The following is a 144,179-nucleotide window of genomic DNA, read 5'->3' as shown; positions in this document are numbered from 1 at the left end:
ACCTCCTGCCTCCACCCAAAGGAAGAGAGACTCTTCTCAAACGTCCACGGGACCGTGACACACCCAGCATGTTCTCGGCCACCAAGGGATCGTCACAAAATTTCAAATAAGCAAGAGCACACAGACCACTTAACCAGACCACAACGCAATAAAAACGGGACACCAATACAATGCAGCTTTTGGAATGAGTCTAAAAACTAACTAACCATACACTACCACTACATGTGAAACAGCGATACAGACCACAACACAATCAAAAGGGAACAATATGGAATACACTTCTGATCTGCAGCCGTAGACACAATTAGACATAGGAAGTTGTGGTCCTAAACACACTTTTCCAAACGACTTGTAGACGAGCTGTGTGACTGACTCAAAAGGCAAGAACAGGACTGATGCAGCAGACACTAGGAAAGGCAGACGGCGGAAAGAAGTCACAGCAGAGAAACGCACAAGATCTGGTGAGCTTCAAAACGAACCTGGCTGCGGGAAGACCTAACGGGCCAAGGCACTACCAGCACTGCTCAGGGGAAAAGGAAGGCACGGGAACATCGGTCCTGGGCCCACGGCGGATTCCACCCTGCTTGCAGACGCAGGCAGGTGGGCGAGGTCACTCCTACTATACCCGACTGCTGCCAGGACCACCAGGTCCCGAAGGAAACCTGCACACGGCTGCCACTCCGGCAGCTTCTGGAAGCTGTTGCTCACGTGAGGAAGAAACAGCCAAGGAGGAGAGAAAAAGTGTTATGTAAGACTGATCATCATCTGTGGAACAGACACCAGGGCTGACACGCACAAACCACAGACATGGAGAGACGCCAGCCCCGGGACCAGCTGAGGCCTTTGCTGACAAGCCAGCTGGCCCGGCAACTCAGGGGTAGGCTGGGGGGTGGAGAAGACCCCCCACTAGTGTTTTAAGGATGCTGAACAACCCCAGAAATTTGAAGGGCCTATGAAACTTGCTTTCCCCCAAAGCATAAGACAAACACATGGGGAAAAGAGAAACGGCTGCACAGCCCTTGGCCTGAAGACTGCAGGGAGGTGGCCAGAGGCTGCCACCAGCTTTGTCCAGCAGCTCAGGCAGATGGGTCAGTGCAGGGTCTTCACCCTGGGCAAGGCGGGGCGGGCAGTGCCCACCACATCAGAATGGTCCCGCGGGGGTTTTGCTACCCAGGGCCCGGGGCTTACCCCCAAGGCCAGGAGGTGCCCCACGTGTGCAGCAGCAGTGCTAAGGGCACAGGGCTCCCAGACCAGCAGCAGCAGCACCAGGGAGCTCATTACAAGTGCAGAGTTTCCTGTCCCTGCTGGGGTGGGGTGGGTGGAGCCCACAATCCCTTGGGTTCACGCCTGCTGAAGCATGCAACCCTGCCAGTCTCCCAGGGCCGCCTGCATCCCCCTCCCTCCACCATCCAGTCACCCTGGGGATGGGGGAGAGAGCAGGCAGTAAGGGAAGCTGAGAACGGTGCCCTTGATGGCCTGGGCGGTAGAGGCATGTGGCTCCCTGCTCAGCATCCGTGACCCTCCACCTTCTGGTATTCACTAGCTGTAGGACTTGGGCAAGCTAGCTAACCTCCTTGTACCCCAAATTCCCCATCTGTACCATGGGAAATACCTCCCTGGGTTGTTGTGAGGTTTAGATAGTTAATATGCATACGGGAGAGCTAAGGGATTGGCACGTAAATGCTCAGAAAACACTGGCTGTTATTGATGGAGCCACGTCCAACCCAAGGTGGGCCAGCGGTCCAATGCAGCACAGCCATTGAGTGCTGGCTACACCAACCAGCACCGGAACGGGTAACCAGCAGACTCAGAACTAGTGCGACTGCACGGAACACTTTCGTGTGAGCTAGGAGAGTGGAGGGTGTGAGATTACGCAGCCCGAGGCACAGCAGCCACTCTGCCACCATGAGGAGAGACTGCATTTGCCAAGTGGCCCCTGGCTGCAGCCTCGGCATGAGGCAGGCATGGCAGAAAGCAGAGCCATGAAATTGTCCTCGGTGGTTTCCCACCTCCCTGGAGACCAGCTCCTGGCTGCTGGGCGTGTAACTGAAGCCCATCAGTAAATCTTTATAGTTTAAGCTTTGGGCTGCTGCTGCTGCTGTTTCACTCCCTCGAAACATTAAATCAAGCTCTGACAGGTGTCGGGCAGGGGCGGAGGGGGGTGCAGGCAGGCTGGGCTTTGAGGAGTGAGGAGGAGTCTGGAACAGACATTGGCTCCAGAGTATCTGCAGTCAGCCGTGTGGGCCCTCGAATCCCCAGCCTGGCAGCGTCTGCGTGGAGACGACCGTAACCCTGGAGCTGCACGGAGAGGCTCGCAAGCACTGTCTCCACCAGCTTCGGGCGCGGTGTCCTGCGGGAACGGACGGCGCCTTGGAAGGAGAGCCCCGTGGCCGCAAAGAGTGCAGGCATGAGCACTCTGAGCGCGGTATGCTCTGGGGGAGCCCGAGGGCCCAGCTCAGGGCGGGCGCTGCTGCGACAGTGGCTCCCTCCCTTCACCTAATAGCGCGTCCTCCACTGGCACAGCCACTTCTGGGTTGTCATGGCAACGCTGGTTCCAGTCTCTTCCCCCCCCCCCAGGCCAGCAAATCTCTGCAGTGGCTCCAGCCAAGGAGCGGCCCACAGGCGCCAAGCATGGAGCAGCAGCTGCTTCCACCCTGAACGCTAGAGACACTGCTCACACGGGTGGCACTGGGCGCAAGACAGGCATGGGCCTCCCGGGCCAGAAATGCCCCTCATGTCCCCAGTGGCATGGATGAGGAGGAGGGGCTGCTGGGCGGGGAAGTGAGGGCTCCAGGGTTGGGGGGCTGCAAGTATGTGTACGAACTGTGGAGGTGGGAAAGGTATGGGGTATTCAGGAACACTGCTGTCCAGTCTGCAGAGGGGGTCACAGAAGGCTGGGGCAGGAGGTGAGTATGGGGCAAGTGTGGGAGGGCAGGGCAAGACGTGGACTGAGCCCCCTGGGCCACAGGGACCCCGGAGAGCTGGGGTAGGCGCAGCAGGACCAGGCCTGCCTCAGACAAGAAAGATGAGGTGGGTTCCAGAACAAGAGTCCATTAAACATGGACACTGGGGCTGCGGTTAGAATATTCCAACGGTCCAGGCCCTGCCTGAAGGAGGTAGCAATGAGGAGGAAACCAGACTCAGCAGATTCAGTGCTTAATGGGGACACGTTGAGTCAGGAGGCCTGGCAGGTGGGGGGGAGCTGGAACCCAAGGCTGGGGAGATGGCAGGGGCACAGGCACCCCACCAAGTGGGTGGCTTGGACGGAGCCACTCTCCACCCATGAAACGATGCCACGGCCAAGTGCCTTTTCTGTGCAGTGCAAACCTGTCAGGAGGCATCCCAACCTCCTGGCCCACGGTAGGGGTGGTGGTCAGCGCCAGAGCAGACCAGAGGGGGGCAGAGTCATTCGTGGGGGCCTCCTGGGGTACCAGAGCCCAAGTGGGTACCAGCATTATTAACAAACAATCATAAAGGCCATGAAAAATCACCACTGAGCAGATCTTGCGTGCGACAGCAGGAGACAGGAATTCCTGCTGGCACTGGGCCCATAACAAAGGGAAAGGAGATGGGCAGGACACCTGTCCTTGGTGTCCACAATCAGGCCGCTCGCCCACCTGCACACAGGCACCAGCCGCAGGGACTTCAGTAGACATGTTTGTCTAGGGCTGTCGACGCCCTGCAGCCATGTGGCCTCCAGCCATGCCCAGGGCACCCGTGGTGGCTCCCCAGTGATTCCTCCTCCTCCTCCTCCTCCCCCTCCTCCCCTCACCTGGGACTCAGTGGGTAGCCACTGAGGAAGAAAGCCCCAGGGCCCTGACCATGACTGACCTAGCGGGAGCAGAGCACTATCCAGGCTAGAATAAGGGAGTAGCTCCAAACATTCTCACAGAACATCCCACTTCCTACCACAGAAACTGCAAGGACAGAGCCAGTGTGGTGCAGTCTGGAAAGAGGAAGGACAAGGTCTCACCAGCAGAAAAACTGACGCTGGACTCTTCTGGAGACCACGCTGGCCTCCTGCTGCCTGCAGTGGACCCTAAGGGCTCTGACCGCAGCACAGGAGAAGCAGGAGGGAGCTCCGCAAGGCCGTCCCCCAGCGAGATCCCAGGTAGCCCCGAGGAGAAAGAGGGAGGAGAAGCTCTAAGCAGAGACTCAGGTTCCAGAGCCTCAGCGGCACATCTGCGAACCAGGACAAGGTGCTGGCACGTGACCGCCAATGGCTCCAAACTCCCGGATCAGGGCCGCCCTCATACACAACAGGGGCCTCATCACCCGGCAGTGAGCCCCCTTGCCTCCATCAAGCCACAAAGAAATCCCCGACCCTGAGCGCTGCCTAGTTACCCACACGGTCCCCCTGCCACTTTCAAACCTGTACTGGTTCCAAGGCCGTGCATAACTCTGGTGCTAAGCATATCAGAGGCATTCGCAAACACCACCAGAGGAGATGCTACGGCGAATCCCTCTGCCAAGTAAGTCACTGGGACTCACCCTCTCAAAATTGTCACTTGGGTTTGTTTCCACTGTCGCATAAACTAGACATCTGTAAGATGCTCCTGGAGCGAGGCCTCTAAGAAGCAGGTGCCCACCTGGAAGGCCTGAGCCTCACCTCCTCCTCAGCGTCCCTGCGGCATGTGTTTGTGGGAAGAAACGTTCTTCTACGGACCTTTCCAAAGCCCCCTGCCACTTTTAACTGTTCACGAGCCAATTCATCAGGACAGCTCGGGGAGGGAGGTGGGGGGTCCATCACAACTGAATGATAGCCCCCCCCCCAGGACCATAAATGAGAAACATGCCCTGTAAAACACACCCAGAAACTCACTCCATGTCCATTACAAGGATGGTGGGGTAACACCGTGTGCAGAGTGTAAATGCTTTCACCACAACAGGGACCCCAAGGTGCAATCAGAGCCCAGCCACACTCCAGTCCACCAACCCTCCTGAGATCCTCCCCACCCTCCCTCCTCTCCCCTCCTCCCCCCTCTTCCCTCCCAACTCCTCCCTCCCACCTCCTCTGTCCTCCCTCCTCCCTCTGACCTCCTCCCTCCCATTTCCTCTGTCCTCCCTCCTCCCTCCTACTTTCTCTCTCCTCCCTCCTTTCTACCTTCTTCCTCCTCCCTCTTCCATCCCACTTCCTCCATCCCACCTCCTCTCTCCTCTCTCCCACCTTCTTCCTCCTCCCCAGTCAGGTCCCTACCCCCCGGGGATTTTTGTGGCCTCTGACATTAACCCCAGGAGCCCAGGGACCTGGTTCTTCCTACAGCTGTGGAAATGGTAAACACCTTCACTTTCAGGCAATTCCAGGCCTGGCAGCGATAACCAAGCCGCACCCCGGCCAGCAGAGAGGAGTTCCTCCAGCCTTGGAGTTCTGTGCGCCCCTGGGCACTGCCCCCAGCCGCTCGCGGCAGCCGACGCAGAGACCCAGTTCCCACGCGAGCCTCCCGAGGCACCCTCTCCTGCTTCCACACCCCTCCCCGAGTCCCACCACCGCTAGGCTCCGCAACAGCCACATCACCAGAGCTCCTTGGAAACGCAGACCCGCTAAGTCAGGGCCCGGCTCTCCAAGTCCCCAGGGATGCGGCAGCCCCACGGGACTCCTCGGGGGCCCGGGGTGGGGGCCACGAGCGACGCCGGGGAGGCCCGCCCGAGGGGTGGGGGGAGGGACGAGCTCCACGCGGCCGCCCAACCCCGTCCCACTCACTGCCGGAAGGGATCGTGGAAGGGCAGCGCCAGCCAGGCGCCGGGCAGCTCGCGCATGAAATCCAGCATCTCCTGCGCGCTGCCGTCGGCCGACACAAACACCACCGCGAAGGGAGCGGGCGGCCGCGCCTCGGCCACCAGCTGCGCGTAGAAGTGGCAGAGCAGCGGCGTGAAGTCGCGGCTGGGCGCGCACCAGCCGGCGGCGAAGTACAGCGCCACCACCTTGTTCTGCAGCTCCTCCTCGGCCTCCATCCACGCGCCGTCCCGGGTCAGCAGACGCCGGCCGCCCAGCACGTCCACCATGGCTTGGGCGCGGACACCTGCGGGGGAGGCGGCGGGGAGCGCGGGCGCAGGGACACCTGCGGGGGGCGGGGACGGCGGGGAGCTTGGGCGCCGGGACACCTGCGGGGGGCGGGGGGGCAGGGAGCACGGGCGCAGGGACACCTGCGGGGGACGCGGGCGGCGAGGAGTGCGGGCGCACGGACACCTGCGGGGGCGGCGGAAGCATGGACTTCCACGCAGCACCCACAATTTCGGGGACGGATACCTGCGGTCGCGGAACACCTGAGGGGGACGGCAGTGAGCACGGGCGCACCGACTCTTGCGCGCGCCGGCGGTGAGTGCAGAGGGACGGTCACCCGCGGGCGGGCGGCGGTGCCGCACAGGACCCGCTCGGGCTGTGCCGCTACCTGGGGCCCCACCTGCTCCTCTGCCCCGGCCCCGGCTGCGACACGGGCGTGAATACTTGAGGGAGGAGGGACACACAGACACCCGCGGCGACCCCGAAGCGGCGGCTGCGACAGCACCCGCCTCCCGGAAGCCGGGCTGCCGGGCCCGCCCTACGCCTCGCCCACCACGCCCTCTCCGGAGCTCCGCCTGCTCTCCGCCCCGCCCCTCCTCTCCTCTCCGAGGGCACCCATCCCGCTCGGCAGTGTCCCCAGTGCCCGCGCCCCGCCCATCTCCGTTGCCCGTATCCACGGTCCTCTCTGCGCCCCCGCCTCACGTGTCCTGATGACCTGAGAGGTCACAGTATTGACGTACCAAGGCACGCTGGAGGCCCTCAGGATCCAGCAGCGAGCAAAATAATTTCAGCTCCTGCGCGGGCAGGGGCGGGGAAGCGGAGGGTGGGGCACTCGGGGGAGGCGCAGATTTAAGGCATTTGCCACAAAAAACTCAGTGATCAAGATGAATCACATTCTAAGGCAGTATTTTAAAACTTCAAAATCAATGCAAAAAACTTCACGATGAACAAAACATCAAACTTGTAAATAAGGGCAGGATCCTGCCTGCCCCGACGCGCGGCAGAAAAGCGCGTACTGGACTGAGCCCCGCGGGAGGGCGCACCCGCCGATTGGAGATTCGGTCCGACCCACGCTGCCCCCAGCAGCGCGCTGCCAAAGCCGCGTTTCCCTGTGGAATTGTAAGACCTGGGGGAGATGCAGGTGAATGAGAAAAAAGCTGGGAGGGGGCCCTTGCAGGTGGAGGTCCGACTTTTGTTAAAACTCAGGAATATGATGAATGGAATGCAGCTAAAACTGTGAATGTCAAGACTGTCTTGATCTGTTTGGCTTTTTTCCCTTTTATCTCAACAGTGAGCGAAGTAGAGAACGTTCCTTTCAGCGACACACTCCCACGGGGGAAATTTCCAGTTATCTGTATAAATACTGAGGTGCCTTCCTGCAGCCGCGGTGAAGCCTGCGCAGCCTTCCAGGGAGAGGAGATGTGGGGGAGCACCCCTCCTCACCAGGGGACCCTCCTCTGGCTGCTCTGAGTGTGTGTGTGAAGGATGGGGCCGGCCCTCCAGAGCTCCTCCAGGGAGCAAGGGACACTGGTGCTGTTCTGCTCATTCACCTGCTCCACCCATTGTCAAGGGACTTCTCAGGGCGGTTCCTGGGGCATGAGCCTGTGTCTTCAGACAACCATCCCACCCCACTGGCCACTCCTTAAGGTGGAAGGGGACTACAGGAGCCATGAGACACAGAAGGAAACCCAGAACCCTCTCCTGCCTCTGCTGTCAGTGTCCTGCACAACTTCCTCCACCCAAAGCAGGAACAGCCACAAATGCAGTCCCAGAAACGGGGCTTGCTGTCCCTAATCCCCGCTGGGACGCTCAAAGTCAGTTCGTACTGGACTTCCTTCTGGGCATGGAAGGGTGCCTTGAACAGGGCATCTGCTAAGCAGCTTCACATGCCCTGGATAACCCCAGCCACGCTGGACAGCGCTCCTACTCCTGAGGCTTGTGAGCAGCTCCAGGAGGGCCTTCTTGGGTCTGCCCCCCTCCCCGAACCCCCTAACCCCTGCCACACCTACACAGTTTGTGACCTAGATTCTGCCCTACCATCCATCCCCCACCCAAACTGCATCTCCTCCTGTCTGATGACAAAAGTCCCCGGAGGCTCCCAGGACGCTCACCTAAGGTTGGTCCCTGGGCCCCGGCCCCTGCCTGCCAAGAATCCCACTGAGTCAGCCCCATTCTTGATCACCCCGCCTACCTTCACCAACAATCCCCCGCCCTTGGTGTCTCCTCTAACTGGCTTTCCATCCGCCTCCACACACTGACCCCACCCCACCCTCTCCCTTGGCCATAAACCCTCCCTTGGCCTGTGTTCAGAGTTGAGCTCAGCTTTCCACGCCCCCTCCCCGCCCCCCCCCCCTCGCCGGTGCAGTGGTACTGAATAGAATCTGTTCATCACCTTTACTTCATCACCTTTAACTGGCATCCAGCTCTATTTCTCCCGAGCAGCTATCAAGAGCTCTGATACCTCAGCTGGCTCACAGCCAGGGCATTGACTGTGGGGCAGAATGTTCCTGGAGCTAACACTGGCTGGTTGGTACAGGAGACTGCAAAGCCTCTCTGGAAAGAAACACTGTGGTAGGATCATGGCTCTGCCTGTCTGTGCTCGGCACACAGGCTCTCCCCACTTCTGACTGAGGCTGTTTCTCAGAGGAAGTATTTTTTCTGAGCAGGAACACCCGGGAAGTCCCCAGCCAGCATGCCTCTTCCCCACTCCGTCTTTGGATGCTGCATACCGAGTTGCATCTATGTTCCAGAAGAGAGGCACCGAAGAAACAGGACCTGAGGCCACTTGCCATGAAATAGATTTTTTTTTTCCACTACAAGATGTACACAGGAAGATTCATTTATTTCTACCACTAGTTATGAATACACAAATATTCTCATGGAAGCTTTTTCTGCTCTGATCAGCACAGCAAACAAATTAGACCTCCCAGTGTGCAAATATCACACTCTGAATTTCCTGGTTTTAAATATTCATGCTGGAGTTATTTATTTTCCTGTGCTTAAGTATTTGTTCTCAGGGAATGACATGAGGTCTTCATGGCTCACTTTTAAAATGGCGGTTGACCACCTGCAGGGAACGGGCGGCAAAGTGACGAACAGAAGGCTGGCTTTCTCAGTGACTAGCTACGGGGTCACAAGCAAGTCACCCCACAGGCCCAGCTTCCCAGACACAACTTCGTGTTTAGAAGTGGTCAAAACAGATATGGTTTTGGGCTGAGGAAGTGCTCCCTGGCCCCACCAGCTTCTTCCCAGTAATGTGTTAGATGGTTCTAGAAGCATTTGTGCTGCTCCAGCAGATGGACTGAAACACAAAACGCAGGCACAGAGAGAAGGTGACAGTGTGCCTCAGGCTCCCCTGCTGCCCTAACAGAGCCGGTGGCTGCAATAGCAGAAACTCGCATCTCACAGCTCTGGAGGTGGGAAGTCGGAGATCGAGGTGCTGGTAAGCCCCTGCCCGGCTTGTAGACCACCACCTTCCGTGTCCCTGCATGGCAGTGGGGAGAGCTGTCTTCCTCTTCTTTAAAGGTACGTCCTATCAGATCGGGACCTTGTTTACGCATCATTACCCCCTAAAAACCCTACTTCCAGACACAGCCCCATTGGGGGTTAGGGCTTCAGCACGTGGAATTGGGGGACACGGCTCCACCCACACACAAGCAGTGCGTGTCCCTGACCCCAAATGTTTAAGTCTAGTGTGAAAGAAAGCCTGGGCTGCAGTGCCCTCTGAACGAGGGAAAGTAAGGTGTGGAGGGAAAGAGCAGTCCTATAGTTGTCCCAAGTCAACAGTAAACCCAGCAGGGGGTGACAGTAGTTCAGGTGGACGGGTGGTGGGGGGAGGCGTTCAACAACTGCACAATGGCTTCTATGTGCCAGGATCCGGAGAGACTTTAATCATGTGGGACAAGGCTCCGTGCCATACAGGACACGGCTTCATTTTCTCTTTTTGAAGCTCACCCCCATATCCCACCAAACCGTCCTCAGAAATGTACCCAGTGAGGTGGGGGTCGCACCAGGCTGGGGGTGCCCTTGCCAAGGGCTGTGGAATCTGAGATGCGGCTCACAACCCCTGCCCCATCTCTGCAGGAGCAGCCTGGCCGACCCTGCACACCGGGTATGAGGTCTGGCGGCCAGACCGCCCCTCCCCAGGGAGGGCGACCACCTGGTGGCGGACACCTCCCGGACACCTGTGTCATCGTGAGGCTGTGTGCCCAGGTTCCAAGTCACGAGAACCGGTCCCAGTTGCAGCGAATGGATCTGTGCATCATTTCTGCATTGGGGCACCTCTCCACGGCTCCCAACCAGGGCTGGCCACAGCAGCTGCTAGGCCTGGCGCAAAATGAAAACCCGGGGCTGGTGGCCACACTCAAGTGTGCAAGAAGCTCTTCCCTTTCTCCAGTGGCTCTCGCTTGGCCCGTCATGGTTGAATGTTCCATTGTCTTGGGCACAGGGTGAACACGACCTTCACACTGGCCCAGGGGGCTGGCCCATGAGCGGCCGCACAGCTGTTGGGTTCTCTGTCCTGCCAGCTGCTCCCACCACCGTGCCCACCCTGAGACTCAGCGAGACTCACATGTCCCAAGGGGACCCTGCACCCCACACCCCGGTGGAGTCGGGACACTAAGGGACACCAACAGAGGAGGACGGAGCAGTCTGGAACCCGTTCCCAGAAGGCTGTGGGGCAGAGGGAGGTGGGAGCGTGCTTGAGCCGAGGTCTGAGCCCCTGAGATTGCAGGAGTCCACACCCGATGCTGGACCTGCTCCCAACACGGCAGCAGGACATCCACACGACAGTGGCTTCATTTAACTACTTTTATCTGCAACAACCTGCTTTCCAAGTCATCCTGAGGTTCTGGGGGCCAGGATGTCAGCACACCTTTGCTGAAGGGACACAATTCAACCCCTAACAGCAGCGCTGAGGACGGACAGTTACCTTCAGGGCAGGACTGGAAGGCGGCATACGAGGGCAGGCCCAGGAGCAGGTGGGGGGTAGGGGGTGGGCTCGGGTGGGCTGGGGACAGGGAAGAGCAAGCATCTCCACGTGGCTGCAGCGGCCGTGTGCAGGAAGCTGATAGAGGACGAGGGAAGGAGGGCTGTGGCAGCTCGTGGAGGGCCAGGCGCCCGGTACATGGCAAAGTGGGTGGTGTGCATTCACGCCATGCACCAGGCACCGTGTCGGGCACTTTACCTACTTGGTGTTATCTAATCTTCACAAAAGGCTTACGAGGTGTTGCAAAAACACAGTAATAAATGTAGCTCCTCTCTTTGTAAACAAACTATGAAATTGGAAATGTGGACTTTGGTTTTATTAAAACGAGAGTGAAATCCCAAAGTACTGTTCAGGTACTGTGCTTCCTGTTGCTAACCCCATTCTCCCTGCCTGCCACCCACCACATGGTGTTAGGACAATCCCAACACCCTCCCCAACCTCCCTCCTCAATACCTGCCCAGTGAGATGTGAGGCTCTTCCTGGAATGGTATTCCTCTCCCTGATATGAAGGGAATTTCTCGAGAACCCCCTGCCTGGTGCTGGAGGGCACCCACCGCCGAGGAAAATTGCTTCCAAGTTTTAATTAACAAGGTCACAAAGGCAAGTGTGTCTGTGTAAAACCTTGTCAGCCTGAAACGTCTCCCAGATGTGTTGTCCAGAGGCCCGTGGATGCATGGTTCCTGCTACTTTCTCTGGCCGCTGCATGGTTTGTTTTCATACCTCACCCGTGGGTGAGCTTTTACCGTAAAATGAAAGATCCCGAAAACCACACGAAACAAATGTGCAGCTCTCTTAGAAAAAACAGTCCCGCCACCCCATCCAGGTCCCTGAGCGGCTTTGCCCCCCCCTCCCCCCCGACACCCGGGGGTGCCCTCTGGCCTCGGGTCCTGATCACCTGCCAGCCCGGGGTGCCCTCTGGCCTCGAGTCCTCCTGTCCTACTGGAACGGGAACTGCTTGCTGGATGGCGGCCCCCTCCCAGCCCCCCAGTGAAGGCCGGCCCCTGGGGTGTCCAGCATCCTTCTCCCCACTGTGCACACGAGAAGGGATGAGGCAAGTCACTGCAGGGACAGACGTGATTTCGGGGCTCAGTACGAGCACACAGCTGGGCACCCTCACAGAGGGCAGTTCTTGGGGTCTGGTGAGGAAAAGGGGGGGCCCGTGGTCCCTGGAGGGGCGGGTGGCCTCACAACAACGGCCACTGGCAGGACAATGGCAACAAAGCCAAAACTACACGGTGTACAACTTGCTGTGCCCTAATTCACGTGGGAACAGGAGTCACTGCCCTAGCAGAGCGGCCACCTGAGAGGGCCGCCTGGCAGTCGTGTCCAGGCCCGACCCAGGCTCTGCCGGGGTCTCGCCTGCTGGGTCCAGGCCTGACGTTGGAAGACGCCCCATTTTTCCCTCCTTCCAAGCCTCCCAACAAGGGGATCCGCCTCAACACTTCTTTATCCCCAATTACAGCTATTGAAAACCACTCCCAGTTTTCCTTTTTAAAGAGAAACGGCATGCACCTGCCTCCCGCTTTGCCCGCGAGACCCTGCAGGTGAGACAAGCGCCAGCCAGAGGGAGTGCCACCGTCAGACAGTGGCCCCTATGCGTCACTGCCCGCGGCCAGGGCTGCTGACTTGCTCATTTCAAGCTGCCTCTGGCCCAGTCCCCAGGTCACCCCTCAGCAGCGCAAAGAGGATCCCACGAAAACCAGGGATGCAGGTCAAAGGGAAAACCCAGCTTTCTTCCAGAAAGCAGAGCTGAAACTTCTCCCTCCCGCTGGGCCTCCAGTGTCCCTTCTCGGACCAGCTCCCAACACAGGTTCGAGTACACACACACGCACGCACACGCAATGCCTCTGCTCCAAGAAAGCCAGTCACTAGCAGGGTCTGCGAGGGGAAAAGGGTCTCCACATCAGGAAAAAAAGCACGAAAACACAGGAATGGCTGTGCGCTGCCAACTGAAAGGTGGCAGTTTCGTGAACTGACAAGCAGCGGATGCTCTCCTGAGCCCCCACTTGGGTTCAGAGTAACTATGGAGCTGGCCCTCCGGCGGGTGTGGGGGCCAGAGCAGAGGCGAGGCCTCGCGGTGCGCAGCTGGGGTGCCTCCACCAGGTCCCAGCGGGACAGCTGGCACCGTCCACATCTCGGCGTGGGCACAGCCTCATGAGGGAGGAGGGCCAGCCCTGGTCATGGGCACACAACGGCCTCAACCCACTGTATTTCCTGTGCAACTGAAACCTTGCTGGAAGGAGAACGGCACCCCACAGGGAACACTCCAGGGTCCAAGCCCCACCCTGCTTCATCTGCAGACACCCCCTGGATGTCATGATTGGACCAGGGCTGGGGTACCCTTTCCTGTCACCGGAAAGCAGACATGATCCTAAAGGGTCCGTGGTGCCTTTCTTGACCCTTAGGTCAAACCCACGCTTCTCAACTCTTAGACCCAAACGAGGGACTAAGACTTATCTGCACCACCAGACACTGCGTACCGTGCCAACGCTTCGGCGTGTGTCTCTAAACACATAAGGCGTCTTCACCATTCAACTGCTATGCCACTATCACACCTCACAAAAATTTAAGTCTTTGATATCATCGAACAGCAGGCCATGTTCAAATCTCCCAATGGTTAAAAAAACAAACATCTTCTTACACATGGTTTGCTGAGATCAGGATCCACAGAAGAGTCACCCTTACAAATATGGTCAGTCCCTTAAGTCTGTTTCAATCTGCAAAAGCTCCCTTTCTCTGGTCACTCCACTCCTGTCCACGCTATCTATTTATGGCCCCACTCCCATCCACACTATCTATTTATGGCCCCCACTCCCGTCCACGCTATCATTTACGGCCCCACTCCCGTCCACGCTATCTATTTATGGCCCCACTCCCGTCCACGCTATTTATGGCCCCACTCCTGTCCACGCTATTTATGGCCCCACTCCTGTCCACGCTATTTATGGAAGAAGCCAGTGGACTGCCTTCTGGTGGTAATACCAAGTTAATACTTCTAGCCCTGGTTTCGAGGAAAGGTTGCTTCGAACTAGAAGGTCATCTTGGTGGGACGATTCCCTACGTGATGCCACGGGTTTCCTGCCTCACTTCTGCTGACACGGATGGATCATCTGTGGTCCAGGTATGGATACCCCTTCCCCAGTGTAGAGTTCTCCACCAGATCTTCCCCAACCGGTCTAGCATCTACTGATGACTCCCATCTTGACCCACTGTTCCATTGTGTTGTAAAATGACCATTTCTTAAATCTATCCCCCACTTGGCCTCAGGCACCAGAATTTTTCTGTAAAAACAGTCTGTCCTTTCTCTACAGTGGTTACCCCGAGGTCCGTGAGAAAGACCTGGATCAATACACGATTCTTACCAGTTTTCACAGTCAGTTGGTGCCTAGCAACCCGGGAAGACCACCAGTGCATTTTATCAAGTATCATAATGAAACTTATAAATTTCATGTGTTCTGATCCAGTGTAGTCATTTTTCTCTCTAGTGTTCAAACTGTCACTTCTTTGGCCGGTGGGACCCCTTACAAGTTGACACCTGTGTGTCCTTTTTAAGTGAGCCTTGTGGTCTTTTTTCTCAGGCACAGAAGGAGGCCCAGTTTATCAGTTCACTGTGTGCGTTTCCTGCCCGAGATGCAGAACGAGGCATTTCTCCAGAGAGCCCGGCCACTTCCAGAGGCATGTTTGTGAGTGCACTGGCATAGAGGGGCTCGCCCCTGCAGGGTTACACTGCTCCTAGGCACGGTCATGGACACAGCTAGGGGATACAGATGTTGTGAAAAGAGAAAACTCAATCTCGAGTTCATGCTGATATTTCTAATTTTATACCTGTAACTGTCATCTTTGCATGATAAAGTTTTATTCCAAATAATCCAAAATGACTAACGTTATATTAGAAACATAATAGCTTCAAAATAATGGTGACGATATTGCTACTAGAAAGAAGTCACCTGAATACAGTTTAAGATGTCCCTCTGGTTTTTTTGTCCTTAGGACCCATCCCACTGGGGATCAAAATAGTGTTTTCAAGAAAGAAGACCTTTAAAGCTCTGTGCTGACAGCTGGGAGCCTGGAGCCTGCTTTGGATTCTGTGTCTCCCCCTCTGTCTGCCCCTCCCCCGCTTGCACTGTGTCTCGCTCTCAAAAATAAACACTAAAAAAAAATTTTTTTTAACGTTTATTTATTTTTGAGACAGAGAGAGACAAAGCATGAACAGGGGAGTGGCAGAGAGAGAGGGAGACACAGAATCTGAAAACAAGCTCTGGGCTCTGAGCTGTCAGCACAGAACCTGACGTGGGGCTCAAACTCACGGACCGTGAGATCATGACCTGAGCCAAAGTCAGACGCTTAACCGACCAAGCCACCCAGGCGACCCACTAAAAAAAATTTTTAAGTGATCCCACCCAACTCAAATGAAAACCTTACAAGGCTCTTCCTCGCTTCCTTGGCTCCCCGACACCTTCCTTCAACCATCAGGTGGCGGCCGCTCATCCTTGGGGAGCAGAGGTGTTGGGACCCATGTGGGATGCTCCAGGAGCATCTGAGCCTTGTGGGACGGATGCAGGGCCTCTCTCCCATGGTCCTCAGGGACAGCTGTACGAACTGCGGAGGACCTGTGCCCTGAGGTCCAACAAAACCACTGTGGCTTACCTTCCTGGTTTCACTTTTGTGCACAGATCGTGAGCTTTTCATTCTGTTTCTCTAGCGGTTATAGGTTTACTAGGATTTCCTAGTTTATTCAGTGAGTTTTATTTTATTTTTCTAGAAAACCGCCCATTTTGTCTAAGGGCCTCATTCAGAGACATCCAATTGTTCATACTCTTCCCTTGAAACTAAAAATACCTATTTTGTCCATAATTGGGTCTTTTAAAAATCGTTTGCGGCTTCTCCCTTCTCATGCGTGTCCTCCCTCACTCCGGCTACGTGGCTCAGTGCTATCTATCCACACCTGCGTCCATCTCTCTGCTTCCCTCGGGCTTATCTTCGTGTATATTTATCAGTTTTCAATCATTATTCTTTCATAGATGGATTTAAGGCCGTGTCAATTCCCACTGAACGTCCATTGAAAGTTTTTAAGATCATCCCATAAATTTTGATGGGCAATTTTTGTTAAATTCAAAATATGCTGTAATTTTTACTATGGATTCTTCTTCAACTCGTTTGATATTTAGAAAGATGGTTTTACTATCCAGGGTTGGTGCCTCTGTTTACGGATTCATAATTTCATCACACTGTGGTCAGAGCAAGGGGTCTGCATGATGCAGCCTGTGGGGGATCTGCTGGGGTTTATCTGCATGCCTGCCACCTGGCTGGTGTGTGTAATGGCACCAAGTGTGCTTAGAAAACAAGGACACATTACCCCGTTTGGCACAGGGGTCTACACTCACCAACTGTTATGATTCAGACCTCATCTGCCGGTATTCATTTCTGTCTCACTAATCTCCCAGAAGCACGTCTCATTTTTCCAGCTGTCAACCTCCTCGTCATGCCGTGTACCATCTTTGATGAACTCTGAGCGCGTGCGTGGTTAAGATGATCCTGCATGCCTCATAGGTTTCTCCTTTGCGTCAGCAAGTAGCAGTCATGACTTTATTCGTTGTTCTATTCTTGTTGATGCTTTTAACCTTAAGGGAGGCTGATGTTCACACAGCTGTGCCACCCCTTTCTGGAGAGTATCAGCCTGTTTTATCTTGTTACATTAAACTCCTTTTTCATGACACGGTGTGCAAGCAGGAAGGAACCTGGACTTCTTCCTCCAGCCTTAGGACCTTTCACTTCTCGACGATGGGCTCAGCCTCCTTGCATGTGTGGCAATCACCACAGACCAAGATTTATTTCCACCGTCTTCGTTGTGCTACAAACGGTCTGCCACTTACCAGTGGTTTCAACAAGTATTTACAATAGGAAATACTCTTATTCCTGCTTTTCTGAAAAGATTCTCTTCTCCCTCCTTCTGGAATGATCTGGGCAGGTAAGCGGTCTGCGTTTCGCTTCCAAGCTTTCACTCTTCTGTTTTGACCGTTCTGCTGCTGGTTTATTGATCTGATTACCTTGTCTGGGTCTGACAGTGCTTCATCAGCCTAAGGTTCCAGCTCTCCCAGAGTCTGGAGAATTCTGAGCCACCGACTGAGAAGTCAGCCCCGCACCCACACCCCACACGCTCTTCTTTCAGAACCGCTGAGGGACATGTCCCGTGTCCCATCCATGGACACCCACCCCCACCCCAGATGTCTCAGACCTGCTGTCCAGTTCACTGTCTCTCCCCAGACGTCCACTCTACTAACAATTTCACCGGATGCTTATTTCCGTGACTGTATCTGCCACGTCCAGAATCTTATTTCTTTAGTTCAGATCTGCCCACTATGTCTTCAGTGTCTTACTCTGCTAAATCCTTTAAACCTACTTATTTAACAAACTGCTCAGAGCAGTAGTTTGTTCCAGCCTTCCGTGAACGTGAGCAATGACCATGATGGATTATTTTATGATCTCATTTAGACAGTTTCTGATCCAATTTCTCCCCTTTCTGGCACATGCCAACTCTCCCCCAGGGCAGAGCCTGTCTTGGCAAGTTTCAGGGTGAGGCTGTTCACACTGGGGAGTCCTGGGGGCCGTGTGTGGAGTCAGACCTGTCACCGCTCTCTTTTCTCTGGGGTTGGTGCTCCAGACATTCCCATGCCCGATGCCAGCTTTCCATTAACTCCTCATCCCAGGTTGCTGGTGTAAAGCTTGGGGTATGACAGCTGACGGGTCACCTATGTCCTCAGGACCAGGAAGGACACTACAGTGAATCTGGGCTGGGGCGCACACCTCCTGCCAGCCCGGTGCCATCTCAGCTGTTGTCCCTCGGCTCTCCACGTGAGCCCACAGGCTCCACTCAGTGAGTGCGGCTGCAGCTTTTATCCTCCCCAGGGCCCATCGCAGACCTTTTAAAACTAGAGACACAGTTCATTGACCACAAAGTCCACCCCGCAGTAGTGCGATTCCGTGGGCTGGCTGTGCAACCATGATCACTGTGTACTTTCATTTGTCTCCAGGGTCTCCAAGGAACCCCAACCAAGCTCCCAGTCTCTGAGGCTCTGCCGGTTCCAGGCCGTTCCAGAAACAGAAGCACAGGACACGCATGTGGCCCCTGGTCTGGCTTCTCTCACACTTTGCGACGTTTCAAGATTCATCCCCGTGGTGGCCAGTACCCCTAGGTCACCCCTCTTGCGGCTGCACACCAGTCACTGTGTAGACAGGCCACACTGCTCGCGCATCAGCTGACAGACACAGGGGCTGGTCCACTTCCTGGCCCCTGCAAACATACTCTGACCGCAGCTGAACGGACAGACTTGATGCGAACACAAGTTTCACTTCTGCTGGGCTGACACCTGTTGGGGCAGGATGCTGGGTCTCACAGGGACTCCTTTGCGGAGGCCTCACCCCCTGCAGACTGGCAGCAGCGAATGAGGCTCGCCGCCCCCACGTCCACACCAAGTCGTGTCGTTTTGAGCCATGCCAACGTGGCATGTGTGAAACAAGCGTGAATATGCTGTGTTGAGGAAGTTTCCCCCTCTCATCACCACAGCGCAATGTGAGCACAGCGCCAAGGACATGCAGTCACAACCCCTCATCATGCATGTGGCTGCGTGTCCCTCGGGGCTATGGCGTGAGCGCTACATCTGTGGAGGTGAGGAACGTGGGACCACCACATGTGTGGTGTGACCTTGGGCAAGTTACCTCCTGGCTCTCGGCCTTAGTTTCCACATCTGTGAAAGAGAAGGTAGCGTCTGCTATAAAGACTTCGTGAGAAAATATGCAATGTGTCTGGAAAAATAACCGGCAAATAGTAAGATATTCTGTTTTCTTTGTTCTTATAACATTGACTGGTACTGTTGAGCTCCCACAAGTGACGGTGACTCTGTTTGTCACAGCAGAGACCACAGTGACCCAGCCAAGTGCCCACGACCCAGGGACACCCCTGTAAGACCGCCAGCTGGGTGCAGGCCCGAGGGAGGCCCTCATACGTCTGTGCTTGACCTCTGGTTGTGACGTTCCAGGCTCTGACTGCTGACCATGAAGTGTGGGGTGCACACTCACCCCACAGCATTCCCAGGGCCTGAGGCTGGCCAGCAGGCTGCCCAGAAAAGACGCTCAGGGGAAGGGCCTTTCCACAGCTCTGTCTTCAGGCCCCGGCTTCTTCCTACTAGGCTGTGCCCTCCAAGTGGAGGCTACCTGTCCTCCAGGCCCGGTGACTGCTTTCTAAGCAGCCACATGGTTACTAGTTAACGTGGTTGGTGAGGTGGTGTCCATCTTGGTGACTGCCGCAGTTTTACTCCACAGAGGCTCCCCCACCCAGCCCCAGGGGGTGGGTTCCAGTGTTCTGGCAGATTGGAGGCCCAGCCTCCCCACCCTCACCCACAAGCCGTTTCGGCCTGCAGGAGTCTCACTCGACTGGCCTGACAACAGCTCTGGAGGCTGGCCGCCTCCCCAGGTCTCCCGATTCTCTGGGGGCCCCTCGTCTACACACCCGGCCACTCCCAGGACGGCAGCTGCCCCTGCAGCTGGTAAGAAATGCTCGCAACAGACCCACTGAATCCGAACATGCACTTCCTACCTCCAGGAGCGTTGTGTGCAGCACCCCCTAGTGTCCAGAGCACCCCTGGACACACACACTGTCTCAACAGAGGCCTAGTTGGAAACAATCCATTCTCTGGGTGCCTGGCCCCAATCTGCGCATCTCAGCCTGCACTCTGTCCTCCTCCTCACTGGCCTGCTCTTCCTCCACCTGTGTTCTCACCCCCCAGTCCTCAGAGACAGGCCCTCACCACACGTACACACACACACTCACCCGTGCACACTCACCTACCCATGCTCACACACTCACTCATTCACCTGCTCATGCACATGCACACAGACACATACACATGCACATTTAAACACATGGTTGCATATATCTTGTACACACGCACACTCGAGTGAGGACATACACCTGTCCTCAATCTCTGGGACTGGCAAAGAACAGGAAAAATCACGACTGATTCTAACGTGCATCGACTGTACAACCTGGGGGTAAAAGACACCATCCCGTCTTCAGAGAGAGATCAGAACTTTCCAGGCTGTCTGTTCGAGCTTGTTTTGTAAATATGTACTTAAGACACAGTGACAGCTGACGAGGGTCAGCTGCATGGACAGTGACGGTCATCAGGTTACAATGAACAGGCAAGCGTGAGCACATGCAGAGGACAGAAACCAACCCCTGCACTGCCCTCCACAGGTGGGTGTCCCCAACTGGACAGACCCTTGACCTCAGGCGTGCACTTCTTCATTGGCAAGAGGTGCCCCCCTGCCTCTGTCAACCATGAACACAGGACACGTGCTCACACAAGTCCGGCCAGCGGCTGGGCCAGCAAAGGGCAGGTGGGCAGAAGCAGACACGCCTAGGGTCAGGCCCTCATGGTGGATGCTCCCTGAGGCCCAAGTCCTGTGGGGGCACCGCCACTGTCACCTTGCCCTGAAGGTAGGCATCCTGGGGGGGTCTTTCCCACAACTGCCACAGGTAGGCCCTGGGATATCAAAGGTTTCCCAAGGGACTCATACACTGCTCAGACCCAAACACAGCTAGGTCAGGGGCTGAACGGCACAGATGGGGTTCCATTTCCTCCACGCCCTGAATGGGGCTTGCACTGTTGTTTGCTCTGGGTCTGATGCTGTGCCTGACAGAGCCATGGAGCCCTCGGCACGAGTCTGCCTCCACGTGGACAATCCCAGAGAGAAGTAAGGAATAGGTGGCAACGAGACCATTCTTCACAGTGGGGCTGGGGCCCTGGGAGCCCAGCCTCGGGTGGTCTCAGGGCTCAAGGTCATCTGGGGCGCAGCCAGTGGGCAGGCGGGGGTGGCCCTGAGCTGGCCTGCTCCCCAGGCATTGAGAATGCACTGCCTCTGCTGCAGGCGGCCGCCGTGACCGTCCCCCAGGATCGTGTCTGCACAGGGTCCCTGCTGGCTCACGGTCAGAAACGGTGGGGGGGAGGGGGGGGGGTCTCTTACGTCACAGAATAAGGCCCCTTCGTGCCTGAACCGAAGCCCCTGGAAAAGTCTGGCCGAACCCAAGGGGAGAAACGGGAAGGAGACAGATGCCTGCCTTTTGAAGGCGTGGAGTTTACCACACACACCAGCGAGTATGTGAGGCCCGCCTGTGCAGCTCCAGAACAGCAAGGAGACAGACGGCCGCCAGCTACTGCCAGTGCCTCACCTGCACGGGCCACCACAGCCGCTCTGAGCCGCACGCCACAAGGTCGGTAATGCCCAAACAGAGCCACAACATTCGTCAGCCCCGGGCAGGGTCCCGGAAGTCAGTGTGGCCACTGCACTGGGCATGCCCCACTCATCACAGAAGGTTCTGGGGCAGGGCCCTATGTCAGGCGCTCAGAGAAAGACCCTCCCCGTGGGTCCGGGTCTCCTACAAGGCATTCTGGGGGCCCACCGCCACCTGGGAGTCACCGTGAGATTCCGAGCGGGAACACACGGCGCCCCAGCGAGACTTCACCCGTGCGGGCGGCCGTGACGACTCCCTGGGCTGGGGGCTTGCACGGTGGAATCACGCTTCTCAGCTCTGCAGGCTGAGGTCCAGAGAGAGTGTGACCTCTTCCAGGTTCAGGGATGGCGACCTCTGTCCCCGCATGGTGCGCGGGCAAGAGCGCTCCCTGGAGCCCCTCTCAGGAGGACACTAATCCTTTAGGGGCTCCGGCCTTGAGAGGTAACCCCGCACAGGCCGCACTGGTCACCATCGGATATGACCTAAGGTGGACGGACGGCCCCGCTCCTCCCCGGGGCCTTACTCTGTCCAGGGCTAGAGACACGTCTGTGCGCAGAGACACAGTCGGCTCGGCGACACCAGCCACGTCCGCGTCCCGCACGGCGTCCCCCTGCCCCCAACCCAAGGGAGACCATCAGCTCAGGGACGCCGGCCACGTCCCCGTCCCGCACACAGTTGTCCCCCTGCCCGAAACCCAAGGCCAGAGCAGCCAGCAGGTCAGGGCTGAGGCTCCCGCAGGAGGCCGTCCGCAGGCGACACGCAGCGGCCGTGCCTGACACGCAGCCTCCTCCCCCGCGGTCTCCGCCAAAACCGGAGCGCCAGGCTGGTCTCTCGAGGTTCGCGACCACACGGCCGAACCGCTTTCAGCCGAGACAGACACTCACTCAGAGACACACGGCCAAGTCCGGGGTCTTCACGGCAACCGCCGAGCAGCCGTATCACGGAGGACTCCGGGGACGCCGGGTAGCAAAGGCGGAAGGCGGACGGCGGCGTCGCCTCACAAGCGCTCTTCCGCAGCGCCGCCCGCGGCGAGCTCGCTCGCGGTGCCGCGGGCCCTCGGCCACCACCTGCCGCCCCCCGAGGGCACTCGAGGAGGCGGGCGCGGCGGCCTGGCAGGTTCCAGCGGGACGAAGGTCGGAAGGTCGCAGCCGCGCCAGCAGCCGGGCCGCCGCCCCGGCCCAAGATGGCGGCTCCCCGAGGAGAAAGGCCGGCCCCGGCCCCGCCCCCCGCCCCGTGAGCAGCGCGTGCCGTGCCTCGTGCCTCCGCGGGGCCACGAGGGGAAGCCGGCCGCCGGGACCCCGCCCCCGCCCGTGGCTCGCGGCCCCGCAGCGCGTCTCCTCACCGTCTCTCTCACCCGCGGTGCCACGGGCCTGTCCTGGGGTTCTCTCGTGACGAGAGAGGGTGTCCCCGGCCCACGCGGCCGCGGGAGGACAGCACGGCCGAGAACCCTGCCCCTGTGGCGGGGGTGACGGGGGTCCCGAGGATCTAACTGCAGACCCTTCCCTCACCCCGAAACGCCCGCGCCCACCAGCAGGTGCTCCCCCTTCCCAGCGCAGCCCTTCGGCCCAGAGTCCGCTCTCCGGCTCCTTTTCCGTCCTCGAGCCCTTACACAGAAACGGAATCACCCGGTAAGTGGTCGTTCCCACCTGCTCCTCTCAGGTTTCGTGTTTCTGAGGCTCCTCCAGCCACATCCTGCCGTCCCCGAGCAGGGCTCCACCCCACGACAAGCCACGCTGCCCCCCCCCTGCACAGTGGCCACCGGAAAGCTGCCCCACGTCCACCCTGGGGCTGCTGTAAATGCCAATACCGGTTCGCGTGTTTTCTGTAGACGGGTCAGTCCTCACGGGTACGCCCCTAGGAACTAGGGTCTCAGCTTTGTGACTTTTTAGCAAGCGGCGACGCTGTCCTTCCCACGTTCAACCCATCACCGCCTGTCCTGCACAGGACAGCTGTCCCAGCAGAAGCGGCAACCCCACTCTCTTCTGCTTTTCCCCAGGGACCGAGGACGCTGAGCACCTCTTTCCGGTGCTCGCATGCCTTCTTTAGAGGAGCGTCGGACTCAACTCCTTCCCATCTTCACTTGGGCCGTCTTGTTAGCGTTCCTTCTAGATTCTGGATACCGATCCTTTTATCGACATGATCCGCCAACGCTTCTCCCAGTCTGTAGCTTCTCTCATTCACAGTGGCTCAGGATACAACTTTTTGGCTTTGGTGACATCTGACGTGTCAGCCCGGCCTTTTATGGATTCGCTTTTGGGGGGCAGTATAGGAGAAATCTCTGCGAACCCAGGGTCATGAAGACTCTCACCTAGGATTTCTTCCGAGTTTTCCAGTGTTAGCCCTTACATTCAGGTTTGTCCATGGGGCACTCTGAGTTAGTATTTGTATACAGTAAAGGGCCAAACTACATCCTTCCGCATGTGGGTATCAAATTTTTCCAGCTTCATGTACTCCTCTTCTCCCTGTTGAGCTGCCTTGGTGCCTCTGAGGAAAGTCAACTTACCGTGAATGTTAAGTGCTGATTTCAGGATTCTCATTTGTAATTCCAGAGAGAGACTGATCTAGACAGATCCTTATACCACTAACACACTATTTTAATTATGGTACATTTACAGGAAGCTCTGAAATCAGGAAGAACTTTATCCAATTTTGTTTTCACTATTCCTTTGGGAATATTGGGAGGCTTTTGTATGTCCCTACAAATTTTAGGGTCAGCTTAATTTCTGCAACAAAGCCTGCAGGGATTCTCAGAACGATCTCCATATTAATAACCAATGAGTCTTCCAACCCACGAACATGAAATCCCTAATGTTTGCAGTCTTCAGTGTATGATCTTGTATTAAATTTACTCCCAAGTACTTTAATCTTTTTGATGTTGTATGGATAGAATTAATTTCATTTCAGAAAGTTCACTAGTATATAGGAAAACGTGGTTGACATCTACATATAGATCTAGGTTTCCATCATGTTGAATTCATTAGCCCTTAAGATTTTTCACAGAATCATGTCATCTGCAATAAAAACAACTTTTTCTTCCTTTTCTCTCTGGATGCTCACTATTTTGTTCTCACTGGACTCCAGTACAATGTTGAGTAGAAAGGATGGGCGTGGATGCCCCTGACGTTCCTGATCCTACGAGAAACACAGTCATTCTGCCATCACTGGGTGCGATGTTAGCTGTAGATTTTTTTGTTTTTAAGATTTTATTTTTAAGTGATCTCTACGGCCAACTTGGGACTTGAACTCACAACACTGAGATCAAGAGTAGCACGCTCCGGGGAATGAGCCAGCCAGGTGCCCCAGCTGTAGATTTCTTATGGAGGCTCTTCATCAGGCTGAGAAAATTCCCTCCTTTCCCACATTTTTTGTTTTTATTATGAATGGGTATTACATTTTGTCAAATGCTTTTTTCCCACCTGTTGAGCTGACTTGTGCCTTCTGTCTTCTGTTAATATGATGGAATGAATACATCTGGTTTCTGATATTAAAACTCACTTGGTCATGTACCTTAACCATTCTATACAGGGACACCTTGTTTATAGCTCTTCACAAGTACTGCTTTTTTTTAAGATCAAAGGTTTGTGGCAACCCCGCATCGGAGGTCTATCGGCATTTTCAACAGCATCTACTCACTTCTTATGTGTGCATCACATTTTGGTAATTCTTACAGTATTTTAACCTTCATTATTATTATATTTGTTATGGCTATCTGGGATTAGTGATTAGAACTCCCTGAAAACCTCAGATAATGGTTAGCATTTTTAGCAGTATTTTTAAATAAGGTATGTACCTATTTTTAGACATAATGCTATTTCACACTAACAGATTACAGTGTAAACGTAACTTTTATATGTACTGGGAAACCAAAAAATTCATTTGATTCGCTTTATTGTGATATTGGCTTCATTAGAGTGGTCTGGAAAGAAACCTGCAGTATCTCAGAGATGTGCCTGTGTGTCACTAGAGTTGATGAAGTTTCTGTAGCTATACTCAGAATTCATGAAGGATTACCGGTCCACAATATTCTCATTACGTTTTTGTCTCGCTCTACTATCAAGGTAATAGGAGCCTCAGAGCACACAGCTAGTAAGTATACCTCTCTTCTATTTTCTAAATCTGTGAAAAGATTGGCATGATTTCTTCTGTCAACATTTGGTGGCATTCACCAGTGAAGCCATCTGGCCCTTGGCTTTGTTTCAATTTGTTAAAAGCCTACTAAAACCTTCCATTTCTTCTTGACTACATCTTGGTAGCTTGTGTCTAAGATTTTTCCATCTCATTTGACTTGTCCAGTGTGTTGGCATGAAGTTGTACACAGCATTTATTTACAACCCTAACTTCTGTAAGGTTGTTAGTAATGTCCCCTCTTTCGTTCTTGGTAATGGCAATTCATGTCTTCTCTGTCACTGTAGCTCAAAGTATGCCAAACTTGTGGATCTTTTTGAAGACCCAGCTATTGGTTTCGTTGATTCTTCCGCATTGTTTTTGTTTCCTATTTCACGGATTTCCATACTAATCTTTATTCTTTCCTTCTGTTTCCTTTGGACTTCTGTTGCTTCTCTTTTTCTAATTTTTTTAAGGTAGAATCTTAGACTATTGATTTAAAATCTCTTTAACAGAGTATTTGCAGCTATAAATTTCTAAGCATGGTGTAGCTGCATCTCATAGATTTTTGAGGTACCGTGTTGTGATTAACGCTTACTAGGAAGTAATAATCAATTTATAAACACTTCTTTGATGATCACTTGTTATAGTTTTTGCTATAGTCAAACTCCCTTCCAGGAGGGTAGCAAGGAATTTAATATAAAACATAAGATTGTTATAGCTGACTAATTCAACTCTGTATCGCATATACTGGAAAGTCACATTAAGCATATTATGATCTCTCTTTCTCTGCACAGTCCAGGAAGCAGGCTGGTGTGAGCTCTCTGGAGAGTAAACATGGATGCACTGGGTACTATGCCGTTGCACACACACACCCAAGTCATAACTGGGATGGTCTGTGGGTTGAGTTCCACCCTCTTACGGACAAACATCAATTCTGTGAAACACACAGATAAGGTGGTTACTCACAGAAATTCCAAGGGTAGATGACAAATGCACTGTGATAAATACTATTATTTTGTTCCTATAATAAAGTAGTTGTTTCTTATAATAAATAATACATATCTTCCAAAGTCATAAGGCAACATCAATCCATTTTCCAGGGTTATGTTAACACAAGGATGCAAGAGCATCTGCGAATAAAAATCATTCTGGTGTGGGGTTCCTTCTGACCGGCCATTCAGGTTTTCTTCCTGCGTTGCTCTAAAACTCAGCAGTTAGGCTTTCAGGAAGAGAACAGAGCTGATCTAGAAGGCAGTTTTGTTTCAGATGGAGCCATCAACATCATTAGGGTGCCGATGCCGGAGGGTGGTTCTCCATCCAGAAGGCCAACAGCAGACCAGGGCCGCCTGGCTGAGGTCACAGGGGAACCCACAGCCTGGCTCATGGACGGCTTAACACAGGAATGCCACAAGCCGATAATCTGAGCAACCGCGGAAAGCATTCGCAACTTGAGCCATTTCCAGAGTTCCAACGTCCTTTAAGAATAAGATTCTTGTATTGATGTAAAACGTAATCTGGAGGTTTAAAACAGAGGAAGAGTCAGGTCACAGTCATTAGAGACATAAAAGCATTGCCTCATCATCCCAGAGATACAGCTCTGCGAATACTAAAAAACCAAACCCGTGACTTTTAAGTGGCCCCGAGACCCATGATGGCAAGTCTCCAACATGAATGTGCATCAAATTATTCTGTGTTTCAGGAGTTTTCTTAGACTGCAGTTTCCTGGGCCCTGATGTCTGTGCACTTGTGAAATCCAGGGATCTGCATTTTCACTATGCCTCACCCAGACCTCCTCACACTGTGATCGGGAACACTGGACCCAGGTGGGTTAGCATCTCCTTCTTGCTGATCATTTTTAATGATCATTCACTTCTGATGATTAACAACATCTACGTACAGTAAATTCCTATATCTTGGGTCTTGAACCCGTCTGCCTCAGAGGAGTCCACAGCTTAAAGCACCATGTCAGACACTAAGGCAAAAGCACATAAAAGCCACTTTTCACAGACGGGAAGGTAGCAACTAAGTTTTCTGGAAGGGCTTATTTGGGGTTGTGACGACCATTTTAATGGCCTTCGTAAGTATGTTCAGTGCTGACAGCCTAAGGGACACAGTGGCCTGAGGGATGCCGAGCAGCCACCGGGGCAGGTGGATCTCCCACCTTCTGTCTCTGTGCCCCGCTGACCACACGGCCATCTTCCCAGGGACTACACTCACACTGGCTACCGGCCTGGGCCGTGCCGCAGACGTCGCAGCACCAACACAAAGGTGGCCCGGGACGCCCACCACGATGTTATGGGAATGCTGGCCGGTGGCCAGATCCCCTGAAAGAGAATGGGACAGCTGGGGAGCTTCCCAATTCCAACACGGTCTCAGCTGAGCACTCGGCCGACCAGAGCAGGGAGCACTAAGGGTGGTATCCCGGGTGAGCCTGGGACGCACCTGTTCCGAGCGTTCTGTCCAACACTCACAGGTGCCCCAGTGCTGCATGAACGACTTTCCTTCTTCCAGCAAAGTGCTTCCGTCTATGTCCCACTGGGAGGATTTTCTTCTCAAGTCACTCGAACCCAGAACTGTTTCAAAGGATACTCTAGATAGTACTTCCCAGGGAACTAGGTCTTAACCCATCTGAAAACATTCAAGACACAAGATTCTTAAAATCTTGCCTTTAAACATCATAAGAAACAAATCAAGCGCAAAACTGAATTAACATGATCCTTAAAAAGGATCCCAAAAAAAGACATGACAATTTTACCTTATTTACAGACACTATATTTTCACAAAGTGCAGAGGAATTCTGGTAGTATGTTTAGTTAGTAATAAAAGGAACTTCATTTTCTTGGAAAAATTAACAACTAGTCTCAGAACAAAGCAGATGATTATGATGACCTCTAAAATCAATTTCAAAAACTCTAATTTACCTTTAGTTCAGGGCTGAACTGGCATGTAAACTACTAAGTAAAACCTACAATTCCTTCCAGAGTATCAGGAAAACATCAAAGTGCCTTGGTTTTCAAAAGTCCCATTTTCTTTCTTCAAAACACTTAAATGTTTTTGAAATCCACCAAATTGAACAATATCCCATCAGAAGGGGAAGGCTGGTCTTTTTTCCAAAGGAGTGGAGGTAACCCCACGGAGCCCTGCTAACTCAGCAGCTGCCATCAGGATGGGTGTCCAGCCGAAATCACACAGCTCTTCACCCCACGGCCAGCTCAGTGTGGCAACTACATAAACTACTGATAAACAGGGAAAGCACAAGACACATACTTTTAGGATGTTTCGAATAACGTAGACACGGAAACTAGGAAAAAGGGTTCGGACTTTTCTGATGGTAAACGGGAAATGGCAGGACAGCTCTCTGGGATCCACACTGAAGCTGCAGGGGTGTGCACGTGCCCTGGGAGGCGGCCAGTAGAAGGCCCGGGCCTTGGCCCTGCTCCAGCGGCCCTGGTGGACTCCGCACTCTGAATGCTCGCTCGCACGGCTGCTGGACAACTGGGAACAGTGCAAACCCAGAACACGCGGCAATCTGCGCTTTGCATTGTGTCCCATGCCGCTCTCTGGTTGCACAGAGAAGTAAACTGCCCCAGCGACAGCCAGAGGACAAGAGCTCCTCCGGGAGCACAGCGCAGCAGGGAGGACACTGGTTAGTAACAAATGCTGTCATGACCCCGGGCTCATCGGCCAGCACCCTGACATAATGGGGTGCGAGGCAGCTCGCTGACCAGGTGATCAGCGGACAGCCTGATGCAGGGATCCTCAGGGCAGGCATGAGCTTGACCACTGTGCACACAACACTGTCACTTACTGATGACGCATTTTTGCAAACACTGATCATCTTTCCTGAGTGCTTTAAAGAAAGGGGAAATTGTAGTATTATTCTGGATAAACAAATGAGAAGTTTGGAGGTTAAAATAAACCATATAGGGAGAGATGCTGGGGCTCAGAGACGTTTTCAAACAGAGAAAAGAGACCAGACCCCAAACCCTGCCAGGCTGGTCTCCTGGGGCCTTGTAAACTGGCCCCTTGAAGGCCAGGCACCACACTTTGCATTTCCCCCAATCACAGCACCATGTAACCACACACACTGGCATGTCTTAATCATAGACCAGTGACCACAAGGTTTAGGAGCAGTTTTGGTCAACTGCCCCTTGGGGGTCACAGCTCTGGGATGGTGGCAACCACACCCATGTCATCTGGAAGAAAAGCCATCTCCCGTGGCACTGCTTAAAAATTCACAACTAAAGGATGGGGGACTTTCAGACTAAGTAAGTATACCTGTTTTGTTCCTTATGCAGTTGTTGGTATATGTCCACATTTACACAACAGACTAGAGAAAACGTACGCTTTTGCCACTGAACGGCATTAAAGCTCAATTAGGTCAGAACTAACTTGCTTCTAAGTTGTAATAAAGATTCGCAGGGCAGCAACGTTTGAAATGCCCGTCTTAAGAAGTTCAATTAAACCCTCTCCTCCAGATGGAGACCCGCAAGTTCTAAAACATTCCAGTATCTGCTTCCTCAGGACAAGAATGTGCTCTTGGAGCCCGCACTCCGCGGAAGATGCAGGTATGCACCAGCCTCCAGTCTCTCCTCTGAGTATCTTGCTGGCTATTTCTTTGGGGCGCACATTAAAACGGAGTAAAAATCTGTGATACTTTAAGTAACACAACCAGCTTCCCTTAGAAAGTGTGTGGGGACCAACGCTAATCATCCACACCAGAAACTTAATGATGGAAATCAAAAACTAAGGTGAGTTTTAACACCTGCAAATTTTTCTTCCCCTAGAAACCTGATCAACTTTTTAAAACTCCAGTTTGGGGAGGTGGGGGCAATTTCAGATTATAGTAGAAAGGAGAAGCAAAGCGGAGATGAAATTCACGGTGCATCAGGCCCAACTCTGGGTGGACGAGGCAAGGATCACCATGCCTCCACCCTACCCCTGCACAGCACAGCTACTCTTCCCGGGACATCTAAAGAACACGGCATCCCTGTGTGGCTGCAGGACGCTCTGGAAGAAGACCTGCTTTCTACATTACAACCAACCGGGCCGCCAATGGACAATGAACCACCACCACACCACGTTTCTCGAAGCAGGAAGGACCCCCACGACCGGGTCCTGCACAGCAGGGTGTAGAGGACCCCCCACGACGACGCTGAGAACACAAGCAGACTCACGTGCGTCCCTTTATTCACAAAGGTCAGAGTCACAGTCTACTTCTCCATCACGATCAAACAGAAACTGTAGAACACCCCGCTGACACGTCAACAGTGCTTTACGACAACGTGTGGGGATGCTGGGAGATGCCAGTGTTCTGGAGAAAGTACCAATGAGAACCTCCCTGCTGACGTCACAGGACCCAGAAAGCGTGAGCGGAACTCAACAAAGGAGAGCGGAACATGGCAAGGCCTGAGGGACAAAGCCATCTGTGTGAGGCAGGCCCTGCACGACTCAGTGCATCCCCTCTGTGTCAGGCTCCAGTCTGCACTGCGCTGGACACAGGCGCATCTACAGGGAGTCAGGCAGGGCTCCCACTCACACATGAGAGCAAGGGAAGGGGTGAGCTGACGTGCCCGAGTGCGCCCAGGGAGGCAGCTGCCACACCTAGAGCTCTGCGATTCCCCGCCTTCCAGGGCATGAAATTTACCCGCCCTTTTATATTGAAAGAGAACATTAGGGCCACTTTAAAAATAATCAGTCTGTCAAAAGTAATGCCCTGCCGGAGCACCTGGGTGGCTCAGCTGATTGAGTGTCTGACTCTTGATTTTGGCTCAGGTCATGATCCCAGGGTCATAAGATCGAGCCCTGCATCAGGCTCTGTGCTGAGTGTCGAGCCAGCTTGGGATTCCTTCTCTCCCTCTCCCTCTCTCTGCCCCACTTGCTCTCTACAATTAAAAAATAATAAAATAAAAAACAATGCCCTGCCAATAAGATTTATTTTCCTTGTTAGAAAGCCCACCCAAATTTGAATATAGGGCTATGGGCTGCACTGTGTCCTCTGAACCACCAGCTGGAGCCCTGACCCCCAGGACCTCAGAATGGGACTGCATTAAATGAGTTTATATGGGAGGTACCTGACCCAGTGTGACCAGTGTCCTTATAAGCAGAGGAGATCAGGACGGATACACATGGAGGGACAACCCCGTGAGGGCACGGGAGGAAGACAGTATCTACACTCCAGGACACAGGCCTCAGGGGAAGCCGGCCCCACCCACGCCTGCATCCCAGACTTCCAGCCACCAGCACAAGGACAGGGTCTGTGGTTTAAACGCCCCTGTCCCATCTGGCATCTGCTGCAGCCACCTGAGTCAATGAACACACCAGCATGCAGTGTCCTTGCAAACACTCCCTTCAGGGGCCCACCACATGCGTGATGACTCAGAGCACGACCCTTGTAAAAACAATCACTCAGTAAAACAGAGAGAGGGCCAGTGAGGACAGCTGACACACATCAGTATCCTTTTGAACGTGTGTGAGTCAAGCAAAGGGACACCCGGTAACAGGTGTCAGTCTCCCCTCCAGCTGCAGGACAACACAGACCATGGGTTCCATCCCCTCCAATCTTCCAGTCCCTAATGCCTGCTCCCCTGAGGGCTGTTCTGAAGAGGACACAAACCCAGGGCTTGAGACAACTGGACCTTAGCCTTACAGGACAACCCAAAGCTACATTTGCTAAAATAAGGTCCCCATACATGACACGCAGAGTCCCCAGTGAAGAACCACCTCTAGGGACAGAGCCACTCTGCAACTCCCTGGTGGGGACACCCAGCACATGTCACGTGTATACACACACACACACACACACACACACACACACACACACTCCTGGGCAGAAGCTACCAGATTGCGCACACACCCTTCAGAACACAAATTCAAGGCAAAGCTCTAGAGCCACTTTCGCAGTCTACACCCCAAAGTCCATTCAGAGCGCAAACTTCAACCTGGACCCCTCAGCAGCTCTACGTTAGCACTGACGTTTGTGGAAGGCCTGAGTCTGTCCTGTTCACATTGTACCTGGCACAGCTCTTCCAACTCACAGACAGCTTGGAAGTTACGTGCATGTCTGATCCAGTGAAGGGCCCTGGGTAGTTGATGCGCTGTTTTGGGCCATGCTCCAGGAGCACCCAAGTCCAGAGCACAGACTGAAGGTGATGGAGGACAGGGGTAAGAGGCGGCGGGATGCGCCCACATTGCAGTCAGCAGCCTACTCACCCAACGGGAACGGCCAGCACAAAAACGAAACGCGAGCCAGTGCCCGCACTCCAGTGTCACTGTCGCCTGGACTGGCAGGGATCAACGCGCCACCTGGTCCAGCATCCTCACATAAAAACTAAGCAGAAAGAATGCAAGGTCAATTTTAGGCAAAATGATGTGCCAAGGCAATAACCCTAAAAGCTGAGTCAACTAAGCTGAAGGGTTTCACAGTGAGTAAGAGGGCAGACAGAGACCATCTGACAAAGTCCACAGAAATAACTCAAAGACTCACTCACCTAATTCTCTGAGACTCGGCAGCCTAAGACCGTACAAACATATGACACAGAACAAACCAATTACTGTAAAAATTAGGTGTGAGGTTGTGGTGTTCTGTGGGCATAAGAAATGCAGCTTTTGTAAGAATATGAATGTAATGACGTATTTAAAATATCTTTAACTATAAAATAGTTTCTACAATCTCGAGAGGGAAATTTATATTTCTTCAGCATAATTGGAAAATAACAAAACACTTCCTGCCCTCACTTAGGAAGCAAGGGTACAAAACTAGCCACAGAGATGGCTGGACTTTGGGTCCTTCAGATCCCTGCACTGAGGCTGGTGATCCTCCTGGACCAGACACGTGGCCTCCACGCCCTCCTCATCGGCACCACGGAGAAAAGGTGCGCCTCCCCTCCCCCCATCAGAAGTCTCACACGGCAATGGCCAAGGACTTCAGAGCATCTGTCACGCTTTACTCACCGCCAGCGCCGTGGCCATGCCGAGAGCAGTCAAACCGGCAGGCCCACCCATGATTCTCCAAGCCGTGCAGACCCGCTTGCTGGCCTATAGACGGCAGCCAGCGACCATCAACTTCTGATGAGACTTGCTGTCATTTGGAGGGAAAACACTTCCCGAGCTGCACGTGCAGTAGCACAAAAAGGCTGAGGTGTGGCAGGAGGAAGACGCGAGATCCGGCCTCCGGTGGGGGTGGGCGGGCGCCTCCACCCGGGGGGGGGGGGGGGGGGGGGCATTCCTGCAGCCAACTCTGGCAGTGAGAAGGTGGCCTGTCCCACCCCAGCCTTAATCACAAGATCCTTTGGCCCAACTCAATAGGGAAACAGCAAAAAACAAATGTGATTACAGACACATTGTGACTCTACTTTCTTCCTGATTATAATCGCCCAGAAGATAAACACAACACGCACCCGTCCCGGCCATTAGGCCATTACCTATGTGCTTCCTCGTCCCTGCCGTCAAGACATGGGGCTTTCCTCCTACAGACTGAAGTTGGTACTGAAGTATTAACAGCATTACAGGCAATATACAAAGCAGAACTAGATGTGAAAGTATAAAATACATATTATTTAATTCTATTTAAAACAATTCAGTTTAAAATTTTATGATAAATTTTCTCATTAACGGCGAATCACAAACTTGAATATTTTGGACTAGTGAATGTATTTGGGATATTGATCACTGCCCCTCTCCCCTCGGGAATTACTGAGTGTTACCATTCAAGTAAAAGTCGGACTTCTTTCTGTCTCTGCATATATCTGACATTTACACGTGGTGAAAGGATCTTAAAGTAAAACTTTAAAAACTTTTTCAGAAGCAGGTTTAACACATCACATTTTGCTTATGAGCACAAAATTTACAGTCAGAAGTTGCACATAAAGGGTTTATTTTAAATGTTTTAAGGATAGGATAGAGTTACATCATAATTATAAAAATTACTTACAGAATTAACAGATTTATATTGTTTATACTTCTAAATGCAGAGAACAGGGAACTGTCTACACATTGTATAAAATAAAATTAAAATTAAAAATGAATTCAAGCTTGAAAGATGAGGTCATTTACCTAATTTTAAAATGCGAACACGAAGACCTCTGAACTATACACATTCGTTCAAACTGCACTAACGGTGGAAAATACAAAAAGCGCAGCATTTCCAAGGAACCACAGACATTTCAACCATAATTATTTTCTGTTATAATAATTGTTCCTGTTTTGTCTTTGGAGAACTTTCTTTTTTTTTTTCTTTTTTTTTTTTTTTTAAGACAATCAGCTTAAGAATGTTTTCAGGCACTACAATTTGTGACAATCAGAACAGTCTTCTAATGGGTCCACAGCGTTCAGAGATTCAAGCCCAATGCACTTCGGGGTTTGGCACGTAAAACAATAATAGGAATGAACTCTGGCTTAGAAGTAACTGTGAGAGTTTCAAGAATGCACAGTCCCTTCAAATGCTGCACGACAGACAAGGCTGGAAAATCACCTTCTGCTGGCACTACACTGCTTCACCAGTGCATCTGTATCCTACGACCACTACAACAGCACAGGAAGCAAATATACAGACAGCTGAAAACAAATAAAAACAAAGATAGAAAACAAAAAACCTAAATATCTCTCACATGCAAGTTCAGTTAGTTACATTGAACATCCTACTTAGAATAGAGCATGCAAAAAAGGATGGTCTGCGCTTAAGGTTCTCCTCTGAAGCTTCACGTGGCAGCCAGACGTCACACGCACACGACACAAGAACACTACAGCAGGTCAGTGAGGAAGGCCAGGACATTTTATACAGGTTCAGGTCTTGTGCGGTCACAAGTCCCGTGATAATTTTGGAAACTAATGTTGGGCTCCCAGAACAAGGAACCAACATCCCAATACCAGGAAAAGGCAAGCAATGCATGCAGATCGGAAACGTGAGCCTAAAACGAAGCCTGAAATCCCGGGCAAAGGAGTGGGATCAGTCACCACAGAAGTGGGAGTTAAGCCGCCGAAAGAAAAGAGAATGGGGCAAATAAAAGAAAACAACAAAAAAACCCCTTCCCCTTCCTTCCGCCCTAACGGCAATACATGGAACGCTGACTAAAATGAGGACGCCAATCACGTGTCACATTCGTCTGGAGAGCGGCAGACCGTGTGGTACTGAAGGTGCTAAGGGTACTTGCAGAAAAACCACAAAGCAAGTCAGTGATGCCGGAGACGCCTCCACAGACCCGCCCCGCCGGATGCTGCCAGAGGACACCGGTTCTGCAGCCCAACGCCTCTGTGCCGCGCTCACGCCGCGCACACGCCGGCCGCACCCACCCTCCGGGCACACTTGTCCACTGGCGCTCGGGGAGCCGGGCTCAGCCTTGAGATTCACATGCAGGGACTCTTAGAAGAGCCACCAGGAAAAGAGGTGACAGACGTGCAGCAGGACACCTGTCCGAGCAGGAGGAGCGTCTGAGACCAGGCACTCGGCCACCGCCCGAGGTGAGGCGCGGCGCGCCACACACCGCGGACACCGGGCGCTGCACCAGAATGGGGTGCAGGGCTACCATCCAACAGCGCGACGGCACGCGGACTTCCCGAAGGCAAAAGCGGGGGCCACACGAACCACACGTGGGGAGGCCTTGAGGTACAGGATCTCCAACGCTGAGGCCACGTGGCCTTCTCGTACTGGACTGACAACACATGCACTCAACCTTCTGCCCAAAATGCAGGGAAGGTTTCCAACCTCCGCAGGAGACTGGTGTCACGTACTGCCTCTCTCCTAGCTGCCGAACCATCAGGGCTCATCCGACACAAGGCGACAGATGGCCATGCCGCCACTACCCCCACTTCTGCAGTTCTACTTCGGTTAAAACAACCTTGCGGGAATAAGCCACAGAAGCTGGTGCGGTGACGGACCCTGACGTGGTAGGGCCCACAGGACGGGGAGCGTCCACATCCACAGCACACCGGGGGCAAGACCGTAACAGCACCACAGAAGGTGTCAGGGGACTGAAGCTGTCATCTGTCTAGATGTTCTTTGTGGGGAAAAGCCGGGGGGGAAAGCCTTCTGACCACAATCACGTATCAGTAAGAACGGTAATAAAAAAAAGTGTCCCAGAGAACTTGTTGGAAGGTAGCAATGCCATTCTTCAACTTGAACTTCTAATACGAAACCACTAGGTTCTTCCAGGAACTTACCACATACACACAAACCACTGACGCACTGCTGCCTCTCAAATCCATGTACTAGAATGCAGACTGCGGACTCGTACAAATAACAGACCAGATGTGCCGTCCAAAATACGCCTGCATCACACTGTGTGGACCAAGTACCTGGGCTTTGCTTTAAAAAAAAAAAAAAAAAAAAAAAAAAAGTACAGTAAAAAATGTAAACAAAAATTTACAAAGCTTAGAATTAAAGGCAGCTTTTTACCCAGATTCCTGTTTTGTTAAATCCTAATGTGGGTCCAGCAACTGCTCACCAATGATTCATGTTTGGACTCACAGTTTAAAGCCTCCAGACTGAAAAGGTGTCTGAACTTCTGACTTTGAAAACAAGCTGAACATCCCTGTGTCTCCTGTGCCCACATTTAATTTTAAATAAGCAGCAGTAATATGCTAAGTATGACTGACTTCGGACAAGTACTCCTGTTAAACTGGAGAATATTATTTACCCCCCGCCCCAATCCACAAAGAAATGACTGCCAATTAAGTGTATGTGTGCGCACGCACAGATCTATGTGTGTGTATATATTACATATGTACACACACAGATATAGATAGGTAGATATAGATACATACATATCTCAAAAAAGGCAATAACAAAAATACCAAACTATGCTTGCATTGTGGCGGCAGAGTCGGAGAGCGCAACAGTGGCGGGGAAGTGGGGAAGATCTACTACAGTTTGAAATGACTATGGGGCTAGCCTAACTTGTACCAAACTTGCCTGTTAACTCCCCTCCAGACAGACAGACTTCTTTTAAGAGGAAGGAGTTCCTTACACAAAATGCTTTGTGTTCACATGAATTTGTACTATTCGGAACAAAACCAGTTCTGCTGGCAGAGATTGTGGGTTCGCAGGGACATTTAAGCTTTCATTAAACTGGAAAGCAATCAAGTCTTTATGTCTACAAATTATACATTTAATAGTTCCACAAATTTGGCGAAGTCCATGATGCCATCTAGGACGTTTTCACCAAATCGTACACGTAGATATGGAAGTCGTCATCAAACTTGATGAAGTAGACGGACGGTTTGGCCTCCACTTGGTGGATGACCATGCCAGTCCTTTTAGAGCCGTCCTCTTTGGCATATTCCACTTGTTTGCCTACCAGGCTGTCCACAACTTCTCCTGGTTCCCTTTCTGCTGGAGGAGAATCATCTGCAGTAAACAGGGGAGGAAAAAGAATTTGAAGTCAATTTTTCAGTATGTACCAACTCACAGGTCTATTTTAATAATAATTTTTTTTACCCCCCACTTTCTTACACCATACACAAAAATAAACTCGAAATGGATGAAACACTTAAATGCAAGACAGGAAGCCATCAAAATCCTAGAGGAGAAAGCAGGCAAAAACCTCTGTGACCTTGGCTGCAGCAACTTCTTACTCAACAGGTCTCTGGAGGTAAGGGAAACAAAAGCAAAAATGAACTACGTGGACCTCATCAAGATAAAAATCTTTTCCACGGCAAAGGAAACAATCAGCAAAACTAAAAGGCAACCAATGAAATGCAAGAAGATATTTGCAAATGACATATCAGATAAAGACTTGGTCTGTAAAGACCAAAATCTATAAAGAACTTACCAAACTCAACACCCAAAAAACAAATAATCCAGTGAAGAAATGGGCAAAAGACACGAATAGACACTTCTCCAAAGAAGACATCCAGATGGCTAACAGACACATGAAAAAATGCTCAACATCACTCATTGCTCATCATCAGGGAAATCTCATCAAAACCATGACGAGATACTACTCACACCTGTCAGAATGGCTAACATAAACTCAGGAAACAACATGTTGGCGAGGATGTGGAGAAAGAGAAACCCTTTCGCACTGCTGGTGGGAATGCAAATTGGTGCAGCCACTCTGGAGAATAGTATGGAGGTTCCTCAAAAAATTAAAAATAGAACTACCCTATGATCCAGCAATTGCACTACTAGGTATTTATCCAAGGGATACAGGTGTGCTGTTTTGAAGGGGTACATGCACCCCAATGTTTATAGCAGTGCTATCAACAATAGCCAAAGTATGGAAAGGGCCCAAATGTCCATCAATGGATGAATAGATAAAAAAGATGTGGCGTGTGTGTGTGTGTGTGTATACACAGACACACACACACACACACACACACACACACACACACACAAACGGAGTATTACTCAGCAATCAAAAAGCATGAAATCTTGCCATCTGCAACTATGTGGATGGAACTGGAAGGTATTATGCTAAGCGAAATTAGCCAGAGAAAGACAAATATCATAGAACTTCACTCATATGAGGACTTTTAAGATACAAAACAGATGAACATAAGGGAAGGGAAGCAGAAATAATATAGAAAGAGGGAGGGAGATAAAACATAAGAGACTCTTAAATACAGAAAACTGAGGGTTGCTGGAGGGGTTGGGGATGGGGGAGATGGGCTAAATGGGTTAGGGGCATTAAGGAAGACACTTGTTGGGATGAGCACTGGGTGTTATACATAGAGGATAAAAGACTAGAATCTACTCCTGAAATCATTATTGCACTATATACGCTAACTTGAATGTAAATTTAAAATTTTTTTTAAAAACTTAACATTCCCAATTCATCCTGATTATCTAGACCCAAGAGTCAGCAAACTTTTTCTTCAAGGGCCAGACAATAAATATGTGAGGACTGAAGCCATGTGGTCTTTGTACCAACTACTCGGCTCTGCCTTATCAAGTGAGAACAGCCTCAGAGAATATACAGATGAAAAGTGTGGCTGTGTGCCAATAAAACTTTATTTACAAAAACACTCTGCTGCCCCCTCCCACCCTCAGGCCATAACATGTGAAGGATTCTGAAAATCATGACCAGAAATCCCTGAGGCTTGTGTTTAACTACAGCTGTGACTGCCTGAGGAGGTGAGGACCACACCAAGGAAAAGTCCAGGGAAAAACCTAAATCCACAAAACTTCTTAAAAGTAAGTTGGAGTTCCTTCAAACCAGGCCTTCAGAGCAGACAACACATACAGGGGGGCGAGAATACGCTGCTCAAACTCCTCCCTGGTCTTTTCCTGCGAATCCTTAAAGTGTCTTTCTCCTCCACCTCATTCCACTGCACACCATCGTCCCAGCCCAGGTTCAACATAAGAGACTTCTGCTCTGGAAACAGGTGCCGAGTGAAGCCCCTCCCCAGCCCGGCCATGACAGGATCTCTGAGGACCGTGGAGGCAGCGCACCTCTCAGACGAGCACCCCCACCCCCCGAAAGCCTGAGTGCTGGAGAACACCGTCCCGAGCACATAGGGGCTGCGAGGCGTCCCCGAGTGCACTCGGAAGGACAGCAAACTGTCCCCTCCAGCAGCGAAGACACAGGGGATGGGGCTGGGAGGTTCCAACTCCACCTCCAGAAAACTCTTCAGGGCCCGAGCAAGGCGAGCCCCTCTCTGTGTAGGCCGGGTCTGGCCCTGGAGCTCCGCGCAGCCCGCTGGCGGCCTGGGTGCCCAACTGCACTAATGACGGTCCACCTCACTGGCCGCGGCAGGTCCTCTTGCCCGAGGACGCAATCCTAACCCTGTTACTCTGACCACCGCGCGACACAACATCAAAGTATGACGCTATCCGATCTGAGCAGGGAAGTGATGCCGAACCCGAGGCGGAAGTCCTTTCTTCCTCAGCAGCGGCACGGGCCCGCCCCGCTTTAGGGGCACTTCACGTCCACAAAGTTCCAAGTGTGGGGTTACCAGGCATGCCACAGCAACTGAGCCGAGAGGTGAGGGGCTCGCAGAGGCCGCCCCAGCAGGGCATCACGACGGGTTCCAATGGTAACTTAATTTCCGCTCTCGCAATGCACGTAGCGAACAGGGGAGAGACGCTGGGGGGGAAAGAGGGGCTGGGAGACACTGGGGACGGTGCAAACGCCTTCACAGTTTCCATCAACAAGACAGCAGCTCTAACAGGGATACTTCTCTACCAAAAAATTAAAAATCAACTTCATATAGGCTAGAAAAATGCTTTTATTTTTAATTTTTTAATGTTTATTTTTGAGAGAGACAACATGAGTGGAGGAGGGGCAGAGAGAGAGAGACAGAGACAGAATCTGAAACAGACTCCAGGCTCTGAACTGTCAGCACAGAGCCCGACATGGGGCTCGAACTCACTAACCGCGAGATCATGACCTGAGTGGAAGTCGGACGCTTAATGCACTGAGCCACCCAGGTGCCCCAGGCCAGAGAAATGCTTTTAAAGAATGCTCTCATGAGAATTAAGTTCCTGCTATTTAAATACTTCCTGTTACCACCGGTGGCAAATGTACACAAGGCAGAAAGTCAGGGCCAGATGAGCACACGTCAGAGCAGTTTCCCTGACTGGCTCGTTGGCAGAACTCAGCAACAGAGATGGGTGTCACACCGCTCATGTATCATGCGTCCGCCAGCCCCATCTGTTCAGGCCCAGGCACCCCTGTGTTGGAAGAAAGGCTAAAGAGTACTTTCAAAAAGAAAAGGCTTACCCAAAAATGAAATTAAGAAAATAGTTCCATTCATAGTAGCATCAAAATGAGCAAAATATTTAGGAATAAATTTCACAAAGGAAGTACAAAACTTCTACTCTGAAAACTACAAAACACTGTTGATAGAAATCTTTAAATCTCAGCAACGGCAGTATAGCCCATGCTCGTGGGTCAGAAGGCGTCACGGTGTCAAGACGGCACTTACCCCCCAAGTTATGAGAGCTTCGACACAATCCCCGGATGAATCCCAGCTGACTGCTTTGCAGAAATTAACAAACTGATACCAAAATTCATGAAATCGCAAAGGATCCCGAAGAGTCAAAACAATGGTGAAAAAAGAACAAAGTAGGGCTCAACACTTCCCAGTGTCCACACTGACTCCGGAGCAGTGTGACCAAGCGCCGGACGTATGCAAGCACAGCCTGGGGCGACGAAGCAGGGCTGAAGCCCAGCGGCACCCCCCACATGTCTGCAGCCAACTCCCTCTCAACAAGGCGGCAAAACCACCCAACAGGGGAGGGAACAGTCCTTCCAAATAATGGCGCTCAGACAACGTGCAGGAGAATGAAGATGGACCCTCTCACCACATCGTAAAAGTTAGCTCAAAATGTATCAAAGACCTAAATAGAAGAAGTAAAGACCCACAGGTAAGAGCGACGCCTACAAGACTTTTAGAAGAAAACAAAGAGGTAAATCTTCAGAACCTTGAACTTGGTAAAGACTATCAGAGAAAACACCAAAAGCACGAGCTACAGGAGAAAGAATAAATTGGACTTCATCAAAATTTAAAACTTCTGGGCTTCAAAGAACACCATCAAGGAAGCAAAAAGAAACCGACAGAACAGGAGAAAGTGTCTGCAAGTCCGACGTGTCAGGAGACCCACACTGAGAACACAGACCCAGACAAGTCAGTGACAGACAGGTGGCCTGACTGAACAGGCAGACAACGCGAACAGACACTTCTCCAGAGAAGACACAGAAATAGCCAACAACACGGGGAAAGGTGCCCGATGTCTCTAGCGATCAAGGAGATGCAAACCAAACCCATCACGAGCTAGCATTTTGCAACCATGAGGACAGCCAGAGCCAAACATCAGGTAACACAAAGGGATGAGGGTGTGAAGCAATCAGAACCATCACACATAGTCGGAGCATGTGCAGAATGGTGCAGTGGCCTTGTGAATCAGTCCGGTGGTCCCCCACACAACACAGCAGTAACCACAGACCCATCAGTCCCACACCTCTGTGTCCACCCAGGAGAATGGAAGGCAAACATCCATTCAGAAACCTGCGCACAAAGGTTTATAGCAGCATCCTTCATAACGAGCAAGAGGCGGGCGACAGCCCACACGTCCATCAACAGACGGGTGGATACACACGCATAGATTACACTTGCACTCGGCCAGTAAAGGAATGAAGCACCGACACATTACAACTCGGAGGAGCCTGAAAACACTGCACTGAGTGAAGGAAGCCATTCACGAAGGAGCCCGTGTTACATGCTCCATTCACCCCCACATCCACAATCCAGGACAGATCTACACAGAAAGCACGTTAGTCTTGGCAAAAGGTGCAAAATTTCACCATCTACACTCGGTGCAAGACTAAAAGAATCATCCCTTAACCCTAGTAATCAAAGTAAGAAAGATGAATCTACAAAAAATAGTTAATCAAATATCTTGTTCTAAAATTCAAGTTCCTTTGGAATTATCAAAAATAAAAGCTGACAATCCACACTTACTTGAATCGGGCATGATGCGAAGGTCGCCTTCTTTATAATCATCTAAGAGCTGGTACATGTACAAGACGGGGTCCTTCTCGTAGGTGATGTAGAACCACGTGTTCATGATAGGGGCGCGAGCCAAGACCATCCCCCTCCACTCGTCCTTGGAGCCATCCTCTGTCTCAAACATGTGCTCCACCGCCTTTCCGATCATCGTGTCGGCCAGGTGCGCGTCGCTGATTCGAGAGCTCGCTGGGGACAAGAAGCAGACAGCGGTTCACACAGGATCTTACCGACATGTACTGTGTGTGAAGACTGAACTCACACGAGGTGACGGCCTGACGTGTGAGCGGCACAAGAATCAGCGGGCTGGCGCCCAGGCCCCACTGGAGTCCGCAGGCTCTGGGGGTCCCAGGTCAGTCACTGCGAGAACCTGCTTTCCTTCTTTTTTGTTTTCCGAACTCAACTGCTCTTGGTGCGGTACCTTGAAATTAGAACTTTCAATGGTTCGTTCGAGGTATACAGTGGGTTTTGGTAGGTTTAATAGCTATTTTAAACTTCAAGGGGCGCCTGGGTGGCTCAGTCGGTTGAGCATCCGACTTCGGCTCAGGTCATGATCTCACGGTCCGTGAGTTCGAGCCCCGCATCAGGCTCTGTGCTGACAGCTCGGAGCCTGGAGCCTGCTTCGGATTCTGTGTCTCCCTCTCTCTCTGACCCTCCCCCATTCATGTTCTGTCTCTCTCTGTCTCAAAAATAAATAAAAACATTAAAACAAAACAAAAACTTCAAGACAATTCTAGGCTTGCCTGGAGCTGCAGAACAGGAGCATTCCCACGCACTCCTCACCCACCTTCCCTCTGGTAACACCTTCCGTGACCACGGGGCAGTTATTCAAACTAAGAGGTCACCCTACCCCAGGCCTGAGGTCTTCCTCTGGGTCTATAATCTGTTTCCACAGCAAGCCAACTGCTCCTGGGCGCTACACCACACTGGGCTGTGCTTTCGCTTGGAACGCCCCAGGGCTTTCACTTCAGCATCTGAGTAACTGCTTCTCAGCGCCGGCCCAGCCGCCCTCTTCCTCCTGCCTCCTGCCAGGGCCCTGCCTGCACGGTCTCCTCCTCCTCCCGGTCTCCTCCCAGGGGCTCTCCGGGATCAGGAGTGAAAGCCCCGCCGAGACCATTGCCTCCTCCGGCTTTATTCGTTAATGGCATTCCCCACCATCGGCAGTCGTCCTGCTTGGCCCGGGCACCCGGGAGGCAAGCACAGACCCCTTCCGTCTGCTTTCCGATACCAAGAGCACCGCACTCCAACACCCGCCGTACAAATTAATCGACGGCCCTGCCGTGTTCGTTAAGGGGCAGGTGGAAAATCACAACCTAACTTGTTTTTAATACTGGGAAAATTACAGAAGGTCCTAATGATTTTAAGGTTTCTCTGGTCCTCGCATTTTAGACAACGGTCTTTTAAAAAAAAAGCACTTCTATTTTACTCATTCATAAGTGCTTTTACTTCTGTTAAAATTCAAAGGAACACAGAATTTCTGAAGATACTGTTAGCCAATTTTATCAGAAGGACACTCTAAACACATATGGTGCTTCTCTTTGCTTACATATGCAATAACTATCCAAAATTACACAAAATTCCCCAGCGTGCACTAAAAGCCCACTCGCGTTTCTTCAGAAGTTCTCAAACTTTTTGATCTCAGGACTCCTGTATAATTTTTGAGGATCTAAAAGAGCAATTCTTTACACAGATAGCTACCAAAATCTGCTATTAGAAATTACAAGTAAGTCTAAAAATATTTTTTAAATACTTACATAAAGCATTTTTAATAAAAAATAACCATATTTTCTAAGAAAGATTTAGTAAGAAGAGCGGGATGATTTTACATTTGTTTAAATCTCTCAATGTCTAACTTCACAAAAGGAAAGCTAGATTCTCCTATCGGCTTCAGCATTCTGAAGCATCTGTTACACGCTCTTCTGGTTGACATATAAAACCCAGCCTCACAAAGATGTGTTGTTGAAAAGGGGGAGTATTCTATTAGTCTTGTCAGATAATTCCAGATACTCTTGTGACACTACATCACAGCTCAACAAGCTTGTTAAAGGTTAACCGCATGCAGAATCTGAAATCATTATCAGTAAACCTGTCACACTGTTCTGTTAAAACTCACTTATCTCCAAAATATGTAAAGAATTCCTACAACTCAACAAAATCAAATAACCTAATTGGGAAACAGGCAAAGGACCTGAACAGACATTTCTACAAAGATGACAGACAAGTGGCCAAAAAGCGTATGAGAAGGTGCTCGACATCACTAATCACCAGAGAAATGCAAATCAAAACCAACAAGAACAACTGGTGTTGCTGAGGATATAGAGAAACTGGAGCCCTGTGCACTGTGGGTGGGAATGTGAAATGTTACAAACACTGTGGAAAACAGTACATGGGCTCCTTAGAAAATTAAACACAGAATTACTGCATGATCCAGCAATGCTGCTTCCAGGACTATCCTCAAAAGAAAGGAAAGCAGGGGCCTGAAGTGCCTGACCGCCATGTTCATGGCAGCACTATCCACAACAGCCAAAAGGTGGAGGCAACCCAAGCAGAGCGATGGGTGAGCCGAATGCGGGGTAGACACGATGAGTAGCGCTCAGCCTCGAAAGGGAAGGAGATGCTGTCACATGTTACGTGGGTGAACCCTGAGTACACTATGCTGGGAAAGGAAGTGGTCACCAAGACAAATATTCTATCTAACGGTATCTAATGTGACCCAATTCACAGAAACAGAAAGTAGAAGAGCTGGGGGGAGGTGGGGGACGGAGCGACAGATTTACAAGATGAAAACAAAACGTTCTGGAGATTTGCTCCACAACAACCTGAATGTAGTTAACACTAACTGAATTCAACACTTAACAATGGTCAAGGCAGTAAATTTCACGTTCTGTGTTTTTACCGATGTCACAAGCCTCCTGACCTCGAGGACCCCTGACCACACATGGGGCACCCATACACTGTGCCACCACAGGCCTTCAGGCCGGGTCCCCTCCTTAGCTTATCACAAACAAAACTGCAAGTACAGTCTGATGTATAACCTGAAGCTGATCGTGAAAGACGGTTTCCTTCCTATGTGGAACGTAAGCGAAGGGCAGATAATCTTCCAGACTGAAGCATGCGAGAAGTACCAGAATTAACTACTCATTAAATTCAGCACGTGAAATACTGCTGGGTTGCATAGATGCCTTTGGATTTCCTTTTTAAAATGCTTTGCTTTTTACAAAAACAAGCCTGATCTCCCATTGGAAACAGTAAGAAAACCATTAAGCAACTCAAGTCCATCACCAGAGATACTTATAGATTTGGGGGTATCTTGGTTTGATCAAATCACGTTTTTACCAAGAGGAAATGACCTCCTCTGTCCTATGATGACAGAAGAGCTCACACAGGCCGGCAGGGCAGTCTCACCCCAAAAGGGACAGACTAAACATCTAGATCAGAAAAAGGATACACGACAATTACTTAGTACAAACAATGGATTTGAAAGTCTAGGTATTTTTTTAAAACCTGAAGGTAAGACTCTTCAATGTTAGTTTCTCACACTGGAAATAGGCTAACGTCAAGATCAAGAGGAAACAGAGGATGTGCCTCGTGAGGAAGGAGGAAGGTCCAGTGGCACCAAGAACAGGTAAAGATGTGACAAATGCCAGAGATGTAACATTACACAGTTACCTTTGATAATAATAAAGACATGAAGATTTCTGCAAAAACAGAACTGTATTTACACGGGATAAATATAGACTTAGCATCGTCATCTAAAGGGAAGGCAAGCAGAAAACTTGCTGCTCTGGCAAAGAGTTAACTTGCTAGGGAAGCACGTGTGTCCCAAGAACACAATGGCAAAAACAAAGGGACAAAGGGACAAGGGGACAGAGTAGTTTCCCCTCTTGACAATCTGGCCCCACACTTCTACCCACAAGTCCACATCTGCCGAGACTGGGTTTGTTAACATAGAGGCTTTTCGAGACAATTCCAAAAGCATCAACCAGCGCTCAGGCACGAGCAGCATGGCCGTGGTAAGAAGAAAGCACTTCAAAGTGAACACTCTTTAAGAAAGTAACGTTAACGTGGGTGCATCCTACTCATCCTAGAAATGGTATTTCACCTTATCCTTAAAAATATAATCAGTCGTTATTATTTAACTGACACCTTAAGCCTTAAGGAACTAAGTTATATAAGGGGACATATTTGTACAATATTTAAGAAAAGAAAGGGCCGTTCATTTCCACATTGTGCAAACAACCATCTAAAGAATGCAGAATAAAGCCCACGGGTTTGGGCTGCTTGAATTTTGGCTGAAAATACAGTTATCACTTATGTAATAACACACAATGAAAGATATACTTCACATAAGGATTCTAAAGTAAGTGCATAAGCTACTATAATCTGATGAAAGAGGTACACAAGATATGAGCTAACAAGAAAACATTCTTACCCATCAGAGTCCACATGAACAGTGAGCAAAACGTGGGAAATAATGTTAGAAATTATCAGTTTGTCAATTTGTTCAGCAATCATTTCACACATCTTTACACCCCTGACTTGAACTGTGGTTTCAGATGACTGACTTAAGAGTATATCGGGAGTGCCTGCACTCCAGCAAAAATAAAATACCAATAATGCAAAAGAATAATCACAAAGGAATCACTTCGACAATCATTTGTAAAGAATACAACACACAAATAGTAAAGAGAACTTACCAACTCTATCGGGGAGGACTTCGAGCGCAGATACTCTTTCATCTTTATTAAGTTCTAGTCCATAAACACAGTCAAATCCATCGTATTTTATAAGATACAAAGAAGGATTTACAGGCACCTGGTCCAGAACGGTTCCTTTCCACTGGGTGACAGGGCCATTCCCCTCCTTCCACCCATGCTGAATCCTGCAGCCTACGATGTTCCTCCGGGGCTGGGAAACGGGTTTGCTCGGCCCCACACTGCTCCGATGTTTTCTGCATTCACACATAACACACGTAAGGTATCATGTCAGAAGTACACACCCCGACCCCCAACCCTACTGCTAGCGAGCATGCTCTCCGGGTCCAGGCGCCCCCAGGGGCCCTCCGGGTCACCGTGTGCACACGTCCTGCTCCCTGTGCGCCCTGTGGGCAGGCGCAGGAACAGCACTTTGCCACAGCAACTTCACCCTGATATGGAACACGAGCATCGCTTTCTCAACTGTGAGTTTCTATTACTGCAGTCAACTCACAGTGACCTCAGTTAATCATAGATAGAGAAGGGCTGACCGCATAAAATACGCATACATGCACACGGCTTTACAGAACACGAACCCGCTTCTCGTCAAGCAGAAACGTGCAACTGTTCAATCTCACCCACTGTGGTGCCCACATAATGAGCCCCCACCACCTTAATGAAGGAGAAAAAACTAGACCTTTAACTTCTCTTTAACCAGCAGTCCAGGCCGGCTGGCATCCAGGCATTACACCGTTAGTACTTCTCTAGGAAACAGACTCTTACTTGAATTTTGAAGTTGTAACTTGAAACAAGACTTGAATTTTGACAAACACTTAATGTATTATCAAAAATTACTGGAGCAACACCAAACCACATTCTTTCCAGATTATTAACAATTGGAAAATCTACATGCAACGTTTACAAGCAGCACACGTGGGTCCTGGTATCAGGGAAGGCATCTGGGCTCCACCTAGGAGTCGGACAAGGGACCAAGCTGGGCGTGGACAGAGAGGACGGCCAGGCCCCGGGGCACTGCACGTGCTCAGCCGAGAACGTCCGGTGGGCAGAGATCTCTCGTCTACACCACGAGCGAAAGTCGTAAGCGACTGGCATACACACAAACTTTGAAAAAAACAATTTATTTTAGGCTGTGATATTTAAAGCTACGATGTACGGACTTTCAAGGAGGCGAGCTGGTAAATCTAGAGGGAGTGTGACACAGAGGAACCTCAAGGGCTGCCCAATGAGGTCCGTATCTGTTGGCGCAGGCCTTTCCTCAGCAAGAGGGAGATCATCCCAGATGGAAAACTGCTCACATCGGGTGGAAAAGGGCTCCCAAGGTTCTGAGCGGGTTTTCTGCAGGCGCCCAGCAGACCTGCCTTCCAGGAGGATGGGGTTCACAGGCTGACAAGGCGGGGGGGGGGGGGGGGGGCGGGGGGGCTGAGAAGGGAAGACCCCACAGAGCCCTGCGGAGACAGAGGAGCTCGGAGCTCTGCAGGGGATGGCCATCCAGGGAGCCACAGCCCTCCTCACACATGGGGCCCAAGAGGACAGTGGCACGGCCGCACATGGATGACACGGAACAGTCAGGAGGCACACCCACAGGCCATCTGCCCACAAGGGAGGGAGATGGAAACCGTTCCCCACGGCCAGGGACACACCAGAGGCCAGAGCAGGGAGTGAGAACCAGAAAGGAAGCAGTTTCAGAAACGAGGACTAACCCAGAGGCGCACGGCCAACAGACGCGGCGGGGCCCGCCTGGGAGGACACGACACAGCTGTGACTAATGGACACGGGCTCCTAGCTGTTGTAGGACATTAGGACACTGACGCAACTCGCGGAAAACCCCGAGAGAAACAACACCCGTGTGCACAGGCAGCCCTGGGAAAACAGACCCCACCTCTGACGCGAACATCCTCCAGTTAAGACAAATTCTTTAAGGAAAAGAACATCTCGTGGGCATCCAGGCACAAGGACCACATCACGGGAGAACGAGACAGTGACACTGGGGCCACCAGACAGCAGAGTTTACGGTTCTCGGCAAGGGGAATGTGAGCCAAGGCCTCCACACTGACCGCAGAGGCCCGGGAGGTTACAGGATGGTTGCGGAGAACCGAGGAGTGCCCGGGAGCTTCCACGGCGGCCCCACGGCGGCCCCCCGCCGGCCCTGGGTGCGTCCCCACGGCTGCACGAGGAAAGGGAAAGAGAGGGGTGCGCAAGGCAGGGCCACCCGCCAGACAGAAGAGCAGCTGGGACAATCGCCCTCCCTTGGATGCACGGAAGAGGCAGGGCCAAGAGCTCACGTCAGCGCTGCCCGCCCAGGAACTCGGCAGCAGACACCACGAACCTCAGCCCTTACGTATTGCCGGGAGAGCACAGGGATCTTCAGCATCATGTGTCTCCTCAGACAACCAGTTACCATCTGTGAGATTTCAGCAGAAGTCCCAGCGATACATGCTGTGTACAGCATCAGGCTTTCTTCACAGCAAAGGCACAGGCTGATTCCCAACCTCGCTGACTAAGGAATGCAGTCACATGCACCGTTTCCTAATTCACACAAACATTCCACCACTACTACCAAAATTATAAGCAAATACAGCATTTCTGCCAGTGTGACGGTTTATCTAAATTTGTCACCCTGGCTGGGTCACAGTACTCAGCTATGTGGTCAATCATTACCCTAGATGTTTTCTGTGAAGGCATTTTTCTAGAAAGGCAACCTGTAAATCAGCAGATGGCCCACCATAATGTAGCTGAGCCTTATCCAATCAGTTGAAGGTCTTAAGAAGAAGTGTTCTCACGGGAAGCAATTTTGCCCTGGGACCGGAGCTGCCACACCAGCCTCTGATCTCTCTCCGTACGTGCACAGGCACACAATCACCACGGTCCTGGCTTTTTGGAGAATACAGATCACGACCAGAAGAGCTTCTATCCTGGATTCAACCCCTCAACTAGCAGTTGACCAATCTAAAGACAGCTGTGCAAAATTACCCACCCCATTTCATTTTTCAAGAAGTAGACTTCACACCCAGCACAGAGCCCAACGTGGGACTTGAACTCACAACTGTGAGATCGTGAGCTAACCTGAGCTGAGATAGAGAGTCAGACGCTTAACCGACTGAGCCAGCCAGGTGCCCCTCTCTTACATTTATTCTGGATCCTTCACCCACTGTCCCTTCCTTAGCAGAGGAACCCAGCACTTCCCGGCTCTCCTCCATGATCCCACTCCCCTGACACTGCCCACCTTCCAGAAAGCCTCAGACCAAGCTCTCCTGAATTAGGTAAAACGTACAGGCTTGAACTTCAGCCTCTCTATCGAACCGACAGATAAGAAACAAATGTTTCTTCACCTTTTCCTGAACCGTGTCTCTTTAATTAACAAGCCTTCCTATATCGGGCGTAAACGTTCGCTTCCTCTCCCGATTTCTCTGTGAGTTCTGCGGGTCGGCCTCGTCTGGGTGCGGTGGTGCCGCCCGCAGACTCCTGGTTAGCTCTCCCGCCGTGTGTGACCCTCTCTCATGCGGTCAGTGCTCCTCAGGTGCCCGACAGTCGCCGGCGTTCCTGTGCTCCGTGCCAGCCGAGACCACGGCGTCTGGAGCACGGGTGTACTTCTTCAGGCCCAGCTGGGCCCCGACGTCTGAGCAGGAGGTGTGGGATCGGAGAAGCAGCAGTGACCCAGGGGGCTGCAGAGTGGCCGGGAGCGGAGCGAGCAGAAGCCTTGGGACGGAGACGAGGGGCAGGCGAACCTCCTCCACGGCTGGTTTCTCCTCCGGCCACCTCGGCTGCAGCCAGCCTTTGCAGTCTCCAACCTGTACAGACTCCAGGGTCCACTCTGGATCCGCACTTTTCGGAGGGCTTCCTTTTCAACTCAAAGTGGCAGAGAGCTCCTCAGCTCAGCTTAATTTAATGTTTGTTTTTTTTGTTTTTTTTTTTTTTTTGAAAGACAGAGAGAGAGAGACACACACAGAGCGCAAGCGGGGGTGGGGGTGTGCAAAGAGAGAGAGGGAGACGCAGAATCCAAAGCAGGCTCCGGGCTCTCAGCAGAGCCTGCTTGGGATTCTCGGTCTCCCTCCCCCTCTCTCTCTCTCTCTCTCTCTCTGCCCCTCCCCTGCTCGCTCTGTCTCTCTCACGAAATAAACAAACTTAAAAGAAATTAAGGGCTGCCTGAATATGGCGCTGCGGACCTACATTCTCCCTGGATACACGTGTTCGTAACAGCCCTCGAGCTCGTGTGCGTCCCTGCGAAGAGTCTAGGGGGCTCTCCAGGCCCAGCCTCCAGAGGCCGACACACACACAGCGCTGCCGCACGCGGACGGCAGACACCTCGCTCCGGGAGGACGGCTGAACTCGCCGCCACGCGCAAATAAAGGGCTGCACTGAGTCACGATCCGAACGATTCGAGGAGGACAGCACAGAACGCCAGAGGTACGCGCCTGTGAGCGCGTTGCTGGTTCTCTCCACAGCCGCCTCTGGAAACAACAGACAGGCCCCCGGGCTGTGGAGGGACGCGCTGCTGTTGGTCCTCACGACTGGGACTGGCTCTTCTCATACGCCCACGGGGATTCCCCGGGGAGCAGACGGGGCCGGCCAACCCCTCGGCAGAAAGCCACTCTCCCCGTACGACAGGAGCGGATTTCCCCAGGAGCCCGAGTAGCTCTCAGATGGGCCTCGGAGGAGACTGGCAGGCGAGCGACCACCCGGAGCGTGTGGGCAAGGCCCGGACCTGGCCCCAGATTCCTCGATCCCAGACCTTCCAGCACACGCTCCGGGCCGCCGCTGCCCCAGGCACCATACCTTAGGGGACACCAGTCAAAACCAACACTAGTTTCCACGTACCCATGTTCCCTAAAAGGTAAGCTGGATTGCAGGGGCATTTTCTGTGCCTTGCCGGACACTTTAAGGAAGTCTGGAACACACCCCGCTAATTGTTCTGTCACCCAGAAAAGAGATTCTGTGTTCAAAGCACATCCTCCTCCCCGGGACTGGAAGATCTTATTTTGGTGGTCAGTATTTAAAGGGACCACACTTCTTCAGCTTCAACCAGCACCATTCTGCCGTGAACCAGGAAATGCCACTCAAGCACCGTGTACTATGTTGCACAAATTAATTACTGACACTTTCCTTATTCTATTTAGTACTGTCTTCTAAGAGCAGTTCCCTTACTCGTGTTGCAGCACATTTCAGAAGAAACTACTGATTGTATCAACATAATTGTCTTTTTACAAGATGCACACCAGTAAGGAGAAAAGTTTTTCTGGTTCCTGTTGCTTAATAAAAGTTGTACAGCTGATACTGCCATTGCTGGCTTAAAATGACAATATAAAAACAAGATGGGGAGTCGGGGTTCCATCCACACACTATGGGTTCTTTCATTACTCTGTCCCAGAGAATGCCAGAGCTGTCTGCGGCAACCTCCCAATGCCAAGGCCTTCCAATACACTATTCACTTCCTTGGTGTAAAAAGCACTTAAAAGTCGATTCAAAAGTATTATTCTTTTTGTCCAATTTAAGACAGCACCACACTTCATGCAGATGCCTGCTTCACTGTTACTTTGTGTGTGTAACCTGCTTTTCCAATGTGAGACAAGCAACCACTCCACGAGGAAGCACGGTGTGGTGGTTGTGTGCTCTAGAATCCTGCTGTCCCCTCTGGGAGCCCTGGCTCAGTCACTTCTCAGCTGCATGACCCCAAACTGGTCAGTTAACCTCTTGTATCAAAGGGCCCAGGGTTCCTACTTGACAGGGGTGCCATGAAAAGTACCTGAGCCCATGCCGGGGACTCCAGGAGGAGGAAGGGAGAGGAGGAAGAGAGGGGACAAGGAGGATGGGAGGGGGAGGAGGAGGGGAGTTGTCTCTGTCACTGTTGCGGTCAGTGACTGGTACTTGTGATTTAACAAATGGAAAGCACTGGCTGGAAATCCCTCTATTTAGTGTGTAACAGCCCTGGTCCATTTCTCTAAACACACACCAAAACCCGTCGTGTTTTCTGACAGTGCCTCGAAATGGAAAGGCATCCGCTACTCCAACTAGCGAAGACAAAGAACCAGATTTCTGTTTGAAAACTGCAACAAAGAACCGCTACGGCTAGTCTCGCCTGAGATCCCCCCACTCTACCTTCCCTTCAAGATGCACAGCTGCCCCTTAAAGCAGGGGTCAGGGTGTTGACCCCCAGTATAACTTCTGACTCCCTCAAAACTTGATAGCTTGACCGGAAGCCTTACCAATTACATGAACGATTTACACACACTTTGTACACTGTATGTAACCTCTGCTGTACTCTTACAATCCAGTAAGCCAGAGAAAAGAACATATCATCAAGAAAATTATGGGGGGGGGGGGGGTGGCACCTGGGTGACTCAGTCCGTTAGGCATCCAACTTCTACTCAGGTCATGATCTCACAGTTCATGAGTTCAAGCCCCAGATCAAACTATCTTCAGATCCTCTGTCCCCCTCTTTCTCTGACCCTCCCCTGCTCGTCCTCACTCTCTCAAAAACGGGGAAAGAAAGAAAGGAAAGGAAAGAAAGGAAAGGAGAAAGGCAGGCAGAAAAGGAGGAAGGAAGGAAGGAAGGAAGGAAGGAAGGAAGGAAGGAAGGAGAAAGAGGAAAGAAGGAAGGAAAGGAAAGGAAAGGAAAGGAAAGGAAAGGAAAGGAAAGCAAAGGAAGTAAGAAAGAAAGGAGAAAGAGGAAAGAAAGGAAGAAGGAGAGGAAGGGAGGGAGGGAGAAAGGAAGGAAGAAAAGAAAGAAAGAAAGAAGAAAAGAAAGAAAGGAGAAAGAGAAAAGAAAGATCACAAGGAACAGAAAATACGCTCATAGTTAGTTCTGTGCCGTACTTAAATCCGGGCACAGGTGGCCCTGTGCTGCTTGATCCCATGTTGTTCAAGGGCCAAATACACTTTCCCTATAGATGCATTTCCCAAACGACGTCCTGCAAAGCTGGGAAAGGCCTGCCTACCAACTTGTTCCCAAAATGTAGTGGGGGGCCTGGTCGGCAGGAGGCATGGAAGTGTGCTGCCTTCACTTTAAAAACCAGAACAAGATGTGGCTACACAATGTCCCTGGTCTGCTGCAGCAATGCTCCCACTGCCACGGACCCAACTCTGAGTCCTGCTGATACCCACGGGGACAGGGCTGCCACACTCGCCCCCTGGAGCTCCTATGACTCCCTCCACACGTGCAGTTACTGCTCAGATTCCCAGAAACACAGGAGGCGAGAGGAGATGAGGCCACAGGTCAGCGGCTGCAGGCGGTGGGTCCCTTGTGCCTTTCCTCGCTCGCTGTTGGGCCACAGTGGAGGCAGCAAGGGCAGAGTGAGGCTCCGGGTCTGCTTTTCTGTTCGTGGTTTCCATAAACATCTTGCTGGCAGAAAGCCTGGTCTATAGAGAAAAGCTGACGCCCCACCATTCCAGTCCAGACCAGGATTTTTAGACGCGGTAAGCAGGGTCCCAGGCAGACAGAGGAACGTGCCAAGACGCCCAGCTGAACCACCCAGCTCCCCGCTTCGAGTCAGCTCCTGCCCAGGGGCCTCGCCACCAGCCTTGTGGGCCCATCCAGAGGCAGTGAGCAATGGCCACCTGTTGTGAAATGTGCAGACTCTTTCTTTACAACCGTCTTCAGATGTGCACAGAGATCAGAAGACAGGCGAACAGGACTGAGAGTGTGTCCTTTCTTCCCGTGGCGCCTTCTGGCTACAGGGTACCAAGTTCAAGGCTGTCTACTGAAAGCTTGTTTTCACTGAAACAAGCACCCGACTGAGCTCCCTGCATTGCAGAGCACAGGGGAGCAGATTCTCAGAAGTTTTAACAGATAGGCGTTTATTCATTGTGCTGGGGGGGGTGGGGGGGTGGCGGCATTACCAGCACATCAGAGCCACGAGTCCATGGAAAGCAGTGCTTACGAGCAGGCATGTGAAACCCTCGCACAAACCCAAGAATGCCTGAAATCCTAACTAAAGGAACTTCCAACCAGAGATATCCAGGAATGTGTAAAAATGGGTAAAACTGAATGCACATTACACTCTGAAAGCCAGTTATTTTAAACTAACTGGTAAAATCTATTTTGCATGAACTGTTATGGTCTTGCAAATCAACATCTAACTTGCTTCTCTTCCCCACTAAGTTTTTATCATTACCTGATATTACAGCTTGTATTTGTTTTGTTACCTCCCACTTGGGCCAAGAGATGGCTGATTACTTATGGCAATGGTGCAACATGAGTGGAGATACAGTAGATTACCAGCTCGGTGGGCATGGCAGAACCATGAACATTAGTAATGGGCATATCAATGAAATCTGGGAAATGCCTTATCAACCCTCAGGGACACACAGACCTCAACTTCACACTGTTTTACACTGTGAAGTTTTACACTGTAGGACACTTCGTGAACCTAACCTGACAAATATTTACATCGCTATGCATGCACGCATTTACACGGGAGGCACGTGTGCTCGGATCAGCGACATTACGGAAGGGCGTGTTTGACGTCATCCAGATGTGCCATCGCAGCCAAGGCGCCCTGGGCCCTTCGACCACACAGGGTGGTGACTTCGGTATGAACAATTTGGAAAGAACTGCTATACTGCGAGGCTTGGGAGGTGCCAGCTAGGGTCAGAGGGCCTGGTCTGTAGTTAACAATCTACGATCAAGACCAAACGATCAGAACCTACTTGTTAGAGCAGCGCCCATGGTGCAGCAGCTGTGACCAGGACCCGGTGGGTACTTGTGCAATCTATTCAAATATGTAACTCAGTACAAGCACAGTCTTATTTAAGACAGTACCTCAATTTTCTTTGTAAACGTAACTATGTCATACACAAAGATTAAAGGGAGGGAAAAGTGGCTTGTTCGCTCTGGTACCTACAGAATTTAGGACTTATACTGGTCACTTGAAATACACAGCCTTTTAAAATATCTTTCAACAGGCATATTCTTTCTCTAGATTTCAAGCTTCTCATGTACTTGAAAATGTAGAAAAGCAGTGAGCAAGCAGCTGTCGGCATACTACTCAGGCCCTCCAGCAGGAGCTAAGGCCTCTGGCCACAAGGCCCTCCTTGTCAGCAGCGCATCCGAGACGCAGCCAAGAACCTGCATGCCGAGAGCACGCAGCCCTTCCCAGGAGGGAAGCGGGAGAGCGCCGCCCTCACCACTGGGGCTTCCCGCAGACAGCGCAACCCCTGGGAGCTGGAGGGGAAATCATCGCCCGGAGGCTTTCAAGAATGGAAGGACAGGCCTAGGCAGCCATAGGCCAGGCCAAAGACAGGGGGCATGACCTGCTCAGCACAGAGAAGAGGGCAGGACAATGGCATCTCAAGTCCTCCGTCACCTAAGGCCACAACCTGTTATCTAAAAGCAAGTTTCAGAGTTGCTTACTTGTGGGACGTCCTTTTCTTCATCATGCTTGCAGACACACCAGCATGGCCTAAAAGAGAAGTGAGCATAAGTCAATAAAAACTAGACACAAAAATACTTCAGACCTTGGAAAAAATGAACTTCTAAAAAACTGCTATGCAAAGCATGAAATGGGGCGCCTGGGTGGCTCAGTCGGTTAGGCGTCCGACTTCAGCTCAGGTCATGATCTCATGGTCCATGGGTCTGACTGCCGCATTGGGCTCTGTGCTGACAGCTCAGAGCCTGGAGCCTGCTTCGGATTCTGTGTCTCCCTTTCTCTCTGCCCCTTCCCCACTAGGGCTCTGTGTGTGTGCCTCTCTCTCAATACAAACAAACATTAAAAAAAAAAAAGGGATGAAATGAAAATAAGCCATAAAGAGCCAACCTGTAGGAAGTCATTTGTTTATTTCATTGTTAAGAAGGAAATAAAAGGGGTTCTAGGAAAATAAGATAGCAAGGACAACAGCTCATCTCCCCAGATCTGCCATAAAAAACCCAAAATCACATGGAACAAAACACAACATAAGTGACAATCTGGCCGTAAAGTACTAAGTTACAGAAGCTGTCTTCCTGCGACAAGCCACTAGAAAGCGGGCAGATGTGAGACACCTAGACCCAGGCACCGCACGGCTGAGACACAGGACCACAGTACCAGAAGGCTGTGCACCCGCCCGGCCCGCGGTCTCAGAGTGATGTGCAGACCCGGCCCACAGGGGAGCAAGGAGAACGGGATGGTTGTGCCCCAGGCTGGGAGGACAAAGGGGCGGGGGCGGGGGGGGGGGGGGGGGGCGCAGAGTGCTGGCGAATGGGGTCTCAGAGGGACTCCAAACATCTGGGGGTGGAAAGGGATGGCAGTTGTTCAAAGTCCGGCCAGCCACCTCTTCAAACCCGTAGGGCAGTTGGTAAAAACCACACAGAGGTGACCCCTCAGCAAGAGGGCTGTTCCAGACCCACCCGGGCATCTGGTGGCCAGAACAAAGTCCGAGCACGGCCACACAGTCCCATTGCGCCACCACACGTCTCAAATGGCCCACACCCCAACAGAGGCCACTCGACACGCAGGAAAGTGGCAGACCATACCCCACGCCAAGGGGGTTACAACCAGAATGTAATTAACAGCAAAGATGTTAAAAGAGCTATAATCTGCTCAAATATATAAAGGACGACAGACAATACTCAAAACAGAAAAATGTGGGGAAGAAAAGGAAAGAAATAAATGAAAGTGGTGAAAACACATGATCTGAAATGAAGACGAGTGGACACAGTTAACAGCGGACCAGACCCAAAGACGGTGGGGGCAGGAGCGGCCGTGGGGACCCTCACAGCCGGTGTCAACTGGCCTGACACACGGTAAATGGGATGGTTTACCACACCCACGAAGAGAGGAGCACACCGGGAGAGAAGAAAGAGCTAGAAGCAGCAGTGGCAGAGAGTTCTCCAGATGTGGTGCGCACACAGCCACGTGGCCACACAGCCAATGAGCTCAGCCACGCCCACGTGGGATGGAAACAAGGATGAACCTGCCAGGGCGCATCCTAATCACAGTTCTGGAAACCAGTGGCCGGTGAAATACTTTAAAGCAGCCTAACAGGGGCGCCTGGGTGGCTCAGTCAGTGAAACGTCCGACTTTGGCTCAGGTCACAATCTCACGATTCACAGGTTCGAGTCCTGCGTTGGGCTCTGTGCTGAGATTGCGGGGCCTGCTTGGGATTCTGTCTCACCCTCTCTCTCTGCTCCTCTTTTGCTCACACACACACTCTCTCTCTCAAAATAAACAGTAAATTTAAAAAAGAAACAACACAGAGAAACAAAGACAATACTGGCTCCAGATCCACTGCCAGAAAGAGCGTGAGCCCAAACAGAAGACAGTGGAGTAGAATTCATGGACTCAGAGCACTATCTCCGGCCAAAGGAGCTTCTAGCCTCAACGGTACAGATAATGGCATCAGATGAAGACTGTCCAAACACGAATTCAGAGACTATGTAAAAAAGGATGGGACAACTGCTAGCATCACACAAATTAACCTCAGGACAAAGTTATCAGGGATCAAGACAACATTTCAAAACGGTAAGAGTCAATCAAGAAGCCGGCACATTTAACAGGTTGACGGTACGTGCACTGGGTACAGAACACTGGAGTTCATGAAGCAAAACCCGACGGCCCTGACAGGAAAAATCAACACATCCACAATTAGACATTCAGATGTGAGCTCTCCTCTCTCAGTCACGGAAGTAAGGAGTGGGTGGAAAATCAGACAGGACGCAGAAGACCAGAACACCACAAAGAGCCTACACGGGTTTCTTTCCCCCAAGTTCACCTGAGATGTTCACTCAGACACACCATCTGCTACCCATAGCACAAACCCTCCATGCACTTACAACAACGTGAACTCCTAGGAAGTTTGTTCTCTTACCACGTCAGAAGGGAAAGAGAAATTAATAATATCTGGAAACACCCGTTTTTGAAAATTAAACGACAATCTTGTTTAATCCACAGTTCAAGGACAAAATCACAATGAAATTTGACCTGGAAGAAAATCAAACTGGAAACGCTATCCGTGGAATGCGGCAAAAGCACCCCTGACTACAGTGATCAAAATCCACGCTAGGCAGCAAAATATAAAGAAAACAAAGAACGTGTGACCACAAGCTCAGTCTAGCGGTCCCCTGACTGGAAGAAGGCGGCTCCGGGGTTATCTGCAAATCCGCCATCCCCGGCCGTCCCTGAGAGCGTGCATGCTGACACACACTTCCTTACTTCCACTTACAATTCCAAAGTGAAGCGAACAAGCAGACACATGGCCAACCGGTCAGTGCAGGGCTGTCTGTCCCTGTTCATGAAGACGGTGAGACAGGCAGGTCCCGGGTGCCCAGCGCCGTCCTCCCCGCTGTCCCCAGCGGCCCGGGCACCCCCACGCAGACAAGCAGACAGCTCACAGACAATGGAAGACAGCCTGGAAGGACACCAAACTTTCCTGAACGCCCCACCCCCCCCCGCCGCCATCACCCCGGAATGTCTCTAGGCTTGGGGTGGACAGGATGAGGAGAGCGGACAGGCAAACAGACCCGACGGTACAGGATCGCTGGGGGTCCACGGAAACTACCCTACCCCCTTGGTGTCAGGGCCGCCTTGCCTCCCACATGGAGCTCACTGGGACAGGGCAGCCGGCCTTGCACGTGTCTGCCCCCGTCCCCACATGCCAGGCAATGCTGGGGCCCACCTGTCACCTCGTGTCCCGACGGGGCTCGCTCTCCCGCCACAGGAGGGCTGTGGCAAGATCACCGGAGAGGAGCGAGCCGCTCCCAGGGAAGCCTCTGCTCTGGCGAACGGGCATCGACACTCGTGGAGACACGGCCCCTTGGGTGCAAACGCTCCAGGCTGGGGGCACCACCACATGTGCAAGGACCCCGGAGCTCTGCAGATGGACTAGGAGGACGCACGGCGGTCCTCAAGGCCACCGAGGCCTTCACAGTCACCACACAGCGCCAGAGGCACGAACACGGAGAGCGGGAGCTCTCGAAGCCTGCACGTGAGGAGCGGAGTCCTCCCTCTGCCCGAACAGGGGAGAAGCTGCACAAGATCAGGAATCTTTCCAGTGGCCAGAGGAGGAGTCCCAGGGTGAACAGAGACAGGCCTGCAGAGGGACCCACACGGCGCCTCGGGCAGAGCCTGCGGGGGGGGAGCAGGTGGAAGAGCCGACCCACAGCCTCCGCGCCCACAAGTTGGGGCCCAGCCCCCAGTGGCCAATCTTGGCAGGAAGGGAGGGAGGGTCCACGTGCTCCCGGGTTTCACCTCTGGGAGTGCCGCAGTTCCAGGCAAGGGGTGGGGGGGGGGGGGGGGGGGGGAGGTGGGGGAGGAAGGGGAGAGAAAACTCCCCTCCAGCCCCCAGTAGAGGGAGGGGAGAAAGTAGCCATTCAGAGACAGAACAAAGTGTTTGGTTCTTAACAAGGCCCATCCCCAAGAGCCCAATCCCTGCCCAAGGGCAGGGAGATTAAAAGTCCAGCTGCCGCGGGTCCTGTCCCACAGCGGACAGGAGGAGGACACGAGGGTCAGCCAGTGGCACAGACCCATTAAGACACGAGGCCTAGTTAGAGCACTACAGAATGTATCCCGCCCCCCACGCCCCATCGAAGGTCACTAAAGGCTTGTGAGCTCCTTTCATCTGGCACATCCTGTCCAACTTGGTCAAAAACTTATAAAGCACATGAAAAAGGAAACAACACGGTTTGAAGAGACAGCAAGCACAGGAACCAGACTCTGGCATGACGGGTGGTGGAACGATCATTCCAAGAATTCCAAGTAACTGTCAAAATTAAGCTAGACGTTATAATGAAAAAAAGTAGACAACGTGCAAGAAAAAAATGAGTAATGTAAAAAGAAAGGTAGAAATTACCAGGGAAAAAAAAGACGGCAGAGGTCAAAACACCAGAACAGAAATGAAGAATGTATGAGGGACTCATGATGGAGAAAGTGCAATCCAAACTACAAAAAGCAGGGAAAAGTGGGAGAGAAAGTAGAAGAAAATACAGGGCAAGGAACAGGGCACAGTAAGAAACAGAGCAGACGTTAATCCAGTGAGCCCCAGACACGGCTGAGAAAAGAGTCTCTGAGCCCCAGGACACGCCAACAGAAAGGTCCAAACCTGAAAAGCAGAGCAAAGGACAGGAGAAAACAAATCAGAATATCCAAGGACCGTGGGGCGACTACAAAGAAGTAACATGTACAAGGGGAATGCCAGGAAGAAAAGATGGAGACAGAGGAACAGAAGAAAACAGTCAAAGCAATAATGACTGAGGATTTCCCCAGATTAACGTCAGACGCTAAACCAGAGACAAAGGAAGTTCAGAGAACGCCAAGCAGGATAAATGCCCGAACACCGCATATAAGCGTATCGTATTCACAGCGCAAATCCAGGGCAAAGACAAACTCCTGAAAGCAGCCAGAGGAAGACACGCCTTATGGATGGAGAAGCAGAGCAAAGAGCAATTGCATCCGCCTTCTCCTCAGGAAGCATGGCAGCAGAAAGGAGTGAAGTATCTAAGTGCTGAGAGAAAACTAAAAACCCAGAATTTTGTATTCTGCTAACCTTCAAGAGTAAAGAAGAAAGACTTGCTCAAACAAACAGAAGTTAAGAGAATTTGTTTCCAGAAGACCTGTACTTCAAGAAATGTTGAAAAAAAATTCTTCAGAGAGAAGAAAATGAGTTGAAAAACTCGAATCTACATAAAGATCATTAGAGACCATCTTTCTTAACAAAAATGGTAACATTTTTCCAGAATATTAACAATGTATTAGATGATTATAGCTCACGCATAAGTGAACTGGATTAGTTGTAAAAGGATCCTGCAGACTCTAGGGCAGTCTCTTGAAGTAAAAGAACAAGGGCAATGAATAGAAAATAGTAACAAATATAGCAGATATTAGTCCAATAATCACCTTAAACGTCAATGATCTAAGTACACCAATTAGAAGACCAAGTCTGTCATAGTGGATCAAAATAAAAGACCATATTGTACACTTCTCACAAGAAATCCATTTTAAGGATATATACTTACATTAAAAATAGAGAGAAGGAAGAATATATACCATGCTAACACTGATCAAAAGAAGCGAGAGTAGCTACATTAATTTCAGTCAGATTCCAGAGCAAGGGAAGTCATCAGGGATAAAGAGATAGATTATGATGGGGCGCCTGGGTGGCTCAATCCGGTTAAACGTCCGACTTCAGCTCAGGTCATGATCTCACTGCTCATCGGTTCGAGCCCCGTGTTGGGCACTGTGCTGATAGCTCACAGCCTGGAGCCTGCTTAGGATTCTGTGTCTCCCTCTCTCCCTCTGCCCTTCCCCTGCTCACGTTCTGTCTCTCAAAAAATTAATAAATGGGGCGCCTGGGTGATTCAGTCGGTTAAACGTCCGACTTCGGCCCAGGTCACGATCTCACGGTCCGTGAGTTCGAGCCCCGCGTCGGGCTCTGGGCTGATGGCTCAGAGCCTGGAGCCTGCTTCTGATTCTGTGTCTCCCTCTCTCTCTGCCCCTCCCCCGTTCATGCTCTGTCTCTCTCTGTCTCAAAAATAAATAAACGTTAAAAAAAAAAAAATTTTTTTTTAAATTAATAAATATGTTAAAAAAATTTTAAGAGATACATTATTATAAAGCAATCAATCCTCTAAGAAGACAACAATCCTTAACATGTATGTACCTCACAACAGAATATCAAATCAAGGGAGGTCAAAGTTGTACAACTACACAGTGGGACACTTCAATAACCCTCTATCAGAAATGGACAGATGCAACAGGCAGAAAATCACTGAGTGCACAGTCAAACCCAACACCACCACTGATCAACTGGATATAATTGACATCAATAGACCACTTCATCCAACAACGGCAGAATACAAATTCTTTACAAGGTCCCAGAAGCATTCAGCAAGACAACATTCTGGCATAAAATACATCTTAAAATTAAAGGAACAGGGGCGCCTGGGTGGCTCAGTCATTATGCATCCAACTTCGGCTCAGGTCATGATCTCATGGTTCGTGGGTTCAAGCCCCGCGTCAGGCTCTGTGCTGACAGCTCAGAGCCTGAAGCCTGCTTCAGATTCTGTGTCTCCTCTCTTCACCTCTCCTGCTCTTTCTCTGTCTCTCAAAAATAAATTTTAAAAAAGCTAATAAATAAATAAACAAATCCTGCAACTGCTCGCAAACCACGATAAAATCAAACTAGATTCAATAACAGAAAAATAGCTGGAAAATTCCCAAACACTCAGAGATTAAGCAACACACTTCTAAATACACTGTTCAAAGAAGAAATCACAACACAAATTTAAAAATATTTGGAACTAAATGAAAAGCAAAATACATTTTGCAAAATTTGTAGGATACAAGGAAAGCAATGCTTACAGAGAAATCTACAGCACTGAATGCATGTACTGGAAAAGAGGAAAGATTTAAAATTAAAAATCTAAGCTTACACCTTAGGAAATTATAATAGGAAACCATATTAAATGTAAAATAAAAGCGGTTATAAAAGTTAGAAATCAGTAATATTTTAAACATCAACAGAGAAAAATCAATGAAATCAAAAGATCATTGTTTGAAAATACCAAAATTGATAAATCTCTAGCCAGGATAACTAACAAGAAAGAGAGAAGGCACAAATCACTAACATGAGAAATCAAAAAGGAGACATCACTACAGACCCCATATACAAAATCCACATGACAACTACAAAACTGATGAAAGATATCTAAATGGAGAGATATCTAAATGGAGAGATATTCCATGTTCATAGACAGGAAGACTCAGTATTGTCAAGATGTCAGTTCTTCCCAATTTGAACTACAGATTTAATGCAATCCCAATCCAAATCCTAATGAGTTATCTTGTGGATATCAATGAACTGGTTCTAAAGTTTATAGGGAGAAGCAAAAGATCCAGCACAGCCAACACAATACTGAAGGAGGAGAACAAAGTTGGAGAACTGACACTACCCAACTTTAAGACATCCTGTAAAGCTACACTCATCAGGACAATGTGGTACTGACTCTTTAAAAATGGACAAATAGAACAAATAAAGAACCCTGAAAAAGACCCACATATAGTTAACTGATCTTTGACAAAAGAGCAAAGGCAATACAATGGAGAAAATATAGTCTTTTTAACAAATGGTACTGGAATAAATAGACATCCACCTACAAAAAAACGGATTTGGACAGAGACTTTACATCCTTCACAAAAATTAACTCAAAATGGACCACAGATCTAAATGTAAAGTGAAAAACTATAAAACTCCTAAAATACAACACAGGGAAAAATCCAGATGACCTTGGTTATGTTGATGACTTTTTAGATACTACACCAACAGCATAATCCATGAAAGAAGTTAACTGATAAGCTGTACTTCATTGAAATTAAAAATTTCTGCTCTATGAGAGACACTATCAAGAAAATGAGAAGACATGCCAGAAGAAGAAAACACCTGGAAGAAAACATATCTGAAGGACTTGTTAACCAAAATATAACAAGAACTCTTAAAATTCGACAAGAAAAAACAACCTGATTAAAACATGGGCCAAACACCTTAACACCAAAGATGATATATGTAGAGATGGCAAAACACATACAAAAAGATGCTCTACACATCGTATGTCATCCAGAAAATGCAAACTAAAAACAAGGAGACACCATGACACACCTAACAGAATGGCCGAAATCCAGAACACTGACAACACCAACCACTGGAGAGGATGTGAAGCAATAGGAACTCTAATTCATGGCTGGTGGGAATGCAAATTGGTGTCGCCATTTTGAAAGACAGTTCGGTGGTTTCTTACAAAATTAACCATACTCTTACCATATGATCCAGCAATTATGATCCTTGGTATTTACCCTAAGAAGCTGGAAAGATGTCCACACAAAAACCTGGGCACACGGATGTTTATAGCACCTCCATTCTATGATGCTCAAACTTGGAAACAACCAAAATGTCCTATAGTGGGTGACTGGATAAATAAACCATGGCATGTCAACAAATAGAATGTTATTCAGTAATAATAAGCTATCAAGCCATGAAAAGACAGAAGGAACCTTAAGTGCATACTGCTAAGTGAAAGAAGCCAATGTGAAAAAGCTACGTAAGATTCCAACTCGATGACATTCTAAGAAAGGCAAAACTATGGATACAATAAAAGGCAGTGACTGCTAAGGGTTGGGGGAAAAAGGAATGAATAGTTGGAGAATAGGGGATTTTCAGGGAATAAAACTACCCTGAATGATACGAGAATGGTGGATCTGAATACATCTGTCAAAACCCACAGAACGTACAGCACCAAGAGTGAAGCTCAAAGTAAACAATGGACTCTGAGCAATCATGACATGTAAATGTGGGCATGCCAATGTAACAAGTGTACTATCTGGTGGGGGATGTGGCTAGTAGGGGACGTTGAGGGGGAGGGGACCAGACATATACAAGAAATGTACGTTCTGATCAACTTTGCCTTGAACTTAAAACTACTTTATGCAAAATAAAGTCCTGGGGTTCCTGGGTGGCTCGGTCGGTTGAGCATCTGACTCTTGATCTTGGCTGAGGTCATATCACAGTTTGTGAGTTGAAACCCCGCGTGGGGTTCTGTGCTGATGGTACGGAGCCTGCTTGAGACTCTGTCTCTCCTCTCTGCTCCTCCTTCTCTGCTTGTGCACACACGCGCTCTCTCTCAAAAAAAAAAAAAAAAAAAAAAAAACTTAGAAAAAAAGAAAAGTCCTTTTGCAAAGTTCTTTTTAAAAAGGACTTTTTAAAAAAATAGAGGTACTAGACTTATTCTTCCATCATTAACACTGAGCTAAACAGAAAACAATACCTGCAATGCTGAAGTAAAATGACTTTGAACCCTGAATTCCATACCCAGCTAAATTACCAATTGAGGGTATAGACATTTACATTCATGTATGGGCTCAAAAGTTACACCTCCCACAAATCTCTGGAAGTAACTGGAGGATACTCTCCAGAAAACAAGACAGAAAAGCAACATAAACACACAGGATCCGAGAAACCAGAGATGTTTAAGTCCAGCATGACATCTATGATACAGGATGAGACCCATGCAGACAGGAGTAAGAGGCCAGGGACTTAAGGAGAGTGGTCTCCCAGAAGCTGGCACCACACAGCAGCAAGCGTAAGAAATATATCACGGGCAAAGGCTAGTAACTCCAACTTTAAAAGAGCTTCGAGGGGCGCCTGGGTGGCTCAGTTGGTTGAGCGTCCAACTTCAGCTAAGGTCATGATCTCAGAGTTTGTGGGTTCAATCCCCACATCAGGCTCTGTGCTGACAGCTCAGAGCCTAGAGCCTGCTTGGGATTCTCTGCCTCCCTTTCTCTCTGCCCCTCCCCCACTCGTGTTCAGTCTCTCTCTCTCTCTCTCTCTCTCTCTCGATAAATAAATAAACATTAAAAAAATTTGTTTTAAATAAAAGAGCTTCTAAAGGTAGAAGAAAATTGGAGATAAGAACAGAAAAAGGCAGGCCAAAGAGGCCTCACACATGAAACTACAGACTCCTTTGTCACCCATCTGACGAACAAAGATTCATAAGCTGACAACACACTACAGAAGCAAGATGGGGGAGAGAGACACGCTTCCACACCGCTTGCTGGTAAGAAGGCACCATGGTACAAAGCCCATGAACACCTCACAGAATCACGTATGCATGTAAGATCTAATTCAGCTCTCCTAAAAACCTATCCCAGTGATGACACACTGGCAAAACAGACAAGCCTATTCACTGCAGTATCATCATTTCTAATACAGAAGAGTGGAAACAACCTAAATGTCCAAATAACTAAGCATAAATGAATACAAGGTACTATTGAGCTGTGACGGGAGTAGGCGCTCTACGCGCTGCGAAGGGGTGGTCACCGCACGCTGCTCAGCAGAAGAGTGACAGAGGAGCAGGTAGGCATGTTTATAGTCACTGGGCGCCGATGGCAGTTTGTCACTGGAAGTGGGTGGCATCACTCATCTGAGGATCACAGATTTTCCAATAGAAAACAGAACGAGACCCTTTACTAGGTGCTGCATCTATTTGTTGATTGAAATGTGAAAAGAAGTAGAGCCATAATTTACAAAATTAACTGTTCTATGACTCACAGAAGTTACTTAAACTGGACTAAACCGTGACGGGTAACAAAACCACATACACTCAAACTGTTCTAGCAGAAGCTCATTGGGACCCATCTTCCAAAACACTCACACCTCCTTTATCACGCTTTGCTGTAGTTGTAGTGTCCTTGCAGATGCTCCGTTTTTTAACAAACCGAAGGCAACCCTGTGTCAAGCAAGCCTATCAGCGTCATTTTGTCAAAGGCATTTGCTCACTTCATGTCTCTCTGTCACAGTCTGGTAATTTTCACAATATTTCAAGCCTTCTCATTATTTTTATATTTGTTACAGTGATCAGGGAATCAGTGCTTCTGACTCGCTGAAAGCTCAGTTGATGGTCAGCAGTTTTTAGCAATAAACTCATTTTTGATTACACTATGGTGCATTGTTCAGACATAGTGCACACTTAACAGACTACTGCACAGTGTAAACATAACATTTATATGCACTGGGAAACCAAAACATTCATCTGACTTCTTGTGCGGGGACATCCGCGTTATCATGGTCTGGAACAGAACCTCCAATGCCTCCAAGATGTGCCTGTAACCAGCGGTCAGCTTTGTGTGGACCCTGATTTCCCAAACACAAAGACCCATGTCTGTTCCAGCAACCTGTTCAAATTAGGAACCCTCACCAATCTCGTCCACACCACACTGAGGGCCCCCAGCCCTGCCACCTCACTCATTCCTCCCTGTGGGAGCTCTGCCTCTTGTGAGATCTTCCTGGGAGGCTGTCAAGGAGACCCTGTCCCTGCTGCTGAGCAAAAGTGATAAGCTCAAGAGAGAGCACTTCCCTTACCTATGCAGCTTCCAAACAACTTTTTTGTGCCTTGCTAGAGGATCCACCTCGGATCTTAAGAGATTTAAGGAAAACTTCCAGGTGAAACAGACTAAAAAGCAAATCAACACAAAGACATTCCTAACAGGCCAAGCTAGTTCAAGAAAGTCATTTTAAAGTTTTTCTTTTAATTTTTACTTTTGAGAGAGAGAGAGAGAGAGAGAGAGAGAGAGAGAGAGACAGAGCATGAATGGGAGAGAGAAAGACAGAGATCATGACCTGAGCTGAATGAAGTTGGATGCTTAACCGACTAAGCCACCCAAGTGCCCCAAGAAAGTCTTCTTAAAAATGCAATTTATTGAGCACCTGGATAGCTCAGTCAGTTGAGTGACCAACTCTTGATTTTGGCTCAGGCCATGATCTCATGATTCGTGGGTTTGAGCCCCATGTCAGGCTCCACAATGACAGCACAAAGCCCGCTTGGATTCTTTCTCTCCCTCTCTCTGCCCTTCCCCTGCTCGCTTGTGCATGCGTGCTCTCTCTCTCACATAAATAAACTTTAAAAAATATACTTTTTAAAAAATGCAATTTATAGCCTCAGAAGTATAAGCTACCTGCATCTATGAAATAGCAAACGGAACAAAAAAGAGCTCCTAGAAATTTAAAACGCTTACTGAAATCTTTTTTTTTTAACGTTTATTTTTATTTTTGAGACAGAGGGAGACAGAGTGCGAGTGGGGAAGGGGCAGAGAGAGAGGGAGACACAGAATCCGAAGCAGGCTCCAGGCTCCGAGCTGTCAGCAGAGAGCCCGACGCGGGGCTCGAACCCATGAGCCATGAGATCATGACCTGAACCAAAGTCAGACACTTAACCGACTGAGCCATCCAGGCGCCCCTTACTGAAATCTTTTTAAAAGGCTGGGAAATAAAGTCAGTAACTTCCTAAGAATGAAAAAATGGGAATGAATAATTGGCAAAGTTTAGGGAAAAAAAGGTCAACCTGAGAAGCAAAACATCCAAGCTGCATACAGCCAGAGAGAGAGGATGGGTACCATCGGAAGGATCTCTGAACCCCCGTGGGGGGACTGACTGAAAATGTCACCAAGTGAAAAAGACCCAACTGGACATTCACTGCAGTACAGGTCATAGCACATAAAGCAGCAGTCCAGAAGTTTCTAGAGGAGAGGCAAAGACCACTGGACACATAGACAGGTTTGGAAACAGCATCCAACTTCCCAATGGCAGCACTGAGATCTGGAAGGCGAGACGGAGCAATGCCTGGAGAATTCTGAATGACAAGTGGCCTCCACCTAGAATCCTGGGCCCCGCCAGCACGGGGGCAGCATGAAGACAATGTTGATGCAGGGTCTCAGAAAGAACCTCATCTTCTAGGTGCACTTTTGGAAAACCGTATCAGAGACAATTTCACACGTGTAGAAAAGTCGAGAGTAGGAATAAACGACACGTTCCACCTGACACTTTAACCACCAACTCGTTCGCGGTCTACTCCGAAAGCTGCTTGAGGCCACACAGCCTCTTCCTGGGCGAGAGAACAAACAAGGAGGATCCTGCTACAGAGATGAAAATGGAGTTCCAAGGACGACAGGGCACCAGCAGCTAGAGGACATGGCTCAGATGACAACAGAGCTGAAAGCGCGAGAAGAGTCTCTGGGGATCCACGGACAGATGGGCCATGTGTGGCACTGGCCACGTGGCATAGTACACGGAGTTTTATAAAGCTGTTGGATGGTTTGAGAGACCAAGTTGCAAACAAATTTAAGCAAATATGAAAAAATTAAGAAATGGCTAAATTCCAGGGAAAATAAAATGTACCAAAAAAAAAAAAAAAAAAAAAAAAGTCATCGCACTGCCTTACTTGGTTCAGCACTGTCAGAATCCAGAGAAATTTGTCTCCGCATAGTATTAACGAACACTTAAGGTAAATATCAGAAGGAATAGAGGGCCTGCTTTCTGTTAGAAGTCTTTGGCACTACTTGACATTTTCAACAATAAATTTTTATCAACTGGATGAAAGTAAAATCAAAGTTTTAAAATTATTTTAATTAAACAGAGCAAAAGTAGTTGCTAAATAAATCTGAGCATTATGTACATGGTTATGTATCATTACCATTCCCTGTACCTATCAGTATGATTAAACTATGTCACAAAGGAGAAAAACGGAAACCTTGGATAAACCAGTAAAAAAATGGAGCCTGACTTTAGGGGAAAAAAAACACATGAAAAATAGTATAGTATGTATATATATATATAATTATATATATGTAACAGTACAGTACATAATAGGACTTGCTGTCCAATGTCATTAGGTGTACATAAATTACTACTTCAGTAACCAATTAAATTCCAACAGAATTACACAGATAAACCTAACTTACTTTAAAACAGAAATCTCTGGGGCGCCTGGGTGGCACAGCCAGTTAAGTGTCTGACTTCGACTCAGGTCATGATCTCATGGCTCATGAGTTCGAGCCCCGCGTCGGGCTATGTGCTGACAGCTCGGAGCCTGGAGCCTGCTTCGGATTCTGTGTCTCCCTCTCTCTCTGCCCCTCTCCTGCTTATGTTGGGTCTGTCTCTCTCTCTCAAAAATAAACATTAAAAAAAAAAAAAAGAAATCCCTAATATGTTGAACTAGATACATAAAGAGCGCACAAATATTCAACTTTCAAATTGTTATTGATCACCCACGCTCTGTCAAACATAGATCCCCGAACTGGGAACCGCCTACTGATCTATTTACTGCTGTGGGGATTTTAAGGCATGATCTCAGATTCCTCCCCCCCGCAGCCCCTCCCCCCATCAAGCACAGTACTGGCTCCCTCTCTTGAACCTGGGTCCGCCCCCAGGAAGACCTCCAGGAATGCAATGCAGAAGTCAGCTAGTGTGCACACCAAGGTTCCAGGCTTCACCAGGAGAGCCCTGCAGCTGTGCCGGTTTCTCTGGGGACACTTGTTCTGGGGGCCTTCAGGTTAGTCCAGCTCCCTAGAGGCCCACAGAGGAGGAGAAAGGCTACCGGGTGAGGTTCTCAGCTGTAAGCTCTGAGATGGCAGTAGCCTATGGTCACAGCTGAGCCACCGTACCGACCCTGGAAGGCCTACCTGGGTTTCCTGCTGCAGGAGAAAGAGAACCCCCCCTTTTGGGTGAATGTTCTTTATTTGTAAATGGGCACATTCATAACTGACATAGGAGTTTAAAAGCAACAGAGCCTTGGTCTATGTTAATGGAAAGAATGGTTGAAGACAATTTTATAAACAATACTGATCAAGGGATCGGCAATTTTCCAAAATCGAACAACACCGCACAACAGCTGGGAACAGTAAGAGACTCCACGGTCTCATGTTAACGTATCTAACGGGCCACCTGGGACAGAGTACCCACTCTGTCTTCAGCCTATACCACACACTCTTAAAACTGCCAAGGAATAAGAAAAACACAAGATCAAAGTACTGGCTAGGATTAACAATCTCTCCCTTAAGAGCAAGAGCCTCTCTCGGTTTAGATCCTTCGGGCACTTACACGTGCACCCCGAAGGTCGCACGGGGTGCGACCCCACGGGGTCGGGCACCCCGCGACCCACCGCTGTAATCTGCTCGCCCACCTGACAAGGACTTCAAAATCAAGGAAGAAGACAGGAGTGCTGAATTTGGAATGGAGTGCATAAAAAGAACTCTGGAAAATGAATTACCGTTTCAAACGGCAGAAACACGGGAGGTTTCACTGATCAACAAAACACCTGACAACAACTCTCGCAATTAAAATAAAACTATTTTCTTGTAAACACCATGATCAACAATAACAATGCTTTTCCATAGAACAGCTACAGTGTGCCGGGCACCCAACTGCGCCCCGACACACGAGCTCATTTATTCGTCCTCAGAACCTCCGCAGGTACACACCACAACACACCCCGCTGAGGCGGTAAGAACCAGGGCTCGAGAAGACGCGACGTGCACCTGTGTCTACGCGGCCGCGAGGGCCCGGATCTGAACAACACACCGGCAGCTGGCTGACACTTCAGTCTGTCATCTCGGCCCAAAGTAATCCCACTGACAAATGCCGAACACCGGAATCCATATTATCTTCACAAATGAGAAACGAAACTAAAAGAAAAGGGGTACTTAAAAATGTGAATCCCAGTGGCTCTTCTACAAAGGAATTCCAAACACTATAGTTAATAAAAACAAGGAACAGTTCTAAATCAAACAGCAACCATTCTGTAGGTTTATTAGTTTTGCTAGCATGATTCTCAGATTCATTCATCAAAGAATCTTAAAATGTTACGACAGACTTATTTCTGGCATGGAGAAGAGCTCAGGTCCTAAGCAGGACTTAACTATTCCACAGTGCACCCTGTATTATCCTGGTTTCTGGGGAGGGCAAAAATCACGCAAAGTCTAACCTTCTGTTCCACTTGCACCAACTGCGGGCCACCAAAGTAGGAAGTAATTTCTATTAAATATCTGTCTCATTTCCATCCCTTTCATTCCAACAAAGTTCTTCCAACTCAACATACAAAAGCTTTTTTCATCAAAACTACTATAAATACCCTAAACCTCCTACTCCTCTAGTCAAACCCCTTTCACTTCTTTCTTCAAAAAGAAATGACAAATCCTCTCCTGATTACAACCCCATTAAGCGGGTATTTACGCTTCGCTTGGCGAATCTGCTGGAGGTCCAACCTGCAGGAGGCAAAAGACCTCGGAGAAAAATACTAGCTTCGTCCCTGCCTTTCAAACAAGGAACCTGTTTTTCCACACGTAGGTGTACGACACACTGGCCATCACGGGGCTGGAAGAACAGCCAACCCTCGGAGCCGTGCGGACGCATCCACGCAGGTCCCCACGGTGGCACACTGACTGGAGAACGCCGGGCCGCACCGCCTACCTGCATCCGCTCTGGACCGCTGGCCAGGTGTCTTCCCGAATGGGGTCTTCATTCATCTGTATGTACGTGAGCAGCACAGCTGCCGGACTAGGGTGAAAATTGAAAACTCTCCGATTTGAAACTTTTCACGGACTCTCAACGTTCCTTTCAGTCCATCATCCAAGTGCCTCTTTTACAAGTTCAGCAGAGACATGTGTGAACATAAGGACTCTGTAAAAACAGTGAAGTAATAGTTCGTTACTAGAGCATTCACACAAGCGAGCCGCCAGCTGACGTAAAATTTTAAACACGACGTCAGCTATGAAGTGCCCCGCCCAGAAGCAACCAGCCTGATTTCCTCAGACCCGCGAGCCGAGGACACGGGGGAGGCAGCGGAGGGTGCACCTGCCCCTCACCCTACCCCGACACCCCCTTGCTGCCAGGATCAGTGAAAGGCGGACGCTAGGGCGTCAGTGACCATAGACACTGCTATGGCCCGTCTCCTCAACGGGACACAAAGACCGAGCCCACGGAGGTGGTGAGGGGGTGGCGGTCACAGGGAGGAAGGGCGCCAGGACAGCCGGAGCAGGGGCAGCACAGGAGTCAAGTTCAGGTCCGAAGCACAGCTGGGCACCAGGTCAGCAGGCCGGCCGCCGGGGCAAGAGAACAGCCGACAAGCCGGCGGTGCCCTTTAGGCCCCTCAGGCTTCCAGAAACCAGAGGAAGGGACCAGCAAATTCTGCACCCGTGCGACAGTCAAGTCATCTTAGGGAAGCAGCTTATCCTGCAAACCAAATGTGACTCCGGTGCAGGGTCAGTCTGCACGAAACTCGTGTGAGGACACGCATTCTCCAGACCACAAGAGCATCTACTGCAAACTGCACGGACGCACAGGACTGCTTTCGGCTCTCGCGTATTCAGTCCTCACGCGCACAACCACAGCCCTGTGTTCACAGATTTAACTGAAGACCACGCTGAATTCATTTTCTAGAGACAAAAATGCAACAGAATAGAATAAAATTAAAAAGCCTAATTGGTGGAGGAGAGAAGAGTCCGTTTTACTGCTAAAAATTCTTAACTAATATAAAGCTTTCTCACTATTCGAGGCAGACAGACTCAAAAATGACAGGATCTGAGAATTAATTCACCGGGGAACCCTGCAGGCTGTGCTCACTGTGTGGAGCTCAGGAAGGACAGAGGTGGCACACACAGCGAGGACACAGCACCCGTCTCTGGACGAGGCTCTCCCCTCTAAGGTTCCGGGCTCTGCCCGCCTCGCCGCCCAAGGCTGCCCGACAAGTGGCTACCACCCGTCTCCCAGAGTCCACTCTCAGCCGCTCAGCCTTGCTCCCCGACCTCATTCAGCGCCCGCAGCACCGGCTCCCTTGGCAACTGTCACGTGACAGCCCCGCCCTGCAGGACCCCGCCCACCTCCAGGAGGCCGAATGCAGCCCACGGGCCGGGCCGAAGCCCCTGCCAGCCGGTCCTCCAGCCACCCGGGGGCCCAGGGCCCACTCTCCCCGTCCGTGTTCGGCAACAAGGACTCTGCGGCTCACCCCTCAGGTCTTGGACATCATGGCTTCAAAACAGCTGCCCCTCCAGCCCCCACGCCCCCAGGGTCACAGCCCGCACCTTCTCATCACCAAGAACCACAACGTCCTCAACCACCTTCGATCCACCTTCTATCGTCCCCTTCCGTCACACGGACATGCCCACCCACGCTTCCTGGCTGCCACCATTCCCTCCCTCCGTGGCCTCACCACCGTGCCACTGTCCACGGTCTTCCTCGGGGACTAAGTGCCCTCCTCACTACTCTGATTCCTCGGACATCCACCACGACAGCTCCTCCCCTGCCTTCCTCCGTTTTCTTACTCTTCTTGTCTTGTCACTCGCTCTCCTGGCAAAACCCTGACCCAGCCCCCTCCTACGGTGCCCACATCGTAAGCCATCAGGCAAGGCCAACAAACTTATAATCTCCTACCTGGAGTGAGCATCCAACGACAGTCCCCGCCTGGGCGGGCGAGTGGCCACCTGCTAGGGGGACGCCCCCCACACACCAGAGAGGACTGCTCCCACCACCACCTGACCCTGACTGGCGCCCCCCGCTCCCTTCTGCCCCATCTGCTCCCCCCTCACCCGATGTACCGTTTCCCAAATGGAGAGCACCGGACCCCTGCTGCTCTTCACAAAATCACTTCGAAGACCGGGGAACGCTGTACCGTGCACACATCAGCAGGTCGGAGCCCAGTGCACTAACTGGTTCCGCAACATGGGAGGCCAAGCCTGCTCCTGTTCCAAGTGTGCCCTCCTCACGGGCACGTCCCAGCTTCTCCTGGTGCCAGTCCCCGCTGCGGTCCCCAGGGTGAGCGTGTTCCACCTGTCACTCCTCTAAAATGTGCAAGGCACAGCCGCGGGGGGAAGGCTACACAGGGGGCTTTCTGAACATAAGAAAGCAAGACTTTAGATCAGTTGCAGTTAATATTCCAACTGCCTAATCTTATCCAGAAACAGAGAGCCCAAGCAAGAGAGGCATACTCTTGAGCTCTCACTCACACGAACACTGTGCTGTCCCCACACTCACCGTATGATGCTTCAAAAAACTTTCCTAGAGCAAAATCTCACTCTTGACTGGAAAGGGCAAAACTTATTGGGAAAAGAAAAAAAAAAAAAAACTTTTAAACATACCACCTTTACCTTATCATGTTACTCTAACGTGGTTAATTTAGTAAAGAAGACAAATTGCAGATAAACCTTTTTTAAAAAACTTTACCTGCTGAGACAGAAAAATCTCATTATTTCCAGGAGACTGGGAATTATCAAAGTTTCTTGCAAGTATTTACAGAAAATGCTGTCAAAAGACAGAGAAAAGGTGGTGCTAGGTTTGGAGAGGCCTGGCAGATGTTGGCGCTGCGGGGTGAAGACCGGTGGGGAAGGACATCCCTGCAGGGCCCACGCAAACAGGCACACCTCCCAGCCTCCAGACCAATCTCCAGTTTACAGTAAACAGGTGACACGGGAGCCACACTCAAGTGCCCGCAAGACAAGCAGGCCAGACCCTCCGAAACGTCCACGGACTCTTCCAGCCAGAGATGTGAACCCCGAGGACACGGTCTGGAAGGGAACGCTGTACAGGACACTTAGGGCAAGTGGAGAAATGTAAACAGGGGGGAGGACACCGTGGGAGCACACACCAGCGATACTGAGGGCGTACTCGAGCACAGTCACCCTCAGGAAATGCGTGCTGAGATTTTTGGACGCAGACAGCTTTAATATCTGCAAGGGAAGTACAAATACCTCAGGAAAAGAAAATGAAATACACATAGGATAAAGTGAAAACAGCAAACTACAAATTTCTGAATCTGACAGGCATGCTAATGTTACTCTTTGAACTTTTATTTAATTTGAAAATTTTCTTAATAAAAAGTTGGGGAAGACAAAATCCTGGATTTTCTTTTGCCAAATCCATCTCTACTAAATACAGCCAACTCTCCAGTCTTGCAATTTTGCTAAACAATCTTTAAAATGTGCCATTAGGGGGCAACTGGGTGACTTAGTTAAGCGTCAGCTCAGGTCATGATCTCACAGCCTGTGAGTTCGAGCCCCACGTCGGGCTCTTTGCTGACAGCTCGGAGCCTGGAGACTGCTTCAGATTCTGTGTCAACCTCTCTCTCTGCTCCTACCTGCTCGCACTCTGTGTCTCTCTCTTAACAATAAACACTAAAAAAAAAAATTTGTTAATAAAATGTGCCATTAATTAGGTTTGAAACTCAAAATTCTCCTTCTGTAATAATCATAAAGGGTACCACACAATTCTCACAAATGGTTTCACAGAAAAATAAATGTCCCAGGATACACACCGCGCATGACACACTACTGTGCATGCACCTGCCCAGATGCCTCACAACCCCAAAGAGGCACACACAGTGACCACACTACTCTAGAAACTTAAAAATTGCCCCATGAAGTTCAAGTAGCTTGGCTCACGGTCATTCAGACTGCAAGGGGCGCTGCTAAGATAAACCTCCTACTTTACCAATAAACATATAGACTGTTTCCATAAAGGAAGAGAAAACACCACAAAAATCAATGACACTATATATCCTATTTCCAAAAAGGGTAAGAAATGACTGTTTCAACATTTCACGTATAGTTAGTAATAAACATAAAATAGAAATTACGTTATCAAACTACTTGCTGCCAGCTGCTACCACCCAACAGTGCTATTTATAAAAAAAGAAATACATCTCCAAAACTAAGCAAAGATGTTAGGTCCCAACACCTGGACCACTACTGGAAAAGCAAACGGGAGCACTAGTGGCCAAAATACAGCGGTCTTAAAGAGGTTGTCACAAACGGTTCAACACAGATAGGAGGAGTGTGTATTACCACAAATATTTATGTGAAAAATGCTATACCACTAAATTCTGAAGAGTCTAAATATTAAAGGAGAAATTATTTTCAAAACAAAAAATAAGATAAAAACAGAAAGGGAGACAAACCATAAGAGACTCTTAAAGAGTCTTAAAGAGAACAAACAGGGTTGCTGTCAGGGTGTTGGGTGGGGGGATGGGCTAAAGAGGTGAGGGGCATTAAGGGGGACACTGGCTGGGATGAACACTTTTATGTAAGCGATGAATCACTGAATTCTATTCCTGAAAAAAGAAATGAAGTAATTTTCTTAGTTACAATATAGTTACAAGGAAAAATATCCCTATCGTAAGAAGCATCGCGACGTCTGCAATTTACTGCAAGCTTTCAAATGGCTCCACAAAAAATGTTAGTACAGCAACACAGCGAATGGGCCTCAAAGAAGGGTGTGCATATGACACAACGCAGCTACAGTTTCAACTCTTCTGTGTCTAGAAAATCTCATTTAAAAAGTCTGGGGAAGGGGCGCCTGGGTGGCTCAGTCGGTTGAGCGTCTGACTTCGGCTCAGGTCACGATCTCGCGGTCCGTGAGTTCGAGCCCCGCGTCGGGCTCTGGGCTGATGGCTCAGAGCCTGGAGCCTGCTTCCGATTCTGTGTCTCCCTCTCTCTCTGCCCCTCCCCCGTTCATGCTTTGTCTCTCTCTGTCTCAAAAATAAATAAACGTTAAAAAAAATTAAAAAAAAAAAAAGTCTGGGGAAAAGAACAGTAGAGGGAAGCGAAAAGCCAAGTTTGGAACTGGCAACAACACAGGTTTACTGTACGTGCTCAAAGGTCTGTAACTTACTTTCTAAAATGTGATTTTTAAAAACAGGTTAATGTTCAACCTCGGTCAAGTTTACTATATGCCCAGAAATTTTCGCAATAGAATGTTAAGAGAGAAAAAGGACCAGGGGTTTTAGTTTTAGACTTTGTAAATATGGAAAGAAACCCAGTGGAGTACAACTCAGAACCTTCCTAGGTTGACTGGAAATCTACTTCCTAGAATTTACTAGATAGTCCAATGCATGGCACTAAACAGCATTACAGAGGCCTCTAGTGCAGGCTGTCTGTCCCCGACTCAAACCTCAAGGCTAAAATAGAAGGCTCAAAGTGAATAAAGCCACTGTGAATCACCCAACGTTTGGCTAGAATACTGAGGGATATCTGAAGGCCTCCAGAGCCCCAAACTCTCACATTTCAATATAGGCAAAACCCAAACACCACATTCCAATCCAGGGACCTCTGAAGCACAGACCAATGCACAGGTGTCATGAATCTGGACGGGGGAAATGTCGGTCTTCACTTTGCTAACCTTCACCTGAAAGCACCTCAGTCCACCCTGAATGCCTGTGAGGAACACAGTGTGGCCAGAACCCAGGACTTCCTCAGCAGGACGCTGTCTGTCCATCCCACTGCACGTGCTGCAGATCTCAAAGTAGCTTGGAAGCTCATCAACACTTTAAATTATGCCACGTGGCTGCCGTAGACCAGACCGGACGGACCAGACCAGAGCAGACTGGCTGCCGGGTCAGCGCTCCTCCAACTGTGAAAACAGAACCAGTAATACTGCAAGACAAAGAGCCAAGCCAGCCCTGGTCCGAATTCCAAGGAGGTTCCTCTAAATCCCTGGAGCTTCTCAGGGCGCCTAGGGGGCTCAGTCGGTTGAGCGTCTGACTCTTGGTTTCAGCTCAAGTCATGATCTCACGGTTCGTGGGATTGAGCCTGTGTCAGGCTCTGTGCTGACAGTGCAGAGCCTGTTTGGAATTCTCTCTCTCTCTCTCTCTCTCTCTCTCTCTCTCTCTCTCATCCATTCCCCTGTTCAAGCACTTGCACACGCTATCGCTCTCTTTCTCTAAAATAAACATACATTTAAATCCTTGAAGCTTCTGCAGTCTCTGTGATTCGTGGTGACCCCTTGATCACTCATGCAAACAAGGTGACTGAGAATGGGTTTGGTCACACCAGAAAGACCAACCATGTCACTACAGGACTGAGCTCCGACCCCATGATGGCAGCCCAACTTCCAGGGACAGAGACTAGGTGTCGAATTCAACCTGATGGCCAACGATCCGTCAACCATGCTTACATAAAGGAACCCCAATAAAACTCTGGACGCGGAGCTGGACTCCCTGGTCAGCAGTGCTCCAACCCCGCCAACAGTTACACAACCACTGGCAAAGTAGGCGATGCTCCTGACTCCACCCAAGAGAACCCCAAGCTGCCCATTCAGACCCTCCCAGACCTCACCCTGTGGGTTTCTAGTTAAGGCTGGTCCTGATTTGGATCTAACAGAACTGTAATCAGGAGTAGAGGCACACCGTGGGAGATCCTGCAAATTCCGTCCAGACAACCAGAAGTCAAAGAACTCTTTTGTTCCCCAGCGCATAAAAATGCTACGTTCACACTATACTGTAGTCCACTAAGTACACAACAGCATTATATCAAAAAAAAACAATACCTCCGCTTAAAGTTTATTGCCAAAAAACGGCTAACCATCGTCTGAGCTTTCAGCAAGTCAGGATCACTGAACACAGATCACCATAACAGACACAAAGAAAAACTCTGAAATACTGCAAGAATCAGCAAAACAGGACACAGAGACAAGAAGTGAGCAAATATGGCGGTGCTCACTCAGCAGAGCCGCCACAAGCCCTCGATTTGTAAGAACACAGTATCTGCCCGACACGAGGCAGGGACGGACACTCAGTGAGACGAAGGACCTCGATTTGTTAAGAACACAGTATCTGCACGGCACAAAGAAGGGACACTCAGTGAGAAGAAGGATGCCTGCACGGCGCTCGCCTGAATGCTTCAAGATGTTGCAGTGACTCACCAAAGCGGGCGGTGGGAACCCCCAAATTTGTACCTGGCTGGTCGGAGCCACAGGGGGCCGGGGGCTGCAGTGAGGGCAGCGCCTCGCCTGTGCTGTCTGACCTCACCTGCGCAGCTGCTGCGCCAGGCTGTGCTGCAGGGACACACAGGTCTACGCTGCTCTCCGATGATCTGCTGATTGATACATGAAGGAAGACATGTCAAAGACCACCTTCAATTATTTTTTTGAAGAGCATCAAAAGCCATCATTTAAGTATCCTAAAATAAAAAATTTTATCTGACTGTTAAATTTGTTTTCATAGTTTTATAACCATTTAAGTATCACTGATTTCTACTGCGATACCCTCTACTTTATTTACCGTATTCAGAAATGCTACCGGCAGGTATCCACAGGCTTCAGCAGACTGCCAAGAGGCCCACAGCACAACCACCCCTGTATCAACCATGGGCACGGGGTACCTCTGAATCCCTTAAAGGCCACGCGCAGGCACTGTAGACAGAATGAACAGGTCCCGGTGGGGAGGGACTAGTCACCGAGAACATTCTCCTGAAAGCTAGAAAATCACAGAAACCTAGATACCCCGACGAGAACGATGAGGAACCAGGGCCGCTTGCAGGTCAGGTGTAGGAAGTCTACGAGAAGCCTGGAACACGTGGACATACCAGAAGCCAGGAAGCGGTCACTGGAGGGGCGCCCAAGAGACGGGGTTCTCTTCCGCTGTTTTCTTAACTTCTGTGTATGGCTCAAGACTTCCATGACAACAGCCTGAACACACACACACACACACGGAGCCCAGGTTCAAAAGCGTAAAGGACTGGACAGCAGCACGCAGAAACAGGGTCTAGGGAGGGAAACCCCACATCCGGGACAGCCTGGGTCCCTGAGAGCAGCTGCCGAGTGTCGAGGGGCAGCTGTAAGGCTGACAGCTTTGCGAGGCAAGGAGCCAAAGACCAGAGCCCGAGGGCTACCTTGGACCAGGAAGGGGAGGAGGGGCCGGGAGCCAAGGGTGCCGGGAGCCAGGATCATGAATCGCTCTCAGGAACTGGGGGATGGCAGGACTCCAGGCTGAGAAGTGCCATCTGAGTGGAGTATCTACGCTCCTAAAACTGAGCTGAGGGGAGCCCAGACTGCCCACCCCCTCAGATGCCTGGCAGAAGCGAGCATAAATCCTCCCTAGAATACCAGTCCAGACTCCACACTATTCCCAACAACCCTGAAGGTACTGCATGTGCACGCGCACGCACGCGCACGCACACATATAAACTAGCCCGCAAGGAGACAAAAACTGGCAGAAACAACAAATAAAGAAAAAAGCAGACCCACAGAGCTGCCAGGTATTTGGAGTTGCAAAATCATACTTTAAATTTTTAATGTTTATTTATTTTTGAGAGACAGACAGAGACAGAGAGAGCATGAGAAGGGGAGGGGGACAGAAGAGAGGGAGACACAGAATCTGAAGCAGGTTCCAGGCTCCTAGCTGCCAGCACAGAGCCCGACGCGGGGCTCAAACCCACGGTCCGCGAGATCATGACCCGAGCCAAAGTCGGACACTTAACCGGCTGAGCCATCCAGGCACCCCGCAAAAATCATACTTGAAAGTAAGCTGGGGGAAGGGTACAGAAATCAATGTAATTACTAAATGGAAACTAAAACAGCTGTCAGCATTATTTATGCTCCGAAGGATAAGACCTAACAGAAAAACTGGCAGAAAACCATTGTAAAATCAAGGACAGACAGCAAAGCGCCTTGGAGGTTCCCGGAGCAGAGAGAACCAGTTAGTCATGCAGGCAAAATTTAGTTTAGATTATTTTGCAAGACTGACTGGACCTGGGTCATTTCTTAATTGTGTCTCTGGAAATCAAAAGCAAAACGTGAACCACTGACCAAATTCGCTATCACTTAAGAACATTCTATCACCAGAGAAGCATCTCTGTAATACGCCCCGTAAGCCTCACTCCATGTTCTGGCCCGAGTCTCCCAGTTTGCAAACTGCGGTTTCGGTGTGTGCACGATAATCTTCTACTTGCTACTGCTATGACCACTGGTCGTCCTCAGCTAGTTTGAGCTTGTGACATTTCAGGTGTCAGGAGCGGAAGGCAAAGAAGGCTCCCAGGGACTCAAGCCAGACAGCAAAGAGGTGCTGGTGCCCTTGGAGCCCATGGAGTTCCCTGCTTCCTCCCTAGAATGTTAAGTCTCTCCGGCTTCTCAGTTCTCCAACCGACCTATGAACAGCTGCTTTCTGCCTCTGCCCTGCTTCCTGGTTTCTACTGCCCTTTGTTGAAACTTTAAGTCACCCATTCTGTTCAGAGGGGGAAACACGTGACTCCCAGAGATTTGGAACAGCTGTTGGAAACTCGGGCCCCTCACAGGACATCTCAGGAACGCCAAAGGCAAATAGGTCCCACCTGGCCCGTGGACCAGGCTCTTGTGCCTTTCTTGAAAAACAGGTGAACTTTCGGGTAATCTGGAATTTAACAACCACTGCAGGGAAACTGCTTCAAGGAAGTCCACCTTAAGGGGCACCCTTAGAGGCCGGTGGATCCCCAAGCTTCCGGGAGACAATGGAATGCTGTTGGACTGGTAGGCAGAAGCTCCTAAAACACAAAGTGACTTCTGTAACTGTTCTAAAAGGGTCTTTACTGCACACAAATAAAAAGTCTTTAGTAAACTCTTTGGCCATCTGAGCAAGTAACCTGAACTTAGTCCAGCTGCCAAAAACACAATCTGGGTCCAACTATTCTTTTCACTTTTATATCTGAGACATGACTAAAATCTTTCAAAACCAAAGCCGTAACATCTGTTTGTGCCTATCTGCACATTTACGATGCCTATGTGCATGACACAGAGGTGATATATTTCTACCTCTGAAAGATATTGCCAGAATTAATTTTACTACTATGAAGTAATCTGTGACTTCCTGTTTCTCAAACTGCGGTCACAGATCCTTGGTGTGATTAACATTTATTTAAACAGAGAATTGGGGCGCCTGGGTGGCGCAGTCGGTTAAGCGTCGGACTTCAGCCAGGTCACGATCTCGCGGTCCGTGAGTTCGAGCCCCGCATCAGGCTCTGGGCTGACGGCTCGGAGCCTGGAGCCTGTTTCCGATTCTGTGTCTCCCTCTCTCTCTGCCCCTCCCCCGTTCATGCTCTGTCTCTCTCTGTCCCAAAAATAAATAAAAAATGTTGAAAAAAAAATTTAAAAAAATAAAAAAATAAAAAAAATAAACAGAATATACACATTATTGTAGCTACCTATACACATAAATGGACAAAGATATATTCAATTTATCTATGACTTACAAGCAGATTATGAATTCACTTATCCATAGAAGTTTTTCAGAAGGGAAAGAGTTTTGGGGTGCCTGCGTGGCTCAGTCGGTTGAGTCTGAAATCAAGCCAACTCTTGATTTCGGCTTAGGTCATGATCTCAATTGTAAGCATGCATGCATGCCATACACTGAAAAAAGGAAATACATGTCAGTTTACTAAGCTTTTATTTTAGTTATTTATACGAGTGTATATACACATGCTCCATATATGCATGCTGAGCCAAACATGGTATTTTTTGCTGTGGATTGATCCAGTATATTTGAAAGCCACTGTTCTCAAACCACAGTACACTGAGCCACAAAAAGGTCTGTACAGCCACCTGGAAAGATCAGTACAAGAGCCACTCTTTCAGTCCTGTACACACATAGTGATAACCCCCCAAGAAAGGCCAGGCTGCAATCACGCTCTGATAGGCTCATACTTTCTTGCCTTGTGTTTCCAGATTTGCAGCCAGGCAACAATCTTTATGTAAAAGAACATCTCTTATTTTTCTTTTAATGTTTCTTTCTTTTTGAGAGAGGGACAGAGCGTGGGCCAGGGAGGGGCAGAGAGAACAGGAGACACAGAATCTGAAGCAGGCTGCAGGCTCTGAGCTATCAGCACAGAGCCCAACGCAGGGCTCTAACTCATGAACCATAAGATCATGACCTGAGCTGAAGTCAGATGCTTAACCGACTGAGCCAATGAAGCACCCTCCTATTTCTTATTATTACAATTCATCCTTCAACACTGGGGTTGGGACACTGAATTCCAGCAACACTGAAAATCCACATATAACTTTTGACTCCCCAAAAACTTAACTACTAATAGCTACTGTTGACTGGAAGCCTTACCAATAACATAGAGTCGGTTAACACATTTTATACATTACCTACATCATATGCTATATTCTTACAATAAAGTAAGCTAAAGAAAATGTCATTAAAAGTCATGAGAGGGGCGCGTGAGTGGCTCTGTCGGTTGAGTGTCCGACTTCAGCTCAGGTCATGATCTCTCAGTTCGTGAGTTTGAGCCCGGCGTCAGGCTCTTGCTGACAGCTCGGAGCCTGGAGCCTGCTTCAGATTCTGTGTCTCCCTCTCTCTGCCCCTTCCCCGCTCGTGCTCTCTCTGTCTCAAAGATAAATAAATGTTTAAAAAAAAAAAAATTTTTTTTAAAGTCATGAGAAAAAAACATGTTCACAGTAATTATTGGAAAACATCTGCGTGTAAGAGGACCCGAACAGTTCACGCTTGTTGTTCGAGGGCCAACTGAATTGTGAAGTCTGTGAATTCTGGCAACAGCTCCCCAGATATTTACAGCTCTGCTATCCCCTTTCAAATCTTCACTCAGCAATGATGAGGGACCTTGTGGCCCCTACCTGTCCTGTCACTACCACTCGGGCAGAGCAGTGTCAGGAGAAATCTAGACACAATCTCATATTGCCATTTCCAAAAAACAGCTGATCCATTTCAAGCCTATCATGTACAAGGAATTTGTACTCGTTCAATGTAATATATAAACACTTTTGTTATCTTCTAAGAATAAACCTGTAATCTGTAACAACTGCCCTGCAAGTTTCTTTTCTAGAGAAGAGTCCTAAATTTAGGAAACTGCGAACATCTTGAACTAAAAAAGTTGCAACTGTCAGCAAAAATTATGTATGTATGTATGTATACAATTTTCTTTCATCATGGTAAGTGTGCCCTTTAATCTCCATCCCGTCCATTCCTCCCCTCTGGTAACCACCAGTTTGTTCTCCATACTTAAGAGTCCTGTTTCTTGGTTTGTGTCTTTTTTTCCCTTTGCTCATTTGCTTTGTTTCTTAAATTCCACATATGAGTGAAATCACATATTTTTCTCTAATTTGTTTCACTTAAAATAATACTCTGTACCTCTTTATCCATGTTATTCAAATGGCAAGATTTGATTCTTTTCGGTGACTGAGTAATATTCCATTGCATATCTCTACCACATCTTCCTCAATTTCTCAGTCAACGGACGTTTGCACTGCTTCCAGTTTGGCTATTGTTGGAAACGCTGCTATAAACGTCAGGGGCACGCACCCCTTCAAATTAGTGTTTTCATACTTTTTGGGTAAATACCCAGTAGTGGAATTACTGGGTTATGTGGTAATTCCATTTTTAACTTTTTGAGGAACCTCCGTAATGTTTTGCACAGGGACTGCACCAGTTTGCACTCCCACCAACAGCACAGGAGTGTTCCTTTTTCTGCACATTCTCACTAACACTTGTTGTTTCCTGTGCTTTTTATTTTACCCTGTGCTTTTTATTTCTGACAGGTATGAGGTGATAGCTCATCGTGGTTTTGATTTGTATTTCCCTAACGATGAGCGAGGTTGAGCATCTTTTCATGTGTCTGTTGAATATCTGGATGTCTTTTTTGGAGAACGGTCTGTTCATGTTCTCTGCCCAAATATTTTTTTAACATTTATTTTTGAGAGACAGAGCACGAGCAGGGGAGGGACAGAGAGAGAGGGAAACACAGAATTCAAAGCAGGCTCGAGGCTCCAAGCCATCAGAAAAGAGCCCGACAGAGTGCAGGGCTCGAACCCACGAACCCTGAAATCGTGATCTGAGCCAAAGTTAGATGCTTAGCTGACTGAGCCACCCAAGCTCTTCTGCCCAATTTTTAACTGTATTATTTGGTTTCTGGGTATTGAGCTATATCAGTTCTTTATATATTTTAGATACTAATTCTTACCAGATGTCATTTGCAAATATTTTTTCCCATTCCATAGGTTGCCTTTTAGTTTTGTTTCCTTCACTGTGCAGAAACTTTTTACCTTGATGTAGTCCCAAAAGTTTATTTTTGATTTTGTTTCCCTTCCCTCTAGAAACATATCTAGAAAAACGTTGCTATGGCTAATGTCAGAAAACTTACTACCTGTTTCTTCTTCTAGGATTTTGATGGTTTCGGTGTCACATTTAGGTCCCTAATGCACTGAGTTTATTTTTGTATATGTTGTACAGAAGTGGTCCAGTTTCATTCTTCTGCATGTTGCTGTCTAGATTTCCCAACACTATTTGTTGAAGAGACTGTCTTCTTCCCACTGGATATTCTTTCCTGGTTTGTCGAAAATTAACTGACCATGTAACTGTGGGTTTATTTCTGGGTTTTCTGTTCTGTTCCCCTAATCTATGTATCTGTTTCTATGCCAATACCATACTGATTTAATTACTATCACTTTGTAATATAACTTGAAATCTGGAATTGTGGTATCTCCAGATTTGTTTACCTTTTTCAAGACTGCTTTGGCTATTTGAAGTCTTCTGTGGTTTCTCACAAATTTTAGACTGTTCTGGTTCTGTGAAAAATTCTATTGGTGCCTTGACAGAAACTGCACTAAATGTGTAGATAGCTTATGGGTAGGATAGACATTTCAACAATTTTGTTCTTTCAACTCATGAGCATGGAACCTTTCCATTTCTCTTTGCATTATCTTCCATTTCTCTCATTAGTGTTTTACAGTTTTCAGAATACAAGTGTTTCACCTCTTTGGTTAAGTCTATTCCTAGATACTTTATTTTTCTTGGTGCAGTTGTGAATGAGACTGTTTTCTTAGCTACCCTTTCCAATGTTTCATTATTGGTGTACAGGAATACAACAGATTTCTGTACACTGCTTTTATATCCTGAAACTTTACTGAATTCATTTATCAAATCTAGTACTTTTCAGTGGAGTCTTAGGAATAGTATCATGTCACTTACAAATAGTGAGGGGTTTACTTCTTCCTCACCAATTTGGATGTCTTTTTATTTTTGTCTGATTGCTGTGCCAAGGACTTCCAACACTATGTTGAATAAAAGTGGTGAGAATGGACACCCTTGTTTTGTTCCTTACCGTAGGGGAAAGGCTCTCAATTTTCCCCACTGAGGATATTAGCTGTGGGTTTCTCATATACGGTCTTTGTTATGTTGAAGCTATGTTCTCTCTAGACCTACTTTGTTGAGGGATTTTATCATGAATGGATGTTATACTTTGTCAAATGATTTTTCTGCATCCCACTGAAATGATCATACGACTTTTGTTCTCTTGATAATGTGATGTTTCAGTGATTCTGTCACAAATATCAAACCACCCTTGCATGTCGGTAGTAAATCCCACTTGATCATGGTGAACGATTCTTTTAATGTATTGTTAGATTCAGTTTGCTAATATTCCGTTGAGAACTTTTGCATCTGTATTAATGAGATATTAGCCTGTAGTTCTCTTTTTTCCTGGTGTCTTTATCTGGTTTTGGCATCAGGGTGATACTGGCTACATAGAATGAATTTGGAGGTTATCCTTCCCCTCGTATTTTTTGCAACAGCTTGAGAAGAATAGATAGTAACTCTTCTTTAAAAGTGGTAGAATTCACCTGTGAAGCCATCTGGTCTTGGACTTTTTTAGGGGGGAGTTTTTTGGTTACCAATTGAATCTCCTTGCTGGTAATCAGTCTGTCCAAATTTTCTATTTCTTCCTGCTTTAGTATTGGTAGATTATGTTTCTAGAAATTTTTACTCATTTCTTCTAAATTGTCCAATTTCTTGGCATATATATTTTCACAATGTTCTGTTAAAATGGTTTGTATTTCTGTGGTGTTGACTGCTATTTCCCCTTTCTCATTGATTTTGTTTACTTGGGTCCTTTTTTTCTTTATTAATGAGCCTTGCTAGAGGTTTATCAATTTTGTTGATCTTTCCAAACAACCAGCTCCTGGTTTCACTGATCTATTGTTTTTTCAGTTTCTACATCATTTATTTCTGCTCCAATCTTTATTGTCTTTCATTAGCTGCGTTTCCATTTTGTTTGTTTTTTCTAGCTCCTTTAGGTGTAAGGTTAGGTTGACATTTTTCTTGCTTCTTGAGATACTCCTATATTTCTATAAACTTCCCTCTCAGAACCACTTTTGTTGGATCCAAAGATTCTGGACCATTGTGTTTTCACTTCCATTTCTTTCCATGTAATTTTTTATTTTTATTTTTCAGTTGACCCATTCATTGTTTAGTAGCATCTTGCGTTACCTCCATTTATCTGTGCTCTTTCCATATTTCTTCTTGTGGTTACTTGCTACTTTCATAGCATTGTGGTCAGAAACAAATGCATGGTATGACTTCGACTTTTTTTAATTCGTTGCTATTTGTTTTGTGGCCTAATATGTGATCTATTCTGAAGAATGTTCCAAATGCACTTGAAAGGAATGTGTATTGTGCTGTTTTAGGATGTAATGTTCTAAATGTGTCTGTTAAATCCATCTGGCCCAGTGTGTCATTCAAAGCTACTGTTTCCTTGTTGATTTTGTTTCAATGACCTGTCCATTGATGTAAGTGGGTGTTAAAGTCCCCTACTACTATTGTATTATTATCGGTAACTTCCTTTACATTTGTTATTAACTTTTATGTATTTGGGTGCTCCTGCACTGGGTGCATACAGTTGTTCTATCCTCTTGTTGGGTTGTCCGTTTGATTATTATATAGTGTCCCTCTTTGTCTCTTGTAACAGTCTTTGTCTTAAACATCTACTTTGTCTGATATGAGATCACTACCCCAGTTTTCTTCTGACATCCATTTGCGTGATAAGTTTCTCCATCCCATCACATTCAATTTTCAGGTGTTTTTACGTCTGAAAGGAGTCTCTTGTAGGCAGCATACGGATGGGTCTTGGTTTTTTAATCCACTCTATCACCTTACGTCATTTGATTGGAACATTTAGTCCATTTACATTCAAAGAAATTATTGATACATATTTGTTGCCATTTTCTTGCTTATTTTATGGTTACTTCTATAGATTTTCTCTGATCCATTCTTCTCTTGCTCTCTGTCATGGTTTGCTGGCTTTCTTTAGTGATATACTTGGATTCCGACCTCTTTAGTCTTTGCATATCTATTACTGGGTATTGAATGTAGTTACCATTAGGCTTGTGTATATCCTCTGCATGTAGCAGTCTTTATTGATGGTCACTTAAGTTTAAACCCATTCTTTACTGCTCTCCCATCTTAAGTATACGGTGTCATATTTTACATCATTATATGAATCCTTTGGTTTTTACAGAAATATTCATTTTTACTGTTTGGGGGTTTTTATTACTTTTCATGCTCTCCCTTATGATCTTTCCTTTCCACTCATAGTCCCCTTTACTATTTCTTACAGGACTGGCTACTGAGCCCATCATGAACTCTTAAGTTTTTGCCTGAGAAACTTCTTAGCTCTCCTCCTATTCTGAATGATGATCCTGCTGGATACAGTATTGTTGGCTACAGAAGCTTCCCTTTCAGCACTCTGAATACGTCATACCACTCCCTTCTGGCCTAAGTTTCTGCTAGAAAAAAATCTGCTCACAGCCTTATGCTGTTTCCGTGCATACAATGGTCTTCTTTTAGTGCTTTTATTTCTTTTTTTTTTTTTTTTTGAGGGAGCATGCATGCAGGGGCCAGGAGGACAGAGAGAGGGGAGAGAATCCCAAGCAGTCTCCACGCTGTCAGCAGGGAGCCCAACACAGGGCTCAAACTCACAATGAGATGAGCTGAGCTAAAATCAAGAGTTGGGTATTTATAACTGAGCCACCCAGGCGCCCCTTAATTTTTTTTCTCTACTGCTTTTTGCCATTTTAATTACTGTAATTGTGTCTTGGTGTGCACCACTCTTGGTTGAATTTTTCTGTGGGATCTCTGTGTCTCCTAAATCTGGGTATGTTTCCTTCCCCAGACTCAGGAAATTTTCATTTATTAGTTCTTCAAAATATATTTTCTGCTCCCTTTTCTCTTCTTCTTCTTCTCCTTCTTCTTCTTCTCCTCAGATCCCTATAATGCACATGATATTATGCTTGATGGAGTCAGAGTTCCCTAAGACTATTCTCAAGTTGCATAATTTTCTGTTCTCCTTGGCTCAGCTTCATTACTTTCCATTACTCTGTGTTCCAGATCATTAATTTGTTCCCCCGCTTCATCTCACCTATTTACTACCCAGTGCATTTTTATTTTTATTGTGTTCTTGGTCTTTTTTTTTTTAATCTCTGCATTAAGGATATCACTGAAGTCCTCTACTCTTTCCTCGAGTCCAGTGAATACCACTGTTATCATTACTGTGAACTCCCACCAAGCATTACTTCTACTTGTTTCACTCGGGTCTCTTGCTGTGGTTTGGTCCTTTCCTTCATTTAGGAGATATTTCTCTGTCTTCTCATCTTGCCTGACTTTCTATGTCTGTTTCTGTGTTAGGAGAATCGGTTACTTCTCTTTCTCTTTTCAGTAACAGCCTTATGAAGAAATCCTATTGTGCCCTGAAGTACAGGGTCCCCTGCTCCCCAGGGCCTGCAGCTTCGGGGAGTATCTCCTGTGTTACGTGTGCCCTGCTGCGATGTCTTGGCCACTTTTTCCTTCAGTCCAGTTGTCTGCAGAGGCTCTCTGCCTATTTGCCTATTGTGAGCAGTTTGGTGCCCCTATTGTGAGCAGGGGTGGTCCACTTGTGAAATGAGATGTGCACCTGAACTAAGGTCCCACAAAATGTGTGGGTCGGGAGTTGACCAGGTTTGTGTTGGTCTTCTAGGGGAAGAGCCCACAGCACTGGGACTAAGGGGAGCATGACTGGGAAGGATGGATTTGCCAAAACATGGTGGAGGGTGGGGATAGGTGTTGGCACAAGCAAATTAGGTTGTTGATTCCCACAGGTGGCCATTTTTTATTCTGGGGGGCAGGGGAGAGAAAGCATGCCTGTCAGCTCCTTTGTCCCCAGGGAGGTCTCCCTGTGATCCCTGTCTCCCCAGGCCACACTCTTGAGTTGAGCAAACCATTCTCCCTCCCGGCCGCCACCACTGTTTTTCCATCTACTGTTTCCACACTGCACCTGCTCAGGCTGCTGGTCATGCTACCTCTTTTAGGAGGGGGATTCTGCTTCCTGACACCCCTCAGGCTCTCCCAAGCCTACTGAAATCCCAGGCCTTAAGTCCTACTGATTGTAAGAACTTATGAAATTTGGCCCCTCTCGCTTTCAAAAGCAAATATTACTGGGATTCGTCCTCCCTGTTTCTGGGCAACCTGGTTTCTGCCCTCCTCCTTGCTGCCAGCTCTCTACCCACCACAGTGTCCATTTTGCTCCCGACTACATCTTCACCCTTCCTACCTTCTTTGATGTGGCACGTTCACGACCTTTAGTCATGGAGTCTGTTTTGCCAATCTGCACGTTGATTTCTGGGCTATTTAGGTTATCGTGAGTGTTACCTCGTTGTATCCATGTGAAGGAGCTCCAGATCCTCCCACTCTGCCATTTTCCCAGCCAACTACCAAAAAGGTATTTTACACACATTTGTACTACTAGAAATAATAAGGATGAAAAAAAGTGACTATACAAAAAGATGTAGGACTTCAGTTAAAGAAAAAAGATATGAGGAATGGAGATGCACTGCTGTTAAAAGATGTTAGGGACTTTTATCCTTATCCCAGAATAAGAAAAAATAAATAAATAACAGAAAAACAAAAAACAGAGCAAAACCTAAGCAGACATAGAAAGTTGTAGTAGGGTTGTGGAAAAGAAATCTTAGAAATTTTATGTGTGGTCAAGCTAAGATTAAGATTTCAGTTAAAAAAAAAAAAAAAGAATTTTAATATCAAAAGAACCCTAGTACAAGATTAGAATTTAGTTTCTGTTATATAGACAAAGCTTTTTCTTAGACTACTGGTCTGCTCTTACATAAGAAATTATAATCAAAGATTTTTCCATGCCTTTAATGTAATATCTTCAAAGAACAACTTCCTGTGTTCCATGTTATCTTTATCAGGTCTTTTATTCCCTAGAAAAATAACAGAATCTTCTCTATTAGAAGAGCTAAATTTGGGGAGGGGGGGGTTACACGTACTTAGCACTGAAATCTCTTCACCACCACTGACTGGACAACCAAGTACTGCTTCACAGACCCATGATCCTGTCTGATCAAGTATTTTAAATACTTTGACATTTTTAAGAAACTTCCCCAAATCAAATTCTGAATGAGGAAAGAAAAACATTAATTTAACAATGTAACCTTTTGCTGGTGGAGGGTCTTGTCCCAGTACCGATGGCTGTTGACCCCGCAGGGAGGTGGCGGCTGTGGCATTTCTGAAAACAAGACAACTCTGAAGTTTGCCATGTTGAACTGACTCTTCTCTCAGGAACAATTTCTCCAGCACTGATGCTGTTTGATAGCGTTTTTACCCACAGAACTTTTTTCAAAATTGGAAACTTTTTTCCAACCTCTCAAACCCTGCCAGCTGCTCTACCAGCTAAGTTCATGTCATATTCTAAATCTTTTGTTGTCATCTGAACAATCTTCACAGCATCTTTACCGGGAGTAGATTCCATCTCAGGAAACCACTTTCTTTGCTCATCCAAAAGCAGCAACTCCTCACCTGCTCAAGTTTTATGACATTGCAGCAGTTCCATCCCATTATCAGGCCCCACTTCTGATTCTAGTTCCCCTGCTGTTTCCACCACATCTTCCACTGAAGTCTTGAACCCCTCAAATCCACCCATGAGGGCTGGGATCAACTTCTTCCAAATTCCTGTTCATGTTGACATTTTGGTCTCTTCCTGTGAATCTAATGGCGTTTAGAATGGTGAGCCCTTTCCAGAAGGTTTTCGGTTGACTTTGCCCATACCCACCAGAGGAGTCATGATCTATGGCAGCTATAACCTTACAAAAGGTATTTCTTCGACAATAAAGTCAAAATTACTCCTTAATCCACAGGCTGCCAGATGGATGTTGTATTATCAGAATGAAAACATTAACCTCATTGGACATTCCATCAAAGTTCCTGGGTGACCAGGTGTACTGTCAATGAGCAATTATATTTTGAAAGGAACTTTTTTTCCTAAGCAGGTCTTAACAGTGGGCTTAAAATACTTAGGAAATAGGGGCACCTGGGTAGCTCAGCTGGTTAAGCGTCTGATTCCAGCGCAGGTCATGATGTCACAGTTCATGAGTTTGAGCCCCATGTCGGGCTCTGTGCTGACAGCTCAGAGCCTGGAGCCTGCTTTAGATTCTGTCTCTCTCTCTCTCTCTCTCTCTCTCTGCCCTGCCCCTGCTTGCACTCTGTCTCTCTCACAAAAATAAACATTAAAAAAAAAAACTTAGTAAACAATGCTATAAATAGATGTGCTGTCCCCACGCTCTGTTGTTCCATTTCTAGAGCACAGGCAGAGTAGATTTAGCGTAATTCTTAAGATCCCTAAAATTTTCAAAATGGTAAATGAGCACTGGCTTCAATTTAAAGTTACCACCTGCCATTACCCTCAAACTAGTCGGTGTCTGATGGCATGCAATGACTTCTCTCCAGCTGTGAAAGTCATAGGTGCCATCTTCTTCCACTAGAAGGCTGTTCCACCTATACTGAAAATCTGTTGTTTAGTGGAGGCATCTTCACTAATCCTCTCAGCCAGATGCTCTCCATCACTTGCTGCTTCACCTTGTACTTTTAAGGTCACAGAAACGGCTTCTTTCCTGAGACCTATAACCTCCACCAGCTTCAAACTTTTTCGTGAGGCTTCCTTACCTCCTTAGCCTTCATAGAATTGAAGAGTTAGGGCCTTGATCGGGGTGAATCTTTGGCCGAATGGAACGCTGTGGCTGTCTGATCATCTACGCAGACGACTAACACTTCCTATCAGCAGCAAGGCTGTTGCACTTTATCATCTGTGTGTTCACTGGAGTAGCACTTTTAACTTCCTTCAAAGACTTCCTCTGCAATCACAACTTGGATGACTGGTACAAGAGGCTTAGCTTTCAGCCCATGTGGGCTTTCACATGCCTTCTTCACTAAGCATAATCGATTCTAGCTTGTGATTGAAAGTGAGAGACATGTGACTCTTCCTTTCCATTGAACACGAAGAGGTCACCGTAGGATTATTTACTGGCCTGATTTCAATATTGCTATGTCTCAGGGAACAGGGAGGCCTGAAGAGAGGGAGAGATACAGGGGAAGAGCGAGCAAATAGAGCAGTCAGAACACACAAAACATTTTAAAGCTGACCATCTTATATGGGCGTGGTTCGTCGTGCCCCAGAACAATGACAACAGTAAAATTGAAGATTAACTGGTCACACACATCACGACACAAAAATACCACAATAAAAATGTATGAAGTATTGTGAGGATTATCAAAATGTGACACAGAGACATGAAGTAAGCAAATACTGTTCGAAAAGCAGCGCCAGGGTGCCTGAATGGCTCAGTCACTAGAGCGTGCAACTCTTGATCTTGGGATTGGGGGTTCAAGCCCAACGTTGGGTGTACAGATTGCTTAAAAACATAAAATCTCTCGGGTTCCTGGGTGGCTCAGGAGGTTACGTGTCCAACTCTTGATTTCAGCTCAGGTCATGATGTCATGGTTCATGAGATTGAGCCCCTCACTGGGCTCTGTGCTGCCAACAGAGAGGCTTGAGATTCTCTCTCCTTCATTCTCTGCCCCTCCCCCACTACTTGCATATGCTCTCTCTTAAAATAAACAAAGCATTAAAACAAATAAAAATAAATAAAATCTTCAACAAAGAGAAAAAAGGCACCAACAGACTTGTTCAACAAAGGGTTGCCACAAACCTTCAATCTGTTTAAAAAAAAAAAAAAAAAAAAAAAAAAAAAGGCAGGGGCAGCTGGGTGCCGCAGTCAGTTATGCCTGATTTCGGCTCAAGTCATGATCTCACAGTTCGTGAATTTGAGCCCCACATCAGGCTCTCCGGTATCAGCGCAGAACCTGCTTTGGATCCTCTGTCTCCCTCTCTGCCTCTGTCCCCCCTCTGCCTCTCCCTAGCTCATTCTCTCTTTCAAAATAAATAAATACACTTAAAAATAAAAATAAAACAGTATCTGTGAAGCACAATAAAGCAAATCATGATAAAACAAGGAATGGCTATATTAAATTACATGGGAAGCATTATCAGATAAAAAGTAATACTGGGGAGCCTGGATGGCTCAGTTAAGCATCCAACTCTTGATTTCGGCTCAGGTCATGATCTCAGAGTTCATGGGATGAAGCCCCATGTGGGGTTCTGCCCTGACAGTGCTGGGACCTGCTTGGGATTCTCTCTCTCCCTCTCTGCCCCTCCCCAACTCTCTCTCAAAAATAAGTACTTTTAAAGATCTGAAACATCCTGGCACGTTATAAGTCATAATTCCTGCTATTATCTTTAAAAACTGTATATTACAAAAATAACCAAAACCCCTCGTCAATTACATTCTAACATCTCATCTGATCTTTAACCACCACCAAATTTTAAGTCTTTTATCACAGTTATTGTTTTATTGATGTTTTTAGAAACCTGTACCTGCAATAATGCTTTATCTTCGAGACGATTCATGGAAAAGACCCTGACGAGTACTCTACAATAAAGATTTCTGAAACTCTTAAAATCATAAAACTGAACTGAGAGTAAGAATTTCTAAAACTCTGAAGTTTAAACTCTGAAGTTTTCACTGATGAATTCATAAAACTGCTAATAAAAGATGAAGAATTACAGAAGACTAAATGAGCTGATAATCGTTAATTTTTATGACTTCATTTCAAACATCGCTAGCTCTTTAATATTTTGTTTTACCGATTTAAAGGACTCCCTTTTCTCCTCTCTTTATCTATAGCTTAAGAGCAATTTCATAAAGTTTATCTTTACAACAAAGGTTGACAATATAGGTTTCTGCGTGAGTTCAGTAAGAATCTGTTCTCCTTACTCCTTGTAACAGGAAACAATTAGACAAGTCCTCAGCTGAACATTTTAGCCTAAAGAAGGTGTTTTATTTTTAAAAGCTTTTTTTTTAATGTTTATTTATTTTGAGAGAAAGAGAGAGAGAGAGAGAGAGAGAGAGAATGAATCCCAAGCAGGTTCGATGCTGTCAGCACAGAGCGTGACACAGGGCTTAAACCCACGAAACATGAAATCATGACTTGAGCCAAAACCAAGAGTGGGTCACTTAACTGAGTGAGACACCAGGCTCCCCTTGAGAGAGACTTTCAAAGTTCAATCTGAGACTCCTTACCAACAGTTCCACCAAGTGGATTTGAAAAGAGCCTTTATGGTCAAGTTACTATTTTTGCTGCACTTATGTAAATAATCAAGCCAAGTTTATCAAAACTAGACTTAATTTGAAAAATCAGTCTTCCTGTTCTTTTCAACAGAAATAGTAATAATTCTAAAGATAAAAATAATATTGAATATTGAATAATACACCTTTCTGGATGTCAGATTGTAGTCTGTTGTCTTTGAGGTGTTTTTTTACCCGTAAACTGAACTGGTTCCCAAATTCTAGTTTCCTCCACTATTTGACTAGAACTCTAACATTTCCAATTTTCTCCCACTTTTTTGACATGGAATCACTACAAAACTAAAAAAATTAAAATTAATTTTAAAAAACTAAAATTAATTTTCTTGAAGCCATATAAACTAAAGCTGGACAACCTGATATAAACTTCAGAGTAACTACAATTGTTCATGTGTAGACAGTCCTCATGCCACTGCTATGTGGCTGCTCAGAAAGACCACCAGGGACGCTCACACTGCAAACCAGGAACATCTGTCAGCTCGCCACTGCCTGCCCCTCACTCCATCTGAAGATGCTCAGAACCTTGTATTTAGACACCTTAACTAGCTACTCACCAAACTTAGAAAACTGAATTTATAATTTGCTCGAACTACTAACCTTTTTCTTTTGTTACCAAAGAAATGCCTCATTCAATTACCTGATCACTCACATCTTACAGAGGCCAAATTTAGGTGGAAAACCTGCCTCCAACGCCACCCCCTGAAATACAATATCCTCTTGTTCATCCTGTCCTACATATTTTGAGGATAGGTGTTTGCTAGGACATTATGTTGTGCCTATGTAATTATTTTTTTAAAAAGTGTAAACTGACTTAGGTAAAACCTGAATCTAATTATAGCCCATTTATTTGATTGGTTAAATCTTAGCTCCTGGGAATCCCTGCTCTGGGGAATTTTTCAATCCTTGGCTCTTGTTCTCCTCACTATATTCTCTCAAAGGTTTTAAAACTATTTTTTTTTAACATTTATTTATTTTTGAGAGAGTGTACTCAAGTCATGCACATGAGGGAGGGGCAGACAGAGAGGGAGAGAGAGAATCGCAAGCTATCTCCACACTGTCAGCACAGAGCCTGATGTGAGATTTGAGCTCGCGAACCAGGAGATCATGACCTGAGCCAAGATCAAGAGTCAGATGCTTAACCAACTGAGCCACCCAGGCGCCCCTCTCTCGAAGGTTTTAAATGCCTGTTGGCAGCCACTCACATGACAAATGGTATCCATCAGGATCATACAACTGGATGATATCAAAAACAATCACATGAATAATGACAACAGTGACTACATGGCCTCCAGCCTGATGACTCTAATGGAAACAACAAATGTGCTTATTCTTCTGCCTGTCTATTTCAGCGGTAGTAATCAAGAATAACAGTATAATAGCTGGTCATACTCTCAGCCTGCTAAGCCAATGACCAAAAGGATGTAATTGTTAAAATCAAGGACAGGCAAAGACCAGCCTTGAGGATCCCCCATGCAGACAGAACCAGTTTACTCATGCAGGCAAAGCTTAATGCAGCTTACCAGGCAAGGCTAACTTGACTTGGATCATTACTTTCTTGTGCCTCTAAAAATTACAAGCAAAACTTGAACGGTTTCCCAAGGTTGATACATGGTAACCACTGACTGATTCCATATTATTTAAGAGAATTCTAACATCATAACTAATCTCTATGAATAAAGTCACTGCCTTCTCACTATGTAAGCTTCTTTATAACAATATACCTGTAAGTCTCATTCTATGTTCTGATTTGACCGCTTACAAACGGTCTTTTTGGTGTGTGAGCACCAAACATTTACTAATTACTACTTCAGTTATTCATTGGTCTTACTCTGGCTATTTTGAACCTTTGACACTATCAAAGAGCCAAATTTTCCAAAAATGAAAAAAGTACAATAAATTTAATGGAGACATTAACAGTAGCCTAATCTTATTAAAAATTAGCGAACTAAGAGAGATCAGAGGAAAATATCCAGAATGAAGCATGCAGAGGGTAAGAAACTGAGAGGGTTGGGGTGCCTGGGTGGCTTAATCGGTTAAGCATCCGACTTCAGCTCAGTTCATGATCTCCTAGTTCGTGAGTTCAAGCCCTGCACCAGGCTCTGTACTGCTTAGGATTTTCTCTCCCTCCCTCCCTCCCTCCCTCCCTCCCTCCCTCCCTCTCTCTCTCTCTCTCTCTCTGCCCCTCCGCTGCTCATGCTCTGTCTCCCCTTCAAAAATAAATGAGCATTCCCCTCCCCTGCTCATGCTGTGTCTCTCTCTGTCTCAAAAATAAACGCTTAAAAAAAATTTTTTTTTAAAACAAATAAATAAAATAAATGAGCATTAAAAAAAAAGACAAAAGAGGGGCGCCTGGGTGGCTCAGTCGTTCGAGCGTCTGACTTCAGCTCAGGTCATGATCTCTCAGTCTGTGAGTTCGAGCCCCGCAACGGGCTCTGTGCTGACAGCTCAGAGCCTGGAGCCTGCTTCAGATTCTGTGTCTCCCTCTCTCTTTGCCCCTCCCCTGCTCATGCTCTGTCTCTCTCTGTCTCAAAAATAAATAAAGACATTTAAAAAAATTTTTTTTAAAAAGAAGAAAGAAATTCAGAGGGTCTAATATGCTTCCGGTGGATTCTTAGAAGGGGCAGAAGGAGGCAGGAAACAGAAAAACTTTAAAAGATGGTGTCTACGAACTTTTCAAAAGAATGAAAATTACTTTAGTACATATTTACTAAGAACTAAAAAACAAAATATAAATAAGTATATACCTAGACACATCACAGTAACATTGTTGAAATCCAAAGACAAAAATGTCTTAAAAGTCTTAAGTAAAAAAAGACAGTTTCCACTCATGGGAGCAAATATTAAACTGACAACATACATCTCATAGAGAAAATGAAGCTGAAGATGTAATTCAGTAACTTCTTTCAATGCCTCAGAAGAAAAACAAGTTAGGAAATTCTATACACATCAAAACTATCCTTCAAAATCAATTTGTGAAATTTTTAGCTAACATAATCAGAGAATTCACTCTTAGCAGCCATACAACAGGTGCAAAACACAAAGTATTCTTCAGGCAGAAGGAAAATATTCAAAGATGGGGGACTGGAATTACAGCAAGGAATGAAGAATAATAAAAAAGATAACTCTAAATAGCTATTGATTACACAATAATATTTTTAAGATAAAATAGATACAGAACTAAAGCAGCACAACAGTTGCAATGAAAATGAGATAAATGGAGTTTAAGTGCCCAGGAAATGGAGGATATACCCAAATATTATATTTTGAGAAGTCAAAGATGCAGGTTTTAAATAATTTCCAAGTTAATTGGGTGCTTGGGTGTCTCAGTGGGTTAAGCATCTGACTTCAGCTCAGGTCATGAACTCATGGTTTGGGAGAGCCCCACATTGGGCTCTCTACTGTCAGCACAGAGCCGGCTTCAAATCCTCCATCACCCTCTCTCTCTCTGCCCCTCCCCTTCTCAAAAATAAACATTAAAAAATAACCCCCAAGTTAACAAAAAAATAAAGAACAAGGATCCAAAAAAAAACAAGAGAGAAAAGGGCACATTAAACAGGTTTAATAAAGAGAAAGCACGTATTAAGATTTAAACCCAACTGTGTCAGTTATTTTGTTAAATGTCAACAGACTGACTGAATTTTCCAAACGTAAGGAATATTGTCAGACTAGGTGTTTTTTTTTTAATTCTAACTATACATTTGACAAAATAATCACTCAAAATATAAGCACACAGAAAAGTATGAAAAGAAAGGGTAAAAAGAGATAACAGACTGCATATACTAACCAGAAAAAAAAAGTGCAGCTATATTAATATTCAGCTAAGTAAACTTTATCTCTAACAATACTTTTTTCTCAAAGAGGAACACTCAATGATTTTATAAGACTCAACTGATGAGGAATATATACAACTATAAACGTGTATGCACCTAACAACATATCCTCAAAATATATAAAGCAAAAACTATCAGAACTATGAAGTAACAGACAAATTCAAGATCAGGGTATCAATACATTTCTCTTTTGAATCGATACATCCAGTAGAGTGAAAGAAAAAACAAGTAAAGACACAGAAGAATTTAACATGACTAACCAAGTTGAACTGGCAAATATAGGCACTGCATCCAACAAATGCAAAAGCACATTCTTTCCAAGCACACACTGGATATTTACAAAAATTCATCATATGTTGGGCCATAAAGCAAGCTTTAAAATTTTCATAAGCTTTTAGTGTTCTGGCTACAATGGAATTACAGTAGAAATATAAGTAGAGCACAGAGTATTATCACAGTAGTGAAACTACTGTGTATGACTCTTATCATGGATATATATCACATATTTATCAAAACTTCTAGAGTATACACCATCAACAGTAAATCCTAACATAAACTATGTACTCAGAATGGTGATGATGTGCTAACACAGGTTCAGTAATTGTAACAAACAAATGTTCAATCTGGTGCAGGATATTGATAATGGGGGAGGCTGGGGACAGGGGCTGGGGGATCAGGATTTCCAGAACTCAGTACTTTCTGCTCAGTTTTGCTGTGAACTTAAAACTGCTCTTAAAAATAAAGACTTATCTGTAAGGATAACCCCAGAAACCTTAGTTAAGAAAACTCAACACAAAATAATTCCCATTTCCCATCCCTGCCTTCCCACTCCTCTTCTTTTCTCCACCCCACCCTTCCTGTACTTCCCTCTGCTTTCTGCCCACTATAGACACATAAAAGACCAGCACGGTAGGAAGCTGCATCTGGAAACATGATCAATGGCAAGAGGAAAGGGATATGGAAAATCTCACTACTGCTCTTAAAGTTTATGTGATGACTCTCTTCTGCTCCCATTTCACTGACCAAGATAAATACATGGCCACATCTAACTCAGGAACCAGAATGAGATACTACCATACACCCACTGAAATATCTAAAATTACAAAGACCAACAATACCAAATATTGGTGAGGATGTAAAACAACAAGGATTTGTTCACCGTAGTGTGAATAGAAACTGGTATACCCACTTTGGAAAAGTTTGGCATTATCTACTAATATTGGACAGAACATATGACCCAGCAATTCTACTCCTGAGTGTACTGAACAGTAAAGCATGCAAAAGAAACACATACCTGAATGTTCACATCAAGTCCACGCTCGTGAATCCCGTGACAGCCACGAAAATGAGCCTCCTGAATCACCTACCATGGGGAGGTGCGCTACTCTGAACTCACCATCACCCTTCCCACCAGGACCACACTTCCCACAGGCTGTTTCTAGCCAAAGATCAGCCACAGGCAGAATACTAAAGCAGGCTTATTCCTGCAGGACAAGAGACTCCTGTGACTCCCAACTCTGGCTGGAAGACTCCTCACTGGCCTTGCGTAAACTTTCTTAAAACTACACTGCAGTCACCAGACTCTGCCTACCAAACATTCTCTATCCCTTTCTCTTCCATATGCAACAGACCAGCAAGGTGCTGACAGCACCCTCACATGTATTTCCTCTGCTACATCTAAATGTGATCCAAACTTGCTGTCTTCTGGCTCTTTGGAGGCTTGAACCAACAGTCTGAAACCAGGAACAACCCAATATTCATCAAAAATGGAATGAAGAGCCATGAAAAGTACAATTCATACGTGAATAAAAAAACAACTCTAGTGACCACATGGTTACATGAACGGCAATTCCACAGTTGGTGTGGATTAAACAACACCAGAGTAAACCGAAGAAATTACTAGTAGTTGCAACCCAAAGATTAGGGTTTTTTTTCTTTCTTTTTATAAACATTTTTTGTTAAGTAATCTCTACACCCAATGGTGGCGCTTGAACTCACGACCCCAAGATCAAGAGTCACATGCTCTACTGACTGAGCCGACCAGGCACGCCCCACCAAGATTAATTCTAAATTAAGACCATTCCACAGACGTGCCACTCCAGGATGCAACTATCCCCACCATTTATGGATCCTGCAGTTCCCACTGTGATTTCTGACCTTAACAGTGACCAGAGCCCTCTAGGATCCTGGGGCTCCCTTTGCAGCTGCAGGGTAAGGCATGAGCACAGAATCCTCCCAGAGTGGGTGACCAGGCCTGTCACAACATTCCAATCTCCCTAAGCCTTTGGATGCCTTCTTCCTCCATGGTATACCAACAGTTTTGGCATCTCAGCTTTGCTTAGACAGACCACCTTTTGTTTCAGGCAATCAACCAGAACTCTAATCCCTCAAGCTACAACACTGATCCAGAACGTCTGCTGATGAGCCCACATCAACAAATACGGCCTAACCTTCAGGTCCCTTCCACCATAATCCCACTCCCCTTAAGATCCATTCCCACAAATATTCCCCAGGTTCCTACCTATACAGTGGCAAACCAAACCATCTTTTGGGTCACACACTGCACCTCCCACTCTGGGGCCTGCTAGGATCATCCCTGGGGGAGGGAAGGCAATTACAGGTTTTCCAGGCAAAGGGGGATGAAGTTCCTCACACAGGTGACAGAAACGCTGCTTCTACTGGCAAAGGAAGCCCAGCAGAATTTAGGTCTCTAACTTAATGGGAATCTGACTGAATGTCCCTAATCCAATTCTTAGAATCCCATTCTTTATCCATCAGTGCTCCTGCTTACAAATTTGGAATTCAAGATGAATTTTTTACAGCAGTCACAGAAACTTTCAGGTCCCTTATGTGGAATCTGAGTTAAGAATTTAAAACCCTGAGCTCATCATTTCGCTTTGTAATGTTTTAACTTGGCTAGACTGAACCACATCCCCGGTTCTAGTTTGGGCGGGCCACGGGAGAGTTCTCGTGCAGCACCTGTGGCCACACACGTGCAGCCTGCGTTCACTGCTCTTCTGGTCGCCCTCACTGATGCCAGGCAGACCGGGCCCTGCAAGGCTGCTGTGAAGGCTTGCCCTTCCCCCAGGCTCCCAGAGAGTCCTGCCCCCCGTACCACAGGTGCAGTGAGCTCCAGAACAAGGGCCCACCTTGTGCAGGGCACCCACAGCACCAAAGTCAGAGGCAACAGAACTGACACAACTTTCAATTCATCCTGTACAGCAGACCAGACATACCCACAAAGCACCTGGCCAACTACTGCCCAGGGCACAGGTTTGAGCAGTCACGACCCAAGCACCAAGCTGAATACTGGAAAACTAATCATGGGCAAAAACAGGAACAATTTCTGTTTTCACGAAACTCAACATTCTCAAGAAAATAAAAATTCATTACATTACATTCATTTACAGTATAATTTTGAGAAGAGCAGGAAGGTCAGCAGTGTCTCTAATAGGAGAACTTAACTACAGGGAAGTCAAGAAAAAACTCAAAAACTTCAGAAAGTTGATGGCTGTGGTAGCAGGTAATGGATATACAGAGTTCTCTGGACTATTCTACCTTATTACAAAAATCTGCGAACTCACACAAAAAGAATTTCGTGAAAAAGTGATACTTAAGACAAACTCTAAAGAAAGACTAGGGGAGTGCCTGGGTGGCTTGATCCCTTGAGCATCAACTCTTGATTTCGGCTCAGGTCATGATCTCAAGGTTCATGGGATGGAGCCCCGGGTCGAGCTCTGTGCTGACAGCCCTGGGCCTGCTTGGGATTCTCTCTCTCTCCCTCTCTCTCTCAAAAAACAAACAGACTTAGGGAGAAAAAGAAAAAAAAAAAAACAAAAAACCTGGAAGAACCGAAACAAGAACCAAAACAAAACATTCCAGGCAGAAGAAAAGAACAGTGCCCCGCGGTCTGGCGGAGAAGGTGCCGGGCACAGAAGAGCGACAGGCGTGGCTGGAGCAAGGAAAACAAAGGGAGATGTGACGCCGGTGAGGCGAGGCACAAAGGATAAAAATTACACATGCCTGTGAGGTCGTGTTATGAAATTGTGTCCTTAAAGCAATGGGAAGCCACTGAGAGTCTTAAGTAAAAAGGTGACATAATCAGATCTACCTTTTCAAACTGGAATTTTTTGACACTAACAAAATTTCAAACATGTTTACCTCTTACCCAACAATCTATCTTAAAGCTATACCTGCAAAAACACAAAATAACAACACATCTACAAGGTTATTCCCTACAGCAGCACATATAACAGCAATAAAATACAAACAACCTGTGTTCACCGTTATGAAACTATTAAGCACAAAAGAATGGAAAAGAGCTTGTATAAAGCAATCTCCAGAATGTATTAAATTAAAATAAAAAAAGAACAAAAACCCCACAAAAAACAGAAAAGTGTTGAGTTCTACCTTTTGTTTAAAAAAGGAAAGGAAATAAAAATATGCCAGTGCTTGTATCTGCAAAAACAAAACACTGGAAGAATAAACCAGAAACTAACAAAAAGGGGGCACGAGGGGAACGGTGCAGGAGACAGGAATGGAATGATGTGCCCATACCTCTGTAACACAGCTTTGGCTTCTGAACTGCATAAATGTTTTACATACTGAAAAAACATACATTAAACAAAATGAACGCAATCATTAAGCACTAAAGATTTCGTGAAAATAAACCAAATTAATAATCAAATTGGTAAGAATCAGAAAGAAAATATTTTCAAATCATTTCATAATTCCAAATGTCAACTGTGCATCCTTATGTAGATATATTTTACGAACAAAAAGGACTGTAATGAAATACAAACCAAAACCAACACTATGCTGTTACTGGTGTTTCCAAACGTCATTTACACTGCAGGACAAAGGGAAGTAATGTTGCAAAGAATGCAAATTTTCAATGTTAGAGAAAAAAGGATGAACTCAAAGGAAAAACCCTGAGTTGTTAAATACGAATTGGAAATATCAATACAAAATCAAGTTGCATGTATTTCCCACATCTGTCTAATGAAAGTAGGGGCATCCCAGTAGCAATAAGGAAACACAGAACCAGATTTTGGTATCTAACTTCCACTCTCCAATAAAAGCAGCTGAAAGAACTGGCTGATAAAGAAAGCACAAAGTGAGTCATAAGCATCTGGTATCAGAAAGCAAGAAATGGTTCAAAGATTAATGGGGTGGCACCAAGGGAAGACACCCGGCTTGAAGGGACTGCATGGTGCCCAAGTTAAGACAAGCTGAGGAAAAAGAATGAGGACGTGATTAAAACACTGACTATACCAAAGCCAGGACCTAGATTAATTACTATGATTTAAGATATAAGACTAATTAATGTACAAACATATGGACATGTAGATTCACATGCCTGTGACTACAGAGATCATTTATAGATACACACAAGGCCATATACATACACGTCCAAAAATTACACGTAGGCTCTAAGGATATAACTATAAACAAACTAAAACTTATTATAAATACAATCTAAGTTTTTTAAAAAGTTGTTCTGCCTTTGTAAAAGACAACACTACAATCTAACAACACCTAAAATGGTATAAAAAATATTTTACTAGTCTCTTCATTTACACTCTCAATATTTGGATAAAGTAAACATCTATGCTGAATGTATCCCTCTCCCTCCACCTCCTCCACCCAAAACACTCATCACATTCAACATTCTAGTGACTCCAGACTGACTCCCCTTGTCCCAAATGACTTCATCCACCGCCTCCCACAGGCTGGACTAGAGATCCTGCGCTGGCAGATTCCTTCAGTCCACCTTTCATGCTGCTTAATGCCTTCCAATGGCTTTCCCCACCTACAGGGTAAACACCAACTGCCTGGATATGGTATGCAGAATTACGTCAAACCTAGCCCCAAATTCCTGCTACACAGAATGGCCCTGCCAAACTACAGCTGGTGTCAGCATTGGTAATGTCATCATCACCAGCATCGGTACCCACAGGGCACCTACTACAGGGACCTAGAAGTTTGCACTTGATGAGGTAGGTGTTCTAATCCCATCTAACAGATAAACACGCACAGGAGTAAATGCTAACACGGGGCAATCTTTGGTTGGGATTCAAATCCAGGATGGTCTCAAACACTCTCTGCGCACCTCTGCTGTGGCTGTCCTTCTCTGCTCTCCTGCTCTATACTCTTGATCCTTCTCGGGCATCACCTTCTCCGCCAAATGCTCTCAGCATCAAATTCCCTCACCACATGCAGGCAGATCTTCCCCACCAGACTGAAAGGTCTGCAAGGGCACATCTTTATGTATTATTGCCCATACATGACTCATTTTATTAAGAACAAAGATTCGATTAAAAATTGCATTGAATACTGGGGCACAACTTATCAAACTGTTCACTTCAACATTAAAAATACCATGCAAAGTTCAAAAGCAGGAAGAAAAGGAAATCAACAATGACTGGCAGGGGCTGTTGCATTTCAGGACTGCACCGGGAACCCTACAAATTCAGTTAATGCTCAAGATGGCCTCGTGCGACAACTCAGAAATGGCAAGTTCAAAAGGCCAAGAGGTGGCGGGGTGGGAGTGGGAATCAGTTGTGTGGCTTCAGACCAGGACGGAGTGGGGCTGGATTTCCACCCAGACACCGCAGAGTTGAAGGCCACACTATCTCCATGGCCAACTCCAGAGCCCACAGCCTTCTCACAACGCCATAATGTCTGCCAAACTGAACAACATACTTGGGCAAAATAGTTGATTCCCTCTTCCAAGTTCTTCTCATTCAAGGAACAGGGAAAGAAAACATTCAATTAAGCATCAATAAACATAAGCAAGTATTTACGTAGATACGTATTAACTGCTCTTTCTCAGCAAATTAAGATCCTGTTAACAGCTAAACCAAAAGAAATACTCAATAGCATTATTTTTAATCTCTAAATAACCCATGTGATTAATTCTTCAGATACAGCATCCCTACCATGTAATTTTAATGTACCAAGAAAAAACTGCTAACAATTAAGAAGTACAGTGAGTGAAGCTGTAAATGATGGACAATCAAGTAAATCACCGGACACTGAAAACACTATTATCAAATTTCTCAACTTATGACTTCAAGTTAATAATCCTCATATCTTATGACTAACAGCCAAATTTGAGATACTGCCATAAGATGCACAGGCACACACAAACCCCATCAACGTCCCAGTTCACACTTCAGGGACAGGTACCATTATCTAACACGCTCTGTATGGACAGCAATGATCAACAACACTTCATCGTCACCTGAATTTCATGGGTGTTAACAAATGTTCCATTAAAACACATCAAAAAGAGATCTGCCACCAACCATGGGAACAGTACTGCAGTATTTCTCAAGGCCCTTAATTCGATGAAATGAATTGTGACCCTAATGGAGAGCAAAACACAGCACTGTTTCCCAAATTGAGGTAACCAAGGAACCCTTTGTTTTTCCTGTAGTATATCTTAGATCTAGACTCACAGAGACACTACCTTAAACAACACTTCAGATATTCCAAACTAAGTAAATGCCTTAGTGGTGGAATTTCTGGGATTTATCCAAAGCTTTAAAAAATATATATACATATATAGACAAATATATATTAAACATAGAGAACTACAGGCCTTTTTTACCTTACACATTTCACAACATCTTAACAGTAACCATTTCGCTACTCAAGACCAAAACTAAAAACATTCTATTTTATTTCTCACTAGAAACTAACACCTACTATCCATAATTTTGACATAAACATTGTGCGACCTTTACTCGTTATCAAGTCTAATAACGAATGGTTTCTGCAAACTCCCGGCTCTTCCAATTTCGGGGTGTCTGACCATCAGCCAAGGCTGGGGGAAGGAACTGAGGAGGTTCCTGGTTGATGTGACCCCACGTGAAGTGTCACCACCTCTAAAAGGATGCTCACAACCTTTAAGAGCATTCTCAAACTCAACCTGCCCCGGGATACACCACCAAGGGTAGGCCGGATTTCCATTTCCTAACAAAAGCTGTGTGGAAAGCGGTCACAGCCCTCTCCCTCCACCCTTTCCAGACCAGAGTTCCTTCCAGAAAATTCCAACACAGGAAAGTTACAGGTGTTCACGTCTCGGAAGGTATGTCGTCTCCAGCTGCCGTGGCGTCACACGCTCGAGTGTGCCCGGTGCCGCCTCCTGATGCTCCCGCTAGCGCAGCCCCTCCACCCGCGTATCCCACCCCGATGTGCATGGAAACTCCCGCTCCGACCCCAGGTCCCCCAGCGCACGGCACGCGACACCGCGTCCGCACGACCCCGCTGCGTCAACATGCGTGGTGCGCCCCCCTTGCGGCCTCTCCCACCGGGGCCCCCAGAGCCCACCCCGAGCACTGCGCAGCTTCTGCGTCGCCCCATCCATCCTGGCGCCCGGGGCGCAGCGCGCTCAAGGTCACTCGGGAGGCTGGGGCGCGAGGGGCGGCCCCGGGCGGGGGCGGGGCGGGGGGGGCGACCCGAGCCCGCAGCGCCCCGCCCCTCCCCCCGCCCGGGAGGGGGGGGTCCCGTCCCGCGCCACGCCCGGCCGATTATGCAACGCTCCTGCGCCCCGCCCCCGCCGCCCCCCGCCCGCCGGCGCCCAGGCCTGCGGAACAAAGCGCGCGGGGCCCGCGGCCGGGAGGGCCGGGCGGCCGCCATGTTGGCGGGGGCGGCGAACAAAGGCGCGCGGCCGGAGCCCGAGGCCCCCCACCCGAGGCCCGGCCGGCAGGGGGCGCTGTGCAGGCGCCGCCCGCGCCCGGACAATGCACCGCGGCCCGGCCGCCGCTCCCCGGGCGCCGCCGCCGCCCCGCAGCGCGCCCCGCCCGCGCCCCCCTCGCGGCCCTCGCTCTCCACCCTCCGACCCGCGGCACGCGGGCCTCACCTGCCGGCCGCCGAGGCCGCCGTCCGCAGCCCGCGGGCCCCGCCGTCCCGCGCCGCACTCCCGCCCCGGCCCGACCGAGCCAGACGGCGCCGCCCCGCCCCCGCTCCGCTCCGCGGCCGCCGCCGCCCGCCCCCGGCCGCACGGCGCACGCGCACTGCGCTCGCCGACTGCGCCGGCCGCGCCGCCCGGCCCCGGCCCAACGGGCCGCACTGCGCAGGCGCCGCAGACGGCGGGCGGGGTCTGGCGGCAGGGCGGAGCCTAGAGGGCCTCGGGGCGCGGCCTGGAGCCCCGAGCGGATCGGGGGCAGCTCACCTGCAGGCGGGGCGGGGCCTGGCGCTGCAGCGGTACACGGCCTGGGAGCCGGGCTAGGCGGGAGGCGGGACTGGGCCTGGTGCGACTCACCAGGCCGCGAGGCGGGGAAGAGGCGGGACGGAGCGCGACAGGGCCTGGCGGCTGGGTGGAGCCCGGCGGGCGGCGGGCGGGGCCTGGGGCTGCTCACCTGGCGGCGGGTAGGGCGGGCCAGACGAAGCTGGACCTGGCCCGGCGGCCGGGCGGGGAATGGCGCCACTCGCCCGGCGGTCGGGCGGATGCGAAGGGACGGCGCGGGACGGGGCCTGGGGGCCGGGAGGGGCCCAGCGACCGGGCAGGGCTGGGAACTGCTCACCTGGCGGCGGGGCTGGTGCGGCTCTCACGGGCCTAGTGGGCGATGGGGTCTGGCGCCGCTCACCTGGCAGCTGGGCGGGCGGGACGGAGCAGGGCGGGCCCGACGCCGCTTTCTCCGGGTGGCGGCGTGGGCGGCCGGGGCGGGGCCGGGCGGGGCTCTCACCTGGTGGCGCCGGGGGCAGCTGGGCGGGGCCCCGGGGCGGGCGCGCGGGGCCGGCCCCCAGGTGTGCGCGGGGAAGGGGCGGTGTTCGGGGCGTCGAGCCCCGGGAGCCTGGGGCGCCAGGGCTCGCGCCGGAAGTCAGGCATCCTGGGAAGTTTCGTTTTCGTTCAGTGGGAGGACTTTCGCGGATGGACCTGCCCTCCTCATTCTTGGATCTAAGCAGTAAGTCGTCCTGCAGCGAGCACGCCGCTCGGGTGGATGAGGCCGGGTACGGTGGTAGGGGCGTCCGCGGGCTGAGCCGTGGCTACGTTGACACTGGCCACACGCCGGGTAGGGCGCCAGCCCCAGCCCGGCCCGTTCCCCGTGCGCGGACCCGCGGCCGCACTGCGCCGCCGCCGGGCCTCGCCCACCCACCTGCCCTGCCGGGAGGCGGAGGGACGCTCTGCGGACCGGGGTCCCGTTCGGACCAGAACCGGTTCTCGCCCACCCACCTTCTTCGCCGGGCGAGGGAGGGGCGCCCTGCGGACCCCGGGTCCCGGTCCGACCAGACCCGGGCCTCGCCCACCCACCTCTGTCCCGCCGGGGACGGGGGGGAGGAACCCGGGCCTTGTCCACCCACCTGTGACCTTGAGAACCCAGCCCCCGCCACACACAAGAGAAGTAGCCTAGCTGTCCTCCGAAATTGGGAACCAGGCGTTCCCAAGGTCGCTCGAGAACTCGTTTGACTTGTTTTACCCAAGATGCCCTTTGAGTGTTTTGTTGTTTGTTTGCGGGAGCATGGGGAGAGGAAGGAAAAGAGAAACAGTTTTGACTCCTGATGAGATGAGTGCAGGAGCTGAATACTGGGTCTCGACCCCCACCCCCGCACTCCACCCTGGAGCTCTGTGCGCACAGCCCTCCACTCTCCGGAGCTCTCCCCTCCCCCACCCCGGCCGCCCACTAGCGAGGTGTCTTCGAGCAGGGAGCAGGGCACAGAGGGGACTTGGTTCCTCGAGCGCAAACGGGCAGCCACCTCGTAGTAAACCGCCTCACGGACTGCTGTCAGGTCGGATGACAGGACTTTTGGAGAACACACTAGGCTCTCACGTGCGGCCCAGCGAGCTGCTAGTTAGCAATGCCCTCTGGGATTTTACTGGCACCTTCTTCTTTCCTCTCAAATAAGACTGATATGTGCCTGCTCAAGCAATTAAAGCTCATCTCAGGTGACACACTTGGCGAGCACAGGGAGTTCACAGGCCAACTAGAGGGCCAGTTTAGACACAAATACGGAAGCGTGTCGCTGTGCTCACCAGTGGGGATGTGTTGAAGGGTTGATGCTTTCACTTGTGTTTCACGTGCATGGAGCACATCAGGAGCCCAGAGGAGCGGGAAAGAGGCAGGTGCGGAAGAGTCCACTGGTTGAACACTGCAGTGGCATCCCCTGGGTTTCTCCACCTTGCCACTATGGACATCTGAGGCTGAGTAATTCTTTTTTAAGGAGGATGTTTGGCAGCGTCCCTGGCCTCTACTGACCAGATGCCCTGAGCACACACCTTCCCCAACATTTTGACAACCAGAAATGTCTCCAGGCAAAGCTAAATGTGTCAGCCCATCCCCTCCCTCCTGGAGAAGTCCTGGCTTAAATTTTGCCTCTAGCGATGGTCACTGGGAGCTATCGACAATGCACAGGCCAGGGAGGTGAGCCACCCTATGTCAGCTAGGGTGGCACTTCCAAGGGACGCAACCACCATTCCTGCCAGAAGTATCTCACCCCCGCCCCTCAGAAGCCTTGCTCATTAGCATGCTGAATGTCAAAAATTACACCCAATTAAATCTGCCAAAAATATTGGGAGAAAACGAGAAAAGCTGGGGAATCAGGCCAGACACAGGAGACTGCAACCAAATCCATCACATGACCCTCGAACCTACACTACTTTGAAGGAAAGAAGCAACCAAAGAGATGAGGGGAACAGTTGGAAGATTTTACATATGGAATGTATTTCAGAGAGAGTATAATTGAATTATCCTTAATGTGTCAGTGTGACGATGTCTGTCATGAGAATGCCCTTGTCCTTAGGAGGTTTGTCTTGGATTATTTGAAAAATCAAGAGTCCTAGTGGCCACAACTTTCAGATGGTTCAGAAATATATGTATTTTACAGAGAGATAAAGCAAATGTAACAAAAATGCTAACATTTTGTGATGAGTGTGTGTGGTTCATTGTCCAATGCAAACGAGTCTGGAAAACTGAAATTTTTCAAAATAACAGGTTGGAAAAGTTGGGCGGAGCCCCAGTTATCGCATGAATCTCTAGGGTGCTAAGTAAGCATCCCCTGCTGTCTTCCAGCTCATTGACCAAGCATTTCCAGAAACTTAAATATAGAGCTAGTTTCTGCAAGTTTCCCAACCACACTTGACTTCTGGAGATTAGGTCAGAAAAGCCTACATGTATTTTTCCTCCTGCGGGAACTTTATTTCTGGCAAGTATCAATTGGCATGTTAACCGTTCCAAACCTCTACGAGGCGTATGTCTCTTAATATTGAGTCCCTGGGCTCCCACTTGGGGAGAAGGGAATTTCTGCCCCAGAGATGAGCACATCTGTGGTGGGAGAGTGGGGTGAGCTCAGACCCACAGTGGATCTTGATGTATTGGTGTACTTACCCCGCTGACATTGATGTGATCGTTGGAAACCAGTCTTCAGAAGCTTTTTCAGAGTAGTTACGTTTATCATAAAATAATCCAATTCTTGAACATGGCAAAAAGTATTCTAAACGCATCATGCATACTACACACAGGAATAATTCTCTATTCGTGTAACTAGGTGGATGAGTTTGACAGTCTGCTAGTTACCTTGTAGGTAAGGATGCTCTCTCACCATTGGCCACCTGGGTCACCTCCTCCAATTGACCCAATGCCCTGCTACTCCCAGACTGTGGGGGCCGAGGCTGATGAACTGGGAACATTCAGGGTTCTTCCATGTCTAACACATCAGTCCTTAAGATCAGAGCTCCTGCTGGCCCTGCCACTCCCACCTGTGGCTACAGGTTTATGGCTACACTAATTAGGCAGCCTTGTGTGAATCCTGATGAGGTGGTGGCCTGGCCAGGACAGAGGCATCTGTTCTCCAATGGTCCTGATAAGGCACTGGGGCTAGATCTCTGACCAAAAGCCACGTTAATATACACCCTGCAGAGGTCTAGGGCTGTCATCCAGTGCAGAGGTGACCAGAGCCTGTAGACACGGTCAGCAGTGGGACCAGAAAGAAGGGACAGTACGTTCGAGTCCACAAGAATATGCTCGGTGGAGGGAATCTCGCATGGCTCTAGGGAAATGTTTGCTGAAAGAGTGACCCCAGGAGAAACCTCAGGAGCACAGGTCAGCCGTCTGGTCAACTGTGCAGCTTCCTCCCCGGTTGGCTCCTGCCTCCCTCCAGGTCATTTTCTACACTGCAGGCAAAGAAATGCTTTCAGGTGTCTCCTCAGAAGCCTCCCATGACCACCTGCACAAGTGGGTGGTTCTCTGCTGTTCTCTTTTACACACGTCCTTGTTCATTTCTCTTTGGAGCACCGATGCTCGTTTGTGCTTACGTACCGCACTGATTGGTTTACATGTGCATTGCCTGTTCCCCACCCTGTCATAAAGTCTAGATGGCAGGGACAAGAGCTGCTGTCCTCATCAATATACCTCCTACAGGGCAGGAAGGACCCGACAGCTATTTATTATGTGAAGGTGTGACTTGTTCTGGGAATACTGGATCACAAATGCCAGCACACTGGGCAGTTTCAGTTCTCATTACCTATGCTCACAAGGTTGTGTCAAGGATCAAAATAAACCCTGTACAGCCCTACACACACACAAGGGAGTTTCACCATCCAGGAGGAGACGACTGAAGATGTTCAGTCGGCTTTATGGGGTGGCTGCCGAGTCTGTCTGGAGCTCGAGAGAATTTAGAGAATCAGGAAATACAGGAGACGATGTGGAAGGCCCTGATAATAATGCTGGGGGACAGGATTTGGGCTGAACGGAGTGCTTTTGGGAAGGATAATATAGTAATAACTTCCAAGCCACCAGCAAACTGGATACTCGATAGTAGGGAGTTACTGCTTCATTGGGTGGTATTACCGTTGGGTTAAGAAGGACAAAATCCTCATTTAAAACATGTCCTAAAGATCTTGATCAACTGTTACGAGGATAATACAACTCTGCTGATTTCTCTCAGCAGATTAGTTTTGACTGTTTTCGAACTTTACAAAAATGGAATCAAACAGTGACGGGCCTGCATACCACATACTCTTTAAGTAGCATTTGTGCCTCGCCAGCAGTACCGTGTGCAACCTGGAAGACAGGTGCTGTAGGGTATACCCCTGGAAGTGGGGTTGATGAATGAAGTACATGTGTTCATAGATTGCAACCTATACAATGATATCAGAATTTTAGATCTTTTTTTAAAAATGTTTATTCACTTTTGAGAGAGTGTGTGCACGTGCAAAAGCAGGGTAGGGGCGGGGGGAGACAGAATCTGAAACAGGCTCTGAGCTGTCAGCGCAGAGCCCAGGTCAGGGCTTAAACCCACAAACCATGAGATCATGACCCGAGCCGAAGTTGGACACTCAACAGACTGAGACACCCAGGAGCCTCCAGAATTTTAGATCTTGGCCAATGTAGTAGGTGAACAAAACCATATCTCATGATACTTTACTTTCTCTCATTATAAGAGAAACCAGTCTTTTTCCGTGTGTTTAAAAGTCATTTGATCCTAAGGAATCCACTAAAAACTATTAGAAGTAATAAAGGAGTTCACAAAGTTGCAGGATATAAGATCAATACACAGCAGTCAATTGTGGGTTTGTGTAATAGCCATGAGCAAACTGAAAGTGAAATTAAGAAGACCGTTCTGGGGCGCCTGGGTGGCTCAGTCGGTTAAGCGTCCGACTTCAGCTCAGGTCACGATCTCACGGTCCGTGAGTTCGAGCCCCGCGTCGGGCTCTGGGCTGATGGCCCAAAGCCTGGAGCCTGCTTCCGATTCTGTGTCTCCCTCTCTCTCTGCTCCTCCCCCGTTCATGCTCTGTCTCAAAAATAAATAAACGTTAAAAAAAAAAAATTAAAAAAAAAAAAAGACCGTTCCTACACTGTGGATGGACCTAGATGGTATTATGATAAACCAGACAAATACCATATTATTTCACGTATATGTGGAATCTAAAAACACAAAGCAGAAACAGACCCATAAATGCAGAGAACAAACTGGTGGTTGCCAGAGGGGAATGGGGTAGACAGACGGACAAAATGGGGGAAGGGGAGTGGGAGACATAGGCTTCCAGTTACAAAATGACTAAGTCACAGGAATAAAAGGCACAGCCCAAGGAACGTCGTCAGTGGTACTATGATAGTGTCGTATGGTGATAATACCACGATTGTGGGGAGCACAGCATAGCCTATAGACTTGTGGAATCATGATGCTGTACACCTGAAAAGTCATGTAATGTATGTCAACTATACTTGATTTTAAAGAAAAATGAAAAAAATTTTTAATTAAAAAAAATACTCCTGGGGCAACTGGGCAGCTCAGTTGGTTAAGTGTCGACTTCAGCTCAGGTCATGATCTCGTGGTTTGTCAGTTTGAGCCCCACACAGGGCTCTGTGCTGACAGCATGGAGCCTGCTTTGGATCCTCAGTCTTCCTCTCTCTCTCTCTCTCCCTCCCCCCGCCCCCCATTTGTGTTCATGTGTACTCTCTTCTCTCAAAAAAGAATAAACTTTAAAAAAATTTTTTTTTAAATATTCCTTTTATAATAGATTTCAAAAGACTAAAATAGGAATAAATTTAATAAAAGAAATGCAAATTTATACCCTGAAAACTGCCAAATAAGTTGTGCTGAAATTAAAGAACTGAGTTGCAGACTAAAAGACTTAATGTTTATAGATTGCGATCCCCCCCAAATTGATCTCTGGGTTCAGTGCAATCCCTATCAAAATCCCAGCTAACTATTTTTGCAAAAATTGACCAATTTGTGTGCAAATTTAAGGGATCCAGCATAGCCAAAGCAATATTGAAAAAAAAAGAATAAAATTTGAGGAATCACACTCCTCAATTTTGAAACTTCCTACAAGGGTACTTGGGTGGCTCAGTTGGTTGAGCGTCTGACTCTTGATTTTGGCTCAGGTCATGATCTCACAGTCATGATTTCAAGTCCCATGTCTGGCTCAATACTGATAGCATGGACCCTGCTTGGGATAGAGGGCTTGTATATAGAACATATAAAGAACTTACAATTATAAAACAACAAACAACTCAATTAAGAATGGACCAAGGGTTGGAGTAGATAATTCTCCCAATACAATCAGCAAGTGGCCAGTAAGCACAGGAAAAGATGTGCAATGTCATGAACTATCAAAAGGGCCATATATGGTATGGTTCCACTTCTATAAATGTCCCTAACAGGCAAATCCATAGAGACAGAAAGTAAACCAGTGACTGCCCAACACGGGGTGGGGTGGCGGGAGGGGGGTGGTAATTAAAATGCTCCAGAATTGTGGTGATGGATGATATGAATATACTCCCCTTCAAATGCCATTGAATTGTACATTATAAGTGGGTGAATTGTCTAGTACATGAATTATATCTTAAAATAAGCTGCTAAATAAAAGGATAAAACATGGGGCACCTGGGTGGCTCAGTGGGTTAAGCGTCTGACTCTTGGTTTCAGCTCAGGTCATGATCTCGCGGTTCATGAGTTCAAGTCCCACTCAGGCTCTGTGCTGGCAGTGCAGAGCCTGCTTGGGATTCTCTCTGCCCCTCCCCTACTTGTGCTCACTCTCTCTCTCTCTCTCTCTCTCTCTCTCTCTCTCAAAAGAAATAAACTTAAAAAAATTTTTAAATAAAAGAATCGAACAGAAAAAAGTCATTGGATAGTTATTTCTTATTTATTGTCCATGGCCTCAGTCTACTCTTCCATTTGGATTTTTATTTTATTTTTCTCCTTTATTTACAAAAACTCTTTACACATTGAAGAATATTAGTCTTTTATCATATGCTAGCAAAATTTTTACCTAACTTTTCATTTGTCCTTTTTTTTTCCTGGTATCTGTTTTCATGCAAAGCTTTAAAAAGTTTTATACAAATTTATTATTCTGATATCACTTATATCACTTCTTCAGTTTTTACCATGTTAGAAAGACCTTACCTATGATGAGATAATACATGAGAGGAAAAATCTCATGTTCAGAAAACTTTTTTTTGTTGTTCTTTAGGAATTTAGAATTACAGATTATGGGGCACCTGGGTGGCTCTGTCAGTTAAGCGTCTGACTGTTGGTTTCAGCTTGGGTCATGATCTCACAGTTGTAAATTCGAGCCCTGCACCCAGCTCTGCGCTGACAGCACAGAGCTGGGGATTCTCCCTCTCCATTCTCTCTATGGCCCTCCCCAGCTCATGCACACACGCACACTCTCTCTCTGTCTCTCTCCCTCTCTCTCAAATAAACTTTTTTTTTTAATTTTTAAAATGTATTGGGGCGCCTGGGTGGCTCAGTCGGTTGGGCGTCCGACTTCGGCTCAGGTCATGATCTCACGGTCCGTGAGTTCGGGCCCCGTGTCGGGCTCTGTGCTGACAGCTCAGAGCCTGGAGCCTGCTTCGGATTCTGTGTCTCCCTCTCTCTCTGACCCTCTCCCATTCATGCTCTGTCTCTCTCTGTCTCAACAATAAATAAACATTAAAAAAAATTTTTTTTTAATGTATTTATTTACTTTGAGAGTCAGAGAGGGCAAGCAGGGGAGGGACAGAGAGAGGTAGACAATCCCCAGCAGTCTCCTCACTGTCACCGTGGAGCCTGATGCAGAGCTTGAACTCACGATGATGAGATCATGACCTGAGCCAAAACCGAGAATTGGACATTTAACTGACTGAGCCAACCAGGCGCCCCTTAAAATTTTTTTTAATGTTTATTTATTTTTGAGAGAAAGACAGAGAGATAGAGAGAGAGACAGAGTGCGAGCAGGGGAGGGGCAGAGAGAGGGAGACAAAGAATCTGAAGCAGGCTCCAGGCTCCGAGCTGTCGGCACAGAGCCCGATGTGGGGCTCAAACCCACAAACCGTGAGATCATGACCTGAGCCAAAGTCAGACACTTAACCGACTGAGCCACCCAGGCACCCCAATACATAAACATTTTTAAAAAAGAATTATAGATTATAACTTTAAGGACTAGAAACGATTAATTTTGACTTTGTTTTTAAACATACCTCCATGTTTTTAACGTGGTTTTCATTGTCAGATAGCCAAAATCTTTTACGTTTATTCTCTATCATGTTTAAATATTAGCCTGTATCATTCACAAATGACTTCCCTAGTAATCCAGAACAAGCTTTCCCTAGGGTCTGGAGTGGTGCGTGTGTGTGTTGTCCCTGTCCCTCGGGGGCACACCTTGTTTACTAGGCTGGAGCAAAGAGCCCCGCACCCTCTTCCCTGGCCTTATTGGCCTCAAGGACATAAAGGCTCCCTTTTTTAATTTAAAAATGGGAGTAATAAGCATACAATGGGAGAGATTAAATCTGTGGAGCCACAGTGCCAGCAAACAATGACCCTCAGCAAGTTATTTTCACAATGTGCCTTCAAGGCTGGCCTTTCACCAACTTCAGTTTCAGTGTGTGAGGTTAGTGTCCCTGCCAGGCATGATGCTGGGCCTCACCACACCTCTTCTGGGTGTGAGGGTGACCCAGAGAGGCTGAGCAAAGTCTGGGCACACACAGTGAGCACTGGCATTCCAGAGGACAACACACGTCCAGGGTAACCTCTCTGGCATGCAGCCGGCGGCCAGGACAAGACCAACACGGAGAGGCTCCTCCCCCGTGATCTGTCCCACCCCTGACTCTCAGGGTCTCGATCCTTCGTGGCATCACCAGACTTCTCGGCCTGGGAGGAGGAGAGCACTTAATCTCAGGAGGGCAGGGCTGTCCTCATTTGCTCTTGCCACATCCCCAAATCCCAGGTGTCCTTAGGGACTGGCATTTGAGTCTCAAACCCGGCTCGAACACTTCCCGTTTCTGCCTCAAACTACAACCTCTGCCTTGAGAAGCCCACTTGGTAAATAAAAAGCCAAGAATTTTGTTCTCTTCAGTTCTTCTGATCCCCCCTCCCTTGAGGCGAGGAGGTTCAAATGTTCTAAACAGATGAATTCCTAGCGCGTGTGATCCACAGCTGAGAGCCTTCTGAACACGCATCCCCGCGTGCGAATGTGCTCCGCATGAGCGCATCAGGACGTGAAAGTCTGGCGGGGGCCGGCTTTTTCCCTCCGCCTTTGACGTCAGCTCAATTCAGTATGATTAATCCAGCTCGCGCACTTGCAGTGCCGCCGTGCGCATGGTGATGTTGCGGGAGCCAGTGTTAGGAAACCCGTAGGCCCAAAATGGTGTCGCTTTGACCGAGTCCCCAAACCAGGGCTGATTCCTAATCTTAACTGCCCTTTCAACGTCCCCTCCTGTGAAGCGGACCTCACCCACCACTCAGGACGTGTGCTTTTCCAGTGGCCAGGGAGTCTACCACCCGGAGAGGATGACCCCTTGCCCTCCCCCTACAGTCAGCCTCCTGTGCAACAGTCCTTTTCTTCTGCAGAGGGATTTTTGTCCCCACCTCTTCCTACAACCTTTCACGGCTCTGCACACCGACACTCTATGCCCTAGGACGAGTGTTGGCCGTTGCCGATTCATTTAACAAATAAGTGAATAAATAATAAATAAATAAAACAAATATAAAATAGAATAAAATAAAGCCACCTGGGTGGATCAGTCGGTTAAGCATCAACTCTTGATTTCAGCTCAGGTCGTGAGTTCATGGTTTGTGAGTTTGAACCTCAAGTTGGGACTCTCTTCCACTCCCTCTGCCCCTCCCCTGCTTGCAATCTCACACGCTCTCTCTCTCTCTCTCTCTCAAAATAAATAGACGTTAAAAAATAAAGCCACTTATGGGAATGCAAGCTGGTGCAGACACTCTGGAAAACAGTATGGAGGTTCCTCAAAAAACTAAAAAATAGAACTACCCTACGACCCAGCAAATGCGCTACCAGGCATTTATCCACGGGATACAGGTGTGCTGTTTTGAAGGGACACATGCACCCCCATGTTTATAGCAGCACTATCAACAATAGCCAAAGTATGGAAAGAGCCCAAATGCTCTTGGATGGATGAATGGATAAAGAAGATGTGGTATATCTATATAATGGAGTATTACTCGGCAATCAAAAAGAATGAAATCTTGCCATTTGCAACTACGTGGATGGAACTGGAGGGTATTATGCTAAGTGAAATTAGTCAGAGAAAGACAAAAATCATATGACTTCACTCATATGAGGACTTTAAGAGACAAAAACGTGAACATAAGGGAAGGGAAACAAAAATAATATAAAAACAGGGAGGGGGACAAAACAGAGGAGACTCGTAAATATGGAGAACAAACTGAGGGTTACTGGAGGGGTTGTGGGAGGGGGGATGGGCTAGGCTAAATGGGTAAGGGGCATTAAGGAATCTACTCCTGAAATCATTATTTCACTGTATGCTAACAAATTTGGATGTAAATTTTAAAAAATAAAATTAATAAGAATAAAAAACTAAGCCACTTAGATCTTCAGATTTGCTAGGTTGAGTTTTGTTATTGACCAGTAGGCAATGAACACTAAGAGGAACAGCTCCCCAGAGGTGCCCTCTGCCTGCTAGGTGGCGGCTGCCCTGGGCCACCTCCCCTGCGGGGAGCAGGACCCTTGGTGGGGGGAGGCTGCTCCCAGCCCCTCCCCCAAGACTGCAGATCAACAGCTGCACTCTGTGTCCAACTCTTTCTTGATAAGAAAGGACAGATGTGGTCCTCATTTTGTTAAAACACTTTTTTTTTTAAGTTTTATTTATTATTTGGTTTTTGAGAGAGAGAGTGTACAAGCAGGGTAGTCAGCAACCTTCACAAATTCATACACTGTAGATTCTTGCAAATGGTCTGATAATGTTTATGAAGAGAAAGATCACCTTTTAAAATAAAAAGTCCTTTCAGTTGTTTTCACATTTTAGACTGAAATCACAAGACCGTTGTGCCCCCAGATCCTTACACTTTAAAAATACTTTAAATGCCAACTACGCACAAAAATATGAATGCTGTGTGTTCGATTAGTGTCAGCAGGTCCACACCTACTCTCAAATCTTCCTGGAATGAAATACATTTAGGGGCGCCTCCGTGGCTCAGTCGGTTGAGCATCCGACTTCAGCTCAGGTCGTGATCTCACGGCTCGTGAGTTTGAGCCCCATGTCTGGCTCTGTGCTGCCAGCTCGGAGCCTGGAGCCTGCTTTGGATTCTGTGTCTCCCTCTCTCTCTGCCCCTCCCCCGCTCGTGCTCTACCTCTCTCTCTCTATCTCTCTCTCTCTCTCTCTGAAACGTAAATGACCATTCAAAAAAATTTATAAAAAGAAAGAAATACATTTACACACCAGAGACACGAGTGTGTGGCCTGGCACAGGTGACGGGAGCAAAGCCATGAGTGGGTGAGGACGCCTTCCCAGGCCGTGTCCAATCCCTCCGTTCCATGCGAGGAACATATTTCCGAGCCAAAGGGCAGCCCAGCCCACATTCCAATGACTCAGGTTCTATGTGGTAGATAACCATCTGCAGACTTCCCTTTAAGACAGTAGCTAACCTCTCTGCATTCAGCATTTCTGCCGTTTTGTGGCCATAAGATATTTAAGTGACCGTTCTTGGATCCTGTGCTTCCTGAGGCCCTAACTGTGCACACACAAATTCAAAGGTCTCTCGGAGGAGTCAGGACACGCCAGCCAAAAATATGCCTCTTCGGAATATTGATTATTTTGAGATGAAGGCACTTGAAAAATGCAAACACCGGGAAAGGCTTTCTCTGAACCCCTGCTCCTCAGCCTGAGGACAGGGCCTCCCAGGGGAGGACAGCTGCCCTCCATCCTGAGAGCCCATCCACCAGCAAGGCTGGCTCTGATCAGAGCAGGGGACACCAGAAGCCACCACCACAGCCGGACAGACTTTGTCCGAAACTGTTGTTTAAAGAACAAAAATGCAACCCAGTAAGTTTGAAGGTCTCCTTGGCTTTCTTACTGCACTCAGGAACCAGGCAGCGGCCACCTAGCAGGCAGAGGGCACCTCTGGGGAGCTGTGCCACCGGGAAGCATCATGTAGGCAGAAAAGGGGCGGAACTATTAGCACAAGGAAGAAAAGACTGTTGCAGGCAAGGTCACGGTCCTTTAAGGGGAAGGGCGAGGGTCTCATCCTGCAGATCTGGGGGACAGCAAGGGCCCAGGGGCCAGATCACCTCACTGGTGCCGTGCAGAACATTCCTCACTGGCGGGTTAAGATTGGGGAGGTCGAGCCCACAGCGAGTTTGGGTGTTAAGCCCCAGTGTTGTGACACCATCTGGGGCCCTGTTTGTTTTGTTTCTGACAGTATTACATGTGCCATCTTTTCTTCCTAGGGCCCAGTCATCCTTCCTAAAAAACGTGTCCCCTAAGACACACAGAAGCTCTCGCATCTGACTGCCCTTCAGGACAGTCGCTTTTCTCCTGTGACGGCCCGTTCACCTGATATTAAAATCTAACAAATCAGTGTGCCTTTGGTTCCATCACCAGGCCTGTCTCAGAATATTTCATAGACCTTGCCCCCCCTGCCCTGTCCAAGCACTCATCTCCCCAGATGGTCTAGAGGCACAGGCACGGAGAGTTAAGACGGACCTCGGCAACCTCGAGTCTGGAGTCCGTGCCCCTCACCAGAGCCGGCTCTGAGCTGAGCCCTGGAGGAGAAGGGGGACGGACAGGCGTTCCAGGCACAGGGTCCCAGGGCCACCGGCCGCCCCACCACGGTCACCTTTCTGCCCCCAATGCATCGATGTTTCCTGATACTAGGGAGATTGTCCCTCATCACTCGCTTTGAGCAATGTTCTTAGAATATGGCTTCGAGTCATTCTCCTCATGTTCCTTCTGCTTGGGGTTGTTGAGCTGTTTTTTGTTCCTGCTTGTTTGTTTGAGCTCTGGGTTTAGAGTGTTCATCGAATCCCCTCCCTCCATACAAAAATATTAGGCCACTTTCGTGCCCCGCAACTCAGTGTGGTTGCATTTTGGACGGTTTCCATCGCTCCGTCTTGGCTAACCTTTCCTCTGAGTTGTCTAAGATGCTGTGAATCCCATCGGGGTAGTTTTCATCCTAGACTTGTATTTTCGTTTCTTGAAGATCTTTCTATTCAGGTCCTTTTTTCTATATCTCTTTTGTACACATGCGTTCCTTCCCGCCACTTGCACATTTGGAAAATATTGATCTCAGCTGTCGTAACACCCTCGTCTTCTAACATTGGCATCTTTCTGGATCTGTCTCTATTGATTGATTTTTCTACTAATCATGAGTTATATTTTCCTGCTTCTTTGCATATTTGGTAATATTTTATTGCATGACAGATATCATAAATATGTCCTTGGGTACAGGGTTTGGGTTTTGTTGTTTTTTGTTTTGGTTTTGGGTTTTTGTATCCCTTTGAATATTCTTAGCCTTTGTTGTGGTACACACTGAAGATGCTGGAGAGGATTTGGCCCTTCTGAGACTTGTTTACTCTGGAACTAATCAGTCCCCACTGCTAAAACAATACCCTTTTTCAACACGCTGTTTTGGGGGAGTCTTTCCAGTCTGACTGGTGGAACGTGAGTTGCCCTCGACTGTATGAGCTTGAGGGCTGCTCCACATGACTGATCTTTCTCTGGCCTCCGTCCCCTCAGGTACTCGCACTTACCAGAACCAGGTCAAGTCTCTGCAGACAGATTCCTAGAGTTGTCTGTGATCTCTCCTCCGCAGCACGCTCCCCTGTGAAGCCCAACTCCCTTGGCCACCCCAATCACAGGGTTCCACCACTCCCTGGTTACACCTGGGCCCCCTCCCGGTTCCACGGCCATCAAACTCTCTAGGCAGTAACCCAGGGGCCACTGGTTGGCAGAGTTGTTTCCTATATTTGGTCTGTTGTATGGTTGGGTGAGGCAGAGGATACAGTCTGTGCCATTACCCCACTCTTCCGAGAAAGAGAACACTCCTGTTGTGGTCCATCCATGGCCAGTCCTCCGGGACCTTCCTGGAGGACCAGGAAGTGGACGAGCAGTGGACGAGGGGCCAGTGTCTCCACATCCCCACAACACCTAGTGTAGTATGTCTTTGATTATAGCCATCCCTGTGGGTATGAAGCGGTATCTCGTGGTGTGGGCGTGCATTTCCCTGATGGCCAATGATGTTGAACATCTTTCATGGGCTTATTGGTCATTTGTATATCATCTTTAGGAGAAGGTTGATTCAACTTGTTTGTCCATTTTAAAATTGTATTATATATCTTTTATATATATATATATATATATATATATATATATATCTTATATACATCTTATATATATATGTTATATATATCTCTTATGTATATCTTATATATTATATAAAATATATTATATATATCTTATTTTTATTTTGAAACAATTTTAGATTGAAATGCAATTATGAGAAGTAACAGAGAGGGGTGCCCAGGTGAGTCAGAGGGTTGAGTGTCTGACTCTTGATTTCCGCTCAGGTCATGATCTCACAGTTCGTGGGTTCAAGCCCTGCATCAGGCTCTGTGCTGATCGTGCAAAGCCTGCTTAAGATTCTCCCTCTCTCCCTCTCTGTCTGCCCCTCCCCTGCTTGTGTGCGCGCGCATGCTCTCTCTCTCTCCCTCTTTTTCTCTAAAAAAAACAGAGAGAGAAAGAACACAGAGAGACCCCATTTCCCCCCAAGGTAACATGTTGCAAGACCATAGTATAATATCAAAATCAAGACATCGACGTTGGTACAGTCAAGATTCAGAACATTCCCATCCCACCAGGATTCCCCTTGTTTCCTTTTTTGTGACCACACTCACTTCCCTCCCACCCCTAACCCCTTCCCAACCCCTGGCAACCACTAATCTGCTTTTGCATTTCGATAATTTGTCGTGTCAAGAACATCATATAAATGGAATCACACAGTACGTATCATTTTGGTATTGAGCGTCTTTTTCCTTTGGCCCATCTCCTGGGAGTTACCCCCAGGTCGCTGAAATACTCCGTTCCTTGTGACTGCTAAGTAGAGCTCCAGGGGATAGAAACACTGCAGCTCATCTGACCATTCAATCATTGGAGACATCTGGGTTGTTCCCAGTTTTTGTCTGTTATGAGAAAAGTGGCTATAAACATTAATGTGCAGGTTTCTGAGTGACATAAGTCTTCATCTCTCTGGAACAAATGCCGGGGAGTACAGATACTGCATAAAACCTGTGGTTTAAGTTGTTTTAAGAAACTGCCAAACGGTTTTCCAGAGTGGCCCTACCACTCTCCCTCCCTGCCAGCCCTGTGTGAGTGATCCTTTTTCTCCTCATCCTCACCATTGTTAGATGTGGTCAGTGTCTTATGATGGCCATTCTGACAGGTGTGCATTGACAGCCCCCTGTGGCTTTAAGGTCCGTTTCCCTAATGGCTGATTATGCCGTGATCTGTATTAGCCAGGGCTCTCCAGAGAAATAGCACCAACACAAATATGTACTTAATGATGTCTTTATCTTCAGGAATTGGTTCCTACAAGTGTGGGGCTGGCAGTTCCAAAATCTGTAGGTCAGGCTGGAGACCCACAGGAGAGTCAATGTTGCAGTCTGAGGCCAAAGACTATCCGGAGGCAGAATTCCCACCTCCTTGGGCAGCCTCCGTCTATTTCTCTTAAGGCCTTCAACCGATTGGATAAGGCCCACCCACATCATGGAGGACAATCTCACTTACTCAAAGTCTGCTCAGTTAAATGTTAATGTCATCTAAATTATACCTTCACAGAAACGTCTAGACTGGTGTTTGACCAAATATCTGGGTCTGATGGGGTATTTATTTGCTAGGGCTGACATAAGAAATACCACAGGCTGGGCAGCTTTAACATCAGGAATTTGTTTTCTCACAGTTCTGGAGGCTAGAGGTCCAAGATCAAAGCATCAGCAAGTTGGTTTCTTCGGAGGCCCCTCTCCCTGGCCTGCAGGTGGCCTACCTCTGTGCGCGTGCCTCTGGTGTGGCCTGGTGTGTGTCCAGACTCTCTTCTCTTATAGGAATACCAGTCTGATTGGATTAGGACTCACCCTAATGGCCTCATTTTAAGCTAATCACCTCTTTAAAGGCCTCAACTCCAGATATAGTCACAGTCTGAGGTCCTGGGGAATAGAACTTCAGTGTGTGAATTTGGTGGTGATGGGGGGGAGGGTGCTTGCTTCAGCCTATAACACAGCTTAGCGAAGCATCTTTAAAATTAACCATCACGGGTTCGAGCCCCGCGTCAGGCTCTGTGCTGACAGCTCGGAGCCTGGAGCCTGTTTCAGATTCTGTATCTCCCTCTCTCTGACCCTCCCCCATTCATGCTCTGTCTCTCTCTGTCTCAAAAATAAATAAAGGTTAAAAAAAATTTTTTTTTTAAATAAATAAAATTAACCATCACGGCATCTTTTCACATACTTGTTTGTCATCCATACATCTCTTTGGTGAAATGTCTCTTGATGACTTCACCCATTTTCTGGTTAGATTATTTGGGTTTTTTAAATCGTTGTTCTATGAGTTCTTTATGTATTTTAGGTACTAGTCTTTTTCTGAATATGTGGTTTCTAAATATTCCCTCCCATTCTGCAACTTGTCTTTTAACCCTCTTAGCAGACTCTTTAGCAGAATAAGAGGTTTTAATTTTCATGCAGTCTAATTGTGTGTCCCTGGAAAGAGATACACCAAGGTCCTAACCTCGGTACTGGTGAATGTGCCCTTATTTGGAAACAGAGTCTTTGCCAATGTGATCAAGTTAAGGTGAGGTCATACTGGATTGAGGTGGATCTTAAATTCGAGACTGGTGTTCATGTACAGAGAGAGACACGTGAAGAAAGAGGATGAGAATGAAGTGATGTATCCACAAGCCATAGATGGATGGCAGTCGCCACAACTGGAAGAAGCAGGAAGCATCCTTCCCTAGAGACTTCGGGAGAACCGGGACCCTGCCAACGCTTGGATTTCGGACTTCTGGCCCCCAGAACTGTGAGAATAGACTGCTGTTATCTTAAGCCGCCCAGATTGTGGTAATTTGCTGTGGTAGCTCTATGAGGCTAATACACACTTAATCCAATTTTTCCTTAAGTGGGCAGTGCTTTTGGTGTCCAGTCTAAGAACTCTGTGCCTTGCCCCAGACCCTGCAGATTTTCTCTTATGATCTTTTTCTAAAAGTTCTGTAGTTTTACATTTTACATTTGAATCTTTGATCCACTCTGAAGGCATTTTCTATATGGTATGAGACTTAGTTTCAGAGTCATTTTGGGTTTTTTTCCCCTCATCGCTATCCAATGGCTCCAGCATTGTCTGTTGAAGAGGTTATTTTTTGTCTATTGAATTGCTCTCATACTTCCATGGAAAATTATTTGGGTGTATGTGTGTGAATCTATCCCTGGGTTCTTTATTATGCTCTGTCGATCTATGTCTCTCTCTCTCAATACCACACAGTCTTGATTGTTAGAACTATAAGTCTTGAAATCAAGTAAACTTATTTTCCTACGTTATTCCTTTCTCTATTCTAGCTCCTTTGCCTTTCCATATAAATTTTAGAATGAACTTGTGTATATCTGCAAATTATCTTGCTGGGATTTTGGTAGGAATTTCATGAAACTTGTGTATTGATTTGGGTAGAGTTGCCATTTTGTCAAATTCTCTGATCCATTAACAGGTATGTCTCTCCACTTATTTAGGTCTTTTATTTCTTTCATTGGCATAATATAGTTTTTACCATACAAATCCTATAATGTTTTGTTAGATTTACACGTACATATTTTTTTGAGTGATTTTGAGTAGTATTGTGTCCACATGCTTATTGTTAGTAGATAGAAATACAGTTGACTTTTGTATTAATTCTAGGAGGTTTTTTAATACCTCGTGATTTTCTACGTAGGAAATCATACCATCTACCAATAGGGACAGTTCTGTTTCTTCTTTTCTGATCTGTATGCCTTTAATCCTTTTCTTGTCTTATGTACTGCATAGAACTTCTAACATGGTGCTGAATAAGAGGTAGAGTGGGTATCCTTTCCTTGTTCCTGATCTTAAAAGGAAATCGCTGTCTTTTATTATTAAGTATAATGTTAGTTGGAGGTGTTTTTTTAAGTGTATTTATTTGTTTTGAGAGAGATAATTTATATGACAAAATGTTAAATTTAAAATTTATATGGAAAGGCAAGGGAGCTAGAATACCTAAAGGAATAACGTAGGAAAATTAGTTTACTTGATTTCAAGACTTATAGTTCTAACAATCAGGACTGTGTGGTATTGATAGACAGATAGACACACAGAGAGAAGGAGAGAGAGAGAGAGAGAAAGGGAGAATCCCAAGCGGGCTCTGCACTGTCAGCACAGAGCCTGATGTGAGACTCAAATGCACAAACCATGAGATCATGACCTAAGCCGAAACCAAGGGCTGGACCCTTAACCGACTGAGCCACGCAGATGCCTCAATGTGTAGGTTTTTATCAAGATACAAGCTAAGGAGGTTCCCTTTTACTCCTATTTTTCTGAGATTTTTTATCATTAATAGATGTTGAATTTTGTCAGAAGCATTTTCTGCATTGATTGATATGATCACGCGATTTCCTTTTCCTTTAAAAAATTTTTTTGATGTTTATTTATTTCTGAGAGAGAGAGAGAGAGAAACAGAGCAAGAGCGGGGAGGGGCAGACAGAGAGGGAGACACAGAATCCAAAGCAGGCTCCAGGCTCCGAGCCGTCAGCACAGAACCCAATGCAGGGCTCAAACCCACGAATGGTGAGATCATGACCTGAGCGGAAGTTGGACGCTCAACCAATTGAGCCACCCAGGTGTCCCTTCTTTTTCCTTTTAAAGCTGTTAGTAGTGGATTACACGGATTGGTTTTCCAACATTGAACCAGTCTTGCATCCCTGGAACCAACATTACCAGGTCATGGTGTACAATTTTTAAGCACACTGTAGAGTTCTATTTGCTATATTTTGTTAAGGATTTTTGTACATCTACCCATAAGGGATATTGGTCTGTGGATTTTTTTTTTTTTTTTTTTTTTTAGTTTCGTGTTTTGTATTTTCTTTATCTGGTTTTGGTATTAAGGTAATACAAACTTTATTAAATGATTTGGGAGGTGTTCTCACCTCTGCTGTTTTCTAGAATAGATTGTGTACGATTAGGGTTCTTTTTTTTTTTAATGTTTATTTATTTTTGAGAGAGACAGAGACAGAATGCGAGTGGGTTAGGGGCAGAGAGAGAGGGAGACACAGAATTGGAAGCAGGCTCCAGGCTCTGGGCTGTCAGCACAGAGCCCGATGCAGGGCTCAAACTCACGAGCCGTGAGATCATGACCTGAGCCGAAGTCAGATGCTCAACTGACTGAGCCACCCAGGCACCCCTAGGGTTCATTCTTTAAACATTTGGTAGAAGTCTCCAATGAAACCATTTGGCTCTAAATATTTCTTTATTGAGAGTTTTAAATTATGGTGTCAGTTTCTTTAGTAATTAAGGCTATTCAAACAATCCACTTCATGATGGGTGAGTCGTGGTGGTTTCCCTGTCCCTCCTGCTAAGTACAACCAAAACAACTGGACATTGTATGTGAAACAAACCTGGTGAGACTCCAAAGTGCAGAGAAGAAGGCCAGCTGGCAAGGGACCTCGGGACCCAAGGAACAAATCATGATGAGTCCCCTGAGTTTTCTTTTTGCCTTGTAATCAACCAACTATAGTCTAAATTTACTTAATTCTTTTTTCTTTCTCTTTCTTTCTTTCTTTCTTTCTTTCTTTCTTTCTTTCTTTCTTTCTTTCTTTCTCTTTCCTATTATTTTATTTCCCAGAAATGTATGTCTTTGTGTTTAGTTTCATTACATTTGAGAAACATCTTGGGGACCAGTCATCATGCTGGGTGTTGACAATATATCTACAACCCCTTCCCACAAACATTTACAATCTAGCCACAGCAACAGTTACAGCTAGTGTATTAAGGAAAATTTGGGGTACAGTAAGATCCACAGATCAGAAGGGGGTTCTGGCTGAACCGACCTCACATGACCATGACCTGTGGCTGCACATCCCCAGCGTCCTTGCTGCACAGGAGTGCCCATATCTGACAGTCTGGACACCTATTGCCATCGTCCTGTCTTTAACAAGAATCAGAAAAATTTTTTTCTTTAACAGGGCCACAGTCTTATAAAGTTTGGATTGGATTTCTAAGCTTTGAAAGGTTAGAAAAAAATCTAACTCATGGTTAGATTTTTCAGTATAAAGCTTGAACTAATGATTCCCTCTGATAGGGCTCAGGGTATCTTGGTGCCTGGGCATGTAGAACATTTTAAGCTGAAGGGATTTGAGAAATGACAGGCAGTAGACGGGTTCTCTGACCTCCCCTTTCCCTGAAGCTGGCTTAAGACCCTCATATGACTGGTGCCTTCCATTTGCCCTGAGCAGCAACGCTGAGAAAAATCTGGACGAACAGACCTTGATTTTGGCTTACTACACCGACCTCCCACCTCATCCTGTCTTGTGGCCCCACGACTGTCCACTCTTCATCAAACCTTGCACAAAAACACTCAGGCTTAACCATTTCCGTGGGTCTTCACTTCCTTACGCAGGCTCCTGTGTCATGTAGAACTTACAAAAACTCCATTTGTCTGCTTTTCTCCTGCTTATCTGTGGCATCAGTCTTTGCTTTCTTTTCAGGAACTTTTTTCTTCCCTTACGCTTTCTTACGGTAGCTATCTTGGATTTTTCATTGCGAGCTAAGTTATGTGAAATTAAATTAATGGCAACTTATTATTCCCCAAATAGAAGGCAGTCTAGAGACCTGGCTCCCTTATGGTTCTGCTGAAGGCTCCAATTCCAGCGAGAGTTGGGTTTGTTTGGTCTTCCAGAGTGGAAATCTCAGCAGTGCGTGTGCTCTGGAGTCTACTGGGAAGTGAAAAACAAAGCAAAACATGTTGATATCCCAGCCCTAGCCCAGAAATTCCTATTGCCGGTAACTGGCCTGAGCTCCCACTGGAGGACCCTGCCGCCTCCGTGGCGGGAGAGGAGCACTCCCTGGGGTGGGCCAAGCGTCTGGCCTCATATGCAGTGCTCCGGGGCAGGTGTGCTGGGGGTTGTTCCTGCCCAGTGGTCTGGAGATATAACTGAGAACAAAATCTTTTCGCACCCCAGAAAACCTCCATAAAGGCCGAAAAGAAAGAAAACAATGTTGTGGGGCGCCTGGGTGGCTCAGTTGGTTAAGCATCCGACTCTTGGTTTTGGCTCAGGTCCTGATCTCACGGTGAGATCAGAGTGGTTTCCTTCTGCCTGTGAGGTGCTTTCAGGGGGTTGTCTGTCACTTTTGGGTTTAGTGCTAATTTGATAACAACACTCTTTTTTCTCTCTCTTTTTTTAATGTTTATGTATTTATTTTGAGACACACACACACACACACGGCGGGAGCGGGAATCCCAAGCAGACTCCACGCTATCAGCACAGAGCCCAACGTGGGGCTCAAACTCACGAACTCTGAGGTCATGACCTGAGCCAAGAACCAGAATCCGAGGCTTAACTGACTGAGCCCCCCAAGCGTCCCCGGATTTACATGTTTTATGAAATGATTGCTGTTCAGATAGTCCACCTTCTTGTATAGACTCACTGCCTCCCAAAGAAATATATTTCTGATACAAACCCATCTTGTTGGCATCATCACTAGCACCAACTATTTTTTAAAATGCTATATGAGGGGCGCCTGGGTGGCTCAGTCGGTTGGGCCACCAACTTCGGCTCAGGTCATGATCTTGCAGTCTGTGAGTTTGAGCCCCGCGTTGGGCTCTGTGCTGACAGCTCAGAGCCTGGAGCCTGTTTCAGATTCTGTGTCTCCCTCTCTCTCTGACCCTCCCCTGTTCATGCTCTCTCTCTGTCTCAAAAACAAATAAATGTAAAAAAAAAATGCTATTTGATTGAATATTTTATTGTAAGGAAGCAATTTCATTAGAACCATGCACCTTATCTCTTTGCCGTAAAGTTTATCCTTTTACATATTCGGTATATTTTATAAAAGCAGACTTTGTCTCAGAGCATTGTGGATTCACAACAAAATTAGGGGTAAGGTACAAAGGATTTCCACAAGCCCCCCCCACACACACACACACCCATGCAGCTTCCCCACCATCAGCATCCCCACTGGATGGAGCGTTGGCTGTAGTCTTTTCAGCACCGAATGATATGCCATTCTCTGGAACCCTAGCTATTCTCTAAACGCGAGCTTCTTCCAAAATTTCTTTACAAGCTACCCCTCACATTAAAATGGATCAGAAGGCAAGTGTCTCACAGGGAGAGAGGGGCATTACTCCTAGGAGCACTAAATGGTAGTGCTATTTGATGTGGGAAACAAAGCCAAAAGAAAAAAGAATTTCCTTATGCCTCCAGCCGACTGACAAGGCCTTGGGACAGGCCAAGTGACCTTCCTGTAGGAGCTCAGCTGCCTGGATGATGACACTTTGCTGAGGGCAAAAGGCAACCTTAGGTTGACATTATCCTGACCGCTGGTATCCTGTAAATCTACTTTAACGTATAAAAATTCCTTTGTAAAGTTCTTTTATCTCTGCCCCCAAGATATATGTTGGTAATCATCCTCCAAGCGTGGGGCCACCTGATATAAATCTGATCTCGTGACTGAGTTTTTACGAAACAGTAATAAATGACCTTTTCCTGACAGCAGCTAGCCCCTCAAGGTCCTGGAAACCTGGCTTCCAAAATTCCTTAGAGACTTACACTGTCCCTGACCCCCTCCCAACCTGAGGGTACATAATCAGTCACCCCTCACAACCCCAGTTGTGCCCAGTGCAGCTCTTTCTGCCCACGGATCCTGTCCCCGTGCTTTAATAAAACCTCCTTTTGCACGGAAAATGTCTTTAGAATTCTTTCTTGACCACCCACTATGAACCCCAACATTTCCACATCACTATTTACTACCTTTTTGTTCTATTTCTCAAGGTGTTCAGAATCCCAATGAACAGCAGGTATGTAATTTATGGGGTGCCCCTTGGAGATGCCATTCAGTGACCTCCCAATATTATTAACCTAACCAGCACCTGGCTGTAGTGTTTCATTTTAAATGAAATAAGTTCTACCATACTTTTTTCAAAGTTCTTTTCTCCCTCCTCACCCTTCTTCCTGTATTGTGTTCATGCAGTATTTTCTTCACCTGCGGCTTTCTGTCTGGGACTGAATAAAGTTCGTTGTTTCAGCAAGATTGAAATTTCCTTTTATTTTTATTTATTTTAATGTTTATTTATTTTTGAGAGAGAGAGACAGTGAGAGCAGGGGAGGGGCAGAGAGAGAAGGAGACACAGAATCCAAAGCAGGCTCCAGGCTCTGAACTGTCAGCACAGAGCCCGACTCGGGGCTCAAACCTTGAACTGTGAGATCATGACCTAAGCCAAAGTGAGATGCTTAACCAACTGAGCTACCCAGGCACCTCAAGATTGAAATTTCCTTATCCACATATAATCCTTTAAAGGAATACACTCACCCCAAAATTCACAGGGTTCCTGTGGCTGCGGATTATTGCTGAACTCCTTTTGTAGCTAAGGAATAAAAAAGCTGGCATTTATGGGGTGCTTACTACGTACTGGGTGACGTGCTAAGTATTTCACATTGCTAAGTCATTCTGTTTTTACAAACAGACTTAGGAGGTACGGACAGTTATTACCTCTGGTCTGGATAATGAGTGAACTGAGGCCTGAAGAGAACCCACAACTCCTCAGCTGGAACAGACAGAGCCAGAATTAAAAAAAAAAATTTTTTTTTAACGTTTATTTATTACTGAAAGAGGCAGAGCATGAGCAGGGGAGGCGCCGAGAGATGGGGAGACACAGAATCCGAAGCAGGCTCCAGGCTCTGAGCTGTCAGCACAGAGCCCCATGCGAGGCTCAAACTCACAAACCGAGAGATCATGACCTGAGCCAAAGCAGGATACTTAACCGACTGAGCCACCCAGGTGCCCCAGAGAGGGAATTTTAAACACTGCAGTACTGGTGCCATACGGACCCCTGTCACCATGACTGTCCTCCAACCTGGGCAGCGCATCTGGCCACCATTAAAAATTTGAGGTTATTGGGGCGCCTGGGTGGCCCAGTCGGTTGAGCTTCCGACTTCAGCTCAGGTCATGATCTCACAGCTCGTGAGTTGGAGCCCGGCGCTCTGTGCTGACAGCTCAGAGCCTGGAGCCTGCTTCGGATTCTGTGTCTCCCTCTCTCTCTGCCCCTAACCCACTCTGATCCTGTCTCTGCCTCTCTCAAAAATAAACATTTAAAAAAAAATTTTTTTTAAATTGAGGTTATTAAGGGCTGTAGGGAACCAAAACACTCCACCCACAAATAAGCCACTTTGGCATAAGGATTATTTTGAGCTGAAGACAAGTGAGAAACAGCAGAGGCCAAAGCAAGCTCTCCGCCCTCCCCCCTCCCCACCGCTCCCCCGCTTGCGTCAAAGCTGAAGGTAAATCCGCATTTGCGAAGGTGTCTCCCGGGACGTCCGGGGACGATTCTACATGACAAAGCTGCTAAAGCAGCCGCCGCTGGGGCCAGGACACCTGTTCCTGAGCCCCGTCCCCTCCCCACAGGTGGGCTGTTGGCCGGACGCCACACGAGCCCCGCGGTGGCCGCCCCTTCGAGTGTCTGCCCAGCGGGAGAGCCCCCCAGGGAGCGCGGAAGCAGCTTTCCTGCCCCGCGGAGCTAACGCTCTGCTCACAGTGGGGCCGGGCACGCTCATCAGTGTCCGGGGGGCCGGGTGGGGGCCCAGGATACGGAAGAGCAGGCGGCACGGCCGGCGGCGGGAAGGGCGGGAAGCTCGCGGTGCCACCAAGGGGGGCCTCCTTGCACCTCCTGAGAGCAGGAAACGTTTATTCAGTCACCGAACCAAACTCCTGTTGCTAAGCCTGGGGCGTCGGCAGGGGTCCGGGCGCGGGGAACCGACCGGGTTAAACACAGCAGCAGGAGGCTTTATCCCGTGGTTAGGGAGGAGGAGGGGGTCAAAGAGGGAGGGAAGCCTGAGGTTTCCGCCTCCCTCCCTTCCCCCACCTGCCCTTCCAGGGCCCTGTCCCCCTCTCAGGCACGGGCTCCCGCCAGTGGAGACTCCAGACCCGGCTCGGACTGGGTGCTCCGTAAATGTTGGAGGACAGAAGAGGGGTCCCTGAGCTCAGGCCGCGGGGCGGGACGCGGTGGGGACCGGGGCTGATCCCCGAGCTCAGGCCGCGGGGCGGGACCCGGTGGGGACGGCGCGCGGGTCCCTGAGCTCAGGCCGCGGGGCGGGACGCGGTGGGGACCGGGGGCGGATCCCCGAGCTCAGGCCGCGGGGCGGGACCCGGTGGGGACGGCGCGCGGGTCCCTGAGATCAGGCCGCGGGGCGGGACCTCGTGGGGACGCGGCGCGGGTCCTGCAGGTGGAACCGAGAACCAGTGTGTGCGTCCCCCCGCCCCCACTCCCGTCTCGATTTTTGCATCTGTCGGGCTGGTTCGTCCCTGGAACAGGTTTTGGGGCACTCCCGGACAACCGGGGCAGCAAGTCCTCGCTGTCCCAAGTCACCGCACCACGAGGGAGGGAACACGCGGGTCTCCGCCTCCTCCGCTTCCGAAATTAAGCACGCGCGCACGCGGTGTCTGCGGATTTAAATCTGCTGCTTCACCGGGACTCTTGTGCCCGACCTTCAGACAGGCTCCTCGCTCGGCCCCTGAAGACGAGCTCGACAAAGAATCCTGCTGAGTCGGTTTAGCCCGGATTCCCCCGCGCGGATAGCGGACCCCTCACCCCACCCCGACGTCAGACCACGTTCCCGCCTGCCGCAAGCATCCCATCGGGCGGGGTTCGCCGGAACCCCCCACCTGGCTGGCGCCTGTGGGTGGTTTTCCACCCACCCACCCTCCGTCCCCCGCCTGGCCTGGCCCACACCCCCGCATCCCTGCAGCACCGCAGCTGGACTCTGCCCCCTGCCCCCTGCCCCCTGCCCCACGGCCTTGAATAACAGCTCCTCACCGTTTGATCAGGTGACACTTTTGGCTTGTTGCGGAAGGAAACCGAAGTCGCTTGTTTCTTCTCCTTTCATTCCTAGGAGTGACCAGTCTGTGCTTGGCAGGAAGAGGGGCTTCACCCCCAAATTCCTTCCTTCTTTGGTGCAGGCCAAGGGGCGCTTAGGAGACGGCAGTGGTAGGCAGGGAAGAATTCGCTTCCTTCTCAGAGCTGGGTGGGAACGCGTGTCTGTCCGTCGGCCCCTGGTGTCGTGGGGACATCAGCACAGGCGCCGGTTCCCTGCAGCTCGCCCCGGGGCTCCTCCACCTCGGCCTACTTGCTTGGTTAAGACTGGATTTGTGCTCATCTGCTTCCCCTTTATTTTTTTAACAAAACCTTCTGCAAACAGACAGGAAGGAGGAAATCAGAGCTAGATTGATTGATGAACAAACACAAATCGGGTAGGAATGTCGCTGCCACTTGTACGATTCACCATCAGAACTGTCTTTCTGCTAAGGAGATACGTCAGTTAAGCAGACAGGCTCTTCTGGTGCTGCTGAAGCCCACACTGGACTTTGTTTTCACCCCCACAAAGTACAGAGACAGCTTGCGGGCCAGAGCAGGAACTGGATCCCCTGGACGGTTCAGAGCATCATTCCTGGGGCCCCTTTGCAGGCAACGTGTGATCTCTACAGTTAGACTCTTTTGGATATCAAGTAAGATTTATATAGGAAAAGGGAATCGATGTGTTAATATAATCCAGTGTAACCCAACCAGGGTTGAGTTCTCTCCTTGGTGAGTCACAGATGGAAATTACAGCAGGTGAGCCTTCGCACAAGGAAACTTTATTTGCAGCAAATAAGGAGCTCGTGGAGAATAACTCCGGGAGCAAAGGTGGATGGGTCCCCTTTGTTTAGGATTAGGACGAATATTTAGGTAGGGAAGCCTCCTCACTGAACACAAAGGCCAGCATAAGTTCATGTGGTTCTTAAGGAAACACGACTGTACCTGTAAAGGAGGCTTGTGCTTTTCCCTGAGGGAGGGGGGAAGAATTTAGGGTTATAATGAGGTAAAGGGAACTGTCGGTCACTCTGTGGGTCACTGTAGGGTCCTTCTGTGCAGGTGCCAGGTGGGGATCCCGCTCACAGCTCACTCTGGTCTGGGTAGGTGCTAGTGCTTGGCTGGGGGCGGGGTGGCGTTCAGTTTCCTTGTTGTGCGGGTCCTCTGAGGTAAGAGATCAGCTGGACAGAAGAGTTTAAGGAAAAATGTGGGACGCAGATGATGGGTGGGGACAGCAGGTGAGCCACAGAGGGCAGGTCCCGGGGTCTAGCTGGAGAAGCCAGCACAGTTTACATTATGGCTTCAAAAGGTCTCTGTCAAACCAAATAGAAAATGTGTAAGATCATAAACTAACATTTTAGATCATCTTTCTGGAGTGTGATTTCTCCTTGGCCTGGAGCTTAGAAGCACGGGCCCAGGGGCGCCTGGGTAGCTCAGTGGGTTAAGTGTCTGACTTTCAGCTTTAGCTCCGGTCATGAGCTCACCTTTCGTGAGTCCTGAGTCCCACATCGGGCTCTGCACTGACAGTGCGGAGCCTGCTTGGGATTCTCTCCCTCTCTGCGCCTCCCCGACTTGGGTTGTCTCTCTCTCTCTGTCTTAAAATAAATAAATAAACTTAAAAATGTTTTTTAAAATAAAAAAAAAGAAGAAGCAGGGGCCCAGCTGTCAAGGAAAATTAAGAGAGAAGGGACAAGCTGGTATATGGGGTGGGGGGGGGGGGCAGGGAGGTGTCAGTGACCTTAAAACCACAGCCTTTATTCACTGAGGAAACCGAACTATAAATACCAGATCGGTTAAAAACCCGACAAAACAAAATACACTTGTTAAAAGAAAACCGCAGGCGCAGAATGGAGTCACTTATGTCAGGGTCCTCTCGTCAGTACGCCAGGACTTATCTAACCTGGCTGCAGTTTCCAACCCCAGAAATGTGACCTTCAACCAGTGGACACAGTTTCCTGGTCAGCACTAGGCGGTCCACTGATAGACCCTTTCTGCTCCCCCAGAAGGGCGGCCCTGCCCCAAACAATGCGTTCTTTGCTAATAATTTCCTTTCTTCTACTCCCTCTCTGCCTTGTTAAAAATGTTTTCTCTTCTGCGGTCTTACAGAGCTCCCATCCACTTGCTGGGTGGGGTGCTGTGGATCCACAAATTTTCATAAAGCCAATTTGATCTTTTAAATACTCAGCTCAATTTTTGTTATTTAACACAGACAATAGGTGATAGTGAATGTATAGTTATTTGGGGGAAACTACCAGGATTATTCTAGATATTAGAGCTTGCTGAAGGGTAACAGAATACATCACCCCAAAAGATGCCTCTTCGGCATGAGGACGATTTTGAGAAACAGCAGAGAGAGGATCTGGGAGTCCCCTTTGTAGGGGACAGTTGCCTTTTGTAAAGGAAATCGCCACTGTCCGGCTCCCTCTCTGTACCAGGAAGAGGATGAATCCAAACCACAGCAGAGTCTTAGTGGTGGGGAAGGCACTGACTTCAAGCCCTGTTTGCTGGCTGTGCTGGATCCTGGCCTCCCCGCCCAGCGTCTTCCTTGATGGTATTTTACCAGGCGGCATGGGCCATCCGGGGAGCTGGGTCCCTCCCACGTGTACGTGAGGTTCACATATGAATAAACTTGTTTTTATCTGTCTTTAGTTGCAGGGGCGGGTCTCAGCCAGGAACTCAGAGGGTAAAGGAGAATTATTCTTCCCCCTCTACACTGCTGAGCATACATGTAAGTTCACAGATGAGTCTCTAAATTAGTGATAAACATTAGCTTTCCAGCCTCAAGTTTCTGATTGCGGAAAGGAAAGAGGAAGGTTGGCTGCTCGAATTGTTGTTCTGTCCCCCACGAACGGGGGGTCTGTAGCTTTCACACTCCTTTCAGTGGGGACGGCTAAGGATTCTTTTGTCTCCTGTGTCCATGGAATAAGTGATCCTGTCCACCACCAAGAGCAAAGGCACACCTTCCTCTGCCTTTCACCCCGAGGGGCGCGTGGTCCTCACCTCTTGGGACAGCTGAGGCAGCCTGCCTCCGGCCAGAGGGAGCTGGGGGGATCCGGCACCTGCTCCCCGGCTCTCGTGCCCACAAGCTGACTTCCCAAGGGGCCGAAGAACAGGAAGCCACACGGGGGGCTCGGTCTTATTGCCTCTTGTGCTGGGGCATCACCCACACACCTTCCCCTTCGTAGACCCTGATGAAGGGGTCCCTGGGGTGCACCTCCTCCCGGGAGGAGCCTTCTGTTTTTCTTTGTTATGTCTTCAGGATGGCAAGGCCCCCAGTGGTGCTGTGCTCCATCACCCCTAAGGTCGCTCCGCAGAGCTCTCCGCCAGGAGCTGCCCAGCACCCGAGTTCTGGCCTCCGGCACCAGGAATGCACCGTCGGGGGCTGCGTTTGGCGCGTATAAGCCCCAAGAGTGGGCCAGATCACAAGGACTCATGTGAAAGGGGGGTGCGGCCAGCGGCCGGTCCCAGGACAGCTGTTGGTCTGCGCAGACACCCGCCGGGGTGTGTGCCCCTTTCCTGCCTCCCCAGACTGGAAACTGAGCAATTTCCACTTCTCCTCCTGAGCTGCCACCAGCAGCAAGACCAGCCCCCAGGAACTCGTCACAGGCCCGTTCTCTGTCTTTAGGTTTTCATCTCTCATAATGTCTTTTTTTTAATATTAGGTATTTTTTTTTAATGTTTATTTATTTTTGAGAGAGAGACAGAGTACAAGCAGGGGAGGGGCAGAGAGAGAAGGAGACACAGAATCCAAAGCAGGCTCCAGGCCCTGAGCTGTCAGCACAGAGCCCGACGCGGGGCTCAAACCCACGAACCGGGAGATCATGACCTGAGCCGAAGTCGGACGCTTGACCGACTGAGCCACCCAGGCGCCCCTCTCATAATGTCTTAGTTTTTTCCTTGCAGTAAAATGCAGGTAGCATAATACTTACCGTCGTAACCATTTTCAAGCCTGTGGTGCAGACTCTAAGTGCATCCACACGGCTGTGCGGCCACCACCGCCATCTGCCCACAGAACACTTAAATCTCTCAGAACTGAAACTCTGTCCCCACTGAACACCAAGTCCCCATCTCACCGGGTTTAATTTTGTGGTGAAGAATCTCAGTCTCTCCAAGTATGTGAGAGACTTTCGAACATCTGTGTGGTTCCCCAAATCATTTCCACACCCCACCTCCACCCAGTCTTTATAGAAGTATTTCTCTTGTAAACCGTAGGTTCTTTCTTTCGCGCAGGGTGGCCTGTGGAAGTTTGTCACGGGAAGCTCAGTGGCTGGTGGCATTTTGCACTGTTGCTTCGGACGGAGGTCATGTCCCCGCAGGGATCTTTCCAGTGAACTTTGAGTAAGAACACAGGGGCCCACCGGCCCACCAGCACGCGTCACATTGGGGTGTGTGGGCAGGGAGCCTGGGGTGAAGAGGGCACAGGCACCACTGAAGACATGAGTCATCGGTCTGCCATTCTTTTTAGCTGCTAACATGGTTTTCTACGGTGCTAAGGGGCCATAGTTAATTTAAATCCCCGTCTGACGGACACTTAGGTGCTTCCAGCTTTTACTATGATGAAACATCCACTTACACCTGAGTGCTTCTTTTTGAGAGATGTCATTGCTGTCATATAGTACACATCCACTTAAAATTTTTTTTTAATGTTTATTTATTTTGAAAGAGAGAACACAAGTGGGGTAGGGGCAGAGAGAGAGAGAGAGAGAGAGAGACCCAAGCAGGCTCCATGTTGTCAGCGCAAAACCCAGCGTGGGGCTTGAACTCACAAACCGTGAGATCATGACCTCAGCCGAAGTCGGACGCTTAACCGACTGAGCCACCCGGGCGCCCAACAAAAGATTTATTTTAATGCATACAATCCACTGTGTTTTTTTTCTAAATTTTACATGAATGGTATCATAGAAGTCACAAAGTCAGCAGCTTTGCTTGGTCCGCATTCTGTTTTCAAGCTTTATCCAGGGTGGTCTGTGTGGTCCTGCGTTGTTTTCATTTTGTGCGCTGCTTGTTAAGTGAGCTACGCATTGTCTGATCCGCTTCCTGCGTTCATGCAGCCTCCCCAGACCCTGCCGCGTGGGCTGTCCCTGTGTCGGTGCCATGTGAGGGCCTCCCTGCCTCCCCGGGCTTGTCCTCACGGCTGGGGCTGCTGGTGCAGTGGGCGAACAGAACCGGCTCAGCCACCACAAGGATGAGGACGGGAATGGGGCTCAGTCTCGGCACGTCCGGGATGGGGGTGTGCCTGTGAGGCAAGGCCAGAAAGGTCTTGGTCTGACTCCTGGATGAACCTCAAGGCTGGAGGAGAGGAGAGGGACAGGGCAAGAGAGGGGCAACCTCGGGGGAAGTCCCCTCCACGCGTTACATTTGAGAAGCCTCTAGTCCTTGGTGGGGTTCAGAATACATGACCCCATATTGATAACTCTGAATTAAAGATGCTGGAGAAACAGCCCACGAAGGAAGGACACTCCGACCACCTCCCTCACGCCACCCTCCTGACCACGGAGACGAATCTCCCCTGCCAGAGGCACCCTCCCCACACAGGAGGCTGGTGGGAAGTCGAGGGATGGAGGCTGTGTGAACAGACCTCTCCTCCGGTTGTTTAGGACCCCAGCCCAAACCACTGTCAGTGGTTCACAAATTCCCCGTTCGTCTGTCTAAAAGGCATGAAAGTCGCCTGCTTGGTCACTTGTTCGAGTCTTCTGTCTTCGTGGGGCTCCCGCGCATACATATTTACCTACGAAATTGAATTCCTTTCCCTCCTGTAATCTGTCTCATGTTGATCTCATCCTTAGGGTGGTCGTGAGAAGGACCCAGAAGAGACCCAGCATCACCGTGTCGTTGTGGGGAGTCCCCATACTCCAGACCTTGTCCCTCAGCAAACGTCTGACGTCCCGGAACAACAGTCTTCCAGGCCGCCCATGAGCTTTCTCTGCCTGGAAACGTGGACCCACGTGCCCTGGGTCCTCTGTGGGGGGGAGAAGAGACTCAGAAACACCCAGTGGTCGTCGAGCCCACTGTTGTCACGGGGGAAACACATTTGCTCTATTTTTGTGAGTTCACACTGGCCTTTCCAATTTGAATTTGGACACGTTTTTCTCCACGACACATTCAGTGAAATCCTAGAGCCCCAGGCAAGGCTGTAACTGTCTACATGTGTTACCCCCACCCCCCCCCCATCGCTTGGCTGCTCCGACAATTTGTTGGAAAGTGTAGTAAATACTGCACAAAAAGCATGTTATTAAAAACTGCAATCTAGGTCCTTTATTTCTTTGACTATATGAAAACCATTTTTTAGAAGTCTTGCACGCTGTGCACCAGCCCTGCAGAGGACTGGCTCTTCTCACCATGCGCTCCTGGACGGGCTGGCAGGACAGCCAGGCAGGGTGAAGTCCTGATGGCTCAGCCCCCTGCATCTCTGCCGGCTCCGGAGCTGGCTGGGCCTTGTCTGTTTCTGCAGCCGCCTTGCTGAGGTTTAGTTCACATACTTTTGAGGGGAGGAAAATGCCTTCCCTCTGCACATTGTACGTTCACTGGCTGGGACTCTGAGTTAGACCGACAAAGCACAGATGAACCAGAGAGGGACAAGCAGAAGTCCAGGCCTGGGAGCTCCCAGAGATGGAGAACGCAAAGAGGTAAAGCGCTCATACAGTGCGTCCACAGCACAACAGTAAATCATGGAGAAGTGACAGGACTCGGGGAGGACATTGGGTTTCTAGGGGCGGCGACACGTGGTGGGGGCAAGTGCAGGGAGGTGGGATGGGAACGAGTGTAGGGAGGTGGGGTGGGGTGGGGTAGGGGCAAGTGCAGGGGTTGGGGTGGGGGGAAGCAGCGGGGGGTGCTTGGGGGCAAGTGCAGGGGGGTGGGGTGGGGTGGGGGGAATCGACGGGAGAGGGGAGCTAGCTGCAGCCCGCGTTCCTCTGCTGCGTCTCGGGGCTGCTGTGGCTCACCCCCTTCCCTGCCCGTATAGAGGGGCACAGGCTGCCTGTACAGATTTATGTCCTGCTTTTAGGCAAAGGGGGGAGGGCAGAGAGCTCTTCCTGTGCCTGCTGCTTCTCCGTGGCCTTCAGCTCAGAATACTCTGTCTGCCGGCGTGGACTGTGTGGGGTGGCGTCTTTGGCTGCCCTTCCCACACAACTCATCCATTTAATGGACATAACTCAGCGTTTAGTAGTATGTTCATAGAGTTGCAGATTATCGCCACAGTCTAAATTTAGAATATTTTTCCCCTCCCCCAGAAGAAGCTCCACGCCTATCAGCATTTAATCCCCATTCACCCCCCAAACCCCCAACCCAGGCTCAGGCACTGTTTACGTGTCTACCAGCAACGTGGGAGGGTTCCGATTTCTGCACATCCTCGCCAACGTTTGTTTTCCTGTCTTGTTTATTATATCCCTTGTAGTGAGTTTTCACTGCGGTTTTGGTTTTGCATTCCCTGGTGATCACCGATGTTGGGTATCTCTTCCTGAGCTTTTGGCTATATGTATACAGTGGACCCCCTCGGCCGTGGTTTCAGACACCCAAAGTCAAATGTGGTCCTGAAGCTGGTGACCCTCCTTCTGACAGTGTCACCACAAAGTCATTAGGAGTGAAAGGTACGGCACGGGGAATGTAGTCAGGCGCACTGTAACGCGCTTAGCGTGGTGAGCATTTCTTCGTGTACGTGATCGGCGAATCATCGTGCTGTACAGCGGAAACTCATTTAATATTACGTATGAATTTTACTTCTGTTAAAAACTTTGAAAAG

General features: G+C 48.4%; 2 protein-coding genes and 2 long non-coding RNA genes across 7 annotated transcripts in view; 2 read left to right on the top strand and 2 right to left on the bottom strand.

Annotated features, from left to right (window-relative positions):
* The window catches only part of NXNL2 (nucleoredoxin like 2), an 8,754-nt gene extending 1,425 nt beyond the window's left edge, over positions 1 to 7,329 (bottom strand). For both annotated transcript variants that reach the window (XR_009603250.3, XM_060610253.3), the window contains exons 1-2: positions 6,248 to 7,329; positions 5,702 to 6,020 (exon numbers count right to left, since the gene is read on the bottom strand). Coding sequence is in view for 1 of the 2 variants with exons in the window: in XM_060610253.3 (XP_060466236.1) it covers positions 5,702 to 6,003 (302 nt within the window). In the remaining variant the exon portion in view is untranslated. The remainder of the gene's footprint in view (positions 1 to 5,701; positions 6,021 to 6,247) is intronic.
* A 14,835-nt stretch (positions 7,330 to 22,164) lies between these two features.
* On the top strand, positions 22,165 to 31,302 carry LOC144613999 (uncharacterized). The gene is made up of 3 exons (XR_013551533.2): positions 22,165 to 22,907; positions 27,086 to 27,209; positions 29,865 to 31,302. It is a non-coding gene; the product is annotated as an uncharacterized LOC144613999 (long non-coding RNA).
* A 3,303-nt stretch (positions 31,303 to 34,605) lies between these two features.
* SPIN1 (spindlin 1) lies at positions 34,606 to 110,480 on the bottom strand. 3 transcript variants are annotated; one of them, XM_060610250.3, is made up of 6 exons: positions 110,353 to 110,480; positions 73,242 to 73,451; positions 56,893 to 56,941; positions 47,529 to 47,782; positions 42,787 to 43,020; positions 34,606 to 37,729 (listed from the first exon to the last, which is right to left on the bottom strand). In XM_060610250.3, the coding sequence occupies exons 2-6, from the start codon at positions 73,291 to 73,293 to the stop codon at positions 37,530 to 37,532; spliced, it is 789 nt and encodes a 262-aa protein (XP_060466233.1). In that variant the 5' UTR covers positions 73,294 to 73,451; positions 110,353 to 110,480; the 3' UTR covers positions 34,606 to 37,529. The 3 variants fall into 3 exon arrangements, with proteins under 3 accessions (XP_060466233.1, XP_060466235.1, XP_060466234.1); XM_060610252.3 differs by lacking the exon at positions 110,353 to 110,480 and adding an exon at positions 110,191 to 110,319; XM_060610251.3 differs by lacking the exon at positions 110,353 to 110,480 and adding an exon at positions 109,527 to 109,641.
* LOC144614000 (uncharacterized) lies at positions 110,473 to 143,126 on the top strand. Its single transcript, XR_013551534.2, has 3 exons — positions 110,473 to 110,571; positions 140,672 to 140,779; positions 142,228 to 143,126. It is a non-coding gene; the product is annotated as an uncharacterized LOC144614000 (long non-coding RNA).
* Positions 143,127 to 144,179: the final 1,053 nt, after the last annotated feature.

Source organism: Panthera onca, chromosome D4 (assembly GCF_046562875.1).
Source record: "Panthera onca isolate mPanOnc1 chromosome D4, mPanOnc1 haplotype 2, whole genome shotgun sequence".
Classification (NCBI taxonomy): domain Eukaryota; kingdom Metazoa; phylum Chordata; class Mammalia; order Carnivora; family Felidae; genus Panthera; species Panthera onca.
The sequence above is the reverse complement of the archived record's forward strand: the minus strand, read 5'-3'. Positions and strand labels throughout refer to the sequence as shown.

What these genes read in the sequence shown, in the direction of transcription:
- SPIN1 (XM_060610250.3), bottom strand. Translation starts at nt 73,293, where the DNA reads ATGAAGACCCCATTCGGGAAGACACCTGGCCAGCGGTCCAGAGCGGAT. An exon ending in GCGGTCCAGAGCGGATGCAG is followed by an intron (nt 56,942 to 73,241) that starts GTAGGCGGTGCG and finishes CTTCTCTTTTAG; the next exon opens with GCCATGCTGGTGTGTCTGCA. An exon ending in TCGCATCATGCCCGATTCAA is followed by an intron (nt 37,730 to 42,786) that starts GTAAGTGTGGAT and finishes TGTTTACTGCAG; the next exon opens with ATGATTCTCCTCCAGCAGAA.